The sequence below is a fragment of the Aquila chrysaetos genome, chromosome 3, assembly GCF_900496995.4.
Source record: "Aquila chrysaetos chrysaetos chromosome 3, bAquChr1.4, whole genome shotgun sequence".
NCBI lineage: Eukaryota > Metazoa > Chordata > Aves > Accipitriformes > Accipitridae > Aquila > Aquila chrysaetos.
In genome coordinates this window covers 27,935,779-28,069,278 of record NC_044006.1, presented here as the reverse complement: position 1 = coordinate 28,069,278, position 133,500 = coordinate 27,935,779, and the positions used below count along the sequence as shown (strand labels likewise).

The 133,500-nt window shown below is 43.3% G+C and overlaps 2 protein-coding genes across 2 annotated transcripts; one reads left to right on the top strand and one right to left on the bottom strand.

The window, feature by feature from the left end:
• Positions 1–29,057: 29,057 nt before the first annotated feature.
• VOPP1 (VOPP1 WW domain binding protein) lies at positions 29,058–92,936 on the top strand. Its single transcript, XM_030009952.1, has 5 exons — positions 29,058–29,512; positions 71,089–71,147; positions 86,216–86,293; positions 88,351–88,487; positions 92,471–92,936. Exons 1-5 carry the CDS (start codon positions 29,462–29,464, stop codon positions 92,650–92,652), a joined length of 507 nt encoding a protein of 168 aa, XP_029865812.1. The 5' UTR covers positions 29,058–29,461; the 3' UTR covers positions 92,653–92,936.
• A 7,606-nt stretch (positions 92,937–100,542) lies between these two features.
• On the bottom strand, positions 100,543–133,127 carry LANCL2 (LanC like 2). Its single transcript, XM_030009237.1, has 9 exons — positions 132,809–133,127; positions 121,136–121,253; positions 118,133–118,340; positions 115,740–115,887; positions 114,977–115,123; positions 111,234–111,416; positions 108,959–109,135; positions 105,531–105,603; positions 100,543–103,744 (listed from the first exon to the last, which is right to left on the bottom strand). The coding sequence occupies exons 1-9, from the start codon at positions 133,010–133,012 to the stop codon at positions 103,629–103,631; spliced, it is 1,374 nt and encodes a 457-aa protein (XP_029865097.1). The 5' UTR covers positions 133,013–133,127; the 3' UTR covers positions 100,543–103,628.
• Positions 133,128–133,500: the final 373 nt, after the last annotated feature.

Sequence of the window (133,500 nt, the reverse complement as noted above, 5' to 3'; positions counted from 1 at the left end):
GAAATGGGCCAATGGCCTCCAAAAGTATTAGGGTTACCAGGAACCACTAAGCAGTGGCTCATCCCCAGACAAGAACATTCCTCATCAAATTAGTGCTACTGTTGGTGAAAAGTGCTAGCCTGGCAGCATTTGAGATGAAATATGGTTAGGCAGAGAGCTGGGTATGCCCTCATGTATGTGCCGATGAGCAGTGAGAGAAGAGCTTCTTCAGCTCTCCTTGTTATGGTGGAAATCTAGGAGAACATGTGGGCATCTCAAAGGAAGCTGCCAACTAGAGAAGAAGGGCAACTAAGTGGGATAAACATTTGTGCTTGTGTGAGAAGAATGTGTAAAGAGTTGGACTGGGACCATAGCTGGCAGACAGCAATGGATTGCGCTTATTATTACCAGAGCAGGCATCTAGCCCAAAGGCAGTGGCCTCCTGCTCAACAGGGCTGAGCTGAAGAAGGAACACACAATTACCATGCCTCAGCGTAGCTACCAGCATGGTGGTGCATGTGCCACTTCACGTGAAAAGCTAGCCCTATGGTTAGATGGTCTGTTGGGCCCAAAGCTTGGAAGCCAGTTGAAGCACCCACCAGAAGGGAGGAAGGTCCTGGAGTGCAAAAGCCCCAATATCATGGTCCTTGGAGTTGTCCCTAGATTGTTGTCACTTTCCTGCTGTGCTGAAAATAACAAGACTGGTTATTTATGTCCCAAATAACTGTGTGTGTTTTCATTCAAACAGCGAGGATGGCATACTCATTAGCTCAGATTTATTTTTTTATTTTAATACAGAATTAAAACTATGTGCAGGGTTAAGGCTGCTGTCATAATTTTTAGCAGATGTGAAATTTCAGCATTAAGAAGATTAGACTTTTAAATTAATCTAAAAAGATGAGCAATATGTTAAGTTGGGAAAAAATACCAACTGTCTGGAAATAACAAAAATAAGAGGGAAAATAAACATACCAGTTAATTTAGGGTTTTTTTTGTTTTGGTTTGGGTTTTTGGGGTTTTTTGTTTGTTTGCTTGTTTGTTTTTTTTTAAGCCAGAGAGAATTAACATGTTTTGAATTTATTTTTTTGCGTTGTAATGCTTTTGGGAAGACATGCCAGAAGCACTTGGTGTGGACAAGCGTAAGCAGCTGCCCTCTTATTTCTTCTTTTTGTGAATGTTAAAGGGTTACTTGGATACATGGTACAGCTGTCAACGCCATGGCCAGTGACAGAGCTGCTGGGTCCTTTCTGTGGCCTCAGGCATGAGTAACACCTGCAGATTTTGGAACAGGAGAAAGTGGCTGTGGGGGTACATGGGTAGTATAATGTTTTACTTCTAGTGCAAGCTTCGGTGAGAAAATGAAGTATGCAGAACACAGGAAGACAAAGAGGCTGTCATAGATTTTCACCAGTCTGTAAGGAAATCAATGCACCTGGCTTAGTTAATGTAAAAAAGCACAAAACAACACAGGACAAGAGAAGGGAATTATGAGCAGGGGCTGGACATGGGGGTAACATGGGGGTGCTCTCATGGGAATGGGGAAGTCCTTATCTCACATAGGGTTAGCGCAGTGATGCTTGGCTTCTTCAGGTTGGGTTTTAGGATCTGGCTGTGAAGCAGGTGGCTGAGGTTTAAAATAGCATCCTCGTACACTCCCGGCTTCACTAGCAGCCTGGCACCTGGCTACAGCAAAGGGGAAGGGAATCTGGCCACATCAGCCGTATGCCACTGATATCAAGTGAGCTCATTCAAAGCCAGCTTAAGGGGCTGAGACAGAAGACTGTGGCCTTCATATGACTTGACTGAAGTAGAAAACGATTTTTAAAAATGACAGCGCTTTTTGTAAGCAAGAGTGCTTATAAGTCCCCAGGGACTTGGGGGATCAGTCTCTGCAATCCTCTCTATTAGAGGCCATCTGAGAAGAAGTTTGAGGTGCATTGACCAGGTGGTAAATAGAAGGCAGGCAGAGATACGATGCAAGTAGAAATGATCAATTTACAGGATTCAGAAATGCATAAATTTCTCTTAAAGTTAGAATAAAAGGAAATAATTAATTCTTCAGTCACTACACAGGTTTTCCTGTCTGGGAATAAATCCCAGGTCTTCCCAGCAGCCATGAGCCAGCCACGCAGCTCTGCCACTGCCAGGGGCGAGGAGACTGCGGAGGCAGAGTTGAAAGCATGGACACTGAGCTTTGCTAGTGCTGGAAGGGGTGGGGAACGTAAAATGTTCATAAACGGAAAAACACCGGGTTAGGTCTGACTTCTGTCAGGCATCAAAGCCCTGTGGTAGTAAAGATCTTTGCTAAACCTCTCCCTTGGGCAAGTTAACTCTGAGTCACATATATAACAGATAAACCATGGGATTATATATCATGTGAGCATGCCAGCTAAATCCGCAATTCAACCCTGGAACACAGCACTCTGAAGACAGCAATGAAGAAAGGAGCAGTATATGCAGTAATCGGTATCCTGAAGATCTAAGCCCGTACGAAAGATTTGCAGAAATCAATACGGTATTTCTGGTGTGTTGTGTTGGTGAAGGGTTATCGTGTTTACAAACAAATGGAAACTTTTGTGTTGTTGAAATTACTTTCCACTATTAGCTCGAATAACAGGACAGCCAGCAAATAAGCTAAATATCTCATCTATTATCTCTTCGCAGACTAGACAGTTCCCTAAAATCCTTAAAGGTAAGTTTAGGATCTCTGAGAATCCAGGTCACAAGGGCAAGTGGCATTTCAGCATTTCAAAATACATATGCTGAAATTCACTTGGCCTGCCGATGTCCTTGAAGATAGCTGGGGGAGTACTTCCAGACTTCAAGTTGCCTTTTCTTCTTTTCTCAAAGTGTGGCATTTGTAATGCATTTATGAGCAAGAAAGCCCGAGCACTCTCCTCCTGGAAGTCTGAAGTAATTGTTTTGAATTTGAGTTTCGTCCTCACACAGGAAACATAATCCTAAGAAAAAGATATCTTACTTATTTAGTTGAAAAGCAGTGTAAAAACTCTTTGGCACCAGCAGAGTCTTTGGTAAAGTACTGAAATATTGAAATCAAGGACCTTTAGTTATTTTCTCTTGGTGCTTATTTACACAGTTCTTATAAACCACCACAGAAAAAGAAGCCACAATGCCTTGCAATAACATGTTCTCAACCCGTGGGCCAGTTGCCGTATATTGCTTACATTGACTTCAATGTAGATGACACATTTAGGATGCTTATTGTAGCAGGGCCTTATTTTTGGTCTCACATGTATGCTACCTAGCTATTACGTTAATCAGAATTTTCTCCTCAAAAATAACCCTCTTTAAAGATTTTATTCTAACCTTGAAAATAATGGGCTAGACTTGAGCTAAATTTGTGCTGGAGAGATGGGGTCTACCACTGCTTTGGCATCAGCAGCCTGTTTGACTGCGTGCCTCTGTGCGACCACACTCAAGCTTGTGAGAGTACATCTCAGTAATGGCAGAGAACCTCACTAGTGCGGAAAAAGACGTGGGAAATGAGACAGGATATTCAGCTCGCACCTGCTAAGCTGACACTTACAGATAGGGCTCCTTGCTTGCAGTATTTAGACCCGAACAGAAACCATAACGCTCCTGTTTTACAATGGAACTACAACTGAATCACGGTCGTGAGTTGAACATATTTATATACTAAAAACATATGAATGCTTTTTTTTTAAAAAGGGTATTGACTCTCCATGCTGCTTCCTTCTTTGTCTTATCCATTTTCTTTGACTCTTGGTCTATTTTTGCCTCTCCATACTTTGCAGGTACCTTCTTTCTAGTGTGTTGTCATCAGATTTCATCAGTGTTTTTCTTCCCTTTCTCTATTTTAGAGGATAAAAAAATTAATCATATTTCACTTAGTGTTCCCATTTGAGACCTGCAGTAGAAAGCAGAAATGACAAGCTACTCAAGCCACAGGGAAGGTACTGTTCAGAGCCCATGACCACGCTGTGTTACCGTGCTGGAGATGCATGTCATGTTCCCTGAAGATGTTTTATTTTGTGTAACATTCTCACTTGGTTGCAGCATGCTATTTTGAAATCATTTCAGGCTCTTCCTGGCTGATATGAGCACTATATAACAGCAGCAAAAATATTTTTCAACCAAGGATTATAACTAATGGTGGATCTATGCCCCAAAATGTAAATAGAGATCCTAACCATTCAAATGCTTTGGTTCAGCTCATTAAAAATACTCATCATAGTAGTCTGAAATTTATCAAAGAAAGATTTTCCTTCTTCTGTGTATGTTTTAATTCAAGCTGTGGACTTAAATGTATTTTTTCAAGAATTACAAAAATTCTGTAAGGTTTTCTTTCTGCCTTATGCTCTACTTAGTATAGCATACCTAATTAACAGCCAATTGCAGGATGAAAGTCAGCTCCCTCGTGCACAATTTCATCTGAAGGCAGAGTCTGATCTGCTACATTTTTATTTTATTGACATGAGAATCACCAAGAGCCAGGTTTGCTCTTGCATCACAGACTGTATTTGTTATGCGGGCGGCCAAAGGAAACGTATTAGGTGTAAATGGACATGTTTAACTGAGAAACTGCTAACATAATAAATACAGAACGTTGTGTCACCATTTATGCAATTATTTATCAAAAGATGTTTTTTTCTTGTGGTTCCTAAAAGACAATAAACCATTTTGTATTAAACAGTTTAGCTAGAAATCTTATAGAAGAGATCTTCCAAGTGTTTTGATTGATTGGCACCAGTTCTTTTGAAGTTAAAGCTGGCAGGCTGAGGAAGCAGAGTAAGGCTGCTGCTGCGACCTTTTGAAAAGTTCATCCTACATCACATGTCTTCAACAACACAGCCAATTCCCATTAAAGACCTTTTTGTATCAGGTGATGCCTAAACCTGGATCCTCCAGCTTTTTTTCCTTGATAACGAGCCAGAAGTTCATAAAAGCAGAGCCTGCTCTATCATGAGCAACTGCAGGGTTGTTTTGGTCAAAGGAGTCTGAGTGTTTGCACCTGGGTCTTGCTAACAATTAACATGGCCTTAAACGATACAGAGAGAGCAACCTGCTGGGCATCTAGAAAAGCAGTATATCCTGTTTGCAATTGCAAAAAAAAAAAAAAAAATTACTTTGGTGGAGATCGTTTTGAATTCTTCAGGTGTAATCTGTGTTGTGTTGTTTAGTTTCAATGAGGAGGCCGTGCCTGTTTCTGCTGGAGCAAGAATGTTGTGCCTGGTGGTGGCGTCAACACAGCCTCCTGCTCAGCACAGGACTTTGTCTTGCCATCATGGTGGTAATGATTTCAGAATCCTGCTTTTTCCTGTTTGACAACAAATGTATTGATGGGTAGGTAACAGCTGAGCCTACAGCAAGCTTCTTAAATGCAGAGGTGTATTTGCATGGAAAAGATGGAAGGAAAGAGTGGATACCTTGCTATGGGAACCTGGGAGGGGGTTACTTCAGTCTCTTCTGATCGTGGTTTGGGGGACACACTCAATGCCATAATCTGCACACAAAATGTAGTCTATATGAGGCAAAGCTCAGCCAAACTTTTGCTTTCATGTGGGATGCAGTCTGTATAGAAACTGAGTGCTTTACTCCACCTGCTTTTATTGAGTAAAAAAGATTATTTAAAAAAAAAAAAGAGCATTGCCTAAAAGGTTGAAATGCTTATATGATTATCCCACTAGGCATAATGTAACAATAATTTTGCTTACCAGAAATACCTTCTCTTTTAATGCAAGCAAAATACCTGTCAAATTCTTTGTAGCATCTTATACAAACACTTATGAAATTGTCAATAAGAAGACAAGGAGTGTGAAGAGGATAAGAAAATATACATGTAATGTAGGCAGTGCTCATATTGCAGCAGGAGAACTGGAAGGATAGGAGGTGAGGTGGGAACATTCGATATCTGGGGTTAGAGGGAGGCAGCTATCTATTGATCGAATGTGGTGTGATTGTGGCTGATTGATTAAATGCTGTGAGAGTGGACCTGGCATGCAGACGGAAGAAACCCCTGCTATGGAAGATGCAGCCAGAAAAAGAGCTGCTAGCTGGTCACAGAGTGGAAAAAGTAGGTTTCTCAGGCTAAAGACATGTCTTCATCAAGAACAGTGAGTTTGGAGGGGAATGAAGTATAAAGATGTACTTTTTTTTTTAACGTGCCTGCTGCAGCTTTTAACAGAGCAACCCATGATTAGTGTCACAAACAACATGAAACAGGCATTAGTTCTGACAAGCTCACTAAACTGCCTGCTAGTAGCCTGGTGGTTTTTGGGGTTTTTTTTGTTGTTTTTTTTTCTTTTTTTTAAGGAAGATAACATTTGGGGTTTGGGCTAAAATGCTTGGAATTGAGAGAGAATTAAGTGTCCTATGTAGAAAAAGGAGCTGTCACTAGCAGGAGTTGGGGAGACAGCTCTGGCTGAAGTCACCCACAGAAGGCTCCAACACGGGAACATCACTGGCTTCGTGAAGGCCTCAGCAAGAGGCTTTAAAATAAAAATAAGGTGTTGGTGGGGCCCAGTATGGGTCAGCATGTTCTGTGGGCTCCAGAAGAATGGGTGAAGCCATGTTGTTTAGGAATTAGAGCTTAGCACTTAAGAGTTTTGGTAGCACTTTTAGGAAAAGCTGCAGTGTAGAGCAGCTGGCCCAGGGTTGGGGTGACCCTGTTTGCCACCCAGCCAAGATGCAAAAATAGAGATGCTTGGCACAAAAGTTTCTTGGCTAACAAGGTATAGTGTTGCTCCCCAGGACCATATGCGTAGAAAGAGGGACAGTATGCCTATACGTCATTAACGAGAAGATTCACAGTACAATACTGAAAATGGAGGTAGGTGTAGGAGCAGCAAAGCTCTTGACTTTCAAGTGTCCAGGAGGCAGTGGACAGTGAAAATGCCCTAGGTCAAGCTTATGGCAAATGAGCATGATTTTACAACATCACAGCAAAAAGCAAAGCTGAAGCAACCTTCCTGTTAGGGTAACTTGACCAAAGGTATTTAGAGGTAATGGTAATTAGGTAGAAATTGGATCCAAACATGCTGGATGTGAGGAACATGTAAAAGAAAAATGCTGAGCTGTATTTAGTACAGTCACATACTGATGAACTTGTTTCTGAGTTCCTCAAATCTAGGTCTGTGGTATATGTGCTGCAAAGGCCTGGCAAAAAGCACTTGGATAAATTGTAAAAGCAGAGCATAATTTCATCTGTGGAATTTATGAAAAGGGCTGCACCGATTGCGGGTACTCCAAAGAGTGATGGCAGTTTAAGGAGCTGTGGGTGCAATACAGCCACTGTAAATCCCAGCTGAAATGAATCAATATCTTGCTCCTAAATTTGTTCATTTGCAAAACCTGGAGGCTGGGTAGAGCTTACTAAACTATGCTCAACTTATGTGTCTTAGGAGTGAGTATTGGAACTAGAGCTGAATACCTTTCTAACAATGAATGTACGTGAAAGACTATTTCAGTGTGAGCAACTACCCTACAGCATAGTTGGTGCATTTGCTGTATATCTAAGAATAATGGATTAATGACTTCCAGGATAAATGTTGCTGCCTGGTGTTTTATGGCATAGGAGTAAAAAGTAAAAAAAAAAAAAAAAAAAAAAAAAAATAAGTGGGACATTTATAAAACTGAGAAGGAAGTCCTGCATTTCTGCCTCACCTCAGAAAAATATAAAGTGGGTGTGGGTAGAAAAAGAAAATAGGATTTTTGAAGAAGCAGTGCTGTTGTAGGGAAGAATAAGCAATTGTACCAGGTGGTGGTTGTTGGATATTCTTTCTGGCCACAAATGATACATATTACAAAGCAACCTCTCCTGTAAAATTAGTTGAAGCTGTATCAGTTATGGGTTGCCAGCACAGCCGCTTTTGGATGAAGGTCTACAACATGCCTTTGAAGTGTGACAGATATTTGTGCAGCAGGAGATATTTAAATTGGCCTCACGTCGGATAACAGCGTACTTTGTACAGGCTCCTGGAAGGGCATTATGCAACAGTGGTAGGGAATCCATCAGTCCCAGAGACTATTCCAGCAAAGAGATGGTTATAAAGTGGGAAAGGGTTTGATTTACTGCAAGTAGACTTACCAAAGGACTCAAGGTGAAAATGGCAAATAACAACAACAACAACAAAAAAGCACCCCATAGTCTGGATCTCCCCTGGTTTGCTGCATAGAGCAGATAGTGCTGATACATGACTGAAAGGAAGGAGAGAGGTAGTAAGCCAGTATGGTAGAGCAGATATTGGGATGGGTGACATATTTAGCAGTGGAGGAAAGGAGAGATAAGAAAGAGGTAGTTTAATAATTGCCTGCAGATAAAACCAAAGGATAGTTACAGACTATGTGCCCTGACATTAATGAAAAACGGTTGCAAGCTTTCATAAGCTGTGGGAGGGAACCAGGAGGTGGTACTGCGAAGTAATAAGCATGAAGAGATGAGGAGCCACGTCTGTAATGATCGCAGGAGCCAGAAAGCGGGCTCGTGCTTATCGCATCCCCCAGCGCAGCTCTGCAGATTTCTACACTCGTCATAGGCGCACTGGGCAGGCAGGGCTCTGGTTGCCATTAAATCCCCTCTGCCTTCCGAGGGAAGGCCTTACAGAATGTGGAAGTGCAGGAGGGATGCAGATGAGCAGCTTGGATAGGGAAATACGGCCAGCCCATCTGCTGGGCAGTGCCATGCAGGAAGGTATGGGCTTGGGTCCTTCCTAAGGGTGGCTGTGGGACCTGGCGTTCCCCAAAAGCTGCAGCTGTGTTCATGTAATGTGGATGCAAAGAGGGTTTGAACACATGCATGGAGTCTAGCTTTCACTTTAGATGCAGAATTAGATGAAGACAAGGATACTTGGGAGTAATGGCCTCAATAAAGAAGCAGCAACAAGCAGTGGAGAGCAGTTTCTCCTCTGACCAGGTGCCCCACAGTTCTTCCATAAGGCTAACCTGTGGGTTTTTGCATGCAGGAATGGTTTCTTGAGAGAGCATCACCAGTAAATGCTGTGTTAAGCCCAGGACTGCTTGCTCTGCCCTTGTACTTGAGCAGTAGCCCTTCTGCTAGATGAATGATTTGCAGAGCTACTTTGTGGACTGGATTTGTGAGGATGATCTGGTTTAAAAAAAAAAAACAGCTGCGGGGAAAAAGGAAGTTATTTTTAACCCAGATCAGTTCATTATTCATGCTTAACAGAGAGCTTTACGAAGTCAGGAAGGCACAAGTGGGAGGGAAGCACACTGCAGGGCAGGGTATGGTCTCAGCTGCCTCAAGTGGGGCTGTGGGGTCTGGGTTTTAGCCTCTGCTGTGAGCTCAGCTTCTGTAAACATGGCAGATCTCACTCTGCTCCAGGGTTTTTATGTTTACAGGTCATTGTTCTGGATTTGAACTGAAAAAGGTAACTGTTAAAGGCTGCTGCTTTTCCAAGAAAAGTATCCCTAGTTTTATTTTTTAACACTCCTAGGTTGGGAAAAGGTAAAAATTACAGGAGAGAGCCCTGTCATGGGGGTAGTGGAGGAGGCCAGGTTAGAAGGAGAAGGTGGTGGTCACTTCTGGCCTTCTGCACTCTGACCCTCTGGCCAGCTGCCTGGGGGAGGCTGGGCTCGAGGCTCATAGGGTGGGCAACAGAAAGAAAACAAAGGCAAAAGTAAAATCCTGGCTTTTAAATCAATAATAGTCCTATCTCTCCATAATTGTTGGTGTCACAGCTGTGCTAAATCCATCCCTCTGTAGCAGTGCGGTGGCCCAGCACAACTAAGAGACTGTGCCCAGCTCGGAAGGGAAGAGAGAAAACTATGGGTGTGCTACCACCAAGGCATTCACCAAGGCAGGCCGAGGCACATCTTGACAAAGGCTAGCCATCCTGCTGCCCATGGATGCCTTTTGTGGTAGCTGCGAAAGCAGCCCATGTTTCTTGAGCGTCGGCGCAGTGCCTGAAGTACATAAATGACTTTATCCTCTTCTTTCCTTGTTTTCCTTTATCTTGGGAGATTACTGAACTGAGAGTCTGCCTTCTCGTAATGAGGCCAGAGTACATTGGAATTATCTGCGGGCATCAGTTAATAAATAGCAGAATAAAAGGCAAAGAGCTGGCTGAGGGTGATGTGTGTCAGATCTTCACAGAGCAGCAGCCCCTTTCTGCACGGGGTAGGAGCAGGGGAAGACGAGAGCCGGGGCAGGAGGCTGCAGCTCAGCCGCACGCCTTGTGCAATTAAACTAAATTGCCTGACTCTTGTTACCTTCCCCGCCGCCTCAAAAAGCAAGGGTCTAAATTGCTGTCAGGCTATGGCTGCTAATGAGACTGAGCTAGGTGGTGGCATGTTTAGTGTACTCTCTGCTGTGGTGGAGGAGAGTGAAGTAAGAGACGGTGGGTTGCATCAGTGGGGACAACAAAATCTCACAACCTACTCTAAGATAAAGTCATCAATTCTGATTTATTACTTGAGTGGCTATAGTAAGTCATTAAGCAGTTACCACTCATCATCTCAGCAGGAAATAGGACCAATGTAAACAAAAGCGTTATTTACTCGGTATTCTTTTTTTATTATTTCATGCAGAACTTGTTGCCCTGCCTATCAGTAAGGTTGCCCAACACTTTCCTTCAGGAAAAGCTGTTTTCAATTGCTTCTAAAAGTTCTTAACCATTTGGGCTGTAATTTTCCACACCAGATATCTGGCTCAGACTGAGTAGTTTTGGAAAATTTCCAAGCCATTGTAGTTTGAGGGTTTTTTTGAGGCGTTACCTGGGGAATATACATTATTTTGTCCATGCTAAAATGTAACTTTTTTTTTTTTTATACTTTGAAGTAGGAAGGTGGTATTTGCTGTCCCCATGGTGATCTGCCAAGATTTGGCAATATTATAAACCTATGAAAAAAAAAAATAGTTAAAAAAATCAGAACTGAGCACTGTCCTTCCCTTGCCAGCTCAAGGGTAATGGGATGTTGTGCTCTGAGAGTAATTGAGCAAATAATTATGTGCTGTTTGTTTGCTGAGTTTGCGGTTCTGTTTTCAGTATGAAGCTTGCAGATTTCTGTGTTTCTATGTGTGTTTGTGTGGTGAAAGTGAGGCCAGTTTATTAGTCTCAGCCTCTAAAGCAGTGAGGAGACGTTTTTCTTAGAAAAAGGACTGCAAGATTTGGCCCTCAGTGTGTAACTGAAACCTCTGTCCTTAATACAGGATTGTGTTTATTTTTGATGGACCTGGGGCATGAAATAAAAAATGGGAAGTGTCTTTCCTTCCTCCAGGAAAACACAGCAATTAGTCAAAAATAATCATTTCTATAGAACATCACATGCCCAGGTATTCTTCTAGTTGCAATCTTGTGACATTAGCAATGCAGATAAAATCTTGTGTTTTCATCTGTTTGGATCAAGGAACCTAGAAACAGTGACAGTCTATTTATTTTTATGGTTTCTGAACCTCTATTAAGAGGTATTATGCATGGTGGTTGATTTTTCTGCCTTTACATCTTCACATCCCCATGGTTACTGTTTGATTAAACTTTGATCAAAGAAAAGACAAATTATGTTGTTAGTTATTTAACTCTGTGTGGAAAGGGCTCCGTGGGTAAGAAAGTCAATTCTAATTCATACAGGCACAAAATCTGAAATACTTTTTCAAGTAGAATTCCCACTTATAGGAAAAAAAAAAAAAGGAGTTTTTAGCAGAATATGCATGATGTGGTCTTTTATTTTGTTTCTGGTATAAACTTGTCATTCTTTGTTTTTTCATCTATTGGCTAGAGCTGCCTGCTTGAAAAAGAAAGAACACTTTAAGGTGGAAATAACACCCTTACGTTCAATGTCAGTGACATTAGGCAATCGATGTTTGATTAGAAAATCAAAGCCACTTCCTCTTCATTCTTTGAAAATGTTCGCTTACTTGCATCTGTTCAGGCTGGATGTCAAAGGTAGGATAGATTGGTTATGTCCTTGCAATTGCTGAGCAGCTTCAGCATATTGCTAGAAGAGAGAGAAGTGACCCACCCAGAACAACAGAGGATGCGAGCAGCCCTGCGCTCTTCATGTATGCATATGTATAGACCATACGGGGTATCTCATATTGGACCAATGAATAAATGCTCAGCTGGATTTGAGCATCAGCAGCATGTTTTTTTCTGATCTGTGAGAAGCCAGCTCAGGTTCAGGGCATGCTTCTTGCAAGGCTTGATTGAGCAGCAGCACACATGCCCAACAGTGTCAAGTACATGGTCAGGGAGAGACAGCCGGGGAGCTTGTCCTCTGATGGGACCTCTTTGGGTATTTGACTGTGACTTTAGCATTACATGTTACAGTGTGACATGGCTGGCTCTCCTCTACCGGGGGATGAGTGGGTCAGGATCAGGCCAGCCTGGAGTGACAGAGGGATTGCAGCGTAGTTTAACACACAAACATAGCTGGAGGCAGGCTGTAGGGCTCAGCGTGGGAGTCTTGACAAGTCCCGTTTTAAAAGCCTGTGATATTCATCACAGTGCTTGCACTGGCAAGAGAAGAGGAAACTCCTGTGAAAGCAAGGAGCATGGGACCCCGTCACAGTCAATGCTGTAAGTGCAGGACTGTGCCAAGCTGGGTGGAAAAGAGGGATTCTCATCTATTTCATGGTGCTTGAAGCAGTTGGAAAGTGTTAAGTTTGGTTTAAACCGGGAAGCTTGCAGTCAGAAAAAGCAGAGAGAAGCAACTGAGGTAAATATTACCACTGTGACAAAAGTAGTCACAGTCAGGAGGATTGTTTGAAATATAAAATAATCCTGGGATAAGCATCACAAGCACTTAGGAAAAGTCCTTCAAATAATGTGGAAAATGGGACAGAGAGACAGAAAGTAGGGGTTTGCTTAAGCTGAGGCAGCTAACAAACTTGATAGCAACCTGGCTAGCTCTTGAAACTGTGAAATGTGCAGGAGTTTTGGACTCATACACATAGATGAATGTGATAATACTGAGAGACCTAGAAATGAACTACCTATTCATCTGCAAGGGGAAAGAGTGACTGAGGATTCTGCATCTGCTTAAAAAGAAGGAAATTGTACTAGAACTGTAGACCTGTGTCAAGTGAGCAAGAACATTTGATAGACAGTTGATCTGGACCTCATTAAAAGTGAAAAACGTACAAGATAGGAATGCACTTGAGAACCACACAGTTTGTAGCAAGTTACAATAGCTCCCTTCCTCCTTACACAAATCAGGAAACAAATGCCTTATTCACTTTTATGTAAGAAGAGGAGGTTCATTAATCATCTGCTCTGCCAACAATAGGAGACAAAAACACCTTGGAGATGTCCCAGGTGAATTATAGTTGAAATTTGCCATGAATTTAAACACAAGTGCTTAAGAAAGTTGTTAAGATAGGATTTCTGTGTGGATAGATGACCCTCGGTCTTTCTCCTTTGCTCCTCTGCCCTGCTCGGCTATGGATTTTCACCCAGGGATGATGGACAATGTCATTAACTGCTTAAGGACTAACTTGTGGGATGACTCAAAAACTAATCAGGCAGGGGTCAAGCTCTCTGGCATTTTCAAACCACTAGTTTTTACACCACATGGGAAATGGCATCCAGTTGTCCACATAATGAATTCTTCTCTTCATGCAACCAGATGTAGGGCACTTGAAGGAAGAAGAATATTGCAGACTTTAAAAGGCAGAAAGCCCCCATCAAGAGGCAGTTTTAGGCTAACTTCAGAATACAAACTGAAGTGAATGAAACTTCATAATGCTTCAGCTAAGGACAGAAATGTGTCATACCAGCTCTGTCACTGAGGCATGAAGAGAAATGTGCAGAGCTGTGAACTGAAAACTGTTCAGAAATGCCCACAGTAGCTCTTTTTATGCGCCCCAAACACAGAGCATACCAGTATATATCATTACAGTCAATATCTACGACTCTGGAGTTGCTGAACCCTTAAAGTTCTCTTTCTCATCTCTTTCTCCTCTCCCTAAAGCTGAGGGCACAAACTTGCTGAACCAACAAAAGTGCTGCTCAGTCAGAAGTGTGGCAGACAGATGCCTGGATGATCTGTGTAGCTACTCACCACCTCTTCTGGTTGTCAGGGACTGAAAAAGAAAGAATGGGATTTAATTTTAGAGACTTCTTTGACTGATGTTAGTACTTCTTGAAAAGTATGTAACTGCAAAATACTTTATTGAGCTTCTACACTTTCCACCCAGGTGTCATGCAGTTCAGTTTCGGATTCTTACCAGATGGTGTTGCATGCATATGCCTATTTCTTGTTGGTTATCCAAAGGAAAATGACTGAAAAAGTCAGTTTTAAAAATATCTTAGGCTAGTTGTGCCTTTCCTTTTACGGCATTGCTGGACAAATGTGGGAGAGAGAATAAATGCCTGCAACTGAGAAACAAACAGTAAATGATTGTCAAATAAGAAGTTGAAATAAAGGCAATGAGAATTCTTGGCACTTATTCTCTACTACAATGGTTTGATGGTTATATGCATCTGGGACTGTACAATATGCACATTCAAAATGCACTTACAAGGGCTATTCTTGGCTTTCTAGAACATGGCCTCTTTCTGCTTGATTGCTCATCCACCTTTCTCCATCCTCTAAGGAAACTTCTGCAAGTTTCTCCACTTCTCTCTGCCATCTCCTGATTCACCCATGCCTTGGCACTTCACATGGATCTCTTGTTCCTTCCAGCACCCAGAAAAGTTTTTGGTTCTTCCTCTAAGATCCAAGCTCAACACTTGGAAGGAGTTTCTAAAAACTCAAGAATGGTCCTTAAGGGGATGTTGCCAACAGCTCCACAGCAGAACCAAAAATCTTTCTTTCTGCCTATCTTAGCACACGCTACAGCTGGGAGTAGGAATAGATATATTTACAAATTGTGAAAAAAAAGTAAAGGTGTTCTTCTGAAAATGAAATCAGAGATGTGAGAGTTGTGACAGTAAAAGTTGCCTATTGCACACAATCAGTAAAGAGGGAATTTCTGCCATCAGAAAGAAATGCAAAACTGTGCAAACTGGGCCAGCTCCCCAGATACTCACAGCAGATATACACACAGGGCTCAGATCTTATCACAGTAGCTTTACCAATATTGCAAAACCATTGTGACAGTTTATGAAAAAGGGGAACCCAGAATTTAACAGAGTGCAAAAAAAACTCTTGAGACTGTTCCCATTTTAGCCTACCCACATTTCCAACCCCTGGGGGAAGGTTTTAGAGAAAAAAAAGTACTTAACAGACTGCAGGAAGTCTTGACGCAAGAGCACAAATACTGCCCGGGAAAGGAAAACGTTTCAGCCTCCTGCAACTGAAAATTGATAATGCACTGATGGCAGCTCGGGTTGAAAGGAGTCATGATAACAATGAATTCTTTTGCTGAACCCCCAAAAGAACCCATGAAAAAGTGGATGCGTATGAGGAACCCTAGAAAGGCATCTCCTCTCAGTTATCTGAGCAACATCACATGCAACCGCTGTATTACTGTAGCATACTAGGTAGTGCTAATGCAGGCTCGTGCTGCACTGTGTGGACTATGGCCCATTAGTCCTCACCTTGGCTGAAATGCAGGCTGGCAAAATGGTAAAAAAGTTGCAGGATATTTGATTTGGAAGCTAATTTAGGTTTGAGATGACTTTCATAACACACAAACATTGAGTAACGAGTTTGTATAGGGTTTTTAAATTACTAATTTTTCTTTGGTTTTCGACAGAATTTGATTAGTGGCAAGATGTCTTTTGGTAAATTTGTGGTTGAATTGAGTGAGATTCTTGAGATAGCAAGAAACTAGGCTTGATGACTCAGGAGATCCCTCTTAAGTTAATGGATATAGCCCATACATATTGATAAGCCATGGCATATAAATAGATAAATTACTCTTGGCTGATGTGTGAAGCCGTGCTAAACCTGACAGTCAGTTGTCTTGAAAGCTTCTTCATTTGGGTGGATGATGCTCCATGAAAACCTGTAAGGACTGCCAGGGGGTCTGCTGACGTTTAAAGTGTGGGAGCTGCAGCTTAATTAGCCTCCTTTGGGGTTAATGTGGGGTGTGTATGGAGAGGTGGCAATGGGAGACCCCAGATCTGGAGGCCAAACCCTTTCTCTTTCAGGCCAAACAAGCCCCCTTATGCAGTAAAAACAGCAGGGGCTGGGAGAATATCGGCATTAGGCTAAAAGCAGACTAAACCGACGCTGCTCGGGGCTGAGGATAACTGGCTGCAGGTGAGTGTGTTGGAGCATGAAGCGTGAGGAAGGCATGACCTCGAGAGGGAGTGGAGAGAGTTTCTTGGACTCAGTGTTGCTGGAGTGATAATCAGTTGTGACTCTGAGCACACTACAGGAGGCAATTTATTCTGCTTTGCTCAGGAAAGCAATCTTTGTGTACAACACTGTAATAAGACAAGACTAGATTGAGAATTCATCTGCTCCGTGTCATGTAGAAATCTCATCCTTCAGGAACATCCCTGTGAGACCCTACATGCCCAGTGGCTAACCACATGCAGGTGAAATGAGGCAACAGTGTTTTCCATGTGTACCTAGATTGTAAAATGGTCTCTTTTTTGATGACTTTGTTTCCTTGTTAGAGATGAAAATTTAAAAAGTGCAACACATACTGTGTGTAGCTGCCAGGACAGGGAGGAATTTTCCATGGGGTCTGCTCATGGGGTTTCTACATCGTTTCTTTGACGAGTCTGTGTCCCTCGCAAAGACAGTACTACTACAGGAAATGAATGGCTTACGAAGGCTCACCAGAGCACCAAACATCTTTCTAATTACTTCACTGAATACAGAATAATTATAGAAAAAGAAGGATGAAAGCCCAAATGAAGTACAAAGGCCCTTGAAAAATGCCACCAGGTCAAACACTGCTGCCATCTCCTCCTCCTTTTCTATTGACCTGTCCTTTCATCTCAGCATTAACTGCCCACTTCCTTTAAATAGCTTTTTATCCTAACCGACTCTCCTAATTCACAAATCTGCTTGAACTTGTTTAATTTTGTTGACTGCCTGCAACAGAAGGCTTTAATGCTTCATTACTTGTAACTGAGTAAGCTTTCTGGACTCTGCTTGCATTGCTTCAAGCAGCCAGGCAATGGTCATCTGCCCCAAGAATGCTAACTTGGCTTCTTCAGCCAGAAACAAAATAGACTCCAGGAGTTTTGGGAGTAAGAGAGGTTGAAGAAGAATAGTCACTGTAAGGAAGACATGGTCTATAAAGGAAAGCGCATATCTTGTATCAGTAAACACAAACAGGGAGAGTTCTGCTTCATTTATCTGCAGACTGAGAAAGCTGCTTGATATTCTTCCTCCTCAGCAGAAAATGACAGCACACAAAGCGATTGCATTATTAATTCAGATGAATAGTAGCACACATCCCTGCATTATATAATTATTTCATTAAAGTGAAGGATCGGTTTAAAACTTCATTAAAATCTACCAGCAGAAAATAATATGATTCCACTGACATTTGATTTAATTAAAAACTGTAAGTTGGGAATATTAAAATGTGTATTAGCTCTAGAAGGTCTCTGAACACAGCATCGCCTAGTACCTTACCCCTCTACGCACCGTGCTTCTCAGAGAGCAGGGGGTAGCAGATGGGCACGAGGAGTTCTTGGGGTCCCGATTCAGTAAAGCTCAGCAATGCCAGCAATAAAGGTGGCTTGCACAAAGTCATTCAAAACATCCTCAAATTAGTCAAGCAGGGTTTCCACATTATCAAAATAAGTATTACTTATTCAATTCAGTCTTGAGAGTCAAGGAACCAAATTGATTCTCTGAACTGAGAGAAACAATGGCTCCGAGCCAAAGCCCGCTGGAACCGAGACAAAGATCCCCCGCTTACTTCAATAGCTTGCTGGATCTCACCCAATGCGAGTAAATGACTTTTTTTTTCTAAAGTGAGTTTCTTTTTCCTGTGGCAGCTTCACACAATATTTTCTGTTGTGGCTATCTTCATTCGTACGCTGCTGTTCTCCTACATGCAATTTCAGACTTGTATTGTTTCCAATACTTTATAATTTTGCATTGTCAGGATAGTTTTCTCTGTGGTTTCAGAGAGTGAATTGACCTAGTTAAAATTAAAGGTTGCCAGCATAAATTAGATTAGGTTGGTCTAGTGATCTGAAAAAGCGCTGTAACATGCTGTGTTTGTCTTTATTTCTGTCACTAAGAATGGCTGGGTGAAAAGACAGCTATTAGAGCTACTCGGTTTATGCTGTTATAATTACAGGTCTGATGGTATCCTATTAAGATGCAACAAGACCAAGTGATCAGTTATTTCAACTAGAAATATAATAATTCTGCTGTTTTATTTTTAGCGATGAGATTTCACGTTCCATTTGAAATGCATATGAATCTAGTTTAGTAATAAAGTAATACCACTTACTGACAGTGAGGATGTTTCTACCTTCATAAGACCATCTATATTGTGAACTCTCAAGCCTGAGATAAAAGGAATATCTTATCCCAAGCTTTGGAGATTGCAAGAAGAGGATATCTTGCTCTCCATATGTTAGCACAGGCCCAAGGTCTCTCATTCATGAGGTATGAATACAGCAGACATCAGACGGGCGATGTGTGTTACCAGCCTCATCTACCAATGAACATCTTAAGTGTGACTCTTTCTAGGCATAGTGTAAATACTTTGAGGCTGAGCTACTGCTGGAATAACAGCTGGCTCAGTCTTCTTATGCTTGCCCTTAAACCTGGGGTTTTTTTGTACAGTGAAAAGCAGACTATTGTCTCCTTAAGAAGGATATTTTCTCCTGTCAGTCCTATTGTTCCTGTAAATACCTCTCACCACCACTAAAAAAGGACAAGAAGGTAATGGATATTCATCCTGAATGGAGTCCAGAAGCACTTCACCTTGGGAACTGCATCACTTTTTGCAGGCAGAATCCCTGCAAACATCAAAGCAAACTCTATTAATAATAATACATAGATAATAATTAGTAAATAATTGATATTGACACTGCCATTTGCTGCTGTGTATAGCTCTACTGTGTGCACAGTAAGCCGAATGGTGGCTCCACTGGCAAAAGCTGTATTGCTTTTTGGCTTGTTGATGTCCAGCTGTCTGTCACTCCACGATCTAATGCATGGGTGTGTAAAGATTGTTACGCTGAGCTGCAGGATACCAACAGGTCTCCTATACGTGGGAGCAGTTCCCCGCAACTCTGTATCAGACCATAACTCTTTCTTCTCAAGCCAATTTTTAACACAGCTGCAGCCCAAAGAGACTCTCTTTTGGATCCATTTTTCAATGTGGAAACTCTTATTGTTTTAAACTATTTTCTGCTCTTTCGTGTGCTTTGCTGTTTGTTACTAAGAATTCAATCTATCTGTCAAAAAATGCACCTGGGAATGGGTTTTGCATTGATTGTAGAATGGTTTTGTTATTTTTTGGGCTATGGCAGCATTACGGCTGTCATCTTAAAGATATTGGGACACTTCAGACCTGCTGTTTTCTTCCTTCCTTGTGCATAGTCAGTTGCTATTTTGAAAACAGGGGAGGGACAAAGGAATGGGATGACTGAGGATGGAAAGACTTGGGGCAATGAACAAGGAAACATTTTTTTCTCAGTTTTTCTTTTGGAGGAACCCAACTTGTGTTTGTACTGTTTCTGAGTGACTGCAGCAGAAAGTTTCTGCTTCTCTGTGGGATCTCCATCATCTTAGATTTCTACCTCAAATGTTTCACCAGTTTATGCTCCTGTGATATATCTGTCTGAATGCCATGTAGTCCTTACTATCAGAGAGAAGCACTAATGAGATAACTGCCCCTCATAGCATCCAGCATTGTGTAGCAGTGGTTGCTACAGAGTGCTGTGTAAGATTATCAGCCAGCTTCCCTTGGCTTTTGGTAGGACTGTTTTGTTTCCGTCCCCATATCCCAGCAGTGTTATTTACCCCCACCGCATCCTGGCCCCTGTGTTCAAGAAACAGCTTTATTTCTACTGTTGGTCACACATTGCCTCTTCTTTAGTATCAGCAAGCCTAGAAAATCTGAGTCATCTTTCCTAAAACATAAGGATGCCCTGGAGTGTGCTCATAGTGTGGTTTCTCAAGGCTGGGCTAGCTGGAAGAGGGAGCATTACAAGAAATGGTCATGGGAGCACAAATACAGATTTTAATGATTGGACTTGAAATTGACTGAGGGTCAGGCAAATACATGCTAACATAAGGCAAGTTGTGCTGGTTAAAAATCTAGCATAGTTGAAAATAGAGCTGCTTGAAAGTTATTTAACAATGCACGGCACACTGCAGTGGTTCAGAACAGCCAGGAAGGAGCGTCTGGGATAATAAAAGCTGTAGCAGAGTTTCGGTAGGTGTGAGATGTTTGTCTGCACTGAATAGCGTTAGTGGTTTGGTTAAGGCCAAGCGAATAATAAATCACTGACTTCAACAGACTTTACTGTTTACTAAGTCCTTACATTTAGATTTACACAGTGAACGGGACTGCCAGAATGCATCTTGAGTTAGTGAACTGATACTCCTCAGTTGAAAGAGTTGGCTTGATTTATGCCATAAGCAGTATGCACATTTAAAGAAAATCAAGGTAGTTTCCTCATACAGGGCCTTACATGCTTCAGTGCCTGCATGCACGCTCCCTTTTGCACTATTGCCAGGGAGAAATTCTTGGCTCCGGTCCTCAGGTTTCCTGAAGAAGGTATGGCAGATGGTTGGAGATATTCCTTTTAAGGGTAAAAAAACCCGCTATCTAGTATCTCCACTGAAGAGATCTTACACCTGTTGAATCTACAATCCATTGGGCTTCTTTCTTTACTCGACATAGAAATCACCTCATTGTTCCTGTTGTAACAAACTTAAAGCTTTCTTGTCCGCAGCCTCTCAGGATCCATTTAGAAAGCAAAAGGTATCCAGATGCCAGCACTGATACCAGTGCTGCATTTCGTGCTTGAATGGTGTAGCACTATGAAAATTAACTCTGAGACAAGTGCTTGGAAACCCTGCCCAAGGGACAAAACCTACATTCGACCTCCTGTATTCCCCATTTGCCTTCCTTGACTCATCATCTCTCCTGAAAATTTCCTTGCCTGGCAGTTCATTACCTCACATGAGCGTACAGTGAACAACCCTGTCCAGAGTTTAAACAACATGAGTCATGAGTCTGCTATACCTCATGCTGTGTATGCCAGCCAGCTTTGCAGATCTGCCTGCCCTATATTTTTGTCTAAGCTGTGTATCCATGCCATCAAGACTGCTTCACAACGTTGGTTGGTAGGTAGACTTTGTATTACTGAGGGGCTTAGGGTCACACCCTGGGTACACTTGCAGACCATCACTCAAGTGAGAAGGAAAGGTTACTCGTCTACCACCACTGACCTTCTGTTCCCTGTTTTAGTCCCTGTTGAATTTTCAGGAAGCCAGGAGATATGCTTGATCCCCTCTTTTGTCTTTGTATGCAACCCTGGTAGTAGTGGTGGTAGTGGTAGTAGTAGCAGTAGTAAAACATGGGAGAATAGGTGGATGGAGAAGCCACTGGGGGTACCATTAAGGCAGATATTCCCTGACTAACAGTGTTGCATGTGTGTGAATGTAGATGGAGACAGCACATCTCAAAGAAGGTTGATTAAAGGTTAAATAATCTTCCTTTTCATAATGGACCCCATGAGGCTCTCTACAACAGATTGAGTGAACAGCATCATTGCAGAGTTAACAGCCCTATGTATTTTCCATTATTGAAAATGGTTTTTTTTACAGATCAGATGCCCCATTAGTATTGTTATGATTTCTTGTCATTCTGACATCAGTTGCATTTTATCCCTTGTGATTTCTAGAATACATCTAGCGTTAATTTTTTTTTCAGTCCAGCAACAGCTTAAACCTCTTCCCATCTCATTACAATATGAGAAAATTGAGATTGCTGGGAGGACATAAGTTAATAAACATGTTGCCTGTAGTTCCCAGATAATTGATGCCTTTTTCCATCTTTATTTAATGGGAAGTTATTTCTCACACTGAAATACCCAGGCTTGTAGCGGTGGAGAAATTCTCAGTGTGCTACAGATAAATTCACACTGAAGGAAGAAACACCCCAGGAAATGGTTACTACTTTACTTGAAGAAGGAAACCCCCTATTAGGCAACTTACTTCATCTTGTTTGACTTAAAGCTGAAATCTAAAACCTGATTCTCCACTTGTGCTGGTTTTATATTTGTCCCATTGACTTCAGTGGAATTAATCCTAATTTACATTGGTATGAGAAGAATTGGATCACCAAGGTCTCATTATTCCAGACTGTAACCAACGACCTGGTAGAGCTTTTTATTCTCTGGCTAGGAGGATGCAATAAGGGTTGAGAGATTCTTCATGGCACAGACAGGAAGATGAGGTAAGACAAAGTAAAAATAAAGTGCTTCAGACTGTTTCATTCCAGGGGGCTTGTCCTCACAGGCCAGAGGGGATGGCTTTGCATTTCCATTATGCCACCATGTGCTTGGAATTGCATTCCCCAGGCATTTTCTCCAGGGTGCTAAGGGAGCTCACTGACAGTGTCTGGATACATGACATGCTCCTGACAATGATCAGTTCTAGTTCTTAGTCTCTGCCAACATCCCTTGCCTCTCCTCATCCCTTTGCTTTTAACACTTAGGGAGAATAACCATGTTTTTAAGTCAAATGGCTGCTCTGTAGAAGAAATTAGTGGTGTGCAAAGCAGAGAGAGAGTAAGTTCTGACGGCGGTGAATAGACTTTAAGCCAGAGCATCCTTTTTTCCATTTGCAGTTTACTGTATTGCCTAATAAAGACTCCGGAACAAAAAGCGGTTTGGTATATTACACATTTATATGTAAATTACAACTGGGTTACTCAATCTCAGTGATAGCAGCTGTTGGTTCTGTGCTTGGCCATAAGGGGAGAAGCACTACCACCTCTTCTTCCCCTACGCTGCCCCCGTACCACAGGCTCTCCCTTTCCCAAGGGAGGACACAAACTGCATTTATGTGCCCCACACCACTACCGCTCCACAGCTTGCAGGCCATCAGTGGTACACCTATCACCACTAGGAATCTCTCTTTCAGTTCATTTCCACCCTTGTGCACCATACTGCTCAGGCTCACCGTAATCTGTTGTGCCGTGCCTTTCTCTTCAGAGTCCCACCCCGCTCCATCTCCTCATCCTCTCGTGGCCTCCAGACCCTCCTGACAAAATCTTACTCATTTCCTGACCCCGATTCTGTCTGGCCAAAGTTAGACTGTTTCATCTGATCTCCCTATCTCCTACAGATGCAATTCAGCCCTGTCCTCCTCCCCTGGCAGATGTGATCATCTGCCCAGAAGACCTTTTCCTTACAAACCATTTGAAGGCAGCTTGGAAAGTTACCGCTCTAATTTGACAGTGTTTCATAGTTACTATGCTCAGGTCTCTGGCAGTGCAGGCTACATCTAGCTCCAACAGCATGTGTTTAGACTTCTAACTATCCATTGAAATCAATAATAGGAGCCCAAATAGGAATTCAAAACCTAAATGTTTTGTTGGCTCTGAGCTTTGGTCTTCTAACAATACTCTAAACGAACTTCACCTTCCTTAATCCTTCCACCAAACCAACATTTGTCCTTTCACTGTGGACTGCAAACAAAGACTTTGCATTTACAAATCATCCATCTTGCAGGAAAAAAACAATCCCTCTGAGCTCCTGAGTTCTCTAACACAAAGCATTAGTATCTTTGCTGAGGGGATAAAACTTCATTCTTGATTGAGAAAACTGAACAAAAAAGCATTTGATCTGATTGACACAGCTATTCTGGGTGCATAGAGTAGTATGTTTAATCAATAAGCTTTGTCCTTCAGAATACTAATGCTTATCTTGTACTTGCTGCTTCTCACAATACTGTTTGCTATAAAATTATTTTTTTAATATGACGGACAAATATCTGGTTCCAGCAAGAAAGCCTGAAAGTCACAGTGTGTGAACAGTCGGGCTGTTCTTTGGAAGCCCAGGTAGGGTGGCTTGCAGATAATCACTCCACTCTTCATTTCTTAGCCTATCTGTTAAATATGTTATATTTTCTTGGAAATGGTGTCTGAAGCGGCCACAGATTTCCAGTGTGGTGGAATATAGTGACTATGACTACTATGGACTCTTATTTGGAGGTCTCCAAGTACAACCCAGTAAGCAGTCATTCTGTTTCAGTTCAGTGGCTTTTATCTAATGCCAGTAGTTATGGAAAACTGACCTCTTCATGCGCTTAGCAGATATTAATGAAGATTAAAAAATTAATATCTGGATGTATTGGAATACTAAAATACAAATCAGGTACATTTGTTTTTGACTGGTGCCGCTCAGCTCGATAATATCCATCGGTACAAAAACTAAGTTGTAGGAGGTATAAATATTTACATTACCATTGGAAGGAGGGCTACTATGGCTGGATCATCTCTCTAAACCTCCACAGACTCTTACTGAAGATATAAGTATTGAAGATGGAAGCACTGGAGGTAATATGCTATTGAATTTGGAGTAGGTTGTCAAAACTTAAGCAAGTCCTGAGTCAGATTTCCTTTAAAGTTTCATTTAAAGTCAGTCACGGTGAGTAATTATTGGTGCAAGTGATGAAAAAAATCAGTCTTTATTCTAGGAAGTTGGATTATAATTTAACTATTATTCTGCCAAGAGACTACACCTTTGCGTACACTGCTGGACAGTTAGAAAAAAACAGTCATGGTTTTTCAGAAAATGTCCCGCATGGCTTAAGAGAGGCATAGGATCTTTAAAAAAACACACCATAGATAAACAAAGTGCTTTGAACAAGATACGGAAGCTGCAGAAATATGACATCATGTTTGTCTTGGCCGGTTATTGCTGCATTCATGAATATTTTTTTCTACCTGTTTTTAAATGAATAATGCTAATGTATTTTCCTAACAGATACCAGTGATGATTTTGGAAGGCTGAGACATGTACTGAATATTTTATGTCATTTAAAAGGGCTTTCTTTTACTTACTGACAAAGGCTATTGCTATTTACATAATTATAAAAAAAGAATCTCAAAATATATTTGAGGTGATCCTACACTTAAAATACAGAGTTTGGAAAACAAACAAGAATTTGACTAATTTTTAATAGCACCTGTGAAGGACGTAGTGGCATGTTTTAATAAATACAAAATTGTAGATGTACATAATTATTTACAGTTCGTGCAGAGAAGCAAATAAGAATATTGTATTTGTTTGTTCATAGTAAAGTTGTTACCTGCTTCACACACAGCCCTTGTGGAATTGAGTATTTCTCAATAGTATTAGAAACAACTGTTTCAACATAAACAAGAAAACGGTCAATAAAAAGCAGTTTATAAGCACTATATCCTTTAAAAATATGCACCAGTACTCGTTTCAAAATAAATAAGGTCTACAGAATACACACATGTATATGTACTGTGAGTCCCCCCTAGGAATTTTTGTACCTGTTACTCAATTTGAAAAAAAAATTGGTAGAGGAGGTGCAGTCTCAAAAATAACATATGCTCTTACGTTTCAGGAAAGAGAGATGGCCAAGTAAAAGAAATATGTTAATATTGGCACCTCCACTGAGAGGATGCTGGCAATATTATTGGGGAACATCTAAGAATCCACAGAGGAGAGGGATATTGTGAACATTCCAGCTGCAGTGCAAGCCTCGAACAGATAAAATAAAGCTTCATTAATGCTACTGCTCCTGGAACTATTTTTTTTTTTAATATATATATATATATATATATATATATTTGTTTCTATGTGCTCTGGAGTACTAAGCTCTTTGAACCCTGCATCTGAAGAAAGACTGGAATCAGGCCATGAAGGAAGGGGCTGGTTTTTTACCTAGGGACCTCGCCTCCAACAAAAGCCTTATCTCATTTCACTGTTGTGTCAAACTGGCACGATGCGTGCGCCCTGCCTGCCTCGCCCTGCCTGCCTCGCCGACAAGCTGCAGTGTGGTGGATAGAAAGTGTTCATTTATCGCCTAGACAAGCTCTAAGGGGCTCTGTTGCAACTCGCACTTTTGCTGAGAAAATGCCACATGCTGGGCTAAGTTCATTTGTACTCGAACTCCATTAAAGCTAATGGGCTTTCCCTGGGGATGAAGATGGTTCCTTGAAGCTAGGTGGAAATGAAAGAAGACATCACTTAAGTGATCCGAGATATGACTGAAATGAAATATGAAACTGTTTATTCCTGGGTCAGGAGCTGGTTTTCCTTTTTCAGCTTATCTCTTGGTCTGGAAAGAATTTTATAGCATAGGAAATCCATACGCTTATCTAGGCTGGATAATAAACCATGCACTGGGAAGCATACACTTCCAGACTGTGCAGCTTCCTCTTCCTCCAGCCCACTGCTTCCATCTCACTTTTGCTAATCTGTCTATTGGATAAAACCAGCATTAATATATTTTTTTTTCCTTTCTTGCCCCAGCTGTAGCCACGTTTTTTGAGAAAAAAAAAAAATCTAATGCTTTCTTGGTTCTCAACCTAAACTCAGTAGTGATGCATGTGTTAATAATTAACTGAAATGTATCTGACAGCTGGCTCTTGCCTAGGCATATTTGATAGTGGGCCATCAGCTGAAAGTGCAGGCAGTGTTGGCTTTCAAGGGTGGTAGTGTCTGAGGTTGCAAGACTCCAGATTCCTCTCCTACCTTTTCTTTATACCTTAGTGCTTTCTCAGTCTTCCCAGAATTTGTGCTATCAGGGTTTTTGCCTGTCTCCGGGCTGCCAGAGCACCCATGTCAGGGAATACAGCAGTGGCACGAAGCACCTGTGCTCAGCACTGACATTCAGATCAATTTGACATCCATAAACGGGTCAGGCTGTTTGGCTTCTTCATGAAGAGTCATCATGTCTTTGTGTGTCTCCAAAACATCGTCTCCTTGGTCACGCAACACAGAAATTAGGAATGGGAAGGGAGTTTAGTGTCAAAGCCATATGTCAGGACAGGGATTTGAAGACTGTCCCTTTCAAACTTCTATGAATTGAAGCCTTTTTGAAGTGATGCCTGACATTGTATGTTGAGACAACATGAGCTGATCCATCTTAGATGGTACCCAGTGTACAATGTGTCTTTCTCTATACTCCAGATGTAAGAAAGGGTGACTTTTCGATTCAGACTATATATAGAGACTTGCCTCATTCCATCTTCACTGTTGGACAAAGTGATGGCTGTGACATCTCCTTAAGCATCTTCTAGCAAATTCAGTTAGAGATGTGAATGTTCATCTGAAAAATGCACCTCACAGCTTCAGATTGGTTGGCATCAAATAGAGACAAAGAGAGCTATCAAAATCAGCGGTCATTCAGGAAGGACATGTACGGGCTACAATGTCACGCAGTGTGTGGGAATTTGTTAAAGTTCACAGTCACTTCTTACATAGAGCGTATGACCTGGGCCTCAGAGGACATGTGACTAACGGTGCCAGCTGGAAGCTGCTCCTAAACTCCCCCAAAGTCCACTGTATGGAAATAATAACCACCTGATGACATTTCACTGGGCAACGTGGCATCAGGAGATGGCAAGTTTCTTCCTTGAAGACTATGACAACAGGGAACTGCTGAACAAAGGAGCTGTGTGTTGTAAGGATATGCTAATTGTTTTTAAATAGGTAGCCCACAAAAGGACAGTGGGAGGGTACACCTTCAGAAATGCTGCTGGGAAAGGTCCGTCATTCAGGGGGAAACAGGAGAAGGTAAGAGAGTTCCCGCCCTTATCTCTTTTGATAGTCTTCTGAGGACTAGGTAGCTAGCTCTCCTACAAAGCAAGGGCAAGGGACCTCGGTGAACTCTGGTCCCTCCTAAACTGAAAGAAGAGCCATGCCTCCCTCCCACCGAACACAGTGCCGTGTCCAGCTGTGCTAAGAGTGGAAAGGGCTTGGAAAAGGAGGCTCAAAGCACCAAGACAAGGTGGCAGTGAAGGAAACACACAGGGCATAACTATGCCAGCCACCTGCCACGGGGCTCACTGCTGGCGTTGGCGAGCACCTCCACTCTGGTCTAGGACTGGTCCTGAGACCTTTGTAAGAAGATGATGCAGGGCTGTTACTAAGCAGGCTGAGGAAATGAAGGACCAGGGCGGGAGCGCAGCCTCTTCTCTCAAGGGCCAAAGGTGCACCCTGCAGGCATGGGGGGGCTAAGCATGCCCACGCACCTCCCGTTCTCACCCACGAGCCTGAGGGAGGAGTCGTCCTCATAGAATCACAGAATGGTTTGGGTTGGAAGGGACCTTCAAAGATTATCCTGTCCAACCCCCCTGCCATGGGCAGGGACACCTTCCACTAGACCAGGTTGCTCAAAGCCCCATCCAACCTGGCCCTGAACACTTCCAGGGATGGAGCATCCACAGCCTCTCTGGGCAACCTGTTCCAGTGCCTCACCACCCTCACTGTAAAAGATTTCCTCCTTATGTCCACTCTAAATCTACCCTCTTCTAAGTTTAAACCCATTGCCCCTTGTCCTGTCACTACAGGTAAAAAGTCTCTTTCCCTCTTTCTTACAAGCCCTCTTTAAGTACTGGAAGGCCGCAATAAGGTCTCCCTGGAGCCTTCTCTTCTCTGGGCTGAACAACCCCAACTCTCTCAGCCCGTCTTGACAGAAGAGGTGTTCCATCCCTCTTGTCATTTTCGTGGCCCTCCTCTGGACCTGCTCTAACAGGTCCGTGTCTCTCTCGTGCTGGGGGCCCCACAGCTGGGCGCAGCACTCAGGTGGGGTCTCGCAAGTGGAGCAGAGGGGAGGATCATCTCCCCCCACCTGCACTTGGCCTTGTTGGACTTCACCAGGCTCACGCGGGCCTGCTCCTCCTCCTCGGGGCCGGCACCCGAGACACCCCGACCGGCTGGTCACCTCCCCGGCGACCCCGCACAACCCCTCCCGGGGCAGGCCGCTGGTCTGTGGGGCCAGGGCAGGTCAGCGCGGCCGGCGGGCACGGCCCTCCCGCGGAGGGCGGTTGCCATCGCGGTCGCCATCGCGCTCGCCCCGCGAACCGCGGCGGGACCGCCACGGAGCCCGCTACCCGCCCCCCGGGGCCGGGGGCGGTTAGCCCGCTCCCCCCGCCCCTTGCCACCGCCCCCTCCCGGCCGGGCAGCGGCGCGGGGCGGTGCCGGGGCGGGCAGACTCCTCTCCCCGCCCTCGGCCGCGGCGGCGCCCGGCCTCTTTGTGCCCGACCACCGCACTGCCCTCCGCCTCGCCTCGCCTCGCCTCGCCTCGCCGCGGCGCTGCCCGCCCGCCCGGCTCCGGCCGCCGCCGAGGGAATCGGCGGGTCAGCCCGCCCTCGCCCTCGCCCTGCTCTGGGGCGTCCCCGCCGCTTTACCCCGCCTCGTCCCTCTGCCCCCGGCGCGGGCTTCTCGCCGCCCCTTCCCCCGGGTTGTCTGTCAGCCCGCCCTGCTCGCTGCTCGTCCGTGTCCGTGTCCGTGTCCGTGTCCGTGTCCGTGTCCGTGTCCCCCCCGCCGCCCCCGGAGCTCCCCCGCCGCCAGGGATGGCGCCGCTGACAGCGCCCGTCCGCGCCTGAGCCGGTAGGGGCGAGCCCGCCGCCGCCGCGGGAGGAGGAGGAGGAGGAGGAGGAAGAAGAGAGATGAACCGCTTCCAGCCCGGGGTCGCGCTGCTGCTCTCGCTGCTGTGGGAGGTGAGGTGGGCCGGGGGCGGGGGGAGCGCTGCTCTGCCTGCCTGAGGCGCCTCCGGCAGCCCCGGGGCGGCCGGTTCAGCCCGGGAGGGCGGCGGGGGCATCCGCCAGCAGTCACGACCTGGAGCTGCGCGGCCGGCGGAGGGCAAGCCGGCAGCCCGTACCCAGCCGCGGCGGGGGTGGTGGCGGTGGCGGCGTGTGGGAAGTGGTGCTACTGTATTTATTTGGGGGTTCACGTCCTTGCCGGAACGGGCTTGGCTCCGCGAGCTGCCGGGCAGTGCGCGGTCAGGAGTGCGTGGGAGCGGCGGCGCGGGGCTCTGCTGCCGTAGGAGGCTGCCGGGGTGCAGTAGTTACGGCTGTTAGCAGCGACCTGGCTTGCTTGCCTTCTAATGTTTTATTGCGGGAGCGGAAAAAGATTTATCTGTGGTGTGCTGGAGCAGAGTAACGCGGGACCTGTAGGCAGGGGCACAAGCTGTTGGAAGCTGTCCCTTCCTAATAGGCCAGCTGGCTCTCCAAGGGACACGAAACGTGCGCCTTTCCGTAAGGGTTAAATGGAAGGTGCATCTTTTATTTTTATTTTAAGTATACTTTCGTGGAGAAAGTGTCAGTTGCGAGGTAGAGGTGCAGTGGCATCAGCTCAGGAGGAGCCGTGGCGGCGCCGAGCAGCATGGTTAAACTTCTCAGAAAGCCTCCGTAGCGCAGTTCTAATACTTACAACAAACAAGCAAACAAACAAACAAAAAAAATTAGCAGGTTACGTTAATTGGAGGGGGGAATTGTGCCACGCAGTTATGTCATGGGGCTGGAAAACCAGCTCCTATTTTAGCCAGCAGATCCATAGCCATTTTCTGGTGGTGAGCTGTCTCTTGGTCTTTGGTTTAACCTTGGCGTTGGGGCAGGCTGGGGGGCATCGGTGGCCACCCTGGGACAGGTTCATGGCAGGCACGCCACCATGGGCAGCTCCTGGCAGCAGGTTTGCCAGCACGCTCGAGTCATTGCCAGGACACATGCGGTGGCAGCGTGCTGGAGTGATTTCGGAAACGCCCATGGGCTTGTCTTAGGTACGTCTTTATGTTTATAAAGCCCAGAGGCAGTCTAGCTGAAGGTGTCGGAGGAGTGGAGAGCTGTGTTGCCTCTGTGATGGAGCAGGTTAGACAGAAAATGAATTAATTTTTTAAAAAACCAGCATACCACTAAACCCATACATGGAAACCAGAGTGCTGGCTGTATAATTATTGTTTTAGGTAATGGATATAATTCATGAAAATGGTGTTTACTACATGTTTATGCCACCTACGTAGATGAACGATTTCTGGTATGTTGCCCACTATGTCATCCAGCATCATCCCATTAAAACACTCAGATCAAAATCACCATTTAATGTAAATGAATGTAACTCTTTTCAAGTTAATTGGGCTGCATCTCGTTTCCCCAGCTGTAAATCTGGCCCAGAGCCTGGCCCGCGATTGCTTCTTGACTCTGCAGAAGCTCCTGAGAAAGCACAAATGGCAAAATGTCGATTAAATGAAACGGGCACCAGCATTTCCCAGAGGGAATTTGTTCATCTGAGAGTGTGAAGGGTTTCGCCCCTCCAGGATCTGTTTGATTAGACGTCTCTGCTCTCTTAACGTGTGTTCTGCTGAAAAAGATCCTGCGAGCCTGAAAAAAGTAATCTGCATAAATCCTCTTTGGATGTAGCCAATGTTGCTGTTATTAAGCTTTTACACTGGTTTTAATTGTGGGGGGTTTTTTTCTTTTTCTTTTAGTCTAGAATGTTTGTTTTGCCATCTGCTTTTGTGGATTTTTTTTTTTCTTTTTTGGAAGTGCTGAGGATACCTTTTTAAATGAGATGCTATGTAAATAAGAAGCATTACAAATTGTTTTAAGTTGTACTCTACAGGGGAAAAAAAGGCCCAGAAACAGAAAGCTGGGGGTTTAAATAACTGAATTGGAGACATCTGGTCATTTAGAAGGTTTTTGGTATTTGAAACTTTTGCTGTCTTCTGCACTAACTTCCATACTGGCTATTATCTGAAATAGCATTGTTACAATTATTTTAAATGTATTTGTGGCTTCAGCATGATCTTAGTATTTAACAGAGCGTGAGCTGAGGAATATATTTTTCATTCAGCATTTTGCAAAAGGCTTTGACTTATCCGAATAATGGGGAGGGAAAAAAGCCATTTAGTCCTTCAGAGCAATTTGCAGTAGTTTACTGATGTTTAAAGTTCTCCTTGGTTAAACTACCCAAAATACTTGTTGCAAGATGTTAATGTATTTTCTGTCTGAGTGCATTCAAAAACACTATTTCTGGTTATATTGATGAAAGGAATAAACTCCCTCATAAGTAAACATACATCAAATTCATGGTGGGTGTCAGTTCGGGTGTGGGGAGTGTTTCTTTGTGGCTTTCAGGTTGAAGCCAGTCAGTAACTGACTGTGCCGTGCTTCCATGAGGAAGGGATGGTTTACTGTTCCTGATGTGAAGGCAGAAGATGCAAAAGAGGGACTGAGGGGCTGGGAAAGGCACTTGCATCCACTGACGGGCGGTTTCACGAAGGCAACTGAAGGCATTGCTGTCGAAGCAGGATTTACACGTAAGAAATTGCTGGCTCTCGATGCTAGGATGCCAGTCTTTTCTCTACGAGAGCTTGAGATATACTAATTACAGAAATGCCCAGAGCACTGTGGTGGTAGGAAGTGGGGATTAATTCTGAGTTTTCTTGTTTGACAAGGATTTTCCACCATAACCACAAAGACTTCCCACGATGGAAGAAAAATCTTCAACCCCAGGACCCAGGAAACTCTGCTCTGAGACGACCTTGTTGTTAGAGGAGAAGAGCCAAAGATGCCATGAGTTTTGCTCACAACTTAGTCGCAGTTGAACAGTTTAACATGTAAGCTAAAATGAGGAACTTTTAAGGTGGATAACTTGACAGGTAATTTTGGTTCGTGCAGGAAGAAATGAACACTGTTGAATCTTCATCCATCTTTCTCTTTCAAATTAATTTGGCTACTTGGATGTAGCAGTGTGTTATTAACCGCAGTTGCCTGAAACACCCTTTTTTACCAGGAGCCTGGATGTCTGGTAGAGTCGTAGTACTGGGGTATATGATTTCAACATGCATGAATAGCCAGTGGTCTCGCTCGCTAGTGTGGCTCAAGGTTCCACTGACAGGACAGGACAGTGTTTTGTCTCAGTTTTGTATGAGTAGATGGCTCTCAGTTTTATGGAAGGCTTTGAAGATGTCCTTAAAATGATGTCTGTTTGGGGTATGTATCAAGATTTTTTGCTTTTATTTCATTAGGCATCCCAAGGGCTTTAGCCGTCTGAGCTTAAATGTGACCTTAATGAATAGCGATGTCTTTGGGATGGGGAAAAAATAAAACTAAACAATCAGCCCCACTGCCCCCTTGATGATTAAGCAAGCTTATTTTCAGCCTGAATGAGGGCACCAGAGTATCTCCGTGTGGTTTACTTCTCAGACTGAGTGCTTGCTTTCTCTCCTGCAAGCTGAAGAAGAGCTGGGTGGCTGAGGCTCAACTCAAGGATGGGGAGGCTCAACTCAAGGATGGGGAGGCTCAACTCAAGGATGGGGAGGCTCAACTCAAGGATGGGGAGGCTCAACTCAGCTGTTTAAGCCCAGTAGAGGACCCTGCTTGTGCTGCAGTGGTAATAAAGAAGGTGTTTTATTGTTACTGCTGCTGAGTAGCTTGCTGGGTAGCCTCAGCTTTCAAAACTGTCAAATAATTCTAGGTGCCTAAGCTTCTGGTTGGCCCATATGGTGTGTCTAGAGGAACCTAGGAGCTAATGCTAATATTTAAGTCAAGTTTTTTAGTGCTCTGTATTAAGGTAAGCTGAGGGCTGTGGTAGTTGCTGTAGGTGGTGAGAGATGTGGGTGAGAATCGCACCACGATGGTTTCCTCATGGCTATACAAAATTTAGAACATCACTTTTGGAAATACTAGCATTGATATTTCTACATTTCTCATTACTAAGAATTATAATGTGGATGCTGATAGAAATACTGATAATTGGATGGTTGGAAAAAAGTGATCAGTGTAGTCCTCTTGTTTAATTTTTCAGATGAAAGATACTACAAAAGAGTGAAGTGCCTTTTTTTAAAAGAATGAAAGAATGGACATGTCATATGAACAGCAAAATGTGTTATCTTGAAATAACATTCAAACACTCCCGACAGTCTGTCATACAAGATTTGTTTAAATAAAAGCAAGGTTGGCTAGTGCATCTCAGTTGGGTAACTGCTGTGCGGAGATTTTTAGTATTATTTTTGTAAGTGGACTTCAACAGGACAGATTTGAGCAACCAAGAGAAACCTAAAATCTTGTCCTCCTTGAAGAGGTTTGTTTGAGTTGGGTTATTTTTTTTTTTTTTTTTTTTTTTTTTTTTTTTTAAATCGTTGTAGGACCAAACACGTTAAGATGGGAAGACCATCAGTCTTAAAGAAAAAAACCCACATTTTGGTCATAGTAGGCACAGGTAGAGCTCAAGAAGTTGTGAGGATTATGGGGACCCCGGCCCCAGCTTCTGGCATTTTCTTCTATCTGTTAGTTATCAGGTTTTCCTTTATGTATGTATTATAGGAATGTATGTACCCTTGAATGTGTGAATGTGCATGCATACTAGGGTTGTTGTCTCTATGGTGCCCCTCCCTGTGGAAGCCCACTGATACTGTCCTATTGATGTTTTAAGTCTTGTGGGTGTTGCATCAGTGGGTGGTGGGAGGAATAATCCTGTCCAAACCCATGGGGAAAAGTCTGTCTCCAAAAATTCTGCAAGGGAGTTGTTAGTGTAGGTGTGTCCACTAACCTCTCCTGCTTGTTAGTTTTAGTTATGTAGGGGCTTAGCAGCTTAAACAATTTTTGGTGTTTTTTTTTTTTTCTTACCCTCTTGCAGCTGGTTGGAAAGCAGCTATTGCATTGCTGAGTGAAGGCAAGAAAGAGCTTACTTACGATTTATAGTTTGGGGATCCAACTGGTGCTGGCAAGTCTTCCCTGCCTCTTGACAGCAGTGAGATGGGCCGTGATTTCCAGGCAGGAGGACTGAGCTTGCACACTTTTCTCACTTTGCTTCTGCTGAGGAGATGGATTCGTGTTCGCTGCGGGAAGGGAACGGTGGCCGAGTGCCATTTGCATCCTCTCAGGGGAGGTGCGAATAGCTGTGTTGTGGGTTTTTTGGGGCTTGGGGTTCGTTCTTCATCAGAAACAGCATCTATAAAACCTGTTTGTATTTCTTACAGCAGGCAAAAATGTTTAGCACCTTCCATTATGCTTTCTCTATAAAAGGGAAGTCCTCTGACTCTCTTTTATCTTGGTACTTCCCACTCAGCTAATGCAGGTGTCTGGAAGGATATGGTAAACTTGACCAAAGCAAGCCTTTAAACTTCGGTTGCTCTTTGAAAATGGATTTAGCAAAAATCAGTGAAAAAATGCTCAATGAAAACTGTTTGGTTTCATGCAAATTTATTTTGGTTTACTCCACTAGGAAGAGGCTTAGGAAAACTGGAATGAGTGTGCCCACATACAGGTTTGCTCTGCTTATCTGTGTAGGCTGAGTTTATAAGCAGGAACAGATTAATGCTTGAGCTTATGCTACAGAATATAAAGTAAAAATTTCTTATTTCTTGCTGAGACAAGGTGGCTACTGGTGTACTTCAAATTTGTTGTGATAAAAAGTAAAATCCATATAAATAAATAAAAAAATTACAGAAAGCTAGCATTTTTTAATTTTTGAGCCTAATTTTTGAAGATGCTGCATTGCTTTGTATCCTCAGCAATGCAGCTGTTTCCACAGTTTTTGTGTTTTGCTGGCAGCTTTGTTGAAATCCTGTTAGGGTTTATTATGGCAAATACAAACTCACTTCTAACTAGCAAGAGGCAAAGCCTTTCTAAAACAATCTTTTTTTTCTTTGCTCAAATAGTGCCTTTTGGGCAACGAATCTTAGGTCTGTCTGAAGGCTGGGAACACAGCCTGGGATCTCGGGCATTAAATAGCACTTCCAAGACAAGGGAAAGATAAGGTCTTAAATAGTGGATACTATCACTTTCCTGACATCAGTAAGGTAATACATGAGATGAAATACCATGCCTGGTATTTTTGGGGGGGGCATGAGAGGGGAGTCTGGGTTTGTTGAATGCTTTCTTCTTTTTTTCTTTTTTCTTTTTTTCTTTTTGAGAACAATGTATCTTGACAGGTTTCTCACATACTAAGTGGAAAAGTTTCCACTGCTGAGTTAAAAATGTCTTTATTCTCAAGTATGTCTTCAGTTTTGTGCTAAATAGGTGTTAACTAAACCCATGTTTTAAATAACTCAGCTAAAAATCTCTTCCTCTTTCTTAATGACTCAGCAGTACAGGAAGGGTAACGGGTGTAAAAGCCCACCTTCATTTGTTCAAATACCATTAAGTTTGGCAGGATTTCGGTGCAAAACAGAGGAGGAAACCTTCCTCTCTGAATATGCTGCTTTCAAATGGTCAGCCAGTTGTCTAGCCTAAAAAAAAAAAGGGGGGGGGGGGGGCGGGGGGGAGAAGGTGTGTGTGAGAAGCTTTAAATCTACTTTTACATGGTTCGCTTTTCTTTTTAAGGCTGACATGAGCTGCTCCTGTCTTGAGTGCTGTCTTGTCTATCCCAAACAAATAACCCCAACGAGAATCATGATTTTCAATGGTTTGAGCAGCAATAGTGCTGAGGATGCCTGCAGGTCCCAAGCTATCAGCAGTGCTGTTGCAACGGGCACTGATGTGTTCAGCGGGGTTTTGCGTGAGGGACCCCAGTTCTGCTCTGATCTGCTTTTTGACTAAGGCAACTCACATCTCCCAGCTGTCATACAGAAGTAATAATAGCATACGGGATTGGGTTAAACCTCTTCAGAACTGGGTCATCCTGTAGTTTGAGATAGTGTAAGATAACATTAAGCCGCTTCATTACTTTTTTTTTCTGTAGCTGAAATGATAGCAGTTTCTGTTCCCAAACTCGTGCATGTGTGTCCCCGCATAAAGCATATTATGCCACGCTAAGGCTGAGGGTTTGCCTGCATATTGCTTGGGATGACCTGTATTTCTAGGGAAAGTAGGGAGCAGAGGAGGTGGCAGTAAGTGCCAAATAATGCCCAAGTACTACTAGTTGTGTAACCTTGAGAAAAAGCTAAGGCAGATGCCTTTGGATTTGAGTGTCAATTGGAAGAGGTGAATTGAGATAGAAGTTGTTAGTTTGTTCTGTCTTCTGTTCCTTTGGTATTTACAGAACTAGGTCTTTGGGTTTTAGCAGTCTTAATGCCTTGTGTATTGGGTCTGGTTGAGATGGAGTTAATTCTCCTCATAGCAGCCCTCCTAGTGCTGTGCTCTGCATCAGTAGCTAGAAAGGTGTTGATAACACACCAGTGTTTTGGCTACTGCTGAGCAGTGCTCCCACAGCATCAAGGCTGTCTCTCCAGTGTTTTTGCCTCCCTCAATGGCAGGCTGGGGCTGGGCAAGATCTTGGGAGGGGACATAACCAGGACAGCTGACCTAAACTAACCAAACAGATATTCCATACCATATGACGTCAGCTCAGATATAAAAGCTAAGTAAAGGGAGACGGAAGGGGGGCATTTTCATCTTCCAGAGCAACCACCACGCGTACTGAAGCCCTGCTTCCCAGGAATTGGCCAGACATCGCCTGCTGATGGCAAGCAGAGAATAATATCATTTGTTTTCCTTTGCTTTCACTTTATTAAACTCTCCTTATCTTGACCCATGAGCCTTTTGTTATATTTTCTCCGCCCTGTCCAGCCTAGGAGGGGGAGTGATAGAGCAGCATTTGTGGGCACCTGGCATCCAGCCAGGGTCAACCTACCACACCTTGTTGTTGAGGGACTTCACAGTTTGAGGTTTTCCCATCATGCCAGCAGTGCGCAGCTAGCTGAGCTTAACGTTGAACTTGCAGTGTGGTAATGGAAAAGCACCCAGGATCTGCAGGTGATCCGTGGATCTTGGAGCTTGTGTTTTCTGAAATCCAGGACTTAAATTGTGCTTCTCGCTTACTGCAGGTAATGCTTTTGATGCTGACTTCTTAAAGCCCTGGGTGAACATTAGTAAATTGTATCTCGCTACACCCCATATGTGGCAATCATCTGCATAGATGTCTGCAGTGTTCCTAGAAGGCATTGGATGGGATCCTGAATACGCTGTAGGAGCATTGGGGTATGCCCAAAACCTTCTGGTGGGTGAAACTTCCCAGAGTGGCTATGCTGACCCATGCTGCCAGCTCCCCATGTGTGCACCCATCACAAGGTGCCCTGCGGGAACCCATTTTGGTTGCAGCTTCACCTGGCTTTCCCCATGCGTGGAAACTATGGGCATAGCTGTGGCACAAAGCCAAGGGCATTTGGATTAAGCTTGTTTTAATTCTATAGTAATCTTGACCTCCTATTTTTATTAAAGCCCTAATCCTGGGCCCCATCCAAAGCCCATTAAAAGTCAATGAAGACATCTCACTTGTTTCTAGCGAGTGCTGGGTCATGCTGCCCGGAGGGTGCTGGCTGCCTTTGACTTTGGCATCTCAACCAGCTAGAGGTGCAGGTGATCTCTGCTCCGTGCATCTGCTGGAACAGCGTGGGCAGGGATGCTCGTGTCTTCCCTGGGCCGAAGGCACGCGTTTATACACCGCTGCTTCTGAAAAGCTTGGTTGCCTCAAGTTGGCTCTCACCATCGCTCGTCTGTGCACCTGTGGTAGCCAGCACATCCGCCCACGGTGCTGCTGGTGCAGCTCTCCTTGGGGAAGGAGCTACTTCAGCCGGCTGCGGTCACCCTCCGTGTTGCGTAAGAAGAGGAGCATCATAGTGATTATATAAAAGAGATTATGTAACTGGGTAATTTGGTAATCGCCTCTCCGGTGAATCCTAAGAATAGCTTGCGAATATGCATTTATTTCCGTGATAGCCATCCACAGTGATTAAGCTCTGGAAACTGTGGGTGCTGGGCCGCGGCACAGAGTGCAGCATTGGCACCTGCTGTGTGTGTGTTTGCACTGACACTCCCCAGCTCTGTCACCCCTGTGCTGCTTCGGCGAGACACATCAGCTCCTGTTCCCCTTGCCCCATAGCATGGTCTGATGTGCTATGCATGTATGGTGAACGTATAAAACTGCTCTGACTGTAAGTTGTCTTGGCTTTTGATGAGCCTGTTGCTAGCTGTCGGTGGCATCCTTATGATGGAGTGCAATGCGTAGGCAGAGCAGATGATGGAGGAGGGAACACGTGTTGCTGCTCCATGAATTGGGGCTGGTTTTGCTTTCTCTTGCTTCCCAGAGTATCTTTTTTCATGCTGAAGTTGCCAGTCCCCCCCCGTGAGGTGTCTGGCGGGTACTGGACAATTTCCAGGGCTGGACAATTTCCAGGATCCTGGTGAGGAGCAAGGAGATTCCTGGGCTGCTTTGAGATGACTAAGATGACCATGTGTGCTTCAGCCTGGCTCCTACTTGCGTCGCTGCTCGTGGGTTTATCCCTCACTTGCAGAGGGGAAGGTGACTCTCAAAAAAAAATCAGATACAGCCAAAGCCAGCGAGAGCTACCGTAGTGGTAATTGAAATCTTCAGGGAGAAACTGGGGAGGAGATGGGTGCTGTTCCTTGCAGTCACTTAGCCCCGACAAGGTTGTGCCGGGGTGAGCTAAGGATAGCTCAGAAGAAGGCAGTAAGGGGGCGAGAGGCTGTGGTGGGGAGAGGAAGCGAGCGAAAGGAGCTCTCTGAGCGCCAGTGATTCATCTGGGAACATCAGTCCTGGCTCTGAAAATGTTCCTGCCGTTCTCAGCTCAACTCTCAACTGCTGGAGTCTGGGCGGCTGCTGGGTTGTTTTTTTGTAAGTTTTTCGTTTGGTTGGTTTTGGTTTTTTTTCCTGGCTTCCCCTATTCTTGCTTTTGTGGGTTTTTAATTTCCTGTCCTATACACTGTCCTGAAGGTATAGTTGCCACCTTTTCTCATTGCTCTAGCCACATCATCTTCTCTACCTTGAATTACTTTATTGGCTCCTCATCTCTTGCTGCCTGAAGCTCAAGCTGTTTAACCTTATCTTTAGGCTGCCACATAATCTTCTCTCCACCCACAGCTCTGACCTGGTTTCCTCCTCCTCCTCTCAGCCTTGCTGGTCCATCATTCTACCCTTCTTGGCTTAGGATGGCTTTCTTCTCTCTTTTGTGCGTTACTGATTTAATGATTTGCAATACTTTCCGCTTCCTTGGCTGCTGAGTCCCAGTTATCTTTTTAAAAATTCTTTAACTTTTTCTGTACTTTCCTCTTCTCTTTCTTTTCTAGGCTTTCTTCAGTCCCATCTATGATTCAGCCCTGGCACATCCACTGCCCACGTGGGCTTTGCCTCTCTCATAATTTCTTTACTTTGCCCTATTTGCAGAGGGAAAGGCTGTACTGTCTGTGCTTAAAAGTGCCCTGTAAATCCGTTTCTCATGTGTTGCAATTAGGTGTTGGATACAGAGTAAAAAAATATAATTAAAAATCCTTTTTACTTGAAAGACATACAGATTTCCATCCTGTCCCTTTTGCCTGAATATCTGTTTCCTTGTGTGCTTTTCTCCTTTTTGTATGTTAGGCTAGAGATTTGAGGGTTCAGCTTGCTGCTCTCTCTAGAATTCCCTTTGCAGCATGGGTGACCCCTCGTTACAGCAGGCTGCCCTGTGTACAGACCCTTTGTCCTTTTGTATTTATGCCTCCTCTCTTTAGTAGGGTATCAACCCTGGAATAAGCTGCTGTTGCTGTCAGGGCAAAGGAGTGTTAGGGGAATGTTTTTAATAGACATATGGTTGTTGCATAATGTAGATGGAAAGTAGGCAGATGAGACTGTGGGGCAGCTGGTAAGCTTTCTCTGAACTGTAGAGAACATGGGCAGGAACAGGCCATGGGTAATACAAAATCATTATGATACTGTGTAAATTCTCAGGTGTTTAATGGATTTAATTTTTCAGTCTCAAACTACACATCTGGAAAAAGATGCGATTTGAGAGTTTTTGTGCAAGAGCACGTAAGGATGCGTGAGAGCTGTTGTGCGAGCTTCTGTAACGTGAAAACTGTTTAATTTGCAACTGTGCAGATACATTAAGAGTAATCCTAATGGGACTGATAGGCAAGTGTGAAGTAGTGAAAAGAGGAGGAAGACCAAATTATTGTACTATATTAACTTGTTAAAACCAGTGAGAGTGAAATGTTATCTCATTTTCATCAACATTAATGAGAGGTATGTCTGTAAACTCCTGCCTAGGATCAAATAAAAAGATTATTTCTTAGTTTCAGATGGATAAGAGGGCTCAAGGTATATAAATATGGTATAAACAGGTATGAGGGCAATTTTCAGATCCGGAGCAGAGACACTGTACAAGATTTTGCTTTACTTTTGTCTACCTTGCCAATGTCACATACAGCACATATAATCTCATTAATTTTATTAGGAGTGTATATTATTCTATGTTCTGGGACCTCCAGACACAGGCGTTGACAATGCAAGTTGCTAGTCTGTGGCAGAAACCCTGGAATGTACCGGTTTTACTGGATTTGGTGGCAGCACTCTCACTGGTGGGGAGGAGGATAACGGGTTACATGTTTTACAGTTTTAACTCGGATCATAATCAGTGATCTGCTCCCTTCCAAGAAAATAGAGTGTAGGGATACTAAATTTCTTACAGAGCTTCAAGTTCAGTTAAATAGATTCAGTTAAATAGATTTCCAAAAGCAAGTCTGATGGAGAAAAAAAAAAAAAAAGAGCAGTGTCTGCAGATATCCCACTGTCTGGAAGTGCCTGATGGAGCAAAATTAATAACTTTTAAGAAGTTTCCTTTTGAAATGTTCCTGCAGCAAGCTTTTGAAAAAGATCTAGAGAGGCTTGGAAACAGGAACCCTTTGTAAAAAGTCTTTCCTTCAAGTGAGATGTGAAATTAACACACAATGTGAAGCAAGGTTATGAAGGGACAATTAATACTGGGTTTTCCTGATACCGCCTAGAGAAAGCTCGGCAGCTTTATTCACAGTGGTAGGGATAGCGCTTGTAATTTCATTGTCAGCATTTGCAAGTGTTACTCTAGCACTGCTAATGACTCCCTGGACATCTCCTCGAAGGTGACTGCCTCGCTCATAAGGATTGTAAACACGTGGGTCTTGAGGAAGGACTGAGATGTGACTGTGAAGCCGTCCGCACGGACAAATGACTCTTCCAAGGTATTTGACCTCCCTGTCTACGCAGGCTTGCCAGATTTGTCTGGACTTGGCCCTCCCTCAGCCTGGTAGGTGTTTTTGCAGCCAGTTGATGGCAGGGATGTGCCACCTTTGTGCCTGGGAGGTGTACGCGTGTCAGCTTGGCACAGAAGTGCCTGTGGAGCCGGCGTGACGGTTACAGCCAGCGGGGCTGGTGTCCTGCCGCTGTGCCGTGTACATCTTCTGCCTGCAAGGTCTACCTGGACCTGCAGGGAAGAGGTGGTGCTCATGCCCAGATGCCTGTTCCTAGAACATGCACTGAAGGCGGCAAAACTAAATCATGTACCTGACTTTAATACCTGGCTCTTCAACTGCAGAAAACATAACCATTCTTTTCTTTTTCAGTGCTATACGTTGTTCTGGAGGAGCAACTCTTTCTTAATGATGTTCTAGACTTTGATGTATGCTGCATTCATGGTAATGGCTTCTCCAAATACCCATCTTCCGAATTAGATTAAACCTATTTGTACGTTTATGGTATTTCTTCATGCTTTATTCAAACACAAGTAATCAAATAAAGAACAAATCGGGCTGTTATGCTTCAGAAGTCTCTGACAGTTAGTACTTAGATTTTTATGGGAAACCAGAATTTTGCAATTATTTGGAATGACAAGAAGTGTGCTTGTCTGGCACCTCTCACAGAAGGATTTTGCAGTACTTAAGAACATTAAATATGCCATAGCATGTTCCAGTCACATCCAGGCCAGATGCATAGCCATTGTACAGATGGGTAAGTGGGCAGAAAGTAGTGAAAGTGTCATGCACAGTGTCTGTGGCGGAATTAGAAGCTTACTATTTCTGACTCCTAGTTTCCTGCTCCAGTACAGTATAAGGAAACTGCTTTGACTTCACAGTAAACACTTGCTTTGGCTTAGGTAAGCACATGCTTTGCAACAAGCTCTTCCTTTTCATGGACTTCTAAATATGGGCATTTTTGGAAGTCCCATGCTAGACATCTTGTAGATGGGATGAATCCATCCAGGCATGTGGGTGGTCTGGAGGAAAATTTCTTGGATTGGGACTCCTCTCCTTGCGGAACTATCAAATTGTCACCTTAATGTTTGTTCAGTGTGTCCTGTTAGTGGTGAATCTGAGATCGATAGATACATCCAGACTCTTACTGTATAGGCATCTTTATCCTAGTCTCTTGATTTATGCATTTGGACATTTACCACTGAGCTATAATTGTATTTGGATTGTATACTTGACTTAATGACTTCTGTTGATCTAATTAACCTCAGACTGTTAGTGATGGCAGTATTTATTTGGGTGAAATATGAACTAACAAAAGTCTTCACCTGCATCCCACCTTTTTGGATAGCTGACTAAATCTGTTTAACTTATTGTTGTCTTTTTAGTGCTGCGTTCACACACGCTGAAATATTGCAGGAGCTGACACTTGTGTTTGAAGCTTTTTGTTTTCATTTTTTTGCTTTTAATTAATCATTCATTGAAATATGCAGTCCTAGGACAGTCTAAAATTTTGCAAAATTGGGTCAATGCCACTGCGTAGTTTTGGTCAAAATAGAAATAACAGCACATTGAAAAAGTTTCAGCACTTTCAAAGGCTGGTTTTGTTTAAATACTTCTGAAAGCTAAGGAATTGGAAGTACAGGTTTACAATATGTGGTCAGAGGAGAGTGAAACTTTTTTCTGAAAAGCTTGACGTTCACCCAGGGTGTGGGAGGCCAGTTTTATCTCCTTTATGTCCTCAGGATGATTTGAGTGTTTATCACTCTTCTGGAATAGTTCCTAGCCTGCAGGAGATAGAGTATACTGGAATTGATTTATGTCAATTGTTGACATTATCGCTCTTCTCCACTGTGTGAAATACAAAGGAAATATGCACTAAGCTAGGTGGAAAGCTACACCATAGCTCAGTGGTTTAGATGCTCTTTAAAGAGGGAGACCTGTGTTTGCAATACTTGTTCCAATTATACCCCTTCAGAGACAGAAGAACATAGAAATTAAAGACGAAAAAGGATGAGACGTTAGGTCTTTTGGTTGCTATTAAACAGCATGGCCTTGACTGGGGAAGTGCTTATGTGGGGGATTTGGGGAATCTGCTTGGGTCTTTTGAGGAGGAGGAGGTAATTCTGTCCTTGCTGTTTTTTACACGATGTCCCAAAAATTTTGCTACTGTCTCCTGGTAGAGATGGGATGCTGGTGTAGATGGGCATTTGATCCTATATTTATGCATTTCATGCAAGTAGAAACACTGTCAGCACAAAAATCTGAGATGTTGTCTCCTCTGATCACCTGCAGCTTGATGTTCATTCATTTCCAAGAGGGTGAGAAAGGTTTGAGTCCTTCTGGGTGGGAGAGAGACTTCAACACGGGTATGCCATATCCTGGCAGAGCACGTTAACTGGTTTGGGTGGATCTTGACTGCAAGGTGACAATTGCTACTGCCTCCTTTCCCTTACCTCTCTGTTGTGCAGTGTGTCTTTTGAGACACTTAATGGATGCCAAGAAAACGAAGATATTTATTTGTTTTAGGAATGCAGGAAACAATTAGTTTCAGAACCCCCCAAAATACAGTTATGCGCCTGACTCCCTAATATGAGTGGGTTTCTCAGAAGATTTCTGTTAAAGTTTCAGATCAAGCTGGCACCATCTGGAGTTTACCTGCCGCTACATAATTAATTTATATGCTGATATGAAATATTTATATTTAATAAATAGCTCATAAAAAAATCTGTCTCCCCTCCTTCTTTTACATTGAGAGCATCTTGTAGCAGCATTATGAATGTTGTCACACATCCAGGCAAGGAGTGTGGCAGTGTGGCAATACTGGAGAGATTTATTTCAAATAATCACCATTTCTCTGCAATAACTAGGGAGATGGGAAAAGTGGTACAGTGAAGGCTGTGGAGAAGGCAATGCCTAGTATGCCTTTCCCAACCTTAAAGACTGTTGTAAAACAGATCTGTGTAACATTTGGGCTTAGGGCATTGGTAGTGTCTTTTCTAAGCACCAGATTTTTGTGGGGCTGTGGTGTTGCTGATATTGCTGTGCCAGTTCATGGTACCTTCCTCAGCTGCTGCCTGTCTGATAGGGACTGGGGTAGGGAATTCGTGCTGAGGCTGGTTGTGGGGCTCTCCTTTTCCTTTCATGAAAATCTTAAGGCAATTTTAGATACTTTTAAAAAATTTTATTTATATGAACTGATGAAATGTCCCTGGAACTGGATGTTTAATACATAGAGGTGAGTTTATATATTCCTGTGTAAGTCTCTTCTATGCTGCTCTAATTGGTTTTATTTGTTTTGTTTTGTTTTTTTAATGTTTTGAAATAATCCAATGACTTACACTTTTTCTGGACTAGTCCAGTTTTCCAATATTATGTTTCTGTGGCTGGTGACAGGACTGGTAAATGAGGATTGATTTAGCACTGGCAGCTCTAATGTCAAGAGAGACCATTCAAGGGCTCTATGCAGTGAAATTAAAAGAAAAGAGAGAAACAGTTTTCAAATGAAAGTATGCACATCAGCACCATCAATCCTAAAGTTCTTTGTACCAACGTGTGGAATTGGCACTCCAGGTTTCTTGTTGCACACTGTGGATTTAGGCTCAGAGGAAACCCTGAGTCTTCAGCTTGTGATCACAATTTTACGTGCATAAATAGTGCTAGATTGTACAACATCCCCGAAGACTTCTCTGTTCTTCTATCAGGCAGACGCAGTGCAGGCAGTGTCGAAGCAAGCTGCTAACATGTGTGCCTTGCAAATATGCCCCAAACCTGACCTGGAGGGAATAAATCTGTAGGTGGATACACAGCCCAAGCTTCCCACCTCCTCAGTGCTCTGTCCCTCAGCTGAGGCTGTCGGCAAAGTTGATAATGAATCCTGGTGATAGGGATGGCTTTTTTATTGGGCGCAGAAGACCCCAGTATGGTGATATGACAGTTAAAAACCCCATGTTCTTTCTTTAGAGCTTGGCTTGTTAGAAATAATCAGTTACCTCATTCATTTCTTCATATATTTGAAGATATTTTTCCAAAGTGTTTTTATGTGTGATCTACCATAGTTTATAGGGAGCAGTATGAAAGTATGGCCCCATGGCTAAGGGCAACGTCAGTTAGGAAAGTGGGGTTCTGCTGTCGGCTTTGCCGCCAGACCTGGGCATGTTTCTTTGTGATCTTTGTCCCGTATTCCTCTTTCAGCGCTTAAGAAATTATCAACTTCTGTTCATAGATAGTCTTGGAAGCTATGGATTAAAAGCCATAGGAAAGACAGAGATAAGTTTGACTGAACTGGTTTGATTAAAAGCTGGTTTAAATAAAATTGATCACATTCTACCATTAACAGAGGTGAGCAAGAGGGATTTCTGATATCCTTTTACTGAGTACTAAGGAGGAGGACCAAGGGCCACAGAATTATCACTTGCCATGTTGTTGGTTCTAACATCAAGCAAAGCTCACTCTGACTGTGGGCTGGGGGTCTTCTCTCAGTAGGTCCTCTCTCATAATTTGTATTTTTTTGCTAACGAACTTAAAGGCTTTTAATGAAACTTCAAAAAAAAAAAAGTAAATAATCTTGATATCGGTTTCATTCCCTCTGTTGAGAAAGATTCATTTCTGGAGTTCTCTTTTTCCCTTTGTTTCATGGCCTTGGTCACATCAACTTTCCTCTTGGCCTGAAAAGCCTTAGGCAGTGCTTGTCTTGTGATACAGTTAGGGTTGTACCTTAAGGAGCCCCAAGCATTGCCATTGAGTAGTCTTAAACTCTCCTCCATCGTTTGTCAGAGCAGGGCTACCCTGTTTCTGCTGTATCTTGATTCTGGAACTTGGATATATCATTTTGCAAGAAAAAAGTAAAGTCTTCCTATTTAAATCCATGCAGCTTTGATTTGAGATTTGTCTTCAAATGAATTCTAACTCCAAGCAAAGTTCAGTCATAATGTTATCTCAAAATTATGGGTTCCCTATGGTTTTCCAGATGTTTGCCCAAGTTTGTCAGAAAATATTTTAAATAGTATTAGAAAAGTATAGAAATAGAAAAGTATTCCAGAGATTTTGATTTGTCTGGAAACCTAAAATACTTTCTGTGGCTTTATCACAGTGCTTTCATGAAAAGCACCCTCAATAAGCTACCACACAGACCCATCCATATGTTATGTTGCTGTTTGGGAGGTGTTGGTCAAAATCGGATGCCTTTCTAAATCCTCGTCTAGATAGTTCTCGGGCCATGAAGTACAATGGGACTTTTGTACGGGTGAGAGGAGATGCTCCTCCTACTTGGAGAGCTGTTGTGTTAAATTGGATGGTCTGTGTCTTGCAGGCATAAGATCATATTTGTGGTTGTTTATGGATTTTTAAAACTGCATAAACATGGGGTTTGTATTCTTTGACTGCAGCTATATAGGGAGAGTCTGAATATTTAATGGTGTATTGAATACTGCATAACTTTTCCATGTATGAACTTGCAGAAGGTGTTTTGATGGATTGGTTGGTTTGTTTCTCAAACTCTCTGTAGGGTCAGAGATCATGTGTCTGAAATATTTTATACATGTTGTGTGGGTTTTAGGTAATTAATACTTTATCCCTGCCCCTGAGATATGTGGTAGTGGTTAAAACTCAATTAGGTGGTGATTATACAGTGAATATACTGAATGATGAATATTTCATTTATTTGGTTTGAAATAAGAAATAAAATATATTGCTGCCGTGCTGGTTTTATTTCAAAAGACTTTGTCAAGACTAGCTCATTCAAAATCTGTTCAGTGTCCTAAATTTATTCTGCTGGAAGAATGCAGATATTTCTTTGAGGACTTTTTTAAAGGGATTTTGTTGCCTTGCTTTATAAGGATGCTTCTGGCACCTTTATAAAGGCTTTTTGCCTTGTCACCTTCAGATACAGACCAAAGTCGTATTCTGTTCACACCATTTATTAATTGAGTTCTTGCTAATTGCACATTGAGAAATATATGTGTCTGCGAGACTGGAAGAAATGAGACAAGTGTCCGTCTGTACCTGTACTCTGTCTCGGACGGTGCCAGGTGCCAGGAAAGGCCACGACCCTGCCTGCTGTCAGAGGTCCGTTCCCTTCATACTTCTCCAGCGTATGGACCCCTTGGATCAGAGATATTAGGGTGTAGCTCTCTTCACTGTTTCGGATCTCTCTTCCATGGATTTGTCTAGTCCCTTTTGAATCTGTCTGCTTCTGCAAACTCTTGCAGCAACAGATTTCAGATTTCGTCTATCTACTGTGTAATGAAGTACTTAAACTGATTTCCTGCTAGGACAAGGGGCATTCATTGAAACTAATGTTACAGGGCTTGGCGAATAATAGTTCTGTATTCAGCCTCATTCAGCTGTGCATTCAACCTTGCTCTTGCCCATCACCCAGGCATCTGTTTTCCAAGTTGAAGGCTCGCAAACATTTTAGACCCTTCTTGAAAGGTAGCTGCTCCATCTCATTATTCATTGTGGTTGCCCTTCTCTGTACCTCTGACTCCTAGCTGCAAGCACTTCTTGGAAAGCAGAAATAAGGACTTGGAGGTGCACTTAAATTCCTAAGGGAGAAATTGATCACTAGTATCTGCTGCAAATTTGGGATTGCCCTCCGATATGGGGAAAAAAAGCTCAAACTGATCTTTAAAATAAAGCTAACTTTAATTTCTAAGCTTCTAAGGAACTGTAGTACAACAACTCATTGGTCTGAGTTGGATTCCAGTAATGTTACTGACTTTTAGTTATAACTTACTCTGCATGGGGTTATTAGTGGATTAAAGGACTTTTCAACACCGAGAGCTAAAGACCATAAAACCTGCCTTGAAAAGTACGTATCGACTCATGTCACAAAGCTTCATTGCTTTTGATAAGGCTGGCCAGAGGGTAAATTAGTATGTGTTCACCTCCTGTGCTGACACTGAGAGAAACTAGTCTAGCATAATTTTCAAAATTCAGTGCTCGGAGGCTTGCTTGAGCGTGCCTGTAGGAAGAGATGGACAGATTTTAGCCTGAAGGACTGTGGATAAGTGCAGCTGTCAGAAGACAGTTGGAATACACGTACTGTTTCTGCAGAAAATGTTCAGCTCCCTTCTGTGGCGTGAGCATCAGAAGGAAGGCTGCTTATCATCATGAGTGACTCGTAAGAGCTGTACTGCATAAATGGAATTTTTATCATGTGATTTCTAGTTCACACTATTGTTTAGGAACAAGTTTTGTTTTATACAGCTGTCCCAGATTTATGGCTGTACTGCCACAGTGTCTTCCAGGGGTGTAACAAGTCATGTGGCTAACATCTGTCCTATGGTGTTTGTGCCTCTCAAGGGAAAAAGCTTTGCGGTGGAGCTCTTGGTTTGGTTGGGTGTGTTGGTTTTTTAATGTACATATCGTTGTGCATATTTTTTTTTTTTTTTGAAAAGGCAAAGTCGGGGAGATGCATTGTGCATTTAGGAAGAAAAGCAGTGGTGGTGTTTGTGAAAGTTTCTGTCTGTTTGCCTTTCAGTAAGACTTGAGATATCATAGAGTTTAGACTTTGGCTGTTATCAGTGGGGAAGCTTGTCTCAGCCTGCTTTCTCTAAGATGAGCTAAGATGATCTGCTAGAGAGCCTTGTGCCAAGCTGGGTGAAGATGCTCACCCAGAGTCAGCTGGGCAAGATCACCCAGCTGGGTGATCCTCCAGTGAGCTGAGTGATTTTTCAGGTAAGAGGCTCAGGCCATGGAAGGTTTCTTAAGCTCAGTTTTGTGTTGTATGAAACTTTGTTGTAAAGAGTGGAGAGAAAGTGGGTTTTTTTGTTTGTTTTGCTTGTGGTGGGTTTGTGGTTTTGGTTGTTTTTTTTTTTTTTGGGGTGGTGGGGGAGTTGGTCTTTTTTTCTTTTCTTTTTTTTGTAGCCTGTGTTGTTGAGGGAATGCACTTTGATACTCAGTGCCTGTTGGATTTTCTGAGGCACTGATTGTATATCACAAACATCTGCTAGTGCTGTACTTGAACTGAGAGATGGCAAAGGCATCTATGCCAAGATATAGTCTGCAGGATGAAGTGGGACTTCCAGGCTGTTGGGGTCTCTTAACTGTGCTCTGCCCTTCAAACTGCAGGCAAATTTGACCACTTTTGGATGTGTATGGAGAGAGTCAAAGATGAATGGCAAATCCTCAAAACACATTCTGCTGCCCATTTTGCCTTCCTTATCTAACCCTGTCACCACAGTGGTACTGCTGTGGTCACAGTGGTGAGATGCAGGTGGAACTGAAAATCATCTGCAGATTGTTAGCATTCACATCCATGTCACTTTTACCCATTTCAATATTGCTTCAAATAAAGAAAATTGATCCTTTTGAGTCTTAATTTGGTTATCTGGACATGAACTGCTGGAGAAAGAACTGGATTATATGCTTTGATCTGTGTTGTATCAAACAGATTACATAGTTGGGCTGTTAACAACTAATGCTTCTATGAGTGTATCTGACATTATTGTACATCAAAGTTCAACTGCTACGGATCTTATGTGGTGGGTTGGTTTTTTTTAGATGAACTCCAGGTGTGGGCCTATAGTAACTGTAAGTTTGTTTATCAATATAGGGATTTTTTAATAAATCATATGCCCATGATTTTAATGTTCCTTGTGGAAAAACACAAGAAGTTGGGTGCTGCTTCCTCACAGACATGCTGGTTCTCCTCTTTGCCCATTCTTTTAATTTCAAATACATGCAGTCTGTTTCACATAGGTCTTTGTAGACTTTAGTTTACCTACATTTTGCTGATGTGTGGCTAAGCATGTTTTTTTTGAGAAGGGCTTTTTTAAGCACATCTGACACTTAAAGTCAGAGACCTATGGTTTCTGTATCATGTGAATGAAGAGTGGTTTATTACTGTGCTTTAGACCTGAGCTGCTTGGATGAATGACATGTGAAATTCAAGCACAGAAATCTTGGTTTGATCCCAGCTCTAAATTCTTCTGAGACTTTGGACCATGGATACACTTACTCTTTTTCCTTCGTGATGAATTGGAAATTGTACTATACCACCAATCCTTTACTTAGTTCCTAGGTCTCTTCAAAACTGTTCTACAAATTCAACAATGTCCCTTGATAGGGCTTAAAAAAAAAACCAACCCCCCCAGAAAAGAGGGAGGAAATGATTAATTGACAGCCTAATGTCAAAATAAAGTCCTGTTTGTTTACATGGGGCCGGAAAATCGGGTAGCAAACTTGTCAATGCAAATGGGTTGGAGAGGGGGGAAAAAAAAAAATTTAAAAAAAATCACTGTTTCTGTAAGAGCACTGATAGTGGTGACATGTTGAGAACTAGATCCCAAATAAAAATATTTGTAGGCTTGCAAGGCTAATGTGCTCACTGTGGGTACTTGGTATTTGTTGACACTATGCTCCAAGGAAGACTTGCAGAAACACAGGGACATGAACAGGTGAACAGTAGTGCTTAGTTTGGATGTAGTATCAGAAAAGAAATTGGTGTGAGTTTCCTTGATGCTTCTGATGCTGCAAGATGTTCTTGCTTTGCTGCTGCTTGGATAAAAACATAAATAGGGTAGTCAGAATAAGACTGTTTGCATCCCTGTCCTGTTGTCCTGGTCCTAGTGCTTTCTTCCTAAACCCACCCTAATCTTCAAATAAATCTGTGAAGTTCTCAATTAGCCTCCTTCATGCTGCCTTCTCCCTTAACCATTTGGAAAGGCTTTCGATAAACACCTGCAGTTTCCTCCCTTGCATTTCTGCAGGGCGTACCATGGACTCTATGCCATGAATGCAAAACGTGACAGCAGTTGAGCAGCTGTATCGAGACCATTTGCTGTCACGACAAGGAATATTGCTTCATTGTTTGCTTTTACTTTCTGTTTGCATCTTGCTTCCTGTTGCTTCTTTTGTTTTATACTTTGATAGCCCTTGTTCCCTTTTTGTGTAGTGATTGTGCAGCAACGTCCTGGTTACCAATTAAGGCTTCTAGATGCAACCAATGATAAATACAAAATAAGTCATCCTGACATACTTTCTATCAAACTCTATTTCTGTTGAATTTATTTCCCCTTTATTTCTTTCTGTGGTGCTAAGTACAGCAAACAGCTGCTTCTATCAGTAGAAACTTGGGAGAAGTTACTTTCCCATTGTTCATTTTTCCTTCACTCCATATGGATTTCTCCTTACACCTAAGGGCAGATGCAGTATGCCTGCGGAGTTGTATAACATGCTGTTGCTTGCTTTTCTGCCCTGAACTCATAATGAAATAACCTAAATGATTATAAAAGCTTTAGCACCAGCTTCATTTCATTTTAATAGACCAATAAAAGCAACCAGTGTGCAAGCTGCTGGCTCCAGTACTCCTGCATAAGCCATTAGCAAAACAACATTACTGGCTCTTGACAAAGAAAAACAGCGGTGTCGAATCCAAGAATTTGCTCCGAAAAGAAGTCAACCAAGTGCCAGTGAATCCAGAGACCCACTCTTACACGTGCTGGCTGCCGTAAGCTCTTTGTTTGAGGTTGAGAAGTCGGCACTTTCTCATAATTTGTTTTACATTCTGGCTTTATTCTTTGTCTTCTGTAAATATTCTTTGCAGTGTTTCCAGCAATGCTGGCAATGGCCCGGGTGCCCGAGGAGCTTTTCCAGTTAACTTGCGTGCATGGAGATCTGACAGGTTTTGCATTTTATGCATGAGACTGGCTCATCTGGCTGCCTCTTATGCAGCTAACGTATTTGCAATGTTATACCCACATGCCAGGTACACTGTGTTGGCTTTGAAGGGCAGGAGTCTCCCCATAAGGCCCAAAGGAGCCCCAAGACGTCCCTGCTACAAGGCCCCTGGTTACCTTGCTGGTTGTGGGGAGTTGGGAGAGGAAGCATGCCCATCTCATGGCACCCAGCACATGGAGCTTTCTGTACTGAGCAACAACAAAAAAATCCTGGGAGCCCTCTCTTTACCTAAGGTTTGTTAAGTGTGCCTTGAAGGGTGCCTATAGAGTTGGTACAGTGTGTATTTCAAAGTATACAGAAACTGTAAAACTACCTACTAACCTTCATCGAATATAAACTAGTACCATCTGCTTATATATTGTCCTCTAGTGTTTTGCTGTGTTTAAAAAGCAAAAGAACTGCTCAAGTTCTGGTACCTGCATGGACAGCCAATGGTCTGGCTTCAGACATGGCTACCTGTCAGGGTGGTTGCACCCTGGTACCTTCTCATGAATGGTAGAACTCCCAGCTGGGCAGGTCAGAAGACTTCAGCTCTGCTGACACCCTTTTTTTGGATGGTTTGTGGTTAGGTTTTGCCTAAACCCTCTGCAAAGGCAATACATGGTTCTGAGAGATTTTGTCCCTTCTTCCCTGTTTCTTCCTTTGTTTTCCTTCTTTCAAGCTGAAAAAAACCCTCCCTTTTTAATTTCACTTGCTGAATTTAAAGATGTCATGATCACTCTTTTCCAAGAAAAGCTTTCAGCATTTCAGACTGTCCTAAGACATTCACTGAGTATGGGTGTTCCCAAAAACGTCTGGTGAGCTGGTGCAATTTAAAAATGCAGTATCAGCTAGAACAAGACAGATGCTGGAAGAGAGATGTAGATGACCTCAGGGTGAGTGAGAGGATAGGAGAGAGGATGAAATTATCCTAAATCAGAGCTTGGGAAAAGAATATCCCTCTACTGTGTGTTATGTTCTAGTAGTTGTGCGTTGGGTGCAAATAACAGAACTGACACTTCCTTCTGTGCCCCTATAACCTGGAAGAATATTTAGTAAGTTTGTATGGACTCTTCCCTTCCATCTCTTTGCTTTTGCAAACTGGGTGAACAGAACAGCATCATCACCTTTCCCTCTTGTCCAGATCTTGTTTTTCTGTTAAGATTTGCTTCGCTGTCCCTGCAGAACATCCACCAATTGTCTAGGTGGATATGGTTGCATGTATACATTTTTTAAAACTCATCTTATTCTGTGATTCATTTGTGTTCAATAGTGTCATTGGCAACAATCTGAGAGTTCATGATCTGGTGTCCTGGTCCCATGTGCTTCTCTCCTTGCTTCTTTTGACTGACCTTTGTAGTTGTGAACCTTTGAAGAATGCTTGTCCTATTGCTTCCAGTCTCCTGATGTCTAATCTGGTTTAAAGGAGATGTTTCTAACCTATTAAGAATGCCTTTATTATGGTAGCTAGACTTTTAAATTTGCATTTTTGGGGGAAAGCTGTTCTGAAATAGGACAAGAATTTACAAATGATCATCCTTAAACTCTCCAGTGCATTGTGGATTTATTATTTTTAGTAATCTTTGCCATTTAGTTGTCAGTCTCTCATTGGTGATCTTCCTCTCCCCCACCAAGGTCAGTTGCTAGAGTCAAGGAGTTATGATTACTTTCACAAATGAACAGGGAGCTTTGTAGCCTGATGGTTGCAGACAAAAAGAGTTTGACATTTCATTCTCTTTGAACAGTTATAAAAAGTCAACACAAAAACATACCATGTAAAGAATTCCAACAGCGTCCCACTGCAAAGCCCTACTAATTTTGGTTTCAAAGTGAAGAGTTTCTCCCAAAGATGTTTCCTTTCCTTTCTTTTAATTTAAATGAACATTGTGCTGTTCCAAGAGTGGTCCACGTGGATGTGCCTGGAAGAAGTCATCGAGTGATCTCACAGATGTAGTCATTCTGGATGTAGGGTTTTGTTTCATTTTTTTCCCCTGCAAAATACTTTGTGAACATGGGGCTGTGGTAAAACAGCTTTATGGTGTGGGGTTTTTATTCCCTGCCCTTTCCTCCTACTGAAAGGAAAACATAGCCCTTACCTGGTAGTGTAGTTGCATGCCCTGACATCTAACTGAAAGCTTCTGGCTGGACTAGGCTTGAAGTGTGAAGAACATCCTCTACTGTAAAGATTTCCGAACTGTCATACAAGTACCACTGATGGCACATGAGCTAATCCAGATGGATGCAGATACTGCCTGCTTGCGCGCATGTAGGGTCTGTTCATATTGGTGTAATACCAGCTAAGTTCTCCTGAAACTTCTGTATTAAGTGGACTGTTGGAGCTCAGCAATGACCAGGGTCTTGTTTCACCCCTTCTGTGCATCACCTTCATGTTGCAGTGTGCAGGAGTGTTGCTGTGATGCCAAGTGTGTGATTCTCTGTGGAGGTGTTTGCTCTGTTTTCCTTGTTTGTCTCATTTTACCTAGTTGTGCAATTGTTCTGTGGCACAGATGGTTGCTTACATTATTGGTAGCTCTAATACTAAATTTAAAAGCTGAATAAAATCACTTCTGTGGTCTAGTTTCTTTCTTTGGAGAGAAAATGAAATGGTTCAGCAAGCTGGTATCTTCTCTGAGAAATATGCACCGAATGGACCCTGTCTGAGAGTGCTGAGTAGCAGCTGCGTCTGCTTCAAACTGAAGGCCCTGTCTTTTAGCACTGGGGACTATAGCCTGTAGGTCTTTACCTGGCTGGATAAGTGCCTGTATACCTTGATATATTTATTGTCCCATGATGTGACCTTATATGCACAAGCATCTTCTGTCACGAGAGCAGACACGCATGCAGGGAGCAAGCTGTGGACAGCCAGAACAGTTAATTTAACATGAACAATGAGTTCAGCTGTATTACTGCTGTCTCTCTAGACACCAGAGGGTTATGGCTTTGCTCTGTTAAACAGCAGGAGGAAGGGAGCAGGAAGGACCCAAGACACCTTCTACAAGCAGGATGAAGTCAGGGAGAGCTGAAAAGCTTGAGGAACAGCTGGAGACTGAGGAGGCTCTCCACGGCTCTCGCCATTGCTTTGTCCTGTTGCAGAAGACTCCCCCAGATCCACCCGGCTGCTCCTCTCGGCCCCGGGGCTGAGGGCAGGAGCACAGTGCTGCTGGTGCTGCCTGCCCGCGCTGCCGGCCCTCAGGCGCTCAGCGGCGATGCGCTTCGCTGCATCTGTACCGTTGGTCACCTTTGGCTTAAGCTCATCCCGTTCTTCACCTGCAGGAAGGTACGGGGCCATGTGTGAAAGTATTCTTTATGTCTGGTTTTCAACCCAACCAACCCATCTTCTTCCCCACCTCAATTATGTTCGCCAGGTGGTTTATTTGATGTTAGAGAGATCCAAACCAGAGTCTCTGATCTTTTGAGTGTTGGATTGAGCCTTTGCTTTTGCAAGGAAGGATAGCGCTGCTTGCCTTGGCCAGCGGCAGGGAAGTCTCACCAAAGGCTAGGTTGTTTTGGGCCTTCCCCCCCCCCCCCCCCCCCTCCCTGGAGTAGGTTAAAACTGTATCTGAGCATAATAGAGGGGTCTTGGCAATGTTGCAAGCTTTGACTTTTTAGAAAATTTCTTTTTACCCCCTCTTTAAAACTGTTACTTATGTTTTAAATTTTGCTCTGCCAGTGGGCCCTTAACAAGAGGAGAACAGAATTTTTTTCACTTAAATTACCTGCTGAATGCTTTGGCTTTATGGCCTCTAAGTGTGCCTTTATGCATGTGAATGAGGCAAATGAAGCCCGACAGAGACAGAAGCTCTGTATTTCCAATTATAATCAACAGTTTCCCAGTTTCCCTGTCACTTCTGAGTCTTTGAATTTTACTTCTGTACCTAAGTCTTATTCTTTCTTTTGTACTTCATCACTACTCATGGACATTGTGTATGAGTTTATAAGCACTGTCTCTCTACTAATTCTGCTCAGCCTAGTTTGTAAGCGCGTAAGTTAGCAACTGAAGACAGAGCTGCAACAGATATAACTAAATAAGCATTTCTGCTGCATCTGATTTCAGTGTTTCAAAAGTGTTTTTAGTATTTAGATGTGGTTTCAGTTTTTCGATTCTCCTTGCCAAGCTTGAGAGGCATGTTTTGTTTAATTTCTGTTCCCTACAAATACCAAGTACTTTATTACTTTGTTCTATACTAAACTAGGAAAATACACTCATCCAGACTATAGAGAAGTTGGTTAAAGTATTTAGTACTTAATGATCTTAAAGGTCTTTTCCAACCTAAATGATTCTATTATTCAGGGAGATAAGCAAGTGAAACCTCCCTGTGTAATGCATTTCATATCGGAAACACTCAATGCTTAAAATAGAAAGAAAAATCAGCTCTTCAGCTGTAAAAATGTTTTCCACTTCATGAATTTTTATTAAGCACATTTTTTTCCTGCTATACATGTTACTAAAGTCAACTAATAATTTTAAATGAGAAAGAAAAAGCAGGAGAAAATGTTTGGTGTGGACGTCCGGTGGTCTACATCATGTTGTCCTCCTACCCTTTCTCTGCTTGCTGTAGTCGTTGACTCTCCTTTGGCATTTGCACAAGCTAAAATATTTGCCTCCCGCTCAGATAGCCTTGTGCCAGGACTGAAACTGGAGCATATTGTTCCATCATTAAATGGGCAACATTGAATACTTGGGAAATTAACAACAGCTGCAAGTTCTTCAGCTATTTTTATTTGTACTGTGGCTATAATTTTTCTAGTGTGTTTGTGCTGAAGTCCAGAAGAGGAAAGGAAAATAGATCCCCCAAGAGGCTGACTTTTTGTTTTTAATTAAAAAAAGGCCCTGCCGAACAAAAGCAGCCATAAAACAAATAGTACCGAGGGCAGCCTAGCAGTTTATTCAGTGTTACGTGGGCCCCTCATTCTGGTTGGTGGTATGACTTTCTGGGGGTTTTAGTGGCACCTCGGCACATGGTGAGGTAACTGGCACTTTCCACGGTCAGCCCTCTCCTTCCAAAGACCTACTACTAGTAGCATCTGTCTTAGCCTTTCGTGAAGATTGGTGTTAGCAAAGCAATCTTCTGTTTTATTTATGTTTTATGCTCCTAGCCAGAGACATAAGCCTAAATCTACAGCAGCCACTCCATTCAGCGGTCTTTGGATGAGGCCCTAAAATCAAGCTAAGAAAGCCTAAGAGGATGATTGTAAAACAGGATTTCTTAAGTATCCTTTAGTAGCCTAGTGACTCGCATTTCTTCCCAGAATTCGCTTGATCATGTGTCAGGAATGACAAGGCAAAGCCCACGCTTTAAAATGAAAGGTCAGTGTGGATCCATGAATTGGCATCTTGCCCTGGTACGAAAGGTGTTCAGGCTCCTGCTCTGCTACTTCCCTGCAGCGCCAGGCAGCTCTGCGGGTGCGGAGGGGAGATGGGGAGATGATGCTGGGGGAGAATGGATATCACAGTGTTTGTTGGTCGTGCTTTTTGAGCACCTGGAATTAATATCCCTCAGAAGGAGTTACAATGTTGTCCTGAAGCTTGAAATGTAGTGGGAAACAGCAGCTGGAAGGGTCACTGAGGGGAAAAATGAGGTTTTTGCTTAATCTGTAGACTTTTTAATATTCTGACTAAACACTTGGAGAATGCAGGAGTAAATGAGAGGAAGCCCATCCTGAAGCATTACGCTTTCTGAAAGTACAAGATGCTCCTTACAAGCCTTGCCATTGAGCAACTGTAGGAACCAGACATAAATGCATTGCTTGTTTATTTGAAAAGCAGTTTAGCAAAACCATTTTTTTTCCTTTAACTGAAGAGAGAGGTAGACCAATTCTTTTGTCTTTTTATGTGACCCAACTCATGGCAAGACGTCCATTCCTTAGGCTGGACATAATTTTAGAAAAATGCATACCACTGTGGGAATTCATAGCCATTCCTTTAAAAATGTTGAAAACGTGTTGGTATATTTCTAGATTTGAGTGGAAATGTATAAGGGAGGTGGTTTGCTGTTCTTACTCAGTAACCTGAAACTTTAAGAGCAAAGCCAAACCTCTTCCCCCTAACACTTGTGCATGCACTTAACTTTGCTACCGTGAATAGTAACACAGGATCCTCTTCGTATATGGAGTCATATTCAAATACTTGAAGGACTGAGGCATTATTTGTTATCTGATGTCTGATTTGGGAGTCTGTAAACTGGGGTAAAGATTTCTGCTGCTTTAGAGAAACATAGCTTTATTGACATGAGTTGGCACCGCTGCATTTAAACTTGTAGAAGTTTTCATCTTTTCATTGAAAAAGAATGTCATGGCAAGCATTGAGCCAAGGGCAAGCAACCTCTCAATGGTGAGGTGCCAGGCTTTTCCCTTCCCAAATTAGAGGCTAAGCACACTACAAAACAAAGGGTGGTGTCTTTTTTTGGTTTTTTGTTTTTTTGGGGTTTTTTTTGCCTTGCACTGTGGGAAGATGATAACCAAGATTTCTGCCCTGGGCTGGTGTGAGGAGCTGTAGTTAATTCATGGTGTCATGCTTCTGTGTCAGAAAGGGCTTCTGGTTTCAAACTCGGTTGTAGGTGAAAGATGGGAACTGCTGCCTTGCATGGAGGAGAGGTGCACCAGCCATCTGTCTGCAGTATAAAAATGACAAAGCCAGTGGAGTTGTCCCCTCACCAATACCCTTTGCAAAATGCTGTCATTCTTAAATGGTGGCCTGTCATTCAAAATCTGCCCCTGTGATTTCTTTGGCTGCCACCGTATTGGTTTCTGACCTCTGAAGCCTGTTTGGAAAAGTGCTGGGAAGAAACCTTGACTGTAGCTCAGAGTCAGTGCCATTTATTCCAGTTAGCCTCTTCTGCTGCCTGATGGTTTTGTTTCTGAGGAGCAGAAGGGACAAGGGGAGGTGACTGAGGTCTGATGTCCTTCTGGATAATCTACATCCTGAAAACTACACCTGGGGGGTCACAGGAGATGACTCAGCATGATTTTGGTTTGGTTCTTTACTTCCTACCTGCTAACTCTAGCTGGCGTGCACCCTGGTGAAAGAAGAATTAGCCCCAGATTTTATTCCACTTCTCGTCTTGCTGGTTGTCTTGGACACATCATTCTCTTGCTTGCTTCTCTGCCTTGCTGCTCCTATTCCATTTCTTTCTCCCATCTGTAAGTTTGTTTGTGGTTACAGTCTAAAGGGTCCTTTGCCTGCACAGAACTGCCCTGGAAAAATGTAGGAACCATGATGCTGCTTTAGTGCCTTCATTCTGTGGTGCTGTTTCCCCTCTGGGATGAACCCCGTAGCACTTGGAAGTGCTGGCAGGCTTGTGAAGAGAGGGGCAGCAAGCCAAGCCGCATCCTGTGGAAGCAGGCACAATGCCCTTGATACCTCTGGAGTTGCCCACTGCTTGCACGGGGATTAAATTTTCTCTGAAAATTCAATTTATGCAACATTGTCAATGCTGACCAAATATGCGAGTATGTCTGTGCTCATTTCTGAGCTATTGGTGCTGTTTCCATCTGTTAATGTGGGCAGGCACTATTAAAATCCTCAGCACTTTCAGTCTAGTTGAATAATTTTCTAGCTGCTAGGTTTATAAATTAAACATTTATGGCCTTATCTCATGCTATTATCCATCTATAGCAGTACCTCCAGGCAGGGATCTTGAGCTTTTTTGGAGTGTAGACCATGTGTTAATGGAGAGCGAATGTTTCTTTTATACCTCATCTCACTCTTGCAGTTCTCAGTTGCAGAACGTCCCTGAGGTAACCTCAGATATTCTGTGTGATGAAATAACCTTAGTAAAGAGATTTTTGATGTCTGTGTCAAAGGGAAGAGCGGAGTTCATTGCAGCATCCCGACAGGGTTTTTTGTGTTTTGTCAAGTAACTTCCCCATACGCAAATACGATCTATCATCCACAAGCAGGAATAAAGAAGAAAGCAATATCAGATGAATCACAGACCACAAGAGTGGTAACTAGAGGTCCAAGAGTGATAACTAGGTAACTTGCATTGTAACTGTTATTAGAGGAAGCTGAAAGCTTGCTGGGGTCCCAAGAAAATCCACGTATATGGACAGATGTTGAGCAAGGAGCATGCACTGATTGAACAGGAGAGGAGGCATGTAAAAAGCTACTCGCATCCAGCATCTCCTTCATCAGGTTGTGAAGTGAGTGGTTTGAAGCGTGAAAACCAGTATAATCCAAGATACGGCTTCTATGCCAAGAGACTATTTGAATTTATCTGGTTATGTGTATCCAGTATCTCTATCTAGATGGTCATCTTTGGAACCTGCAGTAGACCCTTTTTTTTTTCTTTTTTTTTTTTTTTTTTTTTTTTTTCCCTTCTCTCTCCTTCCAGGGAGCTATTTTTAATGTGGAAAAACTCAGCTGATCACTCAAACCAAGGAAATGATCCTTTTAGAAAAACACCAAATGCTGGTATGCTTTTGATTTAGATGAAGAGATTTGTCAACACTCTTAGTGGATTATGTTGAAATTTGGCAAACTGAGACTTTGGAGTTTATTGTGTAGGTACATTCAGGCTCCTAATAGAAGAAAAGCAAATGTTATGGTCCTATGTGGGAAGTTACTTCATTTGGAAAAATGCTTTGCCATTAGTAGGCATTGTTGCTTGCCAGAAAGGGTTGACTATTTATTTGCTATTCTAGTCCTTTCATGGGAAATACTCCAAGGACAAATGCTTAGTATTTCTTACTGTTCAAATAAGTAGTTGTGAGGTACAGCTGTTGGATTTGTCTCACTGGAATTTAATAATCATATGCTATCACTATGGCAGTGTGTTGGACTGAGTAGGAGTTGGTTTAGATTCTTAGTTTAATTTAAAAGGCATTCATGTTTCAGTCTACCTGGTGAGTGTCTGCCCAAAGGCCACAATAGAGCATCTCCCTGAAAGCTTGAATTGTCTTGTTAAACAAATACAAATTACTCTCGGTCAAAGTCTTCTGCTGTTTCTTTCTTTGAGGAGAGTTTTGGCCTGAGAAAGAGATGTGTTTGCTGCCAATCAGTAGGAACTTTAATAGACTGCGTGCAAGAATAGAAAAACCTGATTATTAGGCTGGATGAACCCAAACCCATAAACTCTCCCAGTGTTCCAGGATCTGAGTCCCAAAGCAAACTGTTTTCTGGACTGCAACATGGAGATGATCATCTTTAGGCATTCTAATATTCACAGTAATGCAGCTCTGTTCAATGAGCTAGCCTTGCAGACCAGACCACATTCACCTTTGCTGTGTTACTATGAGTTCAGCATTTACTTCAAGGTAGTTAGTCTAGTTCATTTGGTCCAGCTACATTAAAGTTTCCTTTATAACTGTTTCTCCCGTCCCAGTTTGGTCATTAAACCAGATTGGACCTGTACCATAGATTATACATCTGTGCTTTTCCCTTGAGAGATTGAGATGCCTTGTGAAGATGTGAACAACATAGTATGATGGCTGTTAATGGAAGTATCCGTAGGTAAGCATCTGACAATTCACTGTTAAGCAGGTGGGAGTTGACCAAGAACAAAGCTTCCCCCAGCAGAGTGTTGAAGTAGATACTTCCTCTCAAAGAGGTACCTGGATTCTGACTTGCCGGGGTTTTTTAGAAACTAGTTTTCAAATATCAGAATGTTTCCAAGGTAACCTCTTTAATCTCCACTGAATTCAGATGCTCACTTATTAAATACACACATGACGTGTAATCTGACTTAAAACTAACAGATGCTCCTAACAACAATCTAACACTGAACACGATGGGTTTCTAGAATAACCTCTTGAAGGTGAGAACTTGCCTTGGCTTTGCATACCTTCCAGGAGAACAGCACTTATGTGATATTTCATTATTATCGATTTCTTTTGTTCCCTGCACTGGGTGTGTGATTGGTCGTGGACCATCTTGTTTCTTGAGACTGAGGAGTCGCTGCCTTCAGTGTTACAGATGTTTTTAGGACTTCAAAGCACAAAGGATTTTGATCCAGTATTTGCAGTTTTGGAATAAATATCTCAGAAGGCTGAAAATGGAAAAGTCTTAGTTGGAAAAAAAAAAAATTATTTTCCAATGACTCCTCATAAGAAGGATCTGAGGAAGGTGTGGATCACTAGATTAAATGTCAAGAATGAAAAATAAGGGTAGTAGGGAGGGGAGCAAGAGTTGCTGTGATTATGCAGCTGCGCTCTGTCCTGTCAGCTCACGCTTTCTCTCTGCGGAACAAATGAGCACGTGGGGGATGCATAACATCAACAGAACAAAGCCTGGGAACTCCCAAAGCAACTGCCCTGAGTCCTGGTGACCATCAAAGACATCTATTTTCCTGCAGCTTTTGATGGCCTGTCATAGCTTAACCAGCCGGCATCTGCAGCACAATGCTGTTACTTGTCTGTGCTGCAAATGACTGAGAAAATTGAGTCCTGAATACATCTTCCTTTGCTCAGTCTTTCTTTGCTTTGGTTTCATTATTATGGGAGATGAAAGACAGCCCCTGAGGATTTAAGTACTAGGTGATTTAAAGGCTGTTTTCATTCTTGGGATGGTAAAGCGGAAGAATGAAATGTACATAGGAAATGGGAAAATTTGCCAGTTCAGCATGAACTGAAGGGAATGAATGCTGGCATGGTTTTAGATAAAAAAGGGGGCACCCCAAATCTAGGCTTTGCTCTTAATAGTACTCTAGATAGTATCAGTTCCTGCAAGGAGTAAGTGCCTACCTAGGGTTTGGGCTGGAGATGAACCAAGCTTCCAGTTCCTAGTCAAAGGAAAGCAAGTTTGATATCTGTCTTAATGGTGACACTGAAAGTATCACTATTATGTTCATTAGAGGCTTAAAAGTGAAATTGTTGTACACCAAATCCTTTCATCTGTAAAACCTAGTATTTGTTTTGTTTCGTTTTTAAAGAGGCTGAGGTTGGAAATAGTGAATATCCTCACTCTTGGCATGGTCTTCCTTTCAATTCCTGACAAATGATCCCTTCCGCCCATGCACCCTACTTTATGGGTGGTTTTATAAGGTGACTTATGACTTGTTCTGTAGTTAAAGAATGCAAATAATAACCTTGTTTTTATTTCTCATGCACATATAAAAGGAAACAGAGTAATTGCAGAAGCTAAGTTCAATTTTGGAGCTGTGGAACCTGCCCAGTACCATTTGGAATAGATCAACTGCTCCTAGCAGAGTTGGGAAAATGTTACATCTGTTTCCTTCCAGTTGGAACAAAAAAGACTACCACTACCCCCTTGAAGCTGCAGAGACTCCAGTGGAATGTTGAATCTTTTTTGCTTTTCTTGGGTGAAAATGCTTTCAATATGTGGCATGCCTCATGCTTTTTTGCAGATCTGACATTAGAACTTTCAGTGTAAGGTCAGTTCCACCAGGAAGGTGTAAACACCCCCCCCCCCAGCTTTTATGTTTATGCAAATGTTGCTGAGTTCATGGGTGTAGAAATAAGAAGGTAAAGCAAGTCCTAACTTTCTCTGGTACTGAGGATTTCTTGGCACTTTGAGGAGCGTCTGGCTTGACATTCTGATGTAGATCCAAGCTGGATATTTCACATAACTATGACAACTATTGTAACTATGGTTTCCTAAACAGTTTGAAGAATATTCAGTACAGTTGTTCCATCCAAAGCAGTCAACAGGGGTTTGGGTTGATGACAAGTTGAATATGAGTCAGCAGTGTGCCCTGGCAGCCAACAGGGCCAACCGTGTCCTGGGGTGCATTGAGCACAGCGTAGCGATCTGGTTGAGGGAGGTGATTGTCCTACTCTACACTACATTGGTATGGCCTCACCTCAAGTCGTGTGCAGTTTTGGGTGCCTCAATATAAGAAGGACATCAAACTATTAGAGTGTGTCCAGAGGAGGGCGACCAAGATGGTGAAAGGCCTCGAGGGCAAGAGTTACGAGGAGCAGCTGAGGTCACTTGGCTTGTTCAGCGTGGAGAAGAGAAGCCTGAGGGGTGGCCTCATCGCAGTCTACACCTTCTTCAAGGGGGGGCAGTGGAGGGGGAGGTGTTGATCTCTCTCTGGTGACCAGCGATAGGACACGAGGAAATAGAATGAAACTGTGTCAGGGGAGGTTCAGACTGGGTATTAGGAAAAGGTTCCTCACTGAGAGGGTGGTCGGTCACTGGAACAGTCTCCCCAGAAAAGCGGTCACGGCACCAAGCCCGTCGGAGTTCAAGGAGCATCTGGACGATGCTCTTAGTCGTATGGTTTAGCGTTAGGTAGTCCTGTGAGGATCAGGGAGTTGGCCTTGACGATCCTTATGGGTCCCTTCCAACTTGAGATCGTCCACGATGCCTGTTGTTACTCATTTCTCAGATTAGTGCTCGCATGTGCAATGAGCTATTTAGTGGGCGCGAGCGCAGCACGCGCACGAGGCGATGTCCGCGGGTGAGGTTTTATACCGGCGGTTTGTTACGCGGGCTCGCGCCGCAGCCGGGCGTGCGGGGCGGGAGGGCGCTGTCCGCGGTGCTGAGGGCGCGCCGAGCCGGCGGGGCCGCGAGGGCGGGACGGAGGGAGGCCAACCCCGCACCTTGCTTATTGCGGACTCTGAAAAATGAGGGTCTCTTGCTTTTCCTCCTTTTTTTTTTTTTCCCTTCCTTCTCCCCCCCCCCCCCCCCCCCCCCCCCAGGATACAGATGAAACGATTATATTCAATTGAAATTGTATCGTTCTAGGACTGAAGGGCATTTGCAATGTGCTGCATAACGGGGTGGGGGGGAGAGTCAGGCTCCTGAAATTAAATTGCATGCAAGGGATGTTTGTATTTCTTTTGTGGGAAAGGTTAATAGATCTAAATGCGAAGTAATGCTTTGTGATGGGAGGCTATCTAATGCTAAACCCACATTAATTCTAAATAAAAGTATGATGATTAATGCATGTGCTCTGAGTAGCAGAAGAACTAATAAGAATTAGCTGCTTGTGCTGAAATTTTTTACTGTTGCAAAATACAGGCTGATTAATTCAAGGTGGAGAAGTTGCTTCTTTTAAGAATCCTATATGGGAAATATTCCCTTCTTTCTTAGAGAACAGCCAAAAAGACTGGCCAGAAACAACTCCTCCTGAAATCTCTGAAAAGCATTCTTTATACTATAAGTTATATGACTTTGTAATCTTGGTCTTGATGAAACAGCTGTATATCTGGAATAGTATTTGTTCTGTTTACTGTTACATGGGAGGGAAAGCTTGGTAAAGGATCGGCATCCTTTTATACAAGAGTTTCCTGCTGTTTCCTCATTACCTTAGTAAATAAAAATACCTTAACTTAATCCTGGTTTTAGTAAGAGTTGCTTCTGTCTTTTGTGACAAGAGTATTTGTTGAAATCACTGGTAACATGGCTTGCGAGCTCAGTTTCGTGGAATATTTTGGAGATGGGCTACTTTTACCCTCAGCTGTTACCATCACCGGGGAAGAAGTAGGGATTAATTTTGATGGATTCAGGCAAGGCTATAAAACAAAAGGTATTTTCTCTAGTAAATGGTTTTCACCCTTAGGCTGCACTTTTCAGTTTCAGTATATGTTGTCTCTTACTCTAATGGATGATATTTTGCCCTTTTCTTGGCTATGGAAGAGCAGTGTGCTCATATTCTTGTCTCTGCAAATCCAATCTTTCAAACTTTCAGCATGCAGAAGTCCTTCTGATTTCGGCGCACCATATCTAATGAGCAGCTCATAATGCTTTCAGCTCTTGTCTAGGCACTGAAATGGATAGTGTTCTGAAAACTGATACAATTTTAAAGGTCAGATTCCATAAAATGTTGTTATTCCTAGCCAATAATGTGCCTTCTGGAACTGATTATTTAGTCTGGAGTTGCACTGTAGACTGTCCCATCCTTTTTTTTTGTCTGGGCTTCATCAAGTACTTGCCAGGTGCAGTGACCAATAAAATTGGGAAAGATCTGTGCGGGTGAGTTTTGCAAGAGGCCTTCTGTAACAGAGGCAGCAGGCACAGCCAATTGTTTCTCAGATGCTGTGAAGCCATATGGTCAGGAAGGTGTTGTCCTTCCCGTTTCCTTGATTACTAGTTTGATCTACCTGTGTGGAAGACAGAGTTCTGGGTGTATGTTGAAATAGGATTGTGTGATGCTCAGAAGTGATGAGGTCTTGTTCCATGTCTTAGATACTTTTAACTCTTTCTTCTTGTACATCTATGAATTAATCCTAGCAAAGCCTCAGGGGCTGTAGCCAGAAGAATGGCATTTGGATCAACTTGCACTGTACTAATGTATAGCATATACCCAGCTGAATGGGAGGTAACAGCCACTAAGTGGGTCATCTGAGAATACTAGAAGCCATTCCTGTCATATCGGTATGGCAGGTCACTCTGTTAAATACCTGCTTTTTTCCTTCTGAATCTACCTATTTGGATCCTTATAACTGTAATACGTAATGGAAATTGTGTAGCATCTAGCTTTTTGTCTGGGTAAAAAGAAAGAGCCTCACCCTCAGTTGCTGATAACTGATAGGGTTTCACTGACTTTGTGATTGATAGCAGATCTGTGCCTCCTACAGAATATGGCTTTGAGCAGATGTCACAAACTCGCTCTGGATGTCCCTTCAGCATACAGATAGCTATTGCCTTCCCCCTGCCCTCCACAATCATGCTCGTCCACAGCAGGCTGCTTTTTTCATTGGTACCTGTAACAAAACTAGACTGTACTTGTACTGGAAAGTATTTACTATCTGCAGATGGGACTGTAATTGTTTTTACTTTTTTATTATTAATTTCCAAGCCTCCAATAAAAGCACTGGTCATGAATCCACTGCTCTCTCGATTGCAAAGAGTAATTAATTGATCAGATCTGTTTTCTTTTTATTGTCCTGTGGACTGAAAGGTAATGATGTGCAATGTGGAGGATATTCCTGCTGGAGACAGTATTTCTGCAAATCCTGCAAAGCATAACTAATGATCTGTAGACTACCATCCGACATTCAGTGAGCAGGCTGCCTGCTCTGTCTTCCCCCACACCATGTGCATACATATGTGCTCACGTTCTGTATTTTATGGTGTGATCAAAACCAGTCTTTAGTTAATGTTTTGGTAACTTCTTTCTCATTGTTCTTCCTAGCAGCAGTAACATTTGCAATTTCAATCTGTGGCAGGAAGCGTGTTTCCTTTCTTAAAGGAAATCTGAATGAATTTAGAGGCCACAGAAAAGGACAGCTTGCATTTTGTGTTGCTGCAGTCTGTCAAAGAAAACAGCTACAAGACAGATGCTGATTTATTTAAAAACAAACAAACAAAAAACCAAGTCTTGTGTTTTTTTCTCTTTCCAAATACACAGTCTTAAGGAATGTATTCAAGCATCTGGCTAATTCACGTACCATTAATTCTTTAAAGATTACATATGCACACCCAATTAGACCTGCATCATTTATTTAAAAAAATTAATGTACTCTTGTATTTATATTTTATAGCTGTGCCAAATTGTTGAAGGACATAGAAGGGGGAATTTTATAATCAAAATGTGCAGAGTCCTTCTCCTAGAAAAGTTGAAAGCCTCAGCAGGGCCATACCTAAGCTTAGTTTAAAAACCATAAACACAGTTGGTTTTGGTTTTTTGGGGTTTTTTTTGCTATTAGTGAATAGGTAAATGGCTTTTTAAAGACACGAACGAAAGCTTGTTAGAAACTCTGAGATACAGCCTGTCTTCATATAGGAGCTAGTGGAGTGGGCACCAACCCTGAAGTCTGAGGTCCTTTTGTATTGCAGTAATATGAGTAATCTTCCCTTTGTGTCTGTTTTGCGGACTGCAGTGAGTTGCTGCCAGTTGTGGTTTCTTGAGGGTTTAATAGTCTCAAACAGCTATAAGGACATCATCTTCCAAAGGGTCTGTGAGGATGAGAGCCTGATGCTGATGGCATACATCCCCTCTCATGCTTGTATGGCTCTCCACCAGCTTAACTAAGAGGCCAGTACCACTCAGAAGAATAATTTGGATCTCAGCAAGCGATGCTGATCATAGCTTGCTTCAGAGGATGTGTGCGGGGTGGGAAAAACTAACTAATCTGTGCCCTGACTACCCTGTTCATGTCTCTGGTACCTGAGTGCTAAAGAGGCTCAAATCCTTGGAGGCAATGACATTCTCCTCTTATTCATAGCAGTGAATTCCTGCAAGGTCTGCTAATCAGCAGTAGAGACAGTGGTTTGTAGTCACCTGCTTTATGTTGGGGTTTACTGGTGTAAAGTTGCCATGGAGATCAGTAGAAGTTTTAACCGAGCAGGGACCGCAGTGGTGTGCTCTGTGTGTGTAAATCTGTTTGACGTGTCATGTTATTGGATTCAGCTGTCCTGCTCACATTTGAGGTCCACTTGCTTGTTTGCCTGATTCCCATGTAGGAGAGCTGAACAACTGCCATGCAGTATTCATAGCACTGATACTAAAAAAAAAAGGCAGAATCCGGATTGGTACTTGCTGTTCCAGGGCCCATATAAAAGCAAAGTCTGGGCACCGAAGGATTTTTAGTGCAGGTATCTAAGGCCTATAAGCTAGAAGGAACTGTTACTTGCAAAACTTTCCCAGGCTGGAGCCTTTCTTGTGACAGCAATAAGCATATTGGCTGTCTGAAACGGAGAATTGTAAAGAGGCAGAAACAGAAATCTTACAACTTGGGAGATGTGGGAAGGAGGAGTCTTCCAAACTCATTTTAGAACTTGTAAAGTGGATTAAAATATGGGGAGGGGGGTGAACAGAATGAGTGCTGAATATAAATGTATCCTTTACACTTGTAAAGGGTAGGCAGGCTCCACGTGGTCAGAAACATTTCTGGGAAAACATCAATTAAAATGCTCGAGACTGACGAAGGCTTGAAGGCTGTTGAGGTAAACAGTGACTCATATTGGTTGAGAAGCAGAAAGGAAAAACATTCAACGGCATACACCCCAAGCTGGACTCTGAAATGAGGCTTCCCAAGGGGTTGACGTGCAGGCACCGGGTTTTTAGCCAGGGCCTGCTGATCTGCAGCCTTCAAAGGTGAAGAGTCCAAGTATTTTTCACTGACTCAGCAGCAGACCTGCTGGGTTTATAATGCATATATGTTTGTAGGGTCTTACGGAGACAAACTTGGCATATTTCTAATTTTAGAGTAAGAGGAAACAGCCAGCTGATGAAAATATTCAGAAGGAAGCGTTAAGAAGTTGGAAGCCTTGAAGGAGGGGGGAAAAAAAGGAAAAGGGCAAATGTGGAGATGGATCTTTGAACACCACTTGCTCCAGCAACAGCTATGGAGCCCTCCTGCGTAAACTGCCTGGAGTGCAGCATTGAGGGGGGAATGAGGCTTCTGCTGTGTTTATCCTGAGGAAAAAGCTCCAGTCCTTTCAACAGAAGCTAAAGCTTGTGCGTCTTGAAGACTGGTGTGAGCCTGTTGTATTACTGGAAAGGCCTGATGGCACGCATCAGAAGTGTCGTCTCCTCCTCCTCCCATCTCCTGTACCGCTCTTAACAATTTAATCCATAGCTGTTTGTCTTCATAGGCTGTAATTGATCTGTCTGTGATTTAGCTCATCAGATGCTCGTTAAAGAGCTTGCAGCTTTTCTTATTCTTGAGGAGTGAGAGTCGGGGATCTAAAAACACTTTGTCTTTGTCTTAACTGGCTTCATTTAGTATTCTGGGATTTGGGGAGGCTAATAAACTTATATGAGCTATTATTTAAAGGTGAGCTGCCAAGTGAACATGAAGGATGATCCAAGCACTGCCGGCGTGCCGAGCGCTCTCCGACATTGGGTGTCAGGTGTGAGCAGCAGAGGGAATTGTTGCTAAAACCCCAGCAAGGTATTCCTCACTGCTCTGTGGAAGGTGTCCCACAATGCCCTGGCCATGTGTGATCAGATTATGCAGCTTGCAGTGGAGCTGCTGGAGCTATGTTTGCAACGAAGATGGCATTTTATGCTAGCAATGTCAGTGGGATACGCAGAAATATTTTGTGCATTGTATATAGAGTTTGGGCATGATGCCTGGCTTTCTTTTTTAAGTGCCGCTATTGTTCTGAGCTGCTGTCTGTACTCTGGCAGTTCCCGTAACAATGTGCGCTTCCCACGTTGCCTGCACACGCATGCTGAGAAAATGTCTGTTGCCATCCTTTAACAAGGATACGCTGGCAATCTGTGAAAGAGAACAATACCCCTGGGCTGCAGAAAGCAGTTTCCTTTCCCCGGTACTTTAATGAACACTTGAGATATTTCCAAGCTGTAGGAAGAGGGGATGGGATGGATGGGTTCTCGGTTCTGCTCCTTCCCGAGCCTGGCTCCGCACACCAGAGACTTCCAGAAAGATTAATCATTCCCTGCAATTATTGAATTTGCTGCGTAGTCATACGCATAGTGTCATCAAACTGGTTATGCCTTGGAGGTCTCTTAAGCGACTGTAACCACGAATGGGCTCTTAAGTTCTCTGTGGTCTTTTAAGACAGCATTTCTGCTAGGGAACACATGCAGCTGGATGCTGTGCCTGCACCGAATGTACTTACTTTGTTCGTGAATCGTGGGAAGCTACGGGGCCCTGCAGACAAAGGCCTGCGTGAGGGATCTGAACCCTGGCAGGGCACGCTGCCATTCACATGAACTGGCTTCCCAGTTGCTGTGTGTATCGGGATTGGGAAATCTTTGGTAATATAAACCTTTCCTAATTGCTCAAAGTCACAGTATTTATAAATACTCTACACTTGAGTTTAATTGTACGTTGTCCTATGTAAATATTAATACCATATTTTTCTTTCTTTGTAGTGTACGGAGGCCAAAAAGCATTGCTGGTACTTTGAAGGATTATATCCTACATATTATATGTAAGTAGTCATCACTTTCCTTTTTGTGTTTTCTAGTGTTCAAGAGAGAATTAGATTCTGTAGGCTCTTAGAGTGTTGTTCTTTCACTAATTATGCTTTTTCCATAAATTCTCTGAGATTTTTTCTAATTTAAAGATGAAGATGCAATACTTTCCTTTTCCTCCTTTCCCATGTCCCATCTCTTTCCCTTTTTTCCTTATTAAAAAAAGTGTACAGTCTCCTTTCGCCATCCAATACAGGCGACCTTTCCAGTTGAAAACAAAATGCAAGATCTTAAATGGCTCTTATTTCAGAGCGCTGAAAGGAAACATAAGTAGAGCCATGTGAGGACAGTTCTCCCTTTGTTTTGAGCAAGGGCAGGTAATCAGGCAGAGTACCAAGAATGCTTTGAAAGTAAGTTTGTCCCTGTGCTAATACTGTTGTTAAATTTAGGGAGTTGGGATGATTTGTTATCCGTGGCATAACTGTCCTTTTGATGGCATCTACATTCACATCAGGTTTGGGTGTGAACCAAATGTCAATGGCCTGTAGGTGCATGACTGAGGATCTCTCTGAATTGCAGTTTTCTGTTTTAAATCGCCCACAGCAACAACAAAAAGGCAGAGGAAATGTGTGGGTGGGAGGTGTCTTCCCTGTGGATTTGGGGGCAGAAAGGAGATAAATGTACGAAACTTTGTCCCTGGGTTGTATAACTCTATAATTGCAAACACCCATAAACATAAGTTTAAAAAAAAATAAAAATAAAGTGGGGTGGAGGAGTAGGTAGCAGCATTAGGTCATCTGTTCCCTGAGCAAGCTCTTTCTTGCTGAAGGATAGAAAATTACTGTAATCCTTATGCTACCCAAGAACTTTCCTCTCTTTTCTTCTCCACCTCCACTTCATCTGCCAGAAACAGGAGAGAAGTGCTAGAGACCAAAAGCAGCCCGGAAGCAAGGCGAGAAACAAAGCTCACTGAAAGAATGAAACGCTGTATGGTTTAATCATCTGTGATCCTGAATATTAACTGCTTAGGAAGTGCCTAGAACTCACTGTCTTTTTTCAGGTGACTGAAATGTTGAGAATTACTCATAAATGGTTGGCCAGAACAGATGGGTGAATTTAAATAAGTTCATTTTCTTTGCATGCTAATAACAACAGGACTTTGGTTCCACCTACATTTTATTTTGTTTTGCTGCAGTGTGGGAAAGAAGCAGGGATGTTATGAAATTATGAAAATCCCACTGTACCCTGACATTCAGGAGTGCATTATTCACATCACCTCAGTGTTCTGCTTACGTTTCTGCCCACATGCTTTTGCAGCCAATGTTTGTCTCCCTTGGTCGTACAAAGGGGTAGCTACTTGGATATTGGGTGTTAGCTCAGACTCTTCGTGCCACAGGTAAATGCATACCGAGCCCTGCAACAGATAGGCTCTCTATCTGCAACAGATCGGACGTACGCAAGGTTGCTTTCTAATTGGTTTCCTTTTAGTAACTAGTTTACTGTTTTCTTCGTGTGCTGAAATGTAGTATCTTGTAGAAAAGCAGTGTGTTTATTTTCTAGTCCATCAAAGAGGTTAACTGGAATTGCACACAGCTTTGAACATTGGAAGGAAGAAAGTTGTGAGAGGGACTATGGTGTTGGTGGGTTGTTGGTTGGTTTGGGAGATCTTTTAATGTGGAGGAAAAACTGTTGTATATTGACTATGTCGGGTCAATCAGAAGACTGTTACTAGCAGTTGTGTGTGTTTGTAGTAGTTACTGCAGCACGATGTTATCTGAGTCATTGCATAAACTTCTTGCGATTGCCAGTCTCCTGGATAGTGTATGTAAATGGAAAAAGGAAGGGGAAAGGGGTGGGATGTGTGTGCTCAGTGATTGCTGCAATGGTGATGAGTGTCACGTTAATGCTATTGTTGTTATTGAGATTATGAGTTTAAGTAGGGAAGAAGAAACACTAAGGAAAGACAATAAGGATTTGTGGATGGTAAAGCTCAGAGGATAGATAATGCGTGACAAGTGAAGAAATGTGGAAGGGAGGGGAGAGAGGCTATTCGAGTGTGTAGAAGCCCAGTACCTTTAAAGGGGGCATGCATCAAAACGATAGGAAGGTCATTGATGTCTGTCGTGCCTGGGGTTTCCTACTTTGTTACTTGTGCAATTTCAGCTTCTGTTGTCTAGGATCCTTAGCTGCTTCCTACCTGCACTGTCTTTTCACACCTGTATGGTGGAGGAGAAGCACAACACCAATCTCAATATCTTAGGGTGAAGTCCCCTTGCTTTGGCACTTGTTTGACCCTTCACTGAGTTAATTCAACTTGCTAATCCCACAGAAGTTGTTCATTTTAGCACATTCAAGTCAGTGTTGAGTCAGCTTGGTATAGTTTTTGGCGAACACTGGTGAAATGGGAGGAAGGGAGTATTCTGCATATTGTGGGGGAGCAGGCATGAGTAGTATCTTCTCCATTAGCATATGGTTAGATGTTAAATCATCTAAGGGCATAATATGTAACTTTATCCTGAGAGTGTCTCCTCTGTGCAAAACTAGATCTGGGATGTGCTGCAGTGAAACAGGTTTTATTTTATCTTACAGTTTCTGGAGCAACAGTCCGTAAGAAACAGATACATTTAGTCAAATGAGTTTGCAATAGATTCCATTCCTTTCTATCGCTGGTTTTCTGACAGAAGTTTTTTCCATCCAGTTATGTAGTCTGTCCTTTGGTCTTGAGACTATCTTTGGAGACTTATGAAAACCAGCACTGCATCCTTTTTAATGATTTCCCTGTGATTTCGGTCCCACGCTGGCAGTTTGTCACGTCTCTCTTGGAGACACTGTGTATTATAATGAAAAGGTTGGCGTGTCAGCTCAGAAATACCAAGTCCCACGTCTATTCACAGATCTAGTGTGACATGCTCAGACCATGGCATCCCTGGACTGGCATGTCCATATGCCTTATCTCTTCTGGGTAGGCACGTCCTCCTAGAAGGTGCCTGCTTCTGTTTAAATTGTCCAGAGTAATAGAAATCCAAGGTTGACTGTCACATAAAATGGTTGTTTGCTTTTATCGGAAGTTTAAAGGCAAGATAGCTGAGTTAATCTTTCCTGTAAAGGCTCTACTTCAGCCATCCAAAGACAGAGATAAGACTGCGTCTGCTAAGCAAGAGGAACATGGGATAAGAAATCAGTGTGCCAAAATAAGTGTACTGGAAATACAGCTAGATGGGGGGGTAAAACTTGCAGTGATATGACTGTTCTTCTTTTGGAGCTTAAGTTTTTTTTTAGTTTCTGATTCAATCTGTCTTCCAGTATCATTATTTAAAAAAGAAAAAGCTGTTGGAGCTGTTGCTCAAAGCTTTCTTAAAACTTGTTGGTTATGCGTTCTGTATTAACAGCTAGGGCAAAGGTTGGAGGTGTCTGTTACAGAACTAACGATACATCTCTTTGTCCAAATAGTTAATGGTATTAGTACCTTTTAAAATTATTTTTCCAGTGGACATGATAGTTCTAGCATTCATAGATCAGCAGTAAGCTTTAATTTAATTCAAGCGTGTTTCTTCCAAACATAATTCCATTTCTTAAGGCTAGACTGAGGAATTGATCATTTTCCAAACTTTTCTACTTCTGCTGTGTGAATAAGCTTATTTCTGACCAGAAGCCATCATGGAAAGGTTGCCAGGAATTTGAGACACATACATTGGTCTGCTACTGTTGATACAGAGAATTTCCAAGACTGCTCTTAACTTACTTCCTAACCAAACCAACCATTTCTCCATGTCCTAGCTGCCTGAGTCACAAGATATTGTCAGTTAGATACTTTTCTCCTGCTTCAGCAAAACATTTATTTATGAGGAAAAATAAGTAAACAAATACAAAGCAGAGAAAGGAATTAGTCATTGGAGTCTAATTCTTATCCTTTGGAAAAGCAGGGAGCCAAGTTATCCCTGACTTGCTTAAAGAATTAGGTCATATGTTTCTTTGTGTGGATGCACAGAAAGCAATTCAGAATTAAAGCTTTCTTGACAGACTTGACTCTGATCCTCTACGAGGATCCTCATCCTACTCTCACTTAAATAAGCCAGCTCAGTCTTATTCTAGATGTAGCTGAAGTGCTGATGGTTGGCAGAAGAGACAGTCAAGATACTCCTCTTACTTGGCAATAATGTGAATAATGACATAGTGAATGCATTAGATTGCGAAACCATCTCCTCTGTATGCAGATGCCAGCAGCACTTAAGATACTCCAGTTGTTTTTTCTGCTTCTGAATTGGGAATGAATAGTAGAGGGAAGGCTGCTTTACATTTTGCTGATGAGGAGTAGTTTGATTAGAATGAATCTGAATGTCCCCATCACTGCAGTGTGAAGTATGTTCCCTGGTATGACTGACCAATCCCATAGGTCTTTTCTGTTTATTTTTCCTCCTGTTGTTAGCTACCATCACAACTGAGCTTTTAATGAGGTGATAAATTCCAGATGCTAGAACCTGCATGTTTCTAATCCTCTCCTTTCCAGGCTCCATGGCATGTTTATAAAGCAGCACAAATGTTTTTGAGTATGAGTGGTAGGTATGTGTCCACAGCAATAGAAATACTGTGGCTGATGTCACTGGGTCAGTGAAGTAGTCACCCACAGGGAGGGGGGTGGCTGACTTAGAGGGAGAAAAGAGTTATGATGCTATCCAATATTGAGTTAACATTATTTCAACTTATCCTGTTGGATTATTGTGTATTGAATTTTTTAATAATGTGATATTCTAAGAGAAGTAGTGAGGAAAAGAGAGTAACTGATCAGAGAATAACTCAGGTGGGAAGGGTTCTCAGGAGACTTCCAGTCTAACCTTCTGCTCAGGGCAGGGTCAGCCATGAGGTCAGACCAGATTGTTCAGGGCTTTAACCAGTTAGGGCCTGGGAAAACCCCAAGGAAGAGCACAGGAAGGCACAACCTCTCTGGGCAATATGCTCTGCTGGCTGGCTGTCCTCATGGTGGATAAGTTTTTTCACATACAAGTCAGAACCTCTTTTTGTTTTGGTTTACATCCATCATATGTTGTCCTCCCACCCTGCACCACTGGGAAGACCCTGGCTCCATCTTCTTAGTAACCTCCTCCTGGGTACTGGCAGGCTGCTCTTGGGTCCATCTGAAGCCATCTCTTCCCTAAGGCTGAACAAGCCCAAGTCCCTCAACTTCTCCTCACAGGGCAAGTGCCCCAGCCCCTGACTATCTTGGTGGCCCTTTGCTGAGCTCACTCCAGTTTATCAATTTCATTCTTTTTACTGGGGATGCCAAAACTAAATGTGGTATTTTAGATGTGGTCCAACAAGTGCTCAGTGAAAGGTGAAAGTTACTTCCCTTGATCCAGTGGCTAGGCTTCTGTTGACACAGACCAGGATGCTGGTGGCCTTTATGGCTGTCATGGCACACTGCTGGCTCATGTTCAGCTTGCTGTCTACCATGACCCCTAGGGCCTTTTCAGCACAGCTGCTCCACAGCCAGCAAGATGTTCATCCTTCCCACAGGCAAGACTTTGCATTTGGTTTTGTTCAATTTCACGAGGTTCCTGTCAGGCTGTTTGTCCAACCAGTCTAGATCTTTGAGTGGCAGCCCTGCCCTTGAGCTCATTGACTGATGGTGCCCAGTTTGGTGCCATCTCCAAACTTGGTGAGACTACTCTGTCACTAATTTGAGCAACATGCTTGTCAACAGAACAGGTCCAGACCTCTGTGGTACTACCAGCAATTATTTCATATTCTCTAGGGAGAGTGTGACCCGTTGACCACTGCCCTCTGAGCCCCACCATCCAACCAGGTTTTTTTTTACCCATCTAGCTGTCTGCCTGTCCAGACTGTAATGTCCGAACTTGGGTACAAGAATATTGTGGGAGACAGTGTGGAAAGCCTTGCTGAGGTTGAGGTAAACAACATCAGCTGCTGTCTGGCTTGTCCACAGATACCATTCACTGCCAGTGTAGTGGTAGAAGGTCTTCTTGCTGCACTTCATGTCCCTTGCAACTATCAGTTGTAGGTGAGGTTTGGCTTTCCTAACATCACACCTACTCGTGTATGTGATTTCTAAACTCCTTGGTAGCCTGTTCTGTCTTCCACCTCCTGAATACTGACCTTATGCATTGGAGCTCAGCCATGGGTTCCTTGTCTAAGTATCTTTTGATGGTTCACTGGTGTGCTACCAGGTAAAAGACCTCCAGAAAGAAACACAGAAACTTTCTCTGGAAGGAAATGTTAACCATTGCTCCTGGTAAATATATGAAGAACAGAATAAACATAGGGGAGTGCCATCTTGTAACCTCTTCTAATGCTTATCCAAAGCAGGACCTGAATTAATGTTAAAAGCATGTGTGGATGGAAGTGTTGTATTTTTAGGCTAATATGTTTCTGCTGTAGAAAGTAGTTTACTGCATACAGCAGACAGCTGCATGTGTACACATTTATGTTGATTAAATCTGTTTAATTTTTCATTTAGAATTAGTATAAGAACATTAATATAAACCTAAAAAAGTTATGTTTGCTAATACTATTCATGTTTAAAACATGTTCCTGCCCTACGTGGGAACAGTCAATTCTTTTTCTTATTGTGGAGGAGAATGCTGATTGTATTCTGTTTGTGGTTTTTCATGGTTTTTGAAATAAATTTCTTGTGCATTTCAACACACTTCCTTTGCAGATTAAATTTTGTTGTATTTATCACACAGTTGTATTCATCTGGGTTTTGAATGTAAGCCCTTATGTGCTTGGTGGTCAGTCTATAATAATAATTTTGTGCATTATCAAGAACCTGCAAAATGTTCCAGTTGAAAACAATAAAAACATGGTTTTCTCTTGCTGTTATTCAGATAGCTTAGAGAGCACTTCTTCCATCAACCTGTGTACAAGAGGCTAGGAAACCCCCCCAGCCTAGACACAGGGCATATTGCATGATGGGAGCTACTTTCTGTGCTCCACATCCTGTTATGTTTACTGCTTTTAATTAAGTTGGCTTTCCTGATGATACACTTAGCTTTCCCGTTGCAATTACAGCTGCATGAAGTGTCAGCAGGTGTGTGCTTAGGGCAGTAATCTAGCTGTTGATTTATTCTTCCATTTGATTTGAAGCCAGCATGGAGGAGGGAGAGGGGAGGCAGCATGCTTCCAGGCGCCTTGAATAGCTGGCATCGTACAGAAACGGAGACCTGGATTCAGGCCAGGGCCACCAATTTAGCAGCAAGCAGCCACAGGAAGGGCCTGTTTGCATATGTAGTTCAACGCAAGAACGTAAGCGCACAGTTTGTATCGTGAACGAAGACGGCAGTAATTATCAGACCATCTGCATATAAAGGCAACAAAAACCCACCACCATTGCTCAGTCCTGTGTGGCCTTAAACAATAAGGGTATAAAACATCACAACTAGCTTCAACAGTCTGTGCCCTTAAGGTTGTGTATTTCTTGCTTCAAATATGGGACTAGATTCCCTTGATGTTGGTGGATCTGTTGAGGTTGTAGTCCCAACTGCTGTAATCACCCAGCAACTAGATGCCTTGCCATGTATTTGAGTTTGCTTTGATGGAGCGGTTGTCTGATGCACAAGCTGAGGAGAATTAGGCTATCAAATTAACAACCCACTCAGCTTGCTATGAGGGAGTCCTGAGGAAGAGAGAGGCATTTACTAACTCTGCCTTCACAGACGATCAAGCAGGTGACTGACCTAATTTGAGAGTTGAAGCTCTGAATGATTTCAGAGTTGGAGGCTGACCAGGCGTAGGCAGCTTACTGAGAAAGGTGAGGAAAAGAGGGCAGTCTCTTGTCTTCTGGTGGAGTACTCCTCTGAAACCAGACTCTCCTGTGGCTGAGGTGGAGCAGGGAACCCAGTCCCACCACCCTCTCGTTTCCAGAGGATGCAATAACCATAGTTGTGTCTTATCATGAGGGAGCCTCAGTTTTTCCTGTTGAGGCTGTTTGACTTGAAATACTCACATCATTAACTCTCCCATGTCCCAGGCAAGAACCCTAATGCGAGGATGAGAATCAATTTCTTCTGGCTTCCTGTTAGTGGGACAGGAAGGCTTATGCCTAGTTTGAGCTCTTGTGCGCAGCACCAAGGAGCACTTGACCCCAAAGTCATCTTGAAGCTTCTAACCCTTTCTGGATAGGGAGACCCTGAGTTAAAATTTTTAAAGACTTGGTGGCACTTAACTGTTGGCCATTAGTACCTGTGTCCTTCTCTGCGTTTGATCATGCGGTGGCTTGGTGAAGGAAAATAAAGATTTACTATGCATTAGTATGTTAAATTCAGGCAGATAGAAAATTCATGGAGACCCATCGCCCCCTGCCAGCAGGCTGCTTATAATCTCCCAAAGCAGCAATTAGATGCAGTAGGACTGCTTGCCCACTGGGAGCAGCTTGAGATATGAAGAACTAATTGTCCCTTTAATAAGGGGCCCGATGATTAACTAGAAGCTCTCGTTCCTGTTGGTATGAGAAATTTACGATTCAACCTCCAGAAAATTAAAATTCGTCATACAGATTATCTATGGCTTGCTTTTGCCAGAGCCTTAAGCTGTGCTGTTTCTCTGCTTTGTTCTGCGAAAGAAAGGCCTGCAGCCTATGATGAAGAATGGCTATTTAAGGAACCGTATACTGCCACTGGACGAAGCCCAAACCACAGCAATTCTTGCTAGGTTCTGCCACAGGAGGAGCAGAGAAAACTTCTAGATGGATGCGTGCTGGCCAGAAAGCCATGTGGTGAGACTTGCTGCCTTTACAGATGACCAGGAGAGTCCCTCTGTAGTGTGGCTTTCCTCTTGGGGTCTGAGAAGAGGGGGCGGTGTTACGGCAAGCAGTTGGGTAGCAGAAGGCTTGTAGAAGGGTCAGTTTGACAGGAGCAGCTGAGTGAATACTTCTCATCCCACCAGAAGTGGGGGAGTATTTACCATATTCTGCTGAGTTCTTGCACAGAGATGGTGTTTATAGGCTCTTCCCCTAAAGAATAATTGCGAAATAATCCCTTTTTCAGTTGTTGCCTGCACTTGTTTTTCATGTCCGTGTGAAGGATAGGAGCCAAGTATCTTGTCTCGTAGGAGATTTTAGTTGTGTCAAAGCAGACAGGAATCTAATCTGAGCAAATATTGTTTCTGTCTCTGTTGTTTCTACTATGTAGAAAAAATGATCTGACAGCCCCTTTCCTCCTTTTTGCCTTACGTTTTCTTATGTAGTTAAGGGCTGGGTGATTTATCAAGTACCTGGGTAACTGTATCTCTAGTGCTCTCCTGGGTACCAGCTGCAGTGTTTTACTCTCAAGTACAGATGTTCCACTGAGGTGACAGCTGCGTTCATCTATGAAGCAGTTATATTTGTTATATATATAGTCACATATTTGCCAAAATCAGACCTATGCTTTACAAGGCACTGTTCTTGCATGCACTGAGAGATCATCTTTGCTATGTATAAGAAAAGAAGAGAAATGCTTTTGGGTGCTGAGAACCTGTGACAGCAGGTAACTGTGGTGGAGTTGTGTCCCTGCTGAAAATTAGGCAATGTACGCAGACATGCCAAGGAGACACAAGCAGCTCTAAGACCAAGGCTGGAAAGCAGATGTTGCCTGCCACTCTGCTCCACCAGCCAAAGACCTTGCCTGTGTTACTGCTCCTCAAATATTTAAGTGAATGCTAGTGGAGACATGGGGCCTTTGTGTTGCAGTCTTTCTGGAGAGAGATTAAACCACTTTGGGATTCAGAAATAGTTACTTAGGTGGGACTCCTGAGTGCCGAGTGGGACTCTGTTTCGATTTCCATGTTCAGTGGGCTGCTGCAGCAAAATGGGTTCCTTGGGATAACCTCTCCACCGTGCTTGTAGCATTAAGCTCCTGCACATGTCTGGTGGTCTTCGCCACGTATGCAGTCAATAACCTAGGTCTTTCCTTATGTAGCAGTACAGGCAATGGCTTTGCTTTGAAAACCGCTTTTTATTGAAAGATGGAAATGCAGATTCAGAATGGTCTGAAATGAATTAATAAATGGTGAAATAAACTTGGTAGAAAAATACCCCCCTCTCAGTTCCATGGTAGACCTTCTGTTGATCCTCTTCCTCATTCATCATCCTTCAGGTGTAATTCTGAGTCTTGTGGCAGTGTAGTCCTGTTGAGCTCAGTGGCATTACTCATTGATAGCACAGCCAAGACTGTCCTTCATCAGAATTGTTTCTGCTAGTCACTTTGTGGTGGTTGCGTGCTTTGTTTTTTTTTTTGTTACATGGCTCGTTTGATTTTTCTCTGTTCAGCATCACTATCCTGGCAGCTGAGTTCCAAGCAGATTAATTTTTTTTTTTTTTTAACTTTTTTGTCCTAGAACAAGTAAATACATACACATACTTCAGCTGTCTGCCTTCATCTGTTCAATGGTAGCAGACCTGAGCCTTCTGGCTTTGAGGGCTCAGCACTGAGTCTGCCTGGAGGTGACCCAGTCTCAGCAGTCGATCCCTTCCAGTTCTTGTGAGCACTTGTGGTTCTCCTTCTGGTCTTTTGCCCATACCAGTATTAGGACCGCAGCTGGGACTTCCTTAGCTTCATCCAATGCTATTAGCCATTTCCCCCAAAATCTTTCTTTTCTGTTCTTAATTTTGGTCTATCGCTGTATCCTCCTTTACTTAACTTCTGTCTCCCTTTGGTTGCCCCCACACACACACTTCAAAAACTGCCAGTGTTTCTTGTATTCATGAATCCCAGTTTGCTTGGTTGTTGTGGGGGTTTTGTGGTTTTCTTTTGCCCTCCCATCCTCTGTCTCTGTGTCTACAGTAGGGTTTCTGCCACTACTTGTGGATTAACAATTTGTTTTGCTTCACTATTCCAAAGGATGTTGCTAATAAAACATCTTAAATGTTAAATAAAGTTTTGGCACATACGATGCAAACAGTCTAGAGAGGAAACCTAAGAATGCTACAGGCTGCATTTCAAAGGGATGGCGTTGATGGGGAATACCCATGTTGAGTGAGGACAGGGAACATTGTCAGACCACCATGGCCATACAGTCTACTGAAGACTGCAATCCTTGCTTTACCTCTTTAATTTCTCCACTTTTCAGCAAGTGCCAATCGGGGAATTATTTTTAGATAATGCTCTTTGCTGCAGCAGCTCTGCTAAGAAGGGACTTGATCAGCTGTGTAGATGCAGGTATAAATGGAAAAGAGCTTCTGGGCCATTTCGTTGAGCAGTTGTTATCTGCACAACATGTACAAATACAGGTTTTGTTTGTGGGGTTTGGGTCATACTGTATACCCTTCTGTAAAACTTTGTGCTTTGCTTGTCCATTAAGGAAAGAAGTTCAGTGTCATGATTTAAGTGCAAACCCATACAAAAAGCTTGTCCCTGTGATCTGACACGCAGTGTGACTTTGATCTCTGACACATCAGTTCCTTGGTGTGCTAGCAGTGCAAGTCATTGGACATGCAGATGCATTCATTTCACTCTCCTGAATTATGAATGAAAAGATGTACCTTCTAAATCATAAATCACATTGCAGACAGTTTTCAAAAGAGAGACTGTATGCTCGGTGAAGTTGCAGATTAGCAAAGCAACTAATGGATCATGTCTTATCCGATGTAATGGGTTAAATTGTGATCAATGAAACAAGCATTGCCCTAGGGAAACGCAGTTCTCCGATCGTCTTGATGTGTGAAAGAGGGAAAACTGGCATTAGAAAAGTCTTCTGTAGGAGATGGGCTTGGTCCAGTTTAGATTGACAGTAAGGCTCATTCTTCTTCAACTGGCCTTGGGCACAATCAGTCCTTCTCCATAAAGAAGAGCCAAAGCATGAATGTGATTTAAAGAATATGCATACCAATTCAATAAATATATGTGTGTGTGCTTAATTGTTTTTTTATGAACTGGGATCTTAATTCTGCTGGGATTTGCTGTCGGGCAGTAAGAGATAGTACATCAAAGACTGATTATACTTAAGCTTGTATGTTACTCCATTAATAAGCTGATTTTATTGTCATCTTTTGTCTGCTAATAAATATGGCTTTTGTAAGTAAGTTAGTTTTCTTGTAATTGGGATCGATGTTGTCAGAAGTTGTGTTGTTTTTTCATAGCACGTTGAATCAAGAACAAGAGATCAGCAGAGCTTCTGCGGTACCCTGACAGCAGTGTCAGCAAATGGGCCGTTTGTTCTTCCAGTCTTTTTTGGCACTGCTATCAAGTGGTGGGGAGTGCAGACAGAAGGTTGTTATCATGGCATCATCCTTGATTCCAGGCTCCTACATATGGGTACATGTGTCCATACTCACAGGCATGCAAAATAAAGCGCCTGTTTGGTTCTATGGGTAAAAAGTGAAAGGGTTACTAGTGTCAGATCTCAAAGGGATTTTTCTCCAAGTCGTGATACTGGTTTAGCTTCACAGATCCACCCAGCAAATGCAGTGCTTAGCTTTGGATGAGTTACCTCAGAAAGCTTACTGGCTATTAGAAAATGGAGCTTCTCTAAACACAGCTGTAATGAGAGACTCCTCCATCCTTTGCATTATCATTTTTAGCCATTTGAAAGTGCAGTCATCTGTGTAGGAGATGAAACTTCTCTTTGATGGCCTGTTTGTTTGCCATTCAGTGGTCTCAGGAGCATCATAAACAATCCGCAGTTGAGCCGTTCTGTCTTCCAGCTGCTACTTTAGCCCTCTTTTGCAGGAAGAAAAGCTGAGCCACTGAGACTTTAAAAATGGTGCCTAGACAATGTAGCCTAGACAATTTAGAGATTAAAAATAAAAAGTAAATTCAGATACCATACTCCTCATACAGATGCTGTTTTAATTTTGGTGTTTGAATGACCATAATTATATATTTTAAAATAGCTTTTTCTCATCTCTTCTGGCTCTGGAGAAAACAGATGCAAAATAAGCGAGGCAGGGGTTGGGCATAGGGGAGGCGTACGTGCAGCCTCCCTGGGCTCTCTGTTTTAATTTAACTTTTAATACAAGTTAAGCTCTTGGGGCTTGATCTTGGAAATGACTTTGGGGCCAGAGGCCAGCTTGGCGCATCCGCTCCCCATCCTGCTTGTGGTCAGGTGTAGGTGTCTGGGCTGACAGAGCCAGTGTGTGGAGGCAGAAATAAAGACTGCTCACATCCCTAAAAATCCCTTTTTTTTTTTTTTTTTTTTTTTTGCCTTAATTACCTCAAGAAGGGCTTCTAGATTTATGGGCTCCATTTCCTCTCTGCTTTTCTGGCCCAGCCAAGTCCTTGCTGTGCTGCATCAGCAAAAAGGGCAAGTGCCCATCAATGTGGATGAGGGGGTCCAACCAAAAGCGTGTTGAAGAGCAAAAGGGGTGCCATGACCACTGGTTTAACAGAAGGCAGCAGCTGCCACCCCATTTCATAAGGGGCCTGATCCTGCCCATGTATTTGACATATGTCTTGAAAGCTCCTGTTGGGTTGATCCACTTGGGGAGCATGGAGGAATACTTCGTTTCTTGGTCCTGATGGGACTGAAGTTAATGCTGACTTGCTAAGTCTTGTTAGTAGTTTTGTGAGGTCTGATAGCTTTGAGGATGAGCAGTTGTTAGGGTCCTGGCAAGCTTTAAAGAAGAAAGATTGGAGATGGGTCGCCTTGAGGTTCAGGGACAGCAAAGTGGGTGTTTTTTCTTTTAGCATGAGCAACTTACTCTGCTTGAGTCTCAAACTGGGTGCCTGAGTATATTAATGGACCTTGCTGGGCTGATCATGTCAGATCCTCCGGCTTGCTTAAATAAATCTTGCCTACCTGTCATCAGAAGAGCATGTAACTCTTCTCACTTGCAAAACAACTGATTATGTATCCATAGAGCATCCTACTCTAGCCCCAATTAGAGGCTGAAGCCTGTGTGACTTGATGTATTTTGTGAGCGAAGGCTTGTTAACTGAGCGTGTAAATGTGTAATTGTCTGTACAATTATCCAATTGATTTTTTTTTTAGCTTTGCATACAAATATGGGAGCACAGTCATGGAGTTGGGCAAATTTTCCAAAACCAGATGCTTAATTAAATATGTGCCTTGAGCATACAAATGTGAACACCCTTAAAAAGATTGATCCAGTTGTGGTAATCTCCTCTTTTCTTTTGGCATGTGGATATGCTAATCTGAATGTTTTCATCCGAGTCTGTCACATGCCATGGTTTCTGTGTTACTTCTGTCCTTTTTCATACTAAATATGTTTCATTGGTCTGAGAAATAGCAGTTACTGTAGAAATTGTTCAGAGGTTGCAGTTAATGTATGTGCTGACTTTTTTAGTGAAGTGGTACCTTGTGCTTACAGTGGTTGGTGCTATAATACCTTTAAAATGGTTCTATTCCATATGAAATATCAATTTGAAATGTGGGTTTTTTTAGAGGAAAGCCTACTTAAATAATGGGAGTTGTTGGCAGTTGCAGTCCAGTGCAACTTCTGAGAAGCAAAAAACGCCATTAAATTTGCAAATAACAGTACGCTTGAAGTTTTCTCTCCACTCAGTGGTTTCTCTGTTTGGAAGCTGCTCATTTGCAAAGAATGAGTGATCTGGCAGTTTTGACCTTGCAATTCTTGTCTGTTGCAGTGAATAAAACCCCAAATGGCTCATGTTTGAGGTCTGCAGTGTTCATTTACTGTGAAAGAAAACACAGTAATACTGCTTTTCTTTTATAATGTGTCCTTTTATATAGAATTAAACACTGCATTCAGTCTTTTTGAGGTGGCTTGAAAAGAAGTATATAGGAAGGTAGTCTCAATAACATGCAAAAAGTTCCTGAGTAGTGATAGAGCCATGCCACGGATGTGTACATGTGATTGACAACTTTATCCGGCCAAGGGTAGTCTGTTCTTGTTCATAGACCCACAGAATGGTTTGGGTTGGAAGGGACCTTTAAAGATCATCTAGTTCAACTCCCCTGCCATGGGCAGGGACATCTTTCACCAGACCAGATTGCTCAAAGCCCCGTCCAACCTGACCTTGAACACTTCCAGGCGGCTTTGCCTCCCAGACTCATGGCAATGTCAAAAGTAATGCCTCGGGCAGGAGTGCGAACAGCGTCAGGGTTGGGGATCCCGTTTTAATCTGAGTGACAACCACTCCCCTAACGCCTTTTTCTCTTTATTTCTCTGCAGATGTCGCTCCTATGAGGATTGCTGTGGTTCAAGATGCTGTGTAAGAGCTCTCTCTATCCAGCGACTATGGTATTTTTGGTAGGTCAGGGCATTTGGGAATTTTGTTTGTCCTGTTCTTGTCTTGTTTGTAGGACTTAAATCAGGGTATTGCCAGCCCTAGTATTTTAAAGTAAAGTAGGTACAAGTGTGCAGTAATGTATATGTGTACATGTAAATGCAAGGACTTTGGGTTTTTGCTTATAAAATTCTCCCAATGTAGTGAGAAAACACTGAAAAAGGAGGTTACTCATGTCAGGTTGACCTTTCCTGCTTCTGCATCCTGCTGGTCTGTACAGGCAGCGGTCCCACTTTTACCCAAAATTGCTGCATTCCTTATGCCTGTCCCAGCTACTACCAAGCAGCAGCGTTTGTCCATTTTTGTTGGGCACTCAGTTTTAAAAGAGGATTGTATAAGGAGGATTGTGCATTTAGGCAGGGTTTAAGATATTCTTGCCAGCTGAATTGAGGCTTCAATTAAAAAGGAAGAGAAGTACATTTATGACTATGAGGATTTCACTGGAGATGACAGCAAGGGAAAAGCAGGCAGAAAGATTGGAGCTTGTGAAACCAGCAGCTCAGTAATCTGGATAAAGCTTAAACTAATCACTGTTATGTGCATAATGAAAAAATAAGGTAAATTCATTTTGGAGAGGAATTTAAGAAAGCACCTGAATAAAACTTTCTCATTACAGTAGAGAGAAAGTAAAAGCTCTCCAGAAAAATTATTTCAGATGTTTTTATGTAGAATTTGAAGACTGCTTAAAAAAAAGGCTTCAAAATTGAAACAAATAAACAGTGAAAACCAGAAGCCTGATATGTACTATAATACAGAGATTTCCCGAAGCTGACTGTGGGATTTCAGTGTACAATCCTTACTGATATAACTGAAGAGCTCTGCAGCTCAGTCCCTGGGGTGACGTCGTAAATCTCTGTTTTTCTGTTCAGAACAAATCCTTTGCAGGAACACTGCCAAAAGGGAATGTATTAATATTGGCTCAGGGAAACAGGACCTCTTTCTGCTCTCATTTCCACTGTAGAAACAAGAACAGAACTTGACCCTGTGCATGAAATACCTCTTACTGCCATGCAGTGTCACATTCTCCCTCTCGGGCACCTGGGAATGCTCCAGAGGAGATAAGCACGGTGCGTAGGCTTGCCTCTGGCCGACTTCCCTCCCTTCCAGAAGAAAGAGCGCAGTTGTCATTGTCTTCCAGTAAAGGGCCCTGAAATGAGGTGGCTACAGGCAAAAGAACCATTTGAGTTTATGGGAGCTTGCATTAGTCACTAGCATGTCTGATAACTAATCATGGAAACACAGCGAAAGCTACTGTCTGAAGAAAAAAAATCTTCTGACGTGCCCTTGCTGCATGTGCCTGTTTCCACAGCACCAAGACAAGGGAATGATGAGGACAGTTTAGTCAGGTCGGAAAAGGAGCAGAGAGGAGAAGAACTGAAGCAAAATGATGTCCTTTTCCTTGAGAATGTATATCCTGTCTAGGGAGCACAAAGCAAAGGTTGTCATCTTCAGTGCTGAATGCTTCAGTCTTCTGGCTTGAGCTTAAATGCCAGCTGCCGTATTTCCCATGAGAGACAAAATTACAGTGCTGAGTAATTTAAGAACATCTAAGAATCTTCTTTTAAGGGAAACTGCAGAATAGTATTCCTCTTTGTCCCCCACAAACCTCCTGGCCAGCCTCAATGCTGTAAGCGTGAGGCTTGCGTCCAAGATACGCAGTTTGAAACTGTACCGACCTGGAATTTCAGTTCAGCATCCTGGAGGCAAAGGTCAGGTATGAACCTGAACTTTCCAAAAGTTCAAGGGCATTTTAGTTTCAGATTGTGTTTTACATGCCAGAAAACATCGGACAATAGTACTAATGGCTAAAGATGTCCATAATGTATTCGTAAGTGCCCCATGAGTGCTATCTCAAATGACATAGACCTGCTCTCAAGAGACAACCTATTTAAGAAACACCGGTAAAAAGTCGTAGGCTGATGATTGCTAGATGATACTCTTGTTTCTCTCAACAAACAGGCTGGGTTTGAGAGCTGCCTGAATGCGGGTGGGTTTTGACTTCCCTCTTCTTTTTGCCTAGGTTCCTTTTGATGATGGGAGTTTTGTTCTGTTGTGGAGCTGGTTTCTTTATCCGAAGGCGAATGTACCCTCCTCCACTAGTAGAAGAACCTACTTTTAACGTGTCTTACACCAGACAACCAGTCAACACTGCATCAGGTCAGAGACTGCTCATTAAACAAGTTTCACTCATTTCTGATGTTAGCCAAGGCATTTAAAAAGGGTGGGTTTGGGGGTTTTGTTTATTTGGTTTTTGGAAACTGTGGGATTTGGACAAGGGATTGCACTGCACTAAACCATGCAGCCACCTCCTGTGATGAGTGAAATCTTCTGCCTTTCAAACAACATAATTCAGCTGCAGTGTACAGAAGTGGTTTTGAAACCCAGGATGACAGGACTTTCAGTTCCCTTCTGTTGTGGTTCCTCATACCTTTACAGCTGTGTGTCTATGCATGGAAGGAGGCTAGCAAGTTCTCACTTGCAGTGTAGACAAAATGATAGGTATCCAAAATGAACAGTGACATGAAGAAAGAGTTTTAAATACAGTTGGTAACGTCTGGCAGAAGTGAAGGAAAGCCTAACATTTTTCTTCCACGATCTGGCTATTTTGCAAGTCTTCTCTTTTTGATTTGCCTTCCATGCTCTGTGCTACAGTTTTTCTGCAGCAAAGTGGTCCTTCTCCCCTTGTTAGTCTGCTTGCCGTCTCTCTGGTTGGTAATGGCTCTGAGCATCAGGAGGATCTACCTAGTGATGGCTCCTGTGGCAATACTGCTTTCTAAGTTTGTTATTTCTTCCTCTCTGGCTGTTAAATAGTCCCAGTTGGGAGAATCCTGCAAAATAAGACTCACCTGTAAGCAGAAGATGTTTGTGCCTTATGGGACCATTTTGAATCCAGCTGTCTCTAGTTGGAAGACCTTCTACAGTGCTGAGATTTTATCTGAGTGCACACTCTGGTGCTTGCTTTCTCCCTGCCTCAGCAAGGCCAAACTGAGACATTTTTAACCACTGTCCAGATTGCATAAGCCAGTGGTCATTTGTGCCAGTGACAGTACACACACATGCAGGCATGCTTGGTACACTGACACTTTTCCTCCCAGGCTGTCATTTTATTGCATGTTGTATAAGAGAGAGCTCAAGCCAGAGGATAATTATCTTTTCTGACAACTTTTTTTGGAATTGGCTATTTGGTTTTGTTTCATGCTGGGTTGGAAGCGGAAATACAACAGAATATTTGTAATGAGAAGGAGGATCTCTGAAAATATGGTGCCTCAAATCTCTCTATCAAAAATTGTCTTCTGAACCATTACATCTCTGTGTAATACTGTGGCTGCATCAAGACACAGCCTCCTTAGAAAAGTGTCCTAAACCTCTTCTCGCTAGCTGTGATTACGAGCATTGTGCAGAGTTGCAGCATTTGGGCTCTCCCTGCTGTCATGCCAGCTATTGCACACCCACATACCTTGTGCAGACTTTGGAAATACTCTTCCTTGTATCCTTAAGCATGTACTCATAGACATGTCTCCCTGCACCCCCCCCCCCCCCCTGCCAATCTCTCACAGGTCTAAATGGATAAAAAGATGTTACAGATACAAACTGACACTTTATTCACCCTCTTTTTGTTTAAATCCTAAGAGGGTTTTTTTAGGGCTTCTATTCTGCATCTGTTTTTCTGCTTGACTGAACAAGCATTTCCACTGAGAGTATTTATTTTTCAACAGTGGATGGTTGGGGGGGGAGCCAAACTAACTAAACTAATATTTTTAAGCCTGAAAAATAACCTCAAGATTATGTGAACAGGGAGCGTCTTTGGCTCGATTGGTAAATACCAGATTTAATTTTAGAGCACGGTTTTATTTTTTCATGACACTTCATGGAACACAAGTTGTGGGTAAATACAAAATAAGCACAAGCCCCTTGACGACCTGCTTATGCCACCTGCTTCCAGACTGTTATTACTGTTACTTAAAAGCTTTGGGCTCTGAGCTAACCCCACCAATTTTTTACTTTTTTTTTTTTACTTTTTATACTATTCTAGGAATACTCAACAGCAAAAGCAATGGGAATTAGTAGTCAACCAAGTTCTCATTTTACACTAGCTCCTCTTCCAGATTTGGTAGCAGTAGCCAGTTCACTGTTGAGGTGGATCCCTTGAAACGCAGCTCCTTGCCCATCTCCCTCCTTCCCTGCAGAGATAACAGCAGCATATTCTGCCATCCCAGCAGCAGCCTGGAAGTGGGAGTGCTTTTTCTGTGGGCCTGACTGGGAAAACGGATTGAACACCTCACCTACAAGCAGCAGTTTGCAGGCCTGGTGGTATCTTTCACTTCAGCCCTGGCCTACATAGCCCCAGACTGGCAGTTCAGGTGCTAGAAAAGGTCAGGTCCCTTTGAAGACACTTGTCAGATCAGCTCAGTAAGTATTTGTTAAGGAGGTTGACATTCAGATGTTGTTTTCTGCTGGGTTCAATGAACTGAAAAAATATCTCAAAAGATTGGTGTCCACACTCCCCCCCCAATTCAATAATAGTACACAGAAGTTTTAATGAAAACAGTTATTTTCCTACAGAGCAAGCTGCAGTGAGCTACCTCAACCTCTCCCATGTCCCCATGCAGATGGAAACTGCAGAAATGCAGAGCTGGGCAGGATTTAACTTTAAAACAAAAATGCTTAAGAAAAAGGCTGCAGAAGAAGGTATTAGCCCAAACGTTGGAGAGGTGGGACTCAGCTCCTGTTCCCAGCCTGGCTCTCCTGCAGCCTGTGCTGATGCTATAGATGGAAGCAGAACAACGGCTTCTTGTCGCCACGGCAAAGGAAGAGAGGCTGTGGAGCAGCCCTCTTTGCTTAGACAGGCAAGAGGAAAAATTACTGTGGTGGTGTGTTAAAAATTATTGTGTTAAGAAGGAAATAGCTGCGTTCCCCATCTGCTTTCCATCCTTTTTGCTCCCGAGTGTTCAAACAAAGCTCCCTAGGCAGACACCCCAGGCTCTGGGACAGTTTACATCCCCGTGCCTTTTGGCTCGGCCCATCTGATTTAATATTGTAAGGACATGTTTTTGGGTTCAGTATGTAGCTGCTTCCTGAATGCTTGAAGTACTAAAGGATGCTTAAAGCTTTCAAGAAGCCTGTATTCCTTCTGTGGCAATACTGAGTCCTAGTGTCACTAAGTCACAGAAGGAATGATTGAGGGGAAAAACACTGTGACGACTGTGTCATTAGAGGAAAAACAGACCAGCACCAAAACAAGAAAACCTGTTGCTCAGCCATGAATTTTTTTTTTTTTTTCAGTCCAGCTTTATTTAAATAGACAGAGAGAAAGAGAAGAAAACTAATTTACATCTTGAGATAAAGACAGTCTGTGACTTTAATTGCTGGAACTGCATTAAGTTGTCTTCCACCACCCGCTGTGTATCTGAGGAGGGTTACACGCCACCTTTGTTATTCCTCATGGCAGCAGTCTCTGTTAGTCCTCATGTGTCACAGCTAAGGAATTTTGCATTTGATCATACATTTCCTTTCTTTGTCCCTGCAGGCTCCAACATAATTTCCTAAATTTAATCTGTGCAAAGCAATCTTGTCCCATTGTGTTAGCCAGCCATAATTGGCTGCAACTTGGGTTTTTGCTTCATACATGTTTACTCCTTAGCTGTATTATGCCTAGAAGGGAAATTATCTATTTGAGATGCACTCTGGCTTACAGGCAGATCCAGTACACCACAAAATAATGTGAAGTCCTTTCGTAAGGCTTGACACCTGAGTCAGGGCTGCAGTGGAAACCCCTTTGTCCATCTGGGATCCCATGCCACTCCTCTCTGCAGGCACAGCAGCTTTTCTGTCCAGGGAACTGAGCAGGGCTTGCTGTTTTCCCCTTCAAATGGTAGTCGCTTGGGGCAGTGGTGCCCTTTGTTTCACTAAATGATTTCCATTGCATGCAAAGTTGAAACTTTTTGGTGAAATCTCAAGAAGTGAATGTAGTCCTGCAAGCCTGCGTTTTCTTTGGGATGGGAGAAAGGTGGCTCCTTGTCTTTGCTCTGATGAACACTTTGAGAAAACTTGTCTGAGTGAGCAGAGCACAGGCCCTGGAAGAGCATGACCTGATGCCGCTGCCGTTGTTGATGTCTTTTCTGTCCTTTTCTTTCTTTCAGGGTCACAACAATCTGGAGTGCCGTATTACACAGACCCAGGTGGACCTGTGATGAATCCCATGGCTATGGCTTTCCACGTCCAGCCCAATTCCCCGCAAGGAAACCCAGTTTACCCACCCCCACCCTCCTACTGCAACACACCACCTCCCCCTTACGAGCAGGTGGTGAAATCCTCCACGTGAGGACTCTCTGGCTTTCTGACCTGACTGTGTGAGAAGAAGGTGCCATTGCAAAATGACCGAGATGGAGGGCAGCCGCCCTTTTGAACACTTGCTAGTTCTCCAAGTCCTCTCTCCCTCCCTTCCCTGCACCTTTCCTCATTAAAGTTACTTGCAAAGGGGTAATTTTTAAAATTCTTTTCTTTTTTTTTTTTTTTTTTTAGTAGAAGTGGATTTTTTTCTTTGTCTTCATAATGACAGAAGTTGTCTTTGTAATGCTTTTAATGGAAACCTATATTTAAAACCTGTATGTCTTTCTCTTTATTTATTGTTCGTTTCAATCATGGGTTTAATTGAGTTGTGGCAGGCTACTCATAGCGGTTCTTTATGCAACCCCAGAGTGATGTGCACTCTCCTAAGACCCCATAGCAGAAATGCCCTCATCTACGGGAAACGACAGAGAAAGAGGGTAGAAGTAGAAGAGGTAGGGCAATGCTTTTACCAGAAATGGAGACCACCATCTTTTTCTTTTATGATTTTCTTGTACAATTTGGTTCTGATCCACAACAGAAAGATGCTGTGATAGAAGTCTCTGTGAGTGGAGCACCAGTGTTGGTCGAGTCATGGTAGGGGCTTTGCCAAGCGCCCTAGAAAAGAGGGAGTCATTACTTTAAATGATGCGTCTAAAAGCTGATTTTAGCTTTTAAGACCAGGATTTTTAAAAGACCAGGATTTGAGTATTTCTTGGCCAGCACCTGGGCTCTGCCTGTGTGATTGGCATCCTGGCCCCCCTTGTTTTGCCAGCAGTAAGACTGTATGAAACAGCTGATGACCTAAATGTTGTTAGTGAAAGGGAGGTGTTATAACTTCAGAGCTACTTGTGCTTCTGCCTCTTGACAGAACGGTTAGAAACACTGAAATATGTAGGTAACTTTTCTTCCCTAAATTGGAAAATAATTACAGTGAGAAGGAATGGGAGCATGTTTCCAGGCTTGCTCCCCTTTACATTGATGGGAGTTTTGTCCCTGAGAAATAGTAGCTTTCATTATGGTCTTACTGCTGCCACAAAGAGTACCAAGTAGAGCTGTCATCTCCAGGTGACAGATCTGTAAAACTGCTCTCCTCTCTAGGTCAGGCAAATAAATAACTTTTTGGGACCGGTGTTTAAGAGCAGTTCCTTGACCTGATGCACAGGTGGTTTGGCTTTCAGTGACTCTTAGCTCTTCATGTGTTTTGCTGTGAGCAGCCCCAGGATTCCCAATTCACCATCTCATGCTTGTGTCTGACTCTCTGAGTGACCACCGTCAACACCTTCAAATAAACACAGAGCCCCTTTACCTCTGAGGGCACTCACACCCATCTATGTCTAGCAAAAATGTGAAGCTACTCTGAGACATGACTACGTATTAATGGGACTTTCTCCCTTCATGCATATTCAGAGCTGTGTCACTAGCAAGCGACAAAAAGAAGATGCTATTGCCTTCTACTGCTGAAGGACCTGCAGAAACAGCGTAGCTGAGGGTTAGGAGTCCGATATGGTCCTTTGGGTACCAGGTGAATGCTTACTCACTGCCAATAGACCGACTGCTCCTGTGTCACTCCAGCCAGGACACAGAGGTCACCGAGGTGGTTTGGAGTAATCCGAAGACCTGTGGTGCACAGGGAGCCAAAGCTTTATTGTGCAGTTAATGCATGCCAGTGGCTTGTGAGAACTTGTTCCTAGGCAGCAAGCTGGATTTGCAGAACTGTCAGAAAAGACCATCCCTTTTATTATGAACGAGTCTCTTAACAGAAAAACCACTAAGGGTCACTGGTTCTAAAAGCTGCTGGTGCAGTTAGTAGTCATCTGGAGCACAGCTAGCTTTTGAGGAACTCATTCCTGCAGATCTGACTTGGGTGAAATTGTAACTAAGGCTTTCCCTTACTGTGCATCATAATAAGGGACAAAGCAAAGTAATTCTGTGTGTGTGGTGGACACTTAAGATAACAAAAAAGTATGTTTTGTGTATGATTACTAGGTCCATCTGCACACCACAACTGTATATATTTTCTAAATTAGTGTGCACTTGAAGTGTAAAGCTGCATATGTCACTGAATATGGTTGTGTATACATGACAAAAATTTTTTAAAAGCAGATCCAACCTTTCTTTTTCTGTCAATCGAAATGACAACAGACCTCATGTTAGTAGATAGGTGTTAAGTCCTTTTATATTATGAAATGTGCCTGTGACAGCTGTCATTTTCTTGGACACATTGAATAGAAGCCTTTTATAGTGAATTCTTATGCTGTACATTGAAATTCAACTTCTGGTGAAGTTTTCCTGAAGTCTGGCTGGTTTATTTGCTAGTGTTGATGGATGACACTACCTCTTACAACACATACACTCCTCTGCTAGCAAACTTGCTTGGTCTTCTCTTGAAAACAAACATAGCACCTGTGTGGGCATCCATGTGAATTACTTGCAGACTGTTTACATGCCTTTCCTCTCATTGCCTTGCTTTTGGAAGTTTTTAGGTTTTCTTTTATTTTTTCCCTTTTTTTCCCTCTTAGTTTAAGGAAAAGAAGTGGGGAAAAAGAAGGGAGAAAAGAGGGGAGTGTACATTGCACGTTTTGCAAGCCTGGGTTGGTGGGTTGGAGGATGGATGGAGCAGAAGTAGGTCTTCTTACAGTCTCAGGGGCTTCTACTGCTCGTAAAACTTGTGCAGGCTTTCTTTTGAAATGCATTTTATTAAAGTAAGATTGGATGTTGCTGTACCTCTAGCCCTCTTCGTTGTTCTTTCCTGAGCTGTGGTGTTAAAGTTCTGTATATTACCAAGTAGAGTTAAGAGTGTGACCTCTTGTGTGCAGAGGAGGAAAGAAGGCAGGGCTAGTGCCACTGAGATTTGTACTCGACAACGCTTTAGCAAACCAGATGTTGAAACACAGGCTACAGGTGCACCATTGGAAAGGACAGGATTACTTCTCACCAGCGGGCAGTGATGACAGGTCGGGGGTGCAGTCCCACAGGTGAAGGAAACCATCATCTTCCAACAGGATTTTACTGAGCAGTAGTGATGCCCTAGGAGTTGCCAGCTGCTGCAGCTGTGCTAATGTCAACTTCCCCGTGGTGTGTTGATTCTTTATCCATTGGGATTCCTGGGCTGGATCCTCTGGGTGCTGCTACTGTGTCCTCTCTCTAACACAACAGATTTTGGTGCCTCACTGGTGAGGCAGGGTGGTGTTTGACTGCAAAATAAGGTTGGTGCTGGTGGCTGGGATCCCTGGGGATGTGTGGGGCACTCCCCTGCCCCTTCCCAGGGGCACCAGACCAGGGTACAGGGCTGACTCCCCACCTGCCTTTGAGATCTCACCATCTACATTTGATGGCGCTTTAATGTGTTGTGGGGATCAGTCTCCTGGTTCTTGCAGAGGGGGTTTTGTTTGATATGGGGGTTTAAATGCCTTGAACAGGGCTTGGGCAAAATGGAGATGCTTAAGCCGAGCCAGCAACGTAAACGATACCCCCTTGAAGTCCTTTCTTCAGTTGTGTGTCCCCAGAACGTGCCTGATGTACCTGTGATCGGGAGGAACATGCGCAGGAGGAACGTGCTCGAGGTCTCTGCTGCTGTGACCCTGGCAGAAATGGGAGCAAGAAGGGGGGCAGTCCCTTTCTGCCACAGTGAAATCTCCAACTATGCCGCTTTGAGAGAAAAGGCACTACCAGGGACTCTCGGTACGCCTTGCCCGTAGCTCTGGTGTGGCCTTCGTACGTCCAAGGCTTGTGCAACAAACCCAGGCTGCGCTGTGGGATGGGGTGGGAACCTGCCCTTTCTGTGGCTGGGCAGTTGGCTTTCAGCCAGAGGTTTCACTGTCTTAATGAAGAACAGCAAAGGTTATGGATGACTGGATGTGCTCTGCTCTCTTTCCTCCTTGGGGATCATGCAGGGAGGGAATGAGCAGAGGTCTTTATAGACTTGTAAGGACCCTGTGATCCTTGTGTGCAGCTTGTGCCTCCAGGTATGCTGTCATGAAATTTGTCTCTGAAGGGCTATGACGGTGGTATTGCTGAGACTCTGTAGCTCTCAACAGGGAGTCGGCCAGCTCCTCATGAAGCAAACCTTCCTGACCTCGGGTGTTTTCAGGGCCACGGACCCGGCCATGTTTCTGAGCAGGTTCTAGCTGCTAGTTCTTCTTCCACCATCGCTGCTGAGACAGAAAAGCCCCATTTACTTCCCTTCCTATCAGCTGGCAGGGGTTTCTCACCTGTAGGTAGCTCTGTGTGACCAACACACCATCCACCCTGCCTCCTGATGAGCTCTTCAGCTAGCAGTGCCCTACCTCTGTCCCACCAGCCCTGTGTCTCCCAGGCCAGAGTGGTGCAGGGTGTGCGCTCTGCTTTCCAGGTGGAGGGAATAGTGTATTTCTCGAGTGTTTTTCAAGTCATTACTTGGCTACAGATACCAGAACACCTTGAGACTTGTTTTGGATTATGTTAAATCGATTGGCTGCCTGATGAGTGCTAAGGGTAAATGCTTGGGACAGATGTATCCTGACTCCTCCAGACCTTAGAAATGCACTTCTTTGGTGGAACAGACCTTCTTAAATCTTGGTTTAGGGGCAAGCTGAGGGGGAGGAGGGTGGGTAGGTACTGCCTGCCTCCCCTTGCCGCTGGCATGCACATGAACTACTCTGCCACCGGCTGCAGCCACGAAACCCCAGCAGCAGGGGATAGATGCAGGCAGTGCCAGGCAGCTGGTCATGAGCTGCTGGTCAAATGCATTGCAGGCTGGGAGGTGCGTAAATGTTCAACTTGATGGGTTTTGGCAGAAAATCAATCCCAGCCCCTGAACGGCTGTCCTCAACTCCTGCAGACCTGTCTTGCGTGGCAGCAGTGGAGGGCTGGCAGGGCTGCTGGTGCAGAGACTGCTGGTGGTCTGGGGTGGGTGCTGCTCGGGGGAGTTTTTTGGTTGGGGGGGGGGGGATGTGGGTGACCTGGTGGGTGGCAGATGGGTGGGTGTGACCCAGCACCAACAGAAGGACAGAAATGATCCAGCTTCCATCAGTAAAAAGGCATGAAGTGGCACAGCCTGAAAACTTGCTGGTTGGCATCCTGCATGATGCTTTATGTCTGTGGGCAGCTCCAGGGGTTTATGCAGACCTTGGTTATCAGCCTGGGTTTGTTGGTAGGTTGCTGTGGTTTGAGAGGGGAGGAGACGAAGAATATGCTTGTAATACCATCTTCTTCTAACTAGCTACTGTCAGGAGTAAGCAGGGGTGCAGAGTCACTCCGTGATCATGGGACCGGCCTCACAGATACTCTGTGTCCTGCCTATCGCAGGAGACTTTGGGAATTACTTTCCTTCAGCTTTTGGTTCCTCCCTCCCCCGCCTTGTATGCTCCACATATCTCCTTTCAGCCCTGCAGCAGGAGCATGAGATCTTATTCAAGATGATCAGAAGAAAAGCAGCAATGGGGATTGCTTTCTGTCCTTCAGCAGGGCTGTAAAGCCTCTTTGAGCAGTCAGGCCAAAGCTCACCCTTCAGTCACTGGTGACACAGCTCTAAGTTCCTCAGGCTCACACTGAAGGCAAGGGCTGGCTGTTGCCAGAGCATCTCCTGGGCTCAGGAGATGCTTTTTTTTTTTTTTTTCCGAGGAAAGTAAGTTTTCTTCCCATAAAGCGCCTTGCTGCCTTAGGTCCTATTGAGGGAAGAGTCTGTATTAATGGATGAATTAAGTTCATGGCAGTCTGAGGGTTCATAAAGTTTTGCTGCTGCTTCTTCAGCCTTCCAGCAAATATGTAGCACTCGCTGTCAGGCCCAGGGCAGCTGAAACACCTCTGCCAAGGTGTAGGCAAGAGAGCCTGTCAGGGCAGGGCTGTTGGGCTGAAGCTGCTAAAGTAGCACAATCATCTTATTTGTGGATTTTTGTTCTTGATTCTCCCCTCCACCTCCTTCTCCCTGGTGTGACCAGGTACCCCATGGCTCATAGGAGAGGGGCAAATGTCACCTGCAATATCCTGCAGCACCTTCCATGCCTCTCTGTAATTAGCAGGCTGACTCATCAGTTGTGCTGCAAATAGGACCTGGCCTGACAAGGAGGGTACCAACCCTGCCATTTCTGTTTGGGGCTGCCTTGCAGCTGCTCCTGTGTTTCATTATCACTTTGAGAAAAGATAATGCAGCAACAACCTTTTTTGTTTTGTGGGTGGGTTTTTTTTTTTTTCCTTTTATTCTGAGCCCTGTGACAGCTTACATTGGTGTGAAAACAAACAGCTGGGACTACATTTTTCCAGCAAGCTCTTCAGACTGTGTGGTACACAAAAGCACAAAGGAGGTATTGCTCTTTATTCCCTACTTAAAACAAAACACAAAACCCCAGATGGGTTAGTTTTATATGTATATACCCAAGGTGGCACTTTTTGGCACACAGGTCAGTCAAGAAGATAAAACACCTTGTCAGATAGCGGAGCCTTACTTTTTTTTTTTTCTTTTTCTGGTCTATCTAATACATCACTGCTAATTCAGTGGGTGAGAGAAATGGGCCAGGATGTCTTTGCAGGCCCTGTGGCTTTGGAAGCCCTCCCCTCTGCTGCCCCGGCACTGGGGCTTCAAGCTGTCTTACAGCTCAAACTGATTTTACAGTTGTTTGTACTCTTTGATAGGGAAACTACTACAGACACACCATGCAGGGGAAGATCTGGCATAAGGCAGTTTCTACAAAGCAACTGCTAGATAATGATGCTGTTGAAGAGGAGAGGTGCAGCTGGCAGCCACCGTCCCAAGCTGCCAGGTCCTGCAAGGTGAAGGGGACAGCAGGGAAAGCAGAGGGAACAGTGACAAGTTAAGCAGCCCTCTGACCCCAGGGGCTGGAGATGGAGGTAGCTCCTTAGCTGCATGTGTTATTTTGGTTTTATGCAGTGAGAAAGTCACAAGGATAGGTGTATCTGTCTACGTCTCTCTATATTTATCGCCTGCTGCCTAACTCTAGCTTATCTAACAGCTACAGCTGGATTTACAGCAGCCCACTTGTAGCTGTTGAAGAGAAGCAGTGGCTGAAGACAGGTCACTACTGCTTCCTGCATGCAAATCACGGCTGCTCGGCCGTGCAGAGACAGGGTTCCTGTGTGTCAACGTGAAACCAATGAAAACGAATGGGGGAAAAAGTGAACAATTTCACCAGGAAAAAGACTGTTGCATCAACACACCCTGGTGAGACAGGGCTCAGGCAGCACACTGCTGCCTAGCTATTACCCGACACGCAGCACACATGCTTCTTCCCAGCCCTCTATCCTACCCTATTTTGACATTACAGAGAACTGTTGTGCTAAAAAAAAAGCCCTAGTGCATTTATCTAGCTACAGCTGAATTTGCAGAGATTATCTCCAATTCCCTACCTACAGACCAGAAATAATGCTATTAATTCAAAAAAGCAGCAGTTGCTCTCTGTGGCAAAGAGGGCCACGAGTGACACACGGGGCTTTGTGAAACAGAAATATACTTGAAGTTTCCTTCTGTTAAAGCTGAGCTAGAGAAAAACATCAAGCTTTCTCAAAGCTGGAAAACAGATGTTAGCTGGACAGAGAGATTTCATACATGTGTTCTTAAAAACCAGCTAGTCACGAGTCAGGCTGTAGCTGCAAACTGTCCAACAGGACCTATGTGACCAGAAAGGAAAGCAACACTTTGCACTAAGCAATGCACACTAAAAGCACCTGGGAGAAGCAGCAGTAAAGAGGCCTGCAACACTAATAAAAGGTGAAGGTTAAAAAAAAAAAAAAAAAAAAGGGTGGCAATTTGCCCACTCTCTGGCATGTGTTTCATCCTGCAGGACTGTAAGATTGGGAAGCGGTTCAGCAGTAAGATCAGTGGGACAGCTATCGCCACCGTGCTGGAGGGAAGGCAGGAGTACAACAGGAAAAAAAAGAATCACACAAATTACCACCACATAGCTTGATCTTTACTAATAAAGCCAAAGAACAAAACATCAGCATTTTTTTCCTCTTTTTCTGCCCAAAGAGCATCTCCATTTTTAACACTACTGCTTTTTGCAACAGATGGACGATTATACACGGACAAAGCAAACAAGGGAATATTGAGACTTTTTCCACATTTTTAGTTTGATGTGATTTCTGAAAACAATGCCTTGGTGAAATAAATTTTTTCACCTTCACACAATATCCTTTCTTAATGGGCCACCTAGATATCACAATGCTGTGACAAACAGAAAGGAGGAGCCACGGGGAAAGTCACATCAGGAAGACGAGGCAGACGCACTGTCAGACGCTTCCCAACTTGATACGTTTCCAGTCTTGCTCAATTCCAAGAGGACTCTGCAGAGAAAGACAGTGCCAAGCCCCACCGCAGCAGAAGGCTGGCTACAGTACAGAAAGAGCTGGTAGCTGACTTGCTCATTATTTCGACGGGTGCACTCAAGCATCTTGGAGATCTGCTCAGTATTAGGCTGTTCTAAATGTATATATACCTATATATTTTTTAAACTAGGAAACTTTAATTACCCTTGGGCTCCAGCCAGCCAAAATCACCTCCCACATGTGCCAGTCCAAGCTCAGCAGCGAAGGCAGCATATATATATATAATCACTGAATGAAAAAACCTGCCTGTTGACCCCCTAGTTAAGCAGTCAGTACAACACATGCTTGGGATTTGCCAGGAAGGCCGGTGGCTTCTGTTGTGTGTTTGCAGGCAGTTCCTGCAAACCTGGCAAGCCTTTTCCCGCTTAACCCACCCCACATGCTCTGCAGTCACTGCCAAGGGGCAGGAAAAAAGGGGTAGGGGTGATGTGAAACAGGATCAGAGCTGCCATCTAACTCCTTAGAATTTCTGTGAGACTTCACCGTGGGCAAGTTTCCTCCCTGGCTTATCTATGGGCAGGATCAGTGATCCACAGGCCGAAGAAAGAAAAACAAAGTTAGACCTTAGCACGGTTGCCGCGGAGGAACATCTCATTTGAGATGGCCTCTACTGGTGCACTCTGTGCATTGCCTCCCGTAATCAGCTCTCCCTGTTCCTCACTGATCCCTCCGCTTTCTGCTGCTCTGCTCCGGTTTGCTTCACCCCAGCTGCTTGCCATACAGCATCCCTCACTCCCACTGCCTTTCAGCATTTTCCCTCATCCCTGGCTGTACAGATGCATCTGGGTTTGGTGCCCCCCCCCGCCACCTCATCTTCTGCCCTTTGCCAGAGGGGTGGAAAAGTCTCTCCTCCTGCTCCTGTGTTTTAGTCATACCTGACTATCCAGCAGAGGAGCTACACTGAGACATTAAAGCTGTCCCTGCACTGGCACTGCTGCTGTTGGCCAGCAGAACCAAATGTGGAGACTATTAACATCCCAATGGATATGGCAACAGACACTGTGAAGTTCAAGGAAGTCACCTGCTACCATTCAGATATTCATGCAGGAGCCACACTGCATCTCCAAGCCTGACCGCAAACACTGGCGCTCAGCAGATAGCCCACAGGTCATGTATATCCCAATGCATGCCTGAAAGGTCAAACTCACTGCCATCTGTCACACTCGCACCTGACAGAAGATACCAACTAAAATAAGCACCTGGAATGACAGAGCACAGGGAGACCTGGGGGAAGGATGACAACAGAGCTTGAATGAGTTAGAGTGTGCTACACCTACTTACCTTTTTCAAGCAGTAAGCATACTTACTATCTGGAACACATAAGCCTGCTGTAAGTGTACTCAGAGTATGTCCCAGTTCTCCCAAACCGAGAGCCTGATACTCAGGAGCACCTGGAGGCAGGTCTAGTATTTCACAACCCCACCACACTACAAGGGGAAGCAAAGCACTAGCAGCACAGTTAAAACTAAGGGCAAAGGGCTTTTTCTGTTTGGATTTTAAGATGAAATAAACTTCAATTACAGCCTCGAGCAACAGTTTCATATTGCTCATTAATCTTCTGCAGCCTCCACAAGCAGCTGGTATTTATCGCTCCTGCCATACTACATGGGCTAAATGTGGCGAGGCTGGGAGAGGGACGGAAGAGCCCAGAACAAATCACCACCTTGGTTCGGAAGCAACAGTCATCCTGAGTTACCAGCATGAGAAACTGCCCCGATGCCCTCCCTTACTCATTTGTATACTAGGATGCTGCAGGACAGGCTTATTACAAATCCACACACAAGAGAGGAGAAGCACAGTTACGCTGTCCCTGCTCTGCTGTTGGTGGCAGTGGGAGGTTAGTACGGGTGACTCCACCTGCAGTTTAAGCTCATGCCATGGGATGGGCCTTTGCAGAGGCGGGGACAAGCATCTCCACCCTGCTGCAAGTGCCTAACACACTAACCAGGTGCAGGTACCAAAGGGAGCCACTCTCAGGCTTTCAAAAAAACCTCCCACAACAGCAGCAAAAGATAAATCAGGTCCCTTCCAACCTGCTAAGTTTCTGAAAACAGAGATGGCCTCATACCTCTTCATCAAAAAAGGCTGATCTCCATCATCTTAGCTTCTAGAGACTGTGGAGAAAAATGCAGAAAAATACGAACATAAAAACGTTTTTCATCTCTTTTTAAAGTTACCAGCTCACCAGTGAAGCTGGGCACTGTCCTGCAGCTAACTCTCTGGCATAAGGTGGAACGCTCTGGGTAACCACGCTGCAGAAAGCAACACTGCTGTTGTGAGTCATGCACAAAGGTACAGGACAGAGATTCACACAAAGACCAGCTTTTTGCTAACAACAAAAGACTTGAATCAACACACAACACCAATAAACATGCAGAGCATGTCAAAGACCTGAAAAAGACAAATACAACGGAAGAGAGAAAGTTCAAAACTTGACTTCTTTTGTCCTACGTCTGAAGGTGTCACTTTAACAGAACTTAAATGTGGCTTCTCCCGTTCATGCTCTAATGACTTCATGGTCCTTTGGGGTGGGGGGGGTGCGAGAAAATGGGTTTATCCATCCGTCGGTTCAGGGTCGAGTTGGTTCAGTATCAGAGGCACTAAACAGTCTCATCTCTTTTGGCATCAGTTTCCCTTCAAAATGATCTTTTAGCTGTCCTGTTCCACTTTGTTTTCCCTCCTTTGAGGTCCAAGTTCAAACGCTGGAAACTGGGAAGTCTCTGGTACTGAAATATCTGAGAGGAAGTGAATAGCTCCAGCCATACCTAAAACATAACGAGAAAGAGATCTTTGTGCATCTTTGACATTAAAATAGCACAGTTGACAGCAAAGGCAACAGCACCTGTTCGAACACCGCCTCACTAGGTCTTTTTTTGAACAGGGGAACTTAGGGCCTATAGAAAGGCAAGTTCATCTGTACTTTGCCCAGGAAACCAAGTATCACTTGAAAAGATCAAAGGCAAGAACCAAGATCTCTCTGCTACCATCTTTTCAGATGCACAACCTCAATGCTACTTCAATTAAGAAAAAGTAAATCCCAATTTGGACTGTCCCTCAGAATTTGAGCAACTCTTGCTCATCATTTCATTGGTTAAAAAACAAAGGCAAAACTTTATTATACTTGTGATGTACAGATTCATTTTTTCACTATTCATAAAGAGATCATGCAGAGCCTGAAGTACTAACACCAGCATCACCTAATAAAACTCTTAGTGTGACAGACAACAGAGGTGCCCTACAGCAGGAGAGCATACAAATACAAGCTCAGTTTTATGATTGAGGTAAAATCCTATTTTATCAACAGCTAAGCACATACAAATAAAGGAACCTTCCTGAAATACAGCATCTGAGGCAAATGAAACAATTAGGACAACCCCCAAGATGCACTTCCAACTTCCACTGAAAGTATGCACGTACATGCAGAATTGGACAACTTCATACACAATTTTGGCTACAAAAATTTGGCTACCCCCAAATTAAGACTTTTTTGTCTCAAAATTGAGATTTCTAGATTTTTCTTAAAAGAAAAAAAATCACCAACATTAAAAAACTAAAATAAAAGCTGTATGTCAGCATTAAAGCACAAATCATCCTATTGTTGGCACTACTTCAACTTCTCAACAAATTTCAAAGCTCTTATACAACAGATTGTATGCTTGCTTTTTCCCTCTACAAGTGCATGCAAGGGAGCTCTCAGGAATAAGAATACTTGTACTTTTCTTCCTTAAACATTAAGACAATAACTCTGTATTTAGAAGGGATGCATATAACTACTGCTCTCTTGTGTTCACACCTTGGATTGGTTTATTTGTAAAATAATCCTATTCGGTCTGCTGTAATTTCACATATTTGTGATAGGTGGCATACTAAGCTCACTGTTCATGAAGTAGCAGTGCTACTTTAAATCCTGCTTGGGTCTTTGATTCCTTGCTACTGTCTTTCTAAAACATAAGGACGAGATAGGGAATAGAAAATAAACTACAAATAAAAAATTACAAAGCTCTAGGAAAGTATTTAGGAACGTCTTTGAACCTACAGAAAAGCCCCTAAGAACTCCGCATTTCTTTTCTGTTCAAGTGATTTTGGTTCGTATTAAAACTAGCTTTTCCTTGCTTTAGTATTGCAGCAGAGAAGGTCTAGTTCTGACAAACCAGCAGCTTCTACTAGAGATCCCCTACCCACAGCTGCTCCTTTGCCCAGTCCCTCTGCAACAACACCCACAACAAAACTGTTGCCTGGACTTCTGTTTGCTTTAAGCCAAGAGCCATCGGCGCAGCAGAATTTTTTCCAAGAATAACAGTGGCACTGGCTTTACATTGGAAACTGCTAAAATGCAACCAAAAGTGAGAGTTATGATAGTGTATGATTTTCTTTTGTCTGTCTCCCTCCCACCCACCTTCTTGTAGGCAGAAGTGGTGGTAGGGGGTGGGTCTATGTTTAATAGTAGAGGAACCCACCAAAGATTTCCCAACTCCTAAGTGTGTGCCAAAACTCCAAGGTTGCCCTTCCTTCCTGTATAATACAATACCATTTGCAACACCACCACTTTACCTTCAAAGAGAGAATAAGGTCGGTCAGGAATACGACATCCATGTGCACCATAGTCCAAACACCATTCAGCAAACTGGGGAAAACAAAAAAAAAAGTTTTGTTTTGTTTTAACATTTTTTATTTAAGACTGTTAAATGCAAGCTTGAGTATCTGCATATCTTTAATAGGTATTAAATGTAAAATTGTGTAAGCAGAAACACAACACAGAAATCACTGTCCAAGATCAATTTATCCCACTTCAACTGTGACAAGGCTGCAATTAGGTTTTAGGATATGTATTTCCACAGCACAAGTTTCAGTTTTGTAACGGTGTAATGAGGTGGGCTGTACTTAACTTCTGTTTTCTGTAAATCAACCTTGCTACATGTCAATGAAAAATGCTGTGAGAACAGATATATTCAGTTTCAAGGGCAGAATTTTTCCAATACTGTATCAGTTTCTTATCTGTCTTGGTGTTTAATTTATCCACATGCTCAGGACTCAGGGTTGTTAACTGCATTTTGGTTTTCTTTCACTTCTGTGCACCAATTTAGAGTATTAAATCTCCAGCTGCCATTACTTAGTTTTATTTATTTGCTCTCCCCAAGCCTTATGAAAATTTGTTCTAAATCAGTTAGGTTATTATGATCATCCATGTTTTGTTGCAGAAGACGGAATACCATTAAAAAGAGTTGACACTGTCTTTCTTGGGTTTGATCAACACTGCTGCAGTAGCTACATTAGTCACACATGACTTATGAATCTGGATCAATTTAATAGCAACCATCTATCTCTTCTTTATGGCTCCCCAGAGCATACAGGGGGCCACAAGTTCCCCTGGCATTTCTGTGCTTGGAAGAAAACCACTGCTTACTCAAAATACAGTGCAAAGATTCCTGCAAATTAAAGAACCGAGAGGTCTCTCCCCGCTCTCCCTGCAATTTGGGCAACCTGCTAGCAAACAGATCATCCTACTAACTAGAGGGTGCCCTGGCTCTAGAGTTGGAGCTATACGGGGTGTGAGCATGCCCCCAGAGCCATCAGTCTGTTCAACAGGAGGATAAACTGGCATCTCCTCCCTTCTTCCCCCCATTCTGTTCTGTTTAAAAGTTTACTGGGGGATGGATTTTTCTTCTCTTGGTAGGGGTGTGTGCATGTACGTGAATGTCTTGAGGAAACCCAGCAAAAAACTCACAAACACAAACATTGTGGCCTACACTGTTACTGAGAACTGATGAAACATTTTTGGGCCCCCCAAAGATATAAGTCTTCAAACCAAGGTTTAATCCTCCATGTAATCTTGTCTTATATGTGAGGACTGAACATGTTTATGGCATGTTTCTAAACTACAATCAATTCTTGCAACATGCACATCTTATTGCACACTAGCCTTTATTATTACTGCCAGCCTGGGAACTGCAACAGAAATTAAAAAAACGCACCCCAGGCTACTGAAGCACAACCATCGTTTAGAAGTTCATAGCTTCAGCACAACTCACAGATCAGTAAGCCACGCTAATAACTTTGTTAAACCAAGGGGGAAAAAAAAAAGAAATATCTTCTAGCAGGAAGACATCTGCCATTACTTGTCACATAGACTGGGCATGCTTGCTATCAGCAGTGGTTTAATCACAACGCTGAGCTGCACAGGGCTCGGATGCTCTCTGTTGCCTGGAGCCCAGGATGCCCAAGCCCCTCTCTCCTCTCACAGGCAGGCCACCTAGGAGCAGCTCAGCCTTCTGGGAGCCTGTCTGATAATGCTGGAGAAAAGCTGCGAAGCCAAAAATGAGAAGCACAAACCAGGAGCCATGGCCTTTCAAGCTCTTCTGGTTCATTTGTGAAACAGTTTCATGGCTCCTGAGAGGTAACCAGGGATTCCTGGCCAGACTCCTTCCCCTGGCCTCAAGTTTTTGGTGTGAGCAAACACCCCTGGGAAGGGAGCCATCTAAGTTCTCTCAGTTACATGCCCTTAGGTACCAACATAACTGCACGCTTGCTTCCCTGCATGCTCTGCCTCAAAAAGAAAAGATTTCAAGAATGCCAGACAAGCAAATTCCTCTGCCTGTTTCAAGATTTCCCCTGCAAGAGCCTGAAGGGCCTGACTGAATGCTGGAGATGCTAAAATGCAGAATGGCTGCAAATACGCTGCCAGACCTGACTATGCTGGGCACCTCCAGCAAACAGTCTTTGGCCACTGTGCCACACGGTCCTTCTCAAATGGATTTCAGGTATGTAATCAAGTCTCTTCCTTTTTTGGCTTTGAAATAGATATGCTTGCTTTTCTCTAGCTTGGTATGGAAGAATGTCAAGGCCCTCTTGAGCCAGAAATGCAGCGCTAACAGGACTTGCCAATACTGCAGAGAGCCACAGAAGTTGTACTAGCATGAAGGATGACAGGGAGAGCCCAATAGCTGCGCCGACAGCAATGCCTGCCTGGTGCTGTGGCTCACACGTCAGCAGTGGGTGAGTCCACATGTGACTAAGACATGCATTTGCTGTGGGAGTGCTCGGGGTTTATTACATTCTCTAGGATGCAGATATGCCTACAGGTGTCCTCATGACACGATGCTTTGGTAAACGTGAGACAAGCAGCAACTTTTTAAAGCTCTGCTGATGGAGGACAGGCTGACAGTGGAGATGAATACAACAGCTTTACATATGGCCAGTGCTTATCTAAAAGCACCTAAGCAGCAACTCATCAAATTTCCCATTGCAATACTTTTAAAAAGGCCTCAGCTAAATAACTATGTATGCAATATGAAACCTAGTATCAGTGAATTAAGCTGAAAAAAACCCCAACCAACCAAACCATATCAAACCAAAAGTGTTACGAGATTAGGAAACAGAGGCAGACAAAGCCTTCTCCTTTGGTAACTGCTAGCATAGTCAGAGCTGACAGCAGAACCTGGACAATCCCAGTGGAAAAATTCTGAGTGTCTTTCTCTGCAATTTGTATTAATGAAAAAAATCGAAGCGAGTAATTTAATAACTGCAATTCAGAGCTCTAAAAGCCCCAAACAGACACTAGTCAGAAAACAAATAATTACAAAAGACTACAAACAGTATCGCTTGAGGAGCTGAGGACGACAGTGGATGTCTCAATGGAATAATTAGCACCACATAACGTTAGTCTGTTATTGTTCAGGCAGGCTGATTTCAGACTCTATTTTCTTCTGAACACGTGTTTAGTTCCTCCCCCCTTACAGAACATTTGTGCGTCTCACTCTGCATATTAAGATGGTGCGTGCCCCATGTACACGGTTGAAGTCGTCCAGTCAAAGCGTCAGTAAAGGGGAGCAAGTGACAGGACCCTTTTGTCCCACCCAGAAGCACAGCCAGCCAGCTCCAGCTCTAGCACACAACAGCCTACTTCGATCACAGTTTACTCTTGCATGGGTGTTATGACATGAAAAGGAACAGCAATTTTGCTGGAATGCTGTAAAGCTCACCTTGCAAGCTCGGTAGAGGTACTTTTTGTCCTGAGTTAGGTTATAGAGAGACAAGAAGGAGTAGCCATTGCCAGCAGTACCATGGCAGATCCCATATCCTTTTCTCAATAAACCTCTCTGCCAGATGACATCGCTACAATCCATAGCATCTTTCAAGTATTTATCCTCTTTAAAAGTCTGTGGAATAAAAACAGAGAATAAACACACATAAATTGAAGTCCTAATGAAAACAAAAGGAAGCTGGACCTGAGAGATGTTTCGCTTGGTGTGGGATTTTTCCATATACAACTTATTTTGAATTTTAACAATCTATTCATCATAGACTTGCCTTTCTTTTCTTACTAAGTTGTTTCTCCTTTCCCTGCATCGAAAAAGAAAGAACTTAAGTTTTTGTTTCTGAAATCAGGACCCCAAAGGAAAAACTCAAGTTCAAGGCCCTGGGTTCTACAACCTATAATCTATTTGAAGGGTACGTGGTCCTTTTTTGCTTCTCCCCCTCCATTCCCAAACCACAACATCATTTGATTTGAAATACGGAAATGTAATTCTTGTGTCCAAGAAATGTAACACGGAATACTGGCCATCAAATCTGGTCCTAAAGTGCTAACTCCTGGTCTCCCTGAGTAATTCTTCTTGGTTACTCACTGTCTGCCTTCAATTCCATGTCAAAAATGCACAAGCATATCTCTTTGCATAGCACAGGGCTCTTTTCTCTGTCACAAGTACAAGTAGGAACGCTCCATTATCTTGATTAGTATTTGTACTGGAAATACTCAGAAGTGCCAGCCAGTTTTGGCAAAGGACCAATTTTGCAACGTTTATTGCAACTGAAGTGCATTTTGGATACAGAGAGCCCATCAAGAGAGCAGAAAACAAAACCAAGTAATTTAGCTGAACACCACCAGACTTCCACCTTTGTAAGGCTACCTTTTTGCTCCCCTTTGCCTAAGTCACTCTACAGATCAACAAGACAAAGAAAAAAAAATAATAAAGTAACTGATGCACTACTGTAGACTTAGTCCTTTAGAGATGAAATCCCCTGCCAGGCTATTTAATAAGGTAATAGAATCAACTAATATGCAAGATTCTTAAATCCACAAGCTTTATAAAGAAAGTCCTTCTCTCTGAACAGGGTTTGTCAGCTACTTAGCTGTAACGTTTTGAATTAAGGCCTGGCAACAGCATTTGATTTTCAGGACAAATACTGCTGTCTATTATTGCAAGTCCCTGTGCTTGGTATGAAAGCATAGCCAGCAAAACATACTCCAATTTTTCTTACCACTTCTTCAAAAAGCAGAATATAGAGACTAAAAAAAATGCATCATGTGCCCCATCACCTTAAACGTAAAAGAGGCCAAAAAGGAGACTGCTAAACGGAACTCGGTCCTACTCTCTTATCTCCTGCAAAACATTTTGTGCTGGGGAAAGCATTGCATTGACAAAGAAGGAGGGGGGATGGGGGAAAGAAGTCTGCAGTGTTAAGTCAGCCTCCTACCACAGTCCAAAGAAAAAGCAAGTGTGACTGCTGCTACATTCAGCAATGCTGTAAGAGATTTACAGTTCACATTTCAGGTAGCAGCATGAGTAATTATTCCATAAACCAAGCCTGCTTTTCATCAGCCCACCCAGAGGCTGACCAGGGAATCTGCCAAGAAGGGCTGTCAAAAGCAAGAATCAATTTGCATAAATGTAATTAAATGGCATACTTTCAAATGTCATGCAAATCAGAAGTGCACAACACCAGAGATAGCAAACCTCGTTAAGGATGGAAAAGAGCAAACAGTAGGCTTGTGGTAGCTCAGCGGTTATATTTATGCCCTAGAAGGGGCCTGGGATCTTTGCTCTGATGTTAAGTTCTCAAGAGCTGTATCTTAATAATGAAGTAATTTATGGAAGACATTCTTTGGCAAGACACATAAACCTACGCTTTTGAAAACCAACATAATTCTTAAAACTCTTGGGATGAAGATTCAAAGAATTTAGGTCAGTGTTCTCACACCCAGGACTCCAATATCAAATTGTTTAAATACATGGCCCTTTTCCAAGAAAGCCTGAAGTCTAGTAACTGCTAGCACCCAGAGAAGCAATTTTACCCACTTATTTCCTCTTTACAAACATACCTATGCAAGTATTTTGAGATTCTTAGGTGCCTAGCCTAGGGTTCTGGTTTGAAAGTCTAGATCTAGAAAGATGTAAAATGCAAACCTTACAATCTAACAGGGCTGCATACAGGTCTCTAAAAATAGAGGTCTATTATGAACACAGAATGATTCACCTTATAAGCTTGCATGAGCATGTGGATGACTCCGGGGGCACCATGGCACCAGTGAACCAGTCTGTCAGTCTCATTGCTCAGTGACGATGGGTAATTCCCAGATCTGAACTTTTTATGACGCACATAGTCAATGCTTGGCTTCACCAGCTCTGCCAGGGTCTCCTGGTCCACATTTGCAATTGGCTAAAGAAAACATTAAAAAAACACCACCAAAACCATAAACAGAAGTAGTAACAAATTGTGTATCAACACTTAATTCTATGATCTATTTTCAATTATCTCACATAGGTGCCCTTGATCCAAATACTTTGAATCACTTCATACAGATTTAATTAATGTCTGCTTACAACACCCTCATGAAGAGCATTTTTACAGCTACTGTAGAGACAAAGAAAGTGGGGCACCAAGTTGTTACCTGTCTTACTGGAGGTGACACAGAAAGACTATGGAAGAACTGAGAACAGAATATGGATTTCAAGACTCCCAGGCCTCTCTTTATACCTTAAAACAGAGAGAACACTTACAGGAGAACGATGGTTTTATAGCTTCATTGCTCATAATACACACTTAAGACACAATGGGTTACACATTTTGTTTTAAAAGTAAGTAACACAGATAAACCTGTCCTATTTCCCAATAAATGAAGAAAAGTGTATGTAGTGGCATGCCTGGCAAAGGTTTATGAAGGTTAAAGTTTTCCATCATAAACAAAACTCCCTGAAGCTATGGGCTCTAAGTCTGCATTTCCAATTTCAGAAGCAACAGCTACTTCCCCAGGTAGCGAAACATCTTTGTACTACGAACTCATCCTTAGATAGCTCTTCTGAATTTTCTTTCTCATTTCTTCTATTTTAGTTTACATACTTGCCAAAAGGAGAATATATCCATCAACCTGCATGCTCCTTGTAAGTAAAGGTTTAGAAGCCAAGTATCTGTTGGGTCTATAGCCGTTCTTTGTTGGCATTCCCTCCTCTACCAGCCCATTTTACAGTATTTTCATAACAGAGCTCTCTATTTTTATACAGCCTACTTGATTTCTGGAATTCCTGCAAGCTGTGGGAACAACTGCAGAAATTGGAGCCTACAGGAGCCTAATAACTGAGCTTATTTTTTTAAGTAACTTGCCTCTGTTGCTGACTCGATGTCATACAATTTCACTGTTTCCCACCAGCTCCAGCACACTCACATTCAACACGTGAGCACACTGCTACAACTGAGAGTCTTACAGCCAAATGAAGACTTTCAGTAGCTCTATTTTCAGTAACCTGAAAAAACCAAAAGCCTGTATTTCACCTCAGCCAGGAAAGCTTTGCCAGACTTCTACCTACAAGGTCCCTCAAGCAAACTCCACCTGCGCACTCTTCTGAGAAACCTTCCTGCTGCTAGTCAGAAGTACACCTGAATACAGATCAGCTTATTATGAAGAACACCCCAGAGCTGATCAGCCCTCACTCAGATGCTGACCTGTGGGGTAGGGAGGCTCTGGGGGAAGCTTTGTTTCGTGGCTCTGATTTCACGCTGCACCCCTGCAGCAGAAGGCAAAGCAGATGGGCACCAGCAATAAATGCCTTCAGTCTTGAGCTGTGCAAGGCAAACCCAACCCAACCCAGCCCAGCACATCTGTCCTTGGGAGGTAAATCCAAGAAGAGCAGAGCTCTTTACAAACCTCCTTCTCGCCTTGTGCTGCTGAGAAGATCTGAGTACAAGTGAGTTCTTTGCCCAATCTGCTGAGGTTCCCAGCACCTACTTCCAACAGCAAGAAGGTAACCTACAGGTATGTGTCCTGACTCTCTGGCCAAGAGCAATGATACACAAACAGACATTTTTGCTCCAAGGTTAATGAAAGGGGCTAGGGTTAGAAATTCCCTAGCCAGCGCTTCAGAATTTCCCCTCTACCTTCTGGATGAGTTATTTAACACTGCTGACCTCTTATTCTTCTACTAGTCTTCTGTAAATAAATCCAGCAATACATGTTTCCTCATAAAGGTGTTGTACAGAAATTATGATCAGTGACCTTCATATCTCAGGTGCTATGTTGGATATCCTTTTTCTGTTATCAAACAATGACTCAACAAACCATCTCCTGAATTCTCTGCTGAAAATACAGAAAAATTCTCCTCATTTGGGGTGGGAGGGGTGGGGAAAGGATGGACTCTGATATGCCATCTTCTTCTGCAGTGAATGACTCAACGCTGCATGACTCATAATATTTAATGTACAGTGAAAAGACAGTAATCTAATGCTGCATAAACAATGGCTTTGTGGTAATTCTTAAAAGCAGCAATTATATGTAAAGGAAAAGAGTTACGATTTTAACATGTAGACAGAGTAGCTTCTGCTTAAACCAAAAAGCACTGTGCAATTATTTCTGCTATCAGCCTTGAATAGTAAATGAAGGATGGAGCCTTTAAAGAGGCTTCTCAGAAAATCTAACAGAGCCAGAGAAGGAAAAATGGAAGCCAGGAAAATGAGGGAGCCAGAAGGGGGCGGACCACCTTGTTGAAGAAAGCTGGAAGTGAAGATAAGGGCACAGTAAATCAGACCAGACTGAGGCCCCAGTGAGATGGTCACTGCAGTAAATGGCTGTAGTGAGGTTAAGACATGCCCCCAGGTAGCAGAGCAGTAGCCGCTTCCACAACAAAGTCAGCCACTTTAGCCTGAGCTACTGGTGGAAGTGAGTGGTGTGAGCTAATCTGAAACAGATGGGGAGAAGTCACAGCACCTTTTGCAAATGAGGAACAGCTGAGCAGTGGCAACACCAAATACCAGCTCAGTCACTTCTGCAGTGAACATTTGTATGCAGCTTTGGGCTGCAAGGACGTACAATCCTTCCAGTTGCCTTAAGGAAAGTCATTCTGCATGAGCTGGTAAGAAAATTAACATTTACAAAGATGCACAGACTGGCAGCACCTTTAAAAACCAGAAACAGGTACAATACAAATTGTGCAGCTCTATGGCCATCTTCTATAAAGCATCTTCAGGCTTTTTTTCCAGATTGTACAACAGAAATAAGATATACAGGTGTGTTTTGAAAAACATCATAATCCTACTGGAGAATCTCAGGACAGGGGGAATGGATTTAAGTGTGGGAAACAGGAGGTATACAGAAGAGAGGAATCTCAGGACAACAGAAAGAGGAGAGCAGGGGTCATAAATGCACTAAGAAACATCAGATTTTGGCGGGAGAGATGGAGGGATAAGGAAGAGGAAGAACATATAAAGAATAAAAGCATACTGAAGACTAATGTGTGATTAAGGGTAGTCTTCCAAAAGCTTCAAGGCAGTTGGGGGAAAAAAAAAAGTCACCAGAGAAGAGAGGAAGGGAATGGAGGACAGGAGGCACCAGCGGTGCACTCATCACAAAAAAACTGAGGAGTGATGGACAGTAAGTGAATATTTAGCTGGTCTAACTGCAGGCACCAGAAGAAGTATGAGGATGAGGGAAGGCACCTCACTATCTCTGTTGAGGATAGGAAACTTCAGCTCCTGGAATGCTGGTGCTCTGAACCACAACTCAAGGGTTAATTCACTCTAATGCGAGGATACCCAAGTCACAGTTTTCTTCTGCTACCAGGGCCTGAGCTAGCACCTCTGCACAGTTCTGTGCTGCAGAGCCTAACTCCAAATTCTGAGACCCTGACTCAGCACAACACTGCACATGCATGAAAGCTGAAGATAAGATCCTCTGATGCAAAACAAGAAATCATTGGTGTTTCACCCCAGCCCACAGAAGACGCTCTTACCTGCATGAGCATGTAATAGATCCCAGCCACTCCATGGGCTGCTCCAACGTATTGCTTCCTGTGCCACTGGTACAACAGAGGACAACGGTCTGTTTTCCGCTCCTCCTTCGAGAAGTTCTTCCCCGATTCAATAATAGCATCTATTACCTAAGAAAGAGAACATGCCTCTTCCATCTGTCTTGCTTGCTTTGATTCAGAGGGTTTTGCTTTGTCATGACTAAAACCACAGTAAAGAATAAGCCACAACAAACAGTGATAGAACAACAATATTCAATTCATTTGGACTTGACTGTTGAGGTACAAATGGAATTTTTCCTAAATGATGGAATCACTTATATTTCTAAGAGTGGAAATTTAATACATAAATATTTCTAATCACGTTTTTCCAGGCTTGCCTTCTCTGGTTCCAGTATCTGCAGAACAGTCGTGCATCTTCTCCACACTGAATTCTCCTTTCCACTTAAATAGTCCCACACTTCTGTCTTAAGGTTTTGTGTAACAATTTCTCATCCTCAAATTCTCCAAAACTAGTTACTTGTTAGATGCATTTCCATGGCCGGCCATGGCCCCACCCGCACTGGCCTGTGTCAGTCCCAGCTGGGCAGCAGGGAAAGGGAGAAGAGATTGGAGGGACAGATGAGACTGAGTTCCCAGTTCTAGGTCCCTCTCCTCTCCAGCAACCCTCTCCCTTGAATTTTGTGAACGAGTGATTCCAGTTCAACCTCACTGATGCTGTGGCACTGGAGAGAGAAGATTATCTTACCTCTTTGATAACTGACTGTGAGACCGTGTCCGGACCAATTTCAGTATTCAGGTACAGCAAGGCATATAGGTAACCTGCTCTGCCATAAAGCAGCTCATCTGGAAGTTCAGCATCTGTGCTTATGACTGTCCTTTGGAGCTGCAACAACCTGCATCAGACAAGGAAGGTAGGGAGAGAAAGCATCTTCTCTAGAGACCATACTAGACTATGTATTGTACAAGCCATCAATCAAACCAGAAGCAGAATGAGTGCCAAAGCCCCGCCACTTCCCTTCAGTCATCCCCAGTTCAGCTGGCTGCCAAGTTTACGCACAGGAGCTCTGCGTGCCTGCCATCCCTAACTGACAGGCAACTCGGAGCCAGAGACAGGTGAGTATTAGTGCAACTATCAGGTTTTTGCGCAGACAGAAACAAACGTGTGGGTGCAGGGTGGGGGTTGGAGGAGGCTGGAGAGCTACTCCAACAAACAGGGAAACCTCCTGGAGCCTCTGGGAATTTCACCAAATTGAGGACCCTTAATTGTAGATGTGTAAGAAGAAAAAAACAAAACCAAAAAACCCCAATACCACCATTCAGCACTCCCCCTCCCTAGACAACACGTTGTCTCAAATGTTTAGCAGCTCAATTTTGAAAAGGGCACTGCTATTACGCACAAGTGTTTTGCTTGCCTTTAGCACTGGAAAAAACAGCTTGGGCTGGCCACTGCAACTCTCATTTGCTCCAAAGAAACTCCCTGCTATTACTCCACCAGTCTGCATTAGAATTGAGGTGGAGCAGAGGTCTGTTTTCCTGCCCACTCCCTCCCCGTCTCTTCCTATCTTTTGTGATTAAATTGGCAATTAGATGAAACCATGGAGATGATCACATTTTAAATTGGGGGAGGGAGCAAGAGAATCTGGATTAAGACCAAATTCAATTTCCAGATCCCCCCAGCTGCTACTACTTGGCAGAAATGTTAGCATTAATGTCACGCCAGAGCAAAAACACTGACCCCAATGGCTTGTTTATGCTGTCACTGCTTAATACCAGGGAAAAGCCACACACAAAAAAAAGTTTTATATTATCATTCCCTTCTTGGAACTATGCTTTGGACTTAGAATTAAATTATTTTCTTTTAAACTGTCCACTGTTAAGTTTTATTATTCAAATCATACAACTGGACAGCTACAAGGTAAAAAGTTAAAAGTGCAATCATAGATTACATTTTGACATCTATAATGGACCACTCAGCTGATGTCATGAATAATTTGTTAAAAAAAAAAAAAAAAAAAGGAAAAAAGAAACAAATACTCAAACTAACCTCCTTTTCAGTCCTTCTCCTAGAAATTACTTTCCAAGGAGAGGTGAGACTAAAAGATTTATTGCTAATCTCATTTTGCTATACTCATGCTTCATGCCTTACAGCAACACTGCTTTCCTAGCTGCATCCAGAATGCCATGCCCAAGTTTACTGTCAGTTCTAAAAGCAAAAAAAAACCCAAACCTACCACCCATTTCAAAACTGAAATATTAATTCAGGAACAGCAGCAGCAGCGATTAATCACTCTAGAATTCTGGATTAGAAAGAGACCAATTGTATTTCCAAATATAAACCAGAATGGAGATGAGGACACAAGGCTAGTCTGCAAATTCTGGCAGCCTAAGGTATGCTGCTGGACCACGAGCAGGTGGATTGCTGGTGCTGAATGCAAACCCCACAAGGCTCCACTGCTTCCAGCCCTCACCAGGAGAGCAATCAGCTCTGTACCAGAAAAGGGACAGTCAGTTCTCCAAGGAAGCTCTACATCTGAATGGTATTTCTCAAGACATTTATTACATTTAGATTACTTTGAAAAGGGGCTGGATTTTTTTCAGGCTACCCATCATACGCTCTGACCTAATTAAAGCCCTTGCCTTTGATGGTTCAGCAAATACGTCCGCTTTGTTTTATTAAATCTTTGTTACATACCAATCCGATGTCCCATGTTTCTGTCTGGATGTTTCCACATCCCTGCAGTGTACATGTTTTGTAACAAATCTACAATTAAGACCCACTCCTTACAGGAAGCATCACATACTGCACAAGCACTACATATTGCTGATGACAAGTGTGTGGCTTTTGTTAGATGTCACCTCAATGTGACAAAATCAAAACATGCATGCACTACAGATATGCCCAGGACATCCTGTCCTTACAGTGATAGAGGACTCAAGACAACCTGCTAAACATGAATCAAGTGTAATCCAGCTTTAATAAAGATAAAGCCTATTTTGTATTCTTCTACTGAAAATGTATCAGGAGAGAAAGTGTCTCAATTTTTTAATCCTGTCCTCCAAAACTCCACTTGCTAATGTTACTGAACCAATGCTCTCTACAAATTAAGGGCATGGCTTTTTGCACCGTCAGTCACTTACTTGGACACACATTCTTTAGATTCACTGTCGTTTTTCAGCTTGTGATAAACCACTGCACCCACTGCCAGTGGCCCAGCATCACCACAGAGGAAAGTAACTCTTCTGCCATTCAGATTGCGAAGGATTCTCTTCACATAATCAAGAGACCGCTGCAAATGGCTCTGGTTTTTTGTGACACGGTACAGTTGCAGATATAAGAGGGCAATACCTGGAACAACCACATGAAAAAGAGATAGTTTCATTTACTCTTCCTTCTAAGTACATCATATTCCCCTCTTCAGTGCCTCTGAACCAGTAACTCAAATACAAACAGGTATTTGGGCAATTAAAACATGTCAGTCAAAGGTCCTAGCTTATGCAATGGGAAGGCATCAGGCCATCTGTTTGGATTACGTTTCAACTTGGATTGTGACAAAAAGTTAAAAAAAAAGATCAGACTGAAGCCCAACGGTAGACTCACAATTTGCAGAGAATAAAGAAAATCCATGACACAGGCACCAATGCTTGGTGAAGAAATCACTGAAGACTCAAAAAACTGGGTTAACAAGCATGTGTATGACCAAGTACATTGACTGTACAATACTAATCTATTATATCCAAGAAGTGATGTATTTTCCATTTGATTTGTAAAAGGATCTTTTGATGAGGTTTTGGATTCAACTTGCCAAGTTCTTTATAACCCTTAAATGTACTTCACAACAAGACTATGAGCTTCTATGAGTTAAGCTGGTTTGGAAAAGCCAAAAAGCAAACAAGTCCTCAGAGAATGCTGGAAGGTATATCAAGCTTCACTCCATTAAACTCATAGTTTTCCATTAAAACAAAACCAAACCAAACCTTAAAAATTGCAACAATGTAGACTGAAGAAAGTGAAACAAATCCATCTAAGTGGATGTTTATTGGACAACTGCAAGCATACACGTGCAGAAGCAAAATATTTACCTCCAGACCTTACTGCATCTCAAACTCATTTCTGAACAGGGAGAGCACTCTTCTGAGCCACAACCAAAGCTGAGTACACACAAGGCCCGCTTAGATCCACAGAGAGACCACCCGAGGAGTACAAGAATAGCACCACAAGAGTGCTGATACATCCTCAGATGTTCTCTGGACTGGCTTTGAACAGGCCTTTCTAGAGGAGTCCAAGAGGACAGCTGCAGAGCTTGGTTAGCCCAATTCAGTGGCACAGGAACTTGTGGGCTATTTACTGGGATTTCTGTAACCCTCTTATGTCGCAACAAACGTGTAGATACCTGGGCTTGGTCAAAGGATGATCAGAAAAGTAGCCAGGACGCCCAGTTCATCCAATCCTCCCTTGTCCAACACCCTTAAAATGGCTCCTCCAAGAGGTCTGGCACATACAAAGAGTACTTGTATTACAAGATGGACTCTAACATGAGTCCTATGATTGTTACGTGCCAACAGTATATGCTCCAAGATTTTAAAGATACTTCACAAAGTACAAGCCAATGTTCAGGACTGCACTGCCAATAAGATTTGTCTAAACTTGGTATGTGACAAGCAGGGCAGTTGTATTCAGTATTGCTTTTGCCTTCTGATTTGCACACTAGCAAAATGCTGCAAAGAGCAAGTTTGGGGAGAAAGAATTTTAAAAGCCAGATCATTTAAGTATTTTTATTCAGAGTCATTTCCACAGGAGCCTTGAAAGAAGTTTACAACTTGGAATAGACGTAGTTGGCAATCCTTCTACAGGATGGAAAAACCCCACTCTCATTAGACTGCATTACTTGTTCATCTATCTTCTTGTTTCAGCTGATGATGGCTGTGTTACTTTTAGCTTATGACTCATTTTCAGCATGCTCTGGTTTATCAACCGTAACTTCAGTTGTCAGTCACAGTGTCAGAACACGGCTCCCCAGGAGCCGTTTTGTAATGTCAATGTGAGAAAGCCCACCACTGGAGATCTTCTGCACTCACTTAGCAGCCGCTCACTTTCAGACCTTGAAACACATCCACCATTTAAGTCTGAGTTGTCTAAAACTTCCCCACCCATCCACCCACAGCACCATCTGTACCAAAACATCAAGAAGAAAGCAAAGAAATTTTACCCTTTCATTGCCAGAATTAAGCCTGAGCACAGGCAAAGCCTGGAGAGTTTTTCCAAGCTGCTCCCCCTCACGACACAAAGATAAAAGAACAGATCTCCTCAGGGCACATTTCAAACATGCTGTGCTAAAAGCATAAGTATGCCTGAAGCGTGAGCTAAACAGAGCAGGAATAGAATATGCCATTGTAATAGCAAAGTGGCTCTTAAGAGGCCTAGACGGAAAAGCGTTTTGGCAGCTTGAAAAGCAGTGGCCGCATCAGGCTTGACAACTGCAGGCTCTGCCTAAAGGATGAGAAGGGCTCATTCACATTTGGATAGCATCAGTGATGCAATGCTAAATGAACGATGGTGCCTAGCAATAACCAGCACTTGCACATGCCTGTTTATCTTCATGAACTTCACAATCTTGCAACCCCATCTCCATACTCCCCCTCCTCACAAGTGCATTTTATCATTTTTGTACAGACAGAACAAGCACAGCCAAGCTATCCATCCTCCAGATTTTAAGGCTCCAAGCTCCTGGGCACGGAACACCTCCCGCCCACAATGATTAGAAGATGTTACCATTAGACAACTGCTAACTAATAGTCAGTTGAACAGAAAAAGGTGAAAATAATTCATTTTAAGAAAACCTTAAAGAAACAAGAGGTAAGCTGAAAGAAAAGAGCAGCCTTAGAAAATCCACTCCTTTTGCAAGACAAATCTCTCCATATACAAAAGCCAATTATCTCTCTGTAACTTTGTCTGCTGAAGTCAATGGAAGTCATTCCAGACAGTAGTGACCAAGGGTCCAAAGTTAAAAGAAACCAACTCACACAAATGCCTGTATCAGAATATTTCTGCCGCTCCTGTGAGAACATCAGAACCTCCTCCTGTGAATAAACCCAATTACATCATTTAACAAACACACTTCATTCAAATTCTAGCTTTCTCACCAGTCCAGCCAGTATAGGCAGAGCAGTCATGTGGATCTGCTGTCTTCAGCCCTTCCTCCATTTGTTGCAGAAGGTCCTTGATTTTTGCCTGGATCCTTTTTGAGAACTGAGCACTGACCTGAAAACAGGAGGCAGGAGAAAGGGAGCGAGTCAGAAAAGGAAAGAATCCAAGAATACAAACTGTCTGCTCCACTTTCTTGTTTGGAAAAAAAAGGAACACAAAGCCAAAAACCAAACAAAAAATAACTAGGGAATAAATACTACATACAGCAACCCGCAGTGCCAAGGTGGTTCATCTTAAGTGTGTCCCATGTAATGCACTCTGATTACATATTAGAGTAAGTTACTAGTATCTACATTAAGACAAAAATTATCTGGCGATGCTTTAAAGTCACATGAAGAACAGCTATGGACACTCTGACACTATGTAATCATATGCTGCCTCTTATCGCAGGCTCTTAATACAGTAAGCAAAGCTTCTCTGAGCTGAGTAAAAGGTGAATAGAAGCAAAGAGAAGACAACCATCTGCTGCCACTCCATGGGCCAGCACTCCATTCAGGGTCCTGGTACCAAGATGACATTATAGACGAAGACAGCACAGTGAACCCGCAAGCCCCATGTTACAGGTGCTTGCTCTCATCACAAGGTCCCTGCACATCCTTTGTGGCACTATGGAGGCAGAAATAGCTAAAGGAAAATAAATGCTCATATTTGAGACAATCATGTCAAAGCCAAGCCATCATCTTTAATGATGTGCTCAATCACATCATCCATGATGTATTCACATTTTCTTCTTAAACCCAAGACTTCTTTCGATGTCCCAGTTTGTGATCACCCCACAGAAGGCAAGTTGCCTAAATGCCCTTCCTCCTGCTTCTTGCTCTCTCCTCTCCCCAAAACAATATTAGGATTTACATGCTTTATCAAGAAAGGACGTTGTTAAATGCAGTGACGTATTAAACAACAACTACCTGAAAGAAAGAGCTAGACACAAAGAGGGCAAGTAAAAGTAGCTCAGCAGCTTCAGCTCATGCATGAAGGTGAAGAAACAAATCTTTGATTTTACATATTGCTTGCTTTTACTTTTGACCAATAAAAGTTTACATAGATGCTATATATGAAATATAGCAGAGGATGCTTTACTCTTGCCAACATTTCTCTCTCATTCAGCATACTGTATGGGAAGATATGCTACTGATTACTCCCTTAATCCTATGGAACGTGGAAACAGTCAATTAACTGGAATTTACTGCCCTATTAACTTCCATGGGAAGAGTATTCATGAAGTCCCTTCACAGGACGATTCTACATTTGAGTGGGACTATGAGGAACAACAATCAAAAATGATTTTTTTTTTTTTTATTAAACAGTATCATTTACTGATCAGCTTTTTCTATTAACACATTTATTAAAAACTATTTAATATATTTAAATAGAGCTTAAGGTCTACGTTTACCTATAGCACAGTTTATCTACTACAGAGCTAAAGAAGAAGAAGAAACAAAAAACCTCTTCCCTTCCTGGGCTACAGGAAAAGCTTTATCTTTATCAGATAATTGCATCATTCTGACAAAACAGTGATGTAGACAAACCTTATGCCACCCCAAAATATTTCCTGAATGTGTTTCCCATCATCTACCGAAAGCCCCAGACATACATCACTTGCCACCCGGATCTTAGTTACCCAGGAACAGCCAGAAAAGAAACTCTCTACGAACATGGAACCCAGCAGAGCTTCCCCATCCCAAACCAAGAGCCACAATGCAGTGGTCATCAGAAAAACAGCATTACACAATTTGGCTACTTCTCAGCTTACACTGAGAATAAGCTACTGTTTTCTGAACAGTGCTCAATCTCCTTCCACCTCTTCCTTCCCCAGCCTGCTCCCAGATAGCAGCTGGTATAAATCAGACCAGAGTAGGCTTAGTTTGATGTTAAACACATCTACATTTATGATTTTTTTTTATTGGAGAAGGAGAAATTAGCTCATTAGGAAGGTAAGATCCTGTTTGATTACAACACATCTCAAAAGAGAAGGGTTCAGATAAATGACAGGTCCTGGTTGCCACCATGCAACTGATTACTCAAAATCCACATTTTGGACTCCTATTCAGAGCAGAACTTCAAATAAAAATCAGTGAACTTGAACATCTATTCAACAGATTCAGAAATCAGAAAGATAATAGGAATTACACAAGTCCTCTGACACACCAAAAGTCTCCGGGGTCAACAGTTCAAGTCCATTTTATGATGGTAGGAGGAAGGGAAAAGGAAATTTTGCCATTATATCTCATGTCGCACACATACCACTCTAGGAAGGAGCTAAAGCCCCCTTAACGTCTCCAGTAACTAGAAATAGCAACCAAACATAGTAAGCATCTGATGTCTATTACTCTTTGGCCTTAATATGGCATGGGTTTTTTTAGGAAACTGTACCACACATACACACAATATCCTCCTCACCCTTTTGCCTAGTTCAGTGAAGTCTCAACACAAAGCAAAACCCTTCCCAAGGGCAAGGCTTTTCTCCTTCAAAAGACAGCTATGCCAACACTAAGGCATATGGTGAAACAGCATGAGGATATCCACGTGGATGCATCCAGGCATAGCGCTGAGCTTATCTGACAAGAGTGAACTAAGGTTTCAGACTCCCGGTTTATTTACCTACTGCACACCACAAGCAGGCTGGTTATCTTTTTGTTCTGACAATACACCTGCTGTTACCAAATCAGGGTATTTTTTTATCAAACATCAGATCAAATTACTTAGACGCACAAGAGGAGTACTAGGACATCGGGACACTTGGGTTCTGCTTTAAACCTGTCCCATACAAACAATTCAGCTCAGATTGGCATATCCCTCTCTACAATGGCAACTGTAACTTACCTATCTTGATTCAGTGCTTGGAAAAGCACACATGAAATTATTTTATTACATCATCATCATCGTCCTCATTATTATTATTATTATTCAGCCCAAACAAAGCTACTCCCAAGCTTATGCCAGTGTAAATAGGTTTTGTGGCAACAAAGTTTTCCCCAGCTACCTACTCCTCCACCACTGCCTCTTTGTGGTTTTTTTTTTTTGGTTACTCTGAAGCTTCAACAACCTAGCACTGTCACTGTTCCTTTGATAAAATTCCACTATAAGCTTATAACAGATGCTTACATGCACTAGAATAAATTAATCACATAGAGAAATGAATGTTGAAAGGTGGCTTTAGAAGATTTATAAATGTTTTTCGAGGAATCTTATGGTGGCATTACAGCTGAGCATAAAGCACACTAACTCATGTTGAGTGTGGATTGATTTTCATGAGAAGCATATTCATTTCATGAGGATGATTCCAGCTGGCATTCAGCTTTTTCTGCAGGTGACTCTTGTTATTCCTGCAGGGACAAACAAAAACCAGGAGGCCTGACCTCTGATATCCAGTATCACACTTACTCCTGGTTCACAACAGGCTGGGTGGTAACAGGAGCTGAAGAGATCTTTAACTAGAAAAGGCTCTCTCCAGGAATTCAACTGCTGCATTACTCCTCTGCTGCTGCAGGAAGAACAACCACTATCATCCCAACCACTGCTCAAGTTTTACACTGGCAAAAGACAAAAAATGAGAGCTCATTCCCCATTATACCCAACAGAACTCCGCACCATATTGATTATGGTAACAAGAAAGGCTCATTATCAGCATGAAACAAAAGTAGTGCAGAAAAATACAAATATGTTGGGTTTGCAAATTAATTGTTTTGTAATTTATTTGAACCATATCACTTTTTCCATTGCAGTGAGGTGGTATGCAAAGCTACATCCCAATCCAAAGCCTTTTAAAGCCAATGAAAATGTAAGGAATGTGAGCGTACATGTAACATCACTCACCTTTGGCACTAATGACATGGTGTCCGAGTTACGCTGTCCTTGTCAGCAATACCCGTTTCCCCTATCTGCTTTCTTTCGTTTGTAGGGTTCCTAAAAAGAACTTAAATCATCTTCTTTTGTAAACCCAGCACTAAAACTACACCCACATTACAAAAAATACACCATGATGCAAATAAAAATCTCCTAAAAGAAATGCACATTTCACTTGCAGTTGATATTACAATAACGTACCAATTCTTATTGACCTACCTCTCCATTACAGCCATATCCAGCTTTACAGCCGTGGCTCTAAAACAAACCAGCACCAAGAGCAAGTAAGGCAATAAGCAGCTGCTATTTATGTGTTTTATATCATGATTTCTGGTAGGTAAGAGAAACCTGTAACTTAAGTCTTGCATGCACATTTGGACCAGATATCACAGTGCTTACATAAGTCTGACAATGCAACCATGAGACCTCATGGCACTCCTTTTGTGGTTAGAAGCAATACTCTGGTTTGACAGACACAGGGTGAGTTATCTCATTTGCCTTTTGCCAAAGACATTTAGATACCAATGTGTTTTTCAAAAACACCTCTCAGTTTTTAGTTGTATCATGACACATCTACACCAAGTAACTTGTGTGGACTCATGGCCGGACAATGGAGACCTGAGCTCAACTTCTTCACAAGTTGCCAACATACCAGTCTTTCTTGCCACCACCAGCTCCCAAAACAACCATCTTGCCATTAACCCTAATTTGCTATTAACCCTATTTTACTTCATCAGCTCTTAGGGGACTGATGCTATGCACAAAATTAGACTGAAGAAGGAAGTGATTGATTCTGCAGAAGCAGCAAGGAGATGGCCTATACACACAGTGCTACCTACTGAACAAGCAAAATGCACTTATTTCATCTCATCTCAGTTCGAATCAGGTTAAGAAGAGATAGATACGTCAAAGAAAAGTGACTTTATTGTTGGTGATGTGCAGAACAGGAGATGTAACATGGTGCCGGGTTTTCTTTCAGCCAAAGTGCATCTCACAGAGAAGAAAATACAGCTCAAGCTGGCACTGCAGCAAGGACTCATTCAAAAACCAAACTTGCATAGAAGACTGCACGAGGGACACAACAGACACTGGTAAGGGAGAACGGGGTGGGGGATGACTCACAGCTCTACTGAAACGAGAAATCCTGGCCATACTGAAATCATTGGGAACTCTGCCACTGACTGTAAGGGAGCCAGGTTTCACACCCATGCACTGGAGCGCGGGTTTATTGAAGCAGGATGAGGTCTCACGCTCACCTCCCCAGAGCTCCTGCAAGAGCAGACAGAAGGAATGGCAGTAGGATCCCAGACGCACAATCTAGCAAGGTCAGCTGGGAAGTGACCTCCCTTTTTGTACAGAAAAACAAGTTCTACTTTGTTTTTACCTAGATCAAAAGACTGTTACAGCTCCAAGAGCAGCTTTTTTTTTTCTTCTCTGAAAATATCAGATACTAAGAAACCACCTCATCACCCAGCCTGCCAGTTAAACACGGCGCTCTGCTACTACTCAGTTAGGTCCTTCCAGAAAAGAATGCCAGTTCTGCAAAACCACATGCTTAATAAATTATCTGAAACACTGCTGTCTGTAGAACACATTGCTCTGTTTTTCAGTGATCTGGCACCTAGTGCCATACATGTGATAGTGGGGGAAAAAAATAAAAAAAAAAGAAGAAAAGAAAAAAGGGGGAAGGGAGGGAAAGAGAGAGAGAGAGAAAAATCTATAGCTGTAGGCAAACTATTACACTGCTACTGCTACAAATGCCAACTTAGGAATAGGCTTTAAATGCAGGCATCACCCTACCTCAGAGGAGATAAGGGCATTAAAAACAGCATTAAAAGGCAATCCATTCAAGTTACAGAAAGAATTGTTTAAAGCATGTAAGAAATAATGAGACTGTGCCTCTGATGCACTTGTGTGTAAAAGGAGCTACTTGTCTCATTGGTGATTAGGTTGCAAAAAACCAAAGCCTAAAGATTTAGATCATCATAAAGAGTCATCAAAAAGCTTCAGATTATTGGTTACAAAACCAAACATGATTAACAGACACTGAGGAACATTATCCTATGTTTTCAGAAACGGAGGCTGATAAAACAAAAGAGCAGTACTGAAAATCACTGGTCCTCCAGGTAGCCTAACACCAGCATGCTACACTTCTTGAAAACAAAGAAAACAGAAGTCTGTTGTGACTACAATTTAAAGTCACTTGCTACACAGAGGTCTCCACCATAGCTGAGACATTTCGAGGTGGTCTACCAGTTGTAAAAAAAGCTAAAGCTTCTGCCAATACTGTCTAAATTGTTTTGATGCATAGACAGCAGGTATATTCCACATATTGAACTTGACAGCGTATCAGTGTTGTGCAGTTACAACCCAAATGTAATTTATTTTCACCAGAAAATGAGTACCTGTTATTGCACTTGCCCATCCAACTAGTCAGAGTAACAACTCATTAACTCACAGGTCTGCAAGATAGAAACCAGCAAAGAGTGGATAGACATTAGAGAATTTAATCAGAACTTGGTTTTTGATTTATAAAAGTATCTTCATTCAGAAATGGTTGACTAAAACCAAATAGGCTTAACCATGTGGTTAAAGTGTTGTCCTGAATAACAGGAAAGGCTTTCAATATAAAAGCATCAGAAAAGTGCTAAGCAGCATTAGATGCTGATGTGCGCTGCAGAAAAGTAGCAGTTCTTTCTCTCAGGCTGTGTACACTAACTGCCACGAGTTAGTAATGGACAATGAAGTACAATAAACTGATTCTCACACTCAATTTTGACCAAAACTCACAAAAAACAAAAGAAACTCCTTCAACAGAAACATGATTTGCAGTACTCAGAATCCTCTACTAAAATAGCACACACCTGAGGTGGGGTGCCAGGAAATGGTCAAAAAAGTGGTAATCTCAAGAAATGCAGCTACCCCATCCCACATCTCCAGCAAAAAAGTGGGAAAAAATATTTATTGGCTCTGGAGGTTCAATTTTATCTCCAGTGCAATGAGTGGTATGATTCACACTAGTCTAAGTGGTTGCAGAATCAGTCTCAGAACAGAAGGTACTTGCTGCTCTCAGCAAGACAACTAAAATGCCCAGTGAGACAACCCAACAAATATAAAAATTACCACAGGGAAGGGAATGAAGAGTGAGGCAATAACAAAAAACTTCAGCTATAATTTTTTAGATACATTTTAAAGGAAGACGAAGACTGAAAAGCCACGTAAAGGAATTATCAGAACTAACAGGAGATTGAGAAAGCACCAGGAAACTAAACACCACTACACCACCCAAAAGATAATCCAAGTAAATATTCTGTATCCCCATTAAGTGATATCTCTGCAAATAAGCATCATTACCTTTAAAACAGGTTCCCTGTAAGGAGCCCCCTGCATGGCCTACTTAAGTACATGGTATACACTTGTCAGAATATACCACCTTTTACTAATATTCTTAAAACATTATGGCAAGTCAGAAAAAACTTAATCAAGAAAGAACTGGCCTAAAAGTAAGTTACTGTTTGGGTATCCTAGTAACCTATCCATAAAGTCTGAATCCAGTTTCGGTGCTGTCAAAGACTACCCTGTGATTCCACAACAAATCCAGACAATCTTAAACTGAGGGCTGGGATGTGCTAATGTCTTGATGCCAAGGATGCTTTTCTTGCACACACACAAAATCCACATCAGGTTGTCTAGGCACAGGCTTGCTTCCACCTTTCCCTGGATGAGCAGATAATATCAGCCTGCCTTTGGTTCCCAAGTCACTGTCCCACAGACAGTGTGAAAGTGGCTCCCAAATCACACCTGACTATGCTATGGATGTAGCCACAGAGCTGTGGTGGCTCCGAGGATGGTGAGCAATCTGAGGTTGATATTGGTGGGTCACCCATGGAGGCAGGTCCTTGAACAAGCCATCGCCACCCGTTACCGGCAAGCTCGCCTCACCCTTCCCCTTCCCAGGAAATCCATTACAGCTTCGTAGCTCTCTACCACACGAAGGTTTTGATGAACAGTTTCTGAGCCAGGACAACTGGCTGCCCCCACTTTATGCAAGCCTGTGCAGACGTCCCCATTCTCAGTCCCCCACCTACAGATAATGGGCAACACAATGTCAATAAGTCTTGACATTAACTGCAGCTATAGGTTGCCTCGGCTCCAGTTCAGGTGGGAAAGCAAAGCACAATACTGCTCAGACAAGTTAGTCTTTGGTTCCCAGCCAGCACAGGCCCATAGCCTGATATTGCCACATTTAAGAATAGATGAGTTTATAACTAGAGTTGCCTACAATGCAGGGGAAACTATCAAAAGAACATCTGCTTTTCAAATATTAATACTTTCCCCAATGAACAACTACAGTGAATTAAAAATTAAATGAAACTTAACAGACAATCTGGTTTTCCCATGAACTAGGGAATATGCTTTGTTCTGAGTCTATAGCTGTCTATTAATTTCTCTGTCCCTTTGACCATTTACGTTTCCATTTTGAAAAATTCTGGACCACTCTGAGATAACATCTGTAGGTACTTTTTCAGGCTAAGGTATCGCTATGGGGTCCATAGTGATACATATTTATTTAATTGAAAGATTTGCAATTTTTTAAACAAAGACTTAAATTTAAAATTATTTTTCTTATTGATCTAGAATTAATACTGTCCAATGGATTATTACATTCAGCTTTCTCAAACAAGTTACAGAAGCAATTCAAGTCCAGGATACTTTGAGGGTGAAGAAATCTAGTTAAGAAAAAAGTAAATTTCAACTACATGAGCAGAGCCCACCTAGATAACTGTAGTATTTACTGTGACTGTTTTTAAGAAGGCAATCAGCAGTCCAAAAATCTTGTTTTCTCCTGTTCCCATACCTTCTAGCTTCCTGAACTGTACCTTATGCATATAAACACACGCTTCCATATGTGGCACTTTGTCCCAATTGTTTCACATTTCAGACAATGACTTGAAGAGTTTCTTGTCCTTTTATCAGCCGGATGAATATTAGATGGCAATCATGGCAGCTTATGAAATCAAATGGAGGGATTAATAATGCATTACCTTCCATGACAACGGCAGAGCCCTCCACACCTCTAGCTGTCATGACATGAGTCACTCAGTGCTCACTGCTCCACACAACAGCAGATGGGAGGAAGAAATTATGTAGTGCACTGAGGGCTTCTGAAAGCTGCTCTGTTTTTAGGAAACTTGTGCTATAGTGTACAGTGGTTTACAGAACAGACTTCCTAACCTATGTAAAGTCCTTTGTCTTCACTGGGGCTTTAGGTAGGCAAAGACATTTCTCTGACAGGACTGGAGTCTGTTAAATGCAAAAAAACCCAAAACCCAAACCACAAACAACAACAAAAGCACCCCAAAATACTCACTACAAAGTCTCCTAAGAGTCAGGATAGTACTAGGATTGACAATACGCAAATGCTGCAAAGAATATAAATACACATGAATATACTCTTAGCTATGTTCTAGTCCAGAAATATATAGGACAATTCCTCAGATTTTGCAAATGCAGAAACAAAAGAAAATGTACACTCACATCTGCCTTCTCCTATGAAATGCACAGAGTTGAAACAATTCAAAGACCACTGAAAGTTGCTGTAGTTACATCACTTTAATGCGGTACAGAAGATGATTTTTTTCCAGAGGAGCTTCATACTTTCGTAGGTAACAAAGCCCAGACACCACCTTTTGTCAGATATACAGCTACTCAGGTGCTCAAAGATATTTTCTGAACAAAGCTGCACAAATAGCTGCCAACTGCCACACGGTAACAAGGAATGTCATCCACCATTGATCCTGGGAAAAAACATTTGCACCCACTGTAAAATAGCATACTCATCTACACCACAGCAGAACAAACATTCCCACTGTGAATATAGGGCTAGAAATTCTTGACTAACTCATTTCAGCTCTGCCACAGAACAATGTCTCTGAATTTGTATTCATTCAAGAATTAAATCTGATGTAAATTGGAGTTGAACTATTCTGCAATACAGCTAGTATTCTCTAAAAAACAAAATTTTTAAGGAAGTTCACCTTCCTCCAGTATCAGTTTTCACTTCGCAAAGCTGTAATCAACCTACGACAGCAGTAAAAGAAGGCTTATTTTCTCTTTAAAAAAACGAACATGAAGAGTGGGATCTAAAGCAAGTACGTAAGAAGGATGACTGGCCTACAGAAGGCCTTAGAAGAAAGTTATTGGTACTTTTTTTACCAATTTAACAACAACACATAGCTATAGCTGTTCTGCCATCTCCTCTCTGCCTTCATACTTAACTCATCGTACTTGGATGTTTTTTATATACTGAGCCAGATACAAAAGAACAAAGAAATCACAGTTCTCTTTCACAAAAAAAAAAAAAAAAAAAAAAAAAATTAGTTTTACCAGCACGGAGTATACTACCAGGGATTTTTGTAAGAAGCAGATTTCACTTCCAAACTTACTCTTGCCTTTTAAACCTTTTCAAGTGCCAAGTTCTGCTTCCGACAGCTGCAATTAGCTGTAGCAGTAAGACACCAGTCTCCCAACTATCCTCTTTTGTGTGTTCTGCTTAGCCACACACAACTTGCAACAACCTAGTGAAACCTTTCATCACCTTGGACTGATGGTGAGCTGATGCTGTCCTGCTCATTCTTACGATGCTCAGGAAGAATGCTGCTCTCATCGCTGGGCATCGCCATCCTTGCCCCACCCTGTCAGTAAGTCAAGGTTATTCTTTATTGCCACAAACAGAAAAGTACAGAGCTGAGGTTAAAGGCTCTCCTTTATTCATCCCAGCATACAGCTGAGTGAGTTCGGAAAGTAAACTTCCCACCCAGTGCATCTGTGCTTCTAGCAATGTCACCACGCAGTGTTTTTCATCCAAAAGATGACGAAGCAGCACAGTACTTAAAGATGAGGCTGCTCAGGGACTAAAGTGACAGAAGGTCCGTATTCCGGTATTCCTTCTGCAGCTTAAGCCAGCCTGTGTGGTAACAGGCCAGAGCAGCTTCTGTACTTAATGCCTAAAACGCACATAGCTCCCCAGCCAGCAGCGTGTGGTGTCGAGGAGATAAGCAGAGCAGGAAGACTGTGAACCTCGCGCGACCAGCACCACCAGACAGACCCGAACCGACTGCCAGGTGCCTATCATGGTGCACCTGAATCTATAAATGTGTAAACACATGCCTTGGAGAGAACAGTCCAGCATCACCTAAAGCCCTAGTGTTGCTGTTGCCTGAGGATAAACTCATCTTTATAAGACGCGCACTCATCTCTTCCCTTCCCTGTATGCTTTCCTTGGTGAAACTCAGGCGACTTGTCAGCGGCGTGACAGAACCGCCGGGTTAACTGCAGCGCAGGCAGCACTACCTCCTGGCCCGGCACCGCGTTCACTCGCACTCAGCGGGCAAATAAACAGCTTACGGCAGTCACTTCCACCGACTCCAAGCCGCGCGGCCGGGCTGAGCTCCCGCTCCTTCCCTCGGCTCACCCCGCCCGCCTCTCCTCTCCGGAGCCCTGGAGGCCGCCGCCTCTGCCACGCCGCCCGCGGCACAGCCGGCGGGCAGGGGGCGGCACAGCGCTCCGCAGCGGCGCGGACAGGCCGCGGGCCGCCGCACCGGGCCGCCGCAGGCCGCGGCCGGGCCCAGGGCCCCCCGCCGGAGGCCGCCGCGGGGCCGCCCCTGCGGGGAGGAGCGCCCCGCGAGCGAGGCAGGGCCCGGGGGGCCAGGACGCGGCGCCCGCCTGCGCGCCCGCCCGCCCGCCGGCCGCCCGGGACTCACCTTCCCATCGGCGCCGAAGGGGAGGGACTCCTCCTCCGGCGGGAGCGGCGCCCTGTCCCGCTGGGCGTCCGCCGCGCTGGGGGCGGCCGCGGCTCCTGCCGCCTGGGGCTGGTAGTCGGGGTAAGGGTTGGCGAAAGCCCGCTCCTCCATCTCCGCCTCGCCGCCCAGCTGCAGCTTCAGCCTCTTGGACATGCTCTCTCCCATCTCAGCCGGCCCCCGGCCCGCCTCCCCGCACGGCAAGCCGGCGGGGACACACTCCGCCCCGCGGAGCGGCGGATTCGCAGCAACGCGAGCGCCGCGGCCGGCAGCTGCCTCCGGCTACAGCCGCCGCCCGGCGGCCGCGGAGGCGAGGGGCCCGCGGCGGCCCCGCGGCGCTGGGGCGAGGGCAGGGGCCGGGGCTGGGAGGGCGGCGAGGCGCGGCCCGCCGGCCCCGCGCTGAGGGGGCTGCGGTGGCAGTGCCCGCGGCCGCTGGCCCATCTGGGCCGCCTCAGGAGAGAGGCGCCGCCGGCCCCGGCCCCGAGCCGCCGAAGCCCGGCTTGGGAAGGCGAAAGGGGCGCCGCGACGCCTCGGCTCTGCCTGGCGTCCCCGTCAGCCGGGAAGGGGGAGCGGCGAGCGCGGCGGCGGCATCACACCCGCAGGGGCAGAGCGCGGCCGGGGCCGCGGCCGGGCCCCCCCGCGGGGAGAGGCAGCCC

What these genes read in the sequence shown, in the direction of transcription:
- VOPP1 (XM_030009952.1), top strand. Translation starts at nt 29,462, where the DNA reads ATGAACCGCTTCCAGCCCGGGGTCGCGCTGCTGCTCTCGCTGCTGTGG. An exon ending in CAGCGACTATGGTATTTTTG is followed by an intron (nt 86,294 to 88,350) that starts GTAGGTCAGGGC and finishes CTTTTTGCCTAG; the next exon opens with GTTCCTTTTGATGATGGGAG. An exon ending in ACCAGTCAACACTGCATCAG is followed by an intron (nt 88,488 to 92,470) that starts GTCAGAGACTGC and finishes TCTTTCTTTCAG; the next exon opens with GGTCACAACAATCTGGAGTG.
- LANCL2 (XM_030009237.1), bottom strand. Translation starts at nt 133,012, where the DNA reads ATGGGAGAGAGCATGTCCAAGAGGCTGAAGCTGCAGCTGGGCGGCGAG. An exon ending in TCTATTACATGCTCATGCAG is followed by an intron (nt 111,417 to 114,976) that starts GTAAGAGCGTCT and finishes TGTTTTCTTTAG; the next exon opens with CCAATTGCAAATGTGGACCA. An exon ending in TGCTCATGCAAGCTTATAAG is followed by an intron (nt 109,136 to 111,233) that starts GTGAATCATTCT and finishes TTTATTCCACAG; the next exon opens with ACTTTTAAAGAGGATAAATA.